General features: G+C 39.1%; 1 protein-coding gene across 2 annotated transcripts; it reads right to left on the bottom strand.

Annotated features, from left to right (window-relative positions):
• Positions 1 to 15,904: 15,904 nt before the first annotated feature.
• gabrb4 (gamma-aminobutyric acid type A receptor subunit beta4) lies at positions 15,905 to 91,275 on the bottom strand. 2 transcript variants are annotated; one of them, XM_020643332.3, is made up of 10 exons: positions 90,091 to 91,275; positions 88,011 to 88,105; positions 52,183 to 52,250; positions 44,587 to 44,807; positions 33,501 to 33,583; positions 28,009 to 28,146; positions 25,608 to 25,760; positions 24,116 to 24,372; positions 23,403 to 23,492; positions 15,905 to 23,093 (listed from the first exon to the last, which is right to left on the bottom strand). In XM_020643332.3, the coding sequence occupies exons 1-10, from the start codon at positions 90,168 to 90,170 to the stop codon at positions 22,740 to 22,742; spliced, it is 1,539 nt and encodes a 512-aa protein (XP_020498988.1). In that variant the 5' UTR covers positions 90,171 to 91,275; the 3' UTR covers positions 15,905 to 22,739. The 2 variants fall into 2 exon arrangements, with proteins under 2 accessions (XP_020498988.1, XP_065819110.1); XM_065963038.1 differs by lacking the exons at positions 88,011 to 88,105; positions 90,091 to 91,275 and adding an exon at positions 56,876 to 57,209.
• Between the last annotated feature and the right edge of the window lie 22,669 nt (positions 91,276 to 113,944).

The following is a 113,944-nucleotide window of genomic DNA, read 5'->3' as shown; positions in this document are numbered from 1 at the left end:
TGTCAAAGACTGGGCTTTGTGTTGTTCAGAACAGTGACGTGGCTCCAGCTCTCATCATCCTTTTTATAGGCTCGGGCCTCGTCTTTATCAGCATGGAAGGTTGCTGGCTGTGGTTGCCATGGGGAAGCTATTTGAGGCTGCCAGTGTCTGGTGAGAGCGCCTCCTGGTGGACGCATGGAGAGTTGATGAAACACATTTTAAAGTATGATGAAATGACGGGTGAAAAACACAAAATATGCACACAGAGTAGGCTGCTCACCTCTTCTCAGTACAGGCCCCCTGGTCTTGGTCTGATGATGGTATGATTCTTAAACCAGTTCTGTAAATTAAACCATAAGAGAAGTTTAAAGGGGAGATCAGTCTCTGATATCAGATATCAAACTACATTACTATATGCTGCACTTTGATGGGATACAAGAATAAATTATTTGATTTGATACTTTACTTGTCCTTTACTTTTGATATGGTATGATGTGATACAGTGCAATACCAAACAAACCATATAATATGGTACAATATGATAAGAGACGATACAAAGTCTTCACGATATGGTAAGATACATAATGGTACGATATATGACTCGATAAGATACTATATGATATGATATGTTACGATGTGATACCAAATTATATGATACAATAGGATACATGATATATGAAATGATACTGTACAGTATGTTATGTTGTTGCCGGCCAGTCTGGATGTATTTATTGAGCAAATTCTCGACATCAAAGCGGTCTTTTTAGACGGCGCAAACATTCTCGGTTAACACTTTTGACCACGTCTTTCCTATTGTTTAACTAAATGATAGGATCTGCACTTAATGATGCATATTGTTGCTACGCAGTGAAACACACAGCACAACAACTTCAAAACAAAAAGAGAGGGGATACCATGGTTAAATCTGTGAGTGTTCTAATAGAGACCAGTTGTGTTGTGTTTTTTCTCTAAATTTGGCTGATCCCTTGCTTGTTGTTAATCAAACAGGGCTTCCATTAGTCAGGAGGCAGGGGGTGGTTTAGGGGCGGTCTCATGTTCCTTAAAGTGGACTGTATCCTTACTGTGTATGTTCTCTGTGTAATCATGAGCTTTTTCAAGATTTTGTTGTTGTTTCTTTTACTCTTTGTGGTACTAAAAAACTGCTCTCTCTCCCTGTAAGTTCTTGCCATTATTCTCGCTAACAGTAAGTGATGATGGAAATTATCTTTGATCTCTTGTTCATGAGCATGACAGCAGCCATACATATTCATACACCGCTTTCCCTCGGCATCGCATGAAGCATGTGGAAACTGTCAAAACACTTCCATAGAGCTTGTGAAGCAGCAGCATGTGGTAAGCATGCTGCAGATATATTCTGTGCGCAGTAACAGTCCGACTCTAATTTCCAACACTGACAATGAGGAGGCTGCTGCTGTAACCATGGAAACTACTGAGGATACTGAGGCCTGCAAGGTTGTCCCTGTAACTCGCTGAATGAGTGGATTCAAACCGAGTGCTATTCTCTGGTCACACCTTTCAGGGCCATCATATGAACAGAATGTGTTCATGTAACAGCACAATAGAAACAGTCAGTCTAAGATTTGGAGAGACGACTAATATATTGCCGTCCATATCCAAGTTTGTTAAACTTCAGTAAAAACCCTGCAGGAATGTACACCAGGAATTTAAAAAAAAACTGGAAGATATTCAAAGACCAATGAGAAAGCAGTTCAGTTACTATGGATTCAACATAGAGGGACCGTGTGGATTTCTTTTAGAGATTATTTTAGTCATATGACAGTGTACATTGATAGATCAGATGTATTTGCTGATTGCATGCAAGGCAGTAGCAGGTTGCACATCATAAATAAACATTGCATTTTTAAAAACATCTCCTAGCTTAGTACATGTCAAATAACAGCTGTCTCTTAATTAAATCTATTTTCGCATGATTTCTGAATCACAGGCAGGCACAGTGAATTGGTCTTCTAACAGGTGGCACAAAGACAAAGGGAGCTATCCCCTGTGAATGAGAATGCACACACTGTGTTGTTGGTGAATCATTAAGCCGTCTTATCACTCACATTTTTCTGTGCGCGGTTAAAAACACAGAGAAGTGAAATTCTGAATATCTTCCAATATATTCTTCTTTCACTGGACTCCAGTCAGTGGAAATCCAATGTTAAAACGACAACATGTCACATCCTGCTGGCACTTTGTGATTTTGTTCTGTTTTTTGTAGATTTGAAATGATCACAGAATGACTCATGTCTTTGCAAAACTACTCAAAGCCCTGTGCAGCCATCAATAATGAAAAAAACCACTGTGATTTAAGACAACGATTAAAGATAAAAGGATTGCTTTTGTGCATATAGATGTGAATAGAATTGTTCTGTTACTTTCTTTTTTGGTTAAGTTTTTTAAGAAGCATGTCATTAAAGTCCCTGTAAAGTAAAATCAGACGTTTGCCTCTAAACATGCTATATATGTTTGAAAGACAGTAGCAGTAAACATGGAAAATGACTGAAAACTATGTTTGCCGGAACAACCGAGTTGGTGTTTCAGGTTTTTTATGGGCGGGGGCCAATGACGCACTTGGGTTCCTTATGCATAATCCCACCCTCCTATCGCTACAACGATATAAAAGCACTGATCGCGATAGCATCTTCGGTTCGCCCACCCGATCTTGAGTTACAAGCAGTTCCAACGTTACAGTCTGCATTTTTGCTAGTTGTGTCTGTGTACCGCTGGTTAATCTTCCTGGATGCCAGAATTCGAAGAAAAGCTCGGTCTGTTTGTTCAAATTCCCAGTGGATGAGGAGATGAAGAACAGGCAGATTGATTTAGAGATGATAGAACGCTGGTGATTACTACTAACAGCCGCCTCTGCAGTGCCCACTTTTCTCCAGAAAGTTTTGTCAACTTTCATAGGAGACAAATGGCTCTTTGTTACTTAAATCAGGGGATGAAGAGCTTAGCGTCAGGAATTAAAAGTAGAAGACAACAGGTGAATTCGGAATGGAATCAGGCGTAGAACGTAGCCGTTCAGTTTGTCGATGAGGGAAAGAAATGCAAAGGAGGTCGATTTTTAAGCAGGTACCAGTCAGGCCTTTTAAAGAGTGGGTGAGTGTCTAATGATTGGGAGATGCAGGTAGATCTGGGAGGAAAACGTGTTGTGCCACAGGAAGTAGAATGCACTAACCTGAGGCCTGACATAGTGTTATGGTCTGAGAGTCAGCGGATTGTTTATCTTGTAGAACTGACGGCTCCCTGGGAGGACGCTGTGGAGGAAGCAATCGATAGCTCTGTTGACAAATGCGGCTCCTGAGGAACAACAAGAGAATATAACTAGCTATAACTAGGATTATGTCTATAAAATTAGTCCAAATTCTTTAAAAAAAAAAAAAAATCAAAACAAGTAGGAGGTTTGTGGGAAAAGGCAGATAAACTCACCTACTAAATATATTCATTTATACCATTTGAAATGACACTAAAAGCCAGCTGTGTGTGTGTCTATGTTAGGGGTTGTTGACTTTCTGTGGCGGGTCAGGAGCACAGAGTGCTGTGACACTCACGGTTAATTCATTTTTCAGTACTTTGGCAGTAGTTTCTTCACAGCTCATCACTCCATCCTTCTTGCCTTGTAAGTCATTCTGGGTCAGGGCTTCTGGCAGAGGAATTAATGTAATTTAATCTCCACCTGGCCTTTATCGCTCGCCTGGAGGAAGAGTAAGCCAAAGCAGAGCAACATGCTGCTTATCACTGGGGACTTCACTCCCTGGTGCTGCGTGCTTAATAAAGGAGGGTTCACCTTTGTCGTTTGTGCTCACACAGCGTGGAGCACAAAGCTGCCAGAGAGAGAGAGAGACACAGTGAATCACACATGATTAATTGTCTATAATTACCAGAAGCTGACATAAGTGATTAACAATGTGAAAAGTGTTGATCGGGGGTGAGTGGAGGGGTGACGGGGGAGGCGCTGGGTAATGTAGGGGGTTGGAGGGAGGCGTGTGGAGCTCATTATCCTAAAGGCACTTACGTGATAGGTCGGGAAGTGAGACGATCTGAGTGTCCTGAGACCTCCACTGAACAGAAGAACTGCTGTGTGTTTGTTCAGAAGGGTACAGTGAAACAACAGGGTGATGGGGGGCCTTTAATTAATAAAATCAACAGCATAATTCATAAAGAACTCATCAGAATCCAAAACTGAGAAACACAAGTATTAAGTTGCCAGTTTGAGTAAATAAGTGATAAGAAGGGGAGAATGAATGTTGCATGTTGCTCTGATTTAAAAAAAAAAAAAAAAAAGAGAGAGGAAAAGAAAGAGAGAATGAATCAAATCTTAATCATTGAAAACTTTTGTTTAAAATGTCTTTGGAATACACAAGTTGTTCACAGATCATTTTTAAATAAATAGAGTGAGTGGTCCACTGTTTTGTGGTATCATTTTAGCTTTAGAGCATTTCACTCATTTCGGGCTTGCTTCAGTATATCGATTTATAATCTTTTTTTTTTTTAAATCCACATTTTCAAGTTAAATATTTCAGCCAGCTAGACATAAACATTAGCAAAGTAAGGCAAGACAAGTTTATTAAAGCAGCACATTTCAGCAACAAGGCAATTCAAAATGCTTCACACAGGACATCAAAAGCATCAAAAGCTTGGGGGTGATGGTAGCCGAGCGGTTATGCCCATGAACGGAGGCTATAGTCTGGCTGTGGGTCCGAATCAAACCTGGGCTCTTTGCTATGAGCACTGATATTTTTTCAAGATTAAGATTTATACTCTGAATGAATGTACAGGATTCATTGCTACCTGCCCATTTATGTTGCAATATATCACGATGTCAAGTGTGGGAACAACCAACCAATACGCCGAGAGTAACATCCAGAGAGCCCTGCTGCTAGCACAGGTAAACAAGGTTGCTTCGAATTTCTATAAATGCAGATAATCTATAAATTATAGAGGAGTTTCCTTCACTGGCTAATCATACTATACGTATTCTGGAATGCATTCCAACGACATTTTTGGGTCTAAAGGTCTACAAACATCAACACCACAAAGCACTAGAGATCTGTCTGACACAGTGAAATGAAGGCGCCTGGGCCTTAAACTGCATCCTACTCATTCCTCAGCAGCTCTCAGTGCAATACCTCCACACAGACGTATTCATCCACCCACAACAAGCAGAGTTTCCCCGTCAGCAGACTGAGAGGAGGCATGAATCAGAGCTCTGGCTCAGACAGAGTACACATCGTACACTGCATGGTGTTTCCTCTCTGACCGACCTGTGTGAAGATATTTTTGATGTTACTACAGTTACCTACAGTATGTCTTGCCTAAATCTTGAAATAATGTGTATTTGTGTATTTTGACTGAGTATATTTGTATAAGTGTGGTTCTGTTGACATATAAAAATACTGGTGTTGCTTCAGAGATGCAGTTCAGAAGTTGACCAGTAGATGGCAGGCCAGGCTGTTGGATATTGGATGTTTCTGTGTGTATTAATGTTGCTGTGTTTTTGTTTGTGCGTGAGAGTTGCAGTGAGACCAAGACAGCTGATTGCAACAGAGCCAAGAGCGCCACCCTCTGGCCTTATTCTTCCTCTCCCTCCTCTACAACTCCAAAGAGGAAACGTATTTATCCATGTAGGCCAAACATTCAAAATGGTTTCATGTATTGTCCCTTCAACTTAAAATAAAACGGGTACAAAACCAAATCATATGCAAACACAAGATCACACAAACACATTCAGTGGTGTGAAACATCATGTGATCCGCGCAGAAGAAAAGGTCCCCTTTGCATATAGCATTATTCTTTTCTTGGCATGAAAAACCACACGCAGTGACACTGATCTATCAGCTCATATTGTAATCAAATACAAGCATGAGACACTGCTCTCACAAAGATTGACACAATAGAGTAAATAAAACTAGGCTGAAGCAACATCTTCTGATACTTTTGTCATCTCTGAAACCAAGTCTGTCACTTGAGAAGGTGACTTTTCCTGAATTGTTTGAAAAAGACATCATGAAACGAGGAGGGCAGCGAGTTTCCATCAGCACACTGTGTAATTGACAGCTCGTCAGTGTTGAAATTCTGCAACGACTTTCATAAAGTGCTGACAGTCAAAAGAGGAGCAAGAACATAGGTGACCCTTAATGGCAAAGAGAAACATTAGACTTTCATCAGACACATTATGTTCCCATATCTGTTCTGCCTAATGGCATAGAGATCATCTCAAATGTGTCCTTCAGTGGCTGAGGGAAATGCTAAAAAAAAAGTTGAGATGTGCAAGAAAATACTTCTTAATGTTTTTGACTTGTAATCTCCCTAAAAAGAAGAGAACTGAAAGGTTTCATTTGATGAGAGGGAGTTTGTGATTTCAATGCAAAATACCAACTTAATGTGTTTAAAGAGAGTACTAGTCGAGAACACTTAGACCGAGACCAAGTCATGGCTAAGACTTAAGTGTGTCAAGTTTACATCAAGAACACAAGTTTGAGGGATTGAGTTCGCAACAAGACCAATCGTTGAGCTCAAAAACTGAAGTTCCTCGATTGACCACTTGAAGCTGGTTTGAAGAGTGAGTTAGTCCCCATTAGATGCCATAAATATCCAACTTTACAACAGAATCAAACATGTTTAAGGCCTGGTAAAAAAAAGATTGGTCTTATGAAAACTGTCCAAGGTTTAAATGTTTGCATTACTGTCATAAATGATGTTAAGCCTTATAATTAGGGGAGTGGTTACTCATGTAATGCAGCCATCAAGGGCCAGTCAGCAAAAGCATAGGTGACATTACAGTGGCCAGTCTATTTTGTATACAGTCTATAGTCAAAGACAAGATCAGGGCCAGTCCTTGATGACGCTTAAAATTAAAAAAACATAGACGCTCCATGTATTGACCTGAGGAAAATCACACTCGCACAAAAACACCAACAGAAAACACAATAACAGTTACATGAGGTTCAAATTAGAAATGTAGAATTTTTGGTTACATTTGAAGGTTTGCATCCAAAAACCATAGTGATGAAATAAATCCCACACCTCTAATTTAGTGATATCTCTTTAGAGATGGTCTTGTCTGGGCTTGAAATAGAATTCCCAGTGATCTAATCTTGATGTAGATTTGGGGACAAGAACACAGCTGGTTAGCTAGCTAGTGCTAGTATATTTTTTACTGGATCTCAGCTGTGCACAATGTTATTGACTCCAAATCTTGCGAGCCTACATTTAGCTAACTGGCTAATAGCTAAGCTGAAGAGCTGCATGAGACATGTGCCGCACACTAAAAGTGTTTGTTGCCTATTAGATGGCGTTTTCATTCGTTTAGAACTCTTTGGGATGGTAAAGATTTTTTCCTAAAGGGGTTACCATGGTGTAAGCGTGTGGTTGGACAGGTCCTTCCTTCGAGTGTCCATCAATTCCTGGCAATGTCATTCTCCTTTTGGAGATTATCCCCCAAATAATAAAGACAAATCTGAGACATATCTTAGTGTTTTTAAATAAGATTTAGTGTGCGGATTGATAAATACGAAAGAATACAAATATTGGAGGGGGGTGATGAGCTCAAGCATAGCAGCTATTAGCCACACAGGATCTATTAATCTATTGTACCCTCTTAATAATATCCATCATACAATATGCAGCGTGTACATTTTCTGTGGTACATAAAACTTCACATTTAACTGCTCCACCACCACCACCACTAGCTTTCCTTTTTCTCCATACGCTTAGATTTCCTGAATGATGCCCTTTGGGGGGGTTGGGTTTAGTGGTTCCAGACGTTGTCACGTTGCATAAAAAAGATGTGACTTAATATTTTATTAGACACATTATGTTTCCACTCTTCTCCACTCTCTTTTCAACCCCCCAAACAAGTGCCATGGCAACGCAGATGAACATCCTGTAAGAGGGAGATGGATGGACATGGCGCGTTGCAGGAGGAAGAAGCATACTTGACATTTTATCAGGTCAAAGGTGACACTTCAAGAAACTTGTAATTCTGGTTTGAGGTAAACCACAAACAGGTTTAAATGTTTACTGAGTGAATAATTCATATTTTTGAGGATGTAATCTGTCCAGTAGATCCATGAAGAAATCAGTTACAGTAAATCCCTCTGAAACAGTTTATCTTTGCCCTGAATCAGTAGAAACACCGGGTTAGCACAAGTTTTTCTACAATCGCTGGAATGAACTGAAGAAGTGCATGACAGTAACAATCATGACTGTCAGAGAAAAGATTCAGCATTATTGACCTTTAAAAAAAATACACTAATAGTGCACTAGAATAAAGGTTCAAAATCTTCAATAAAGGCTGACGGTCACCATCAATGTCCATGTAAGAATTTGTCAAAACAATGTATTAAAATCACAATTGTGGCATCATTTTGTGTTCTAGGCCACAAATCGGAAAAACAACCGCTTTTTTATGACCAAATTTTTTCTCACAGAGGAACAGCCATCAATTTCTGGCCCATGTTAATGGACCCTTTCAATATTTTATGTATTTATATGGAGTGCTGACAATAGCGGGCAGAAATGGAAGGCACATTTCGCCGAGCCACTTCACAGCCTCTGTATCCATCTTCTCTACAGAGCTCGGCACTCCAACACAGGAAGAGCCAATCCATGGAACGAGAGGAGGAAATGCAGGAAAACTCGACTGAGGCAGTATGTTTCTCCTTTCACCCACATTAAACATTACTGTGAAAAGAAGTAGTACTAGTACATATCCTGGTTTTGTTGTGGTTTCCAAAGGCAGCTTACAGTGCTTTGTGATGAATGATAATAACGGGTATAATTTGATCCTGATTTACTGTAGCTAGATCGCTGTACATCCTTGCATGTTGGACATATTATTTATATACCTTGGCTCTTCTCAAGGTGAACTCACTTAGCGACGTAATCAAGTGTCCAAGTGCTCGGTAGAGGAGACCAAGAGTAAATTAAAAGACATCAATTAGGTGAGACAAACCTGTGCCTTAAATCTGCCTCCTATCTGAAGGCTGACAAGCCAGGAGAGGATCATTACACAGGTCAAAGCGAGTAGAGGAGAACGACATTAAAATACAACATAACCAATGACAAAACAATCCAAACGCCAAAGTCGATTGAAATGAATTTGAGAATATTCTACTTACAAAGTCATTACTTCTTGTTTTACTTGAAATGTTATTTGTATTTGTGTACTTTAAAGAATTTTTTTTTTTCACTTTTGGCTTAAAAATTGGGAAATTGATGGTCAAAAATAAAATAATAAATATAGCATCCAAGATTGTCTGGATTGTAAAATAAATAAAATGCTGATAACCCAGTGAGAACAATTCAGGATTGAAATTATGGTTGAATATTTGTTGGATGATGAAAGCTTAATAAAATCCTGTTGGCACATCTAGTTAAATAGGTACAACATCAAAGTGTAACAAAATACAAATGTGTTTAAATACAGTATATGATTATTTTCTCTGTTAAAAGAGAGACTATATTCATAAATCTGCCAAATGTTGTCCATATAGAGAGAATATAAAGAGAAGATTTCAAACACACTTTAATATGAATGTATTGTATGAAGTGTCACATGGTTTCCTTTTTTCCTTGAAGCATCAATATGTAACTTTTCTATCTCAAGATAATAGTTTGAAAGTTGATCTAATAACTTTCAACAGATAGAATGTTGTCTCTCTTAAGTCAACAGCTTATAGCGTTATGTACGTTTGCCAGTGTGTCGTGAACCTTTACGAGAAGTGCGTATGTGGTTTTAAGGCACTGGGCCAGTTATCCCGTCTTGCTACTGTTTGATGTAATGGCTGAGGCTAAGAGCTAAACTGGGGCCAATACACGGAAGATGATGGTGAAGATGAAGCGAAGAAGAGAAAAATAGAGGGTGACCAAGCCAGATGTTGAGTGTACATCCATCCCTGCAGATATCATTCACAACAGATTACGATGTTAACGTGTGGCTGTGTTGTTATCAGAGTCATCGTTGTCTCATGTTTAACAGCTTTACTGGGTGCAGAAAGTCATCTAACGCAAGTTTTGTCTCAGCTTTGCCCACAAATAAATAAATAAATGCATCTTACGCCAAAAGTTGTCTCTTCACAATGTAGACGCTAGCAGAGTCATATTTGCGCAACATCCAGTAATCATACTGTACCTTGTCCAGGTGACATGACCCTTCAGCTTCTCATAGCTCCGCCCCTCTGCTTATTAACAAATGCCCGTTGTCTGTGAGGTGGAGTAGTGGGGGAGTCATGAGACGTTGAGACCTTCAGTTGGCGCCATAGAGCATCAAACCAAATTCCTACATATTGTTGCTTTAAATGTTAACTGTTAATACTTTGTATGTTGTAACATGCTGGTTGTTGGCTAAAGTAAGCAGAAGTTTGAAGATATTCAAAAAACCAGTTAAGGTCACTGGTGAAAAGTTGTTCATAACCAGTTGATAAAGTAAGGTTTTAACAGAGTAAATGTAGATGTTCTTAAACATTTAAATTTTTACCATATTTCATCAACATTTGCAATACTTGCTCTCAGTTGAAACATTTGATATGGTTTCTTCATCATGGAAAGAATATATATGAAGCGCTATTCTTTTTTCAAATTGGAGATGTTGAAATGAGGTCTGAACACAAATATCCATTCCATCAAACACGACACCTTTTAAACTATTCTGATCATCTTTCACCAGTGAGACATGTTTTTGAAACTGTTTTTAACAGAAAAGAAAATGCCAGATGGGAGCAGAACCCAACAACTGCTTACAGAAAACTGAAGTTTTCCTCCAATCTTACTTACAGTATCAGATGTAACGAGTCATTCAGAGGTCGTTAAAGCACTGTGATCAAGTCTCATTTCACACAGAAAACGTTTCCTTTAGTTGGTCCAAATAACAAAACCACATGATTACTGTATCCTACTGTTTGTCAGAAAACCTATATTCTCAACAAGCGTCTTTTACTCAACCTTTAATGGCTTACATACGTATAAGCTGGGTCGATTGTCTGCAAGTATGAAGGTCCCCTGGTTACATATTAGGCGTTTCTCATTCTGTGAAGATCAATATTTGACCTATGACCTCAAATCAGTCAAGTTAATATGGGTACATTCTCATAATTACCAGGCTCTCCAAATCTGAAGTGGAAAAGTACTTAATGATCAATCGTCTCACAATGGAGATGTTTAAATAGCAACAATTTAAAAGAGACTAATAAGCAAAAACACTTTCAAATACAAACATTACACATGTTGTACATTTCTTGAACTTAAAAATCAACCTTTTATGCTTCTTATGCTACATCACAAAATTAGCTTTTCTTCCATTTCTAACTAATTTGTATTTCTAATTAAACAGCAATATTTTACAGTTTTGAGCTTTTTTTTGTGAGAGAAACTTGAAAAAAAGCATGAATCGGAATAATTGGCTCTTACTTTTAATTCTCCTTTGTCAAGCCTAAAAACTAAAATCTAAAAACTTCATATTCACCCTAAGCGTGGAGTACACTGACACATACTGTCTGTACTGTACATACTGTAGATTCAAAGAATGCTTCCTCTCTGTATAGTGCTGCTGCATGCCTTTATATGCCCCTGTGCATTATTTATAATAAAACAGCTATGTCTCAAAAAAGAACTGTTATGGAGCAGAGAAAAATGGGGGAAATTGAGAAAACATGTGCGATGTAGGCTGTAGCTATTATTCTAATGGTTCTTTTATGTTGCGTCTTTGAATGTGTGAGTTCAAGCAGATGACATCCTACATGGGAGCTTAACCAAAACTAGGTTTTATTTAGATTTATTTTTCTTCCGAACCACTTATTGTCTGCAAGTATGAAGGTATGAACCAATTATTTAATTAATTCATATTCAAGAAATGGTTGAGTGCAATCGCCATGGTGCTAAGTTTTTGTTGGATATTCTTTGGGTATTTTCAATTTTTTCAGCAATGGGCCCTGAATGATTTGAGAACATTTACAGTTAAATGGTCACCATCTTAAACACTTGCCAACAGGGAAAACCCACAAATAATAATTTTACAACACTTTCAAATTACTGAAATTTAATTCAGTCGTTTGTTATGTTGATATGAGAAATTAACTGTTTTAAATGATGGCTCTAACGACAGAAAGCACTGTGCAACCACAGCTTTAGTCCATCCTCAAATATCAAATGTAAATTATGATAAATCGTCAGTCCAGTCAAAACTTAATTAATTTCATACCTCAGGTTTTTGTCAAAATACCTGCAAAACTAGTGACATTCCAATGAGCCTGCGTTGGACTGTGTGAACTGGTAATTTACAAATGTTAGAGTGCTAACAGGCTTAAATCAGACAGTGAACCTGTAACACACCAGAATGTAAGCATTATGATGTTAGCGTTTAGCTGGAAGAACAAGTCTGTCTTTCCTCAGATCTGCTGGCACTGCTTTATATAGCTGTAGCTGTGTAGTTGTTTAATCTCCTACTAAAAATAGTACTTAGAATTTAAAACATTTCCACTGTGAGTCAGGATTTCCAGGGAAAGAGGCTAAGACGTATAACACACATTCAGTTTTATCTCTTATGCCTTGCAGTGTACAGTGAAGACAAATTTCATCATCATAAGTGGCTATTAGAAAAGTCATTTAAACCATATTCTAATAACGCCGGTAAATTATGCATCACCACATCCCACATCCAAATCATTTTTGAAATCGGTACACGGCTGAAGAGTAAATTCTTCTCTGATGACCACGTTTCTTTTCATGACGTAAATCCTTTCACATGGAGCTGTGTGTGTTGTCATTTGTATGCATGTGCGGCTTGGGTCCTGTGTCCTGAAGACATTGAGATATGGCCGTCTGGCGATGTCACTGCTAAAAAAATCATTAATGAAGCCTGGTACTGAGGATTATTTAAAGCCATCAATGAACAATTAACAACACACTCCGATACATGTTGAATTAGGCATGTGAAGTCCAACCGTCCATCCATTTTTTAAACGGCTCCTCCAGACATGTGCTGTTAGGGGCTGCAAGCCCAGCATGCGTTGACATGTTGTCAGGGCAACACACAGCTAAAACACATGTTCAGATTCACACATAGCAAACACACATGTATACATTCACACTCATGTTCACACCTACAGTGCAGGCAGTCTCCTGTGGACCTGACCTGCTGCTTGTCTGTGGACTATGTGAGGGACGGGGAGGACTCAGAGGACTTCATACAGACATGGGGTGAACATGTCTACCTCACACTAACTGGTCCCTGCTGTACATGTAGGGCATGCTATATGAAAGACATCATGGTGCCTGTTAGCTGTTTCTAAAACATTATAAATACACATAACACATTTCATATGCTGCCAAGGAGCCAGCGGCAGAGTTAGGTGATGGCCAGGGCCACCCTAGAACTCTGATTAGCCACCCCTGGGGTCACCCTAAAATCCTTTCTGTCAGAGGCGGGACAAATGATTAAAACAACCAATTGGGCTGTGTTCAACGGGCTGCTTGTAACACATGTTCTTTTGCTAGTATTGTGACTTTTGACAGATATCTTCTTTCTCAGATTCTTTTCAGAGTTTACTTACTAAAAAAAAGTAGCACTCACATCAGTAGTGCGATTTAAGAACTCAGTTCATTTATGACTTTTTTTCTATCAATAGCAGTAATTACACTTAAGCAGTTATTAATTGTTGAAATAAAAATGATGGGAGTTTAACTAAAGATCTAAGTAGCTTTGTCATAGTGTTTCAGTTTTCTGAATCACATAGATGTTCCTTAGCTCAGTGGTTTTATTGGTTAAATAGTGGCCCACACAAAGTATATTTTTTATCCATAGAAAAGTTGTACAGTAGCGCGTACAAGTACAGAGGAGCATTCTGTTGCAGTCCAAAGTCAGACTGCTCAAGATCAGCAGACGACGCCTGCCGAGACAGTGATGATCATGAACTTACACCATCCTAAGCAACAGAATGTTTCTGTCATTTGATGAAGTCAAACACTTGACATGTACTGTAAGTAGAAAGTTTATGGTACAAAGTGGTCCAAATAAAAAACTAAACAGAAAAGGGATTGAGTTTGACTTAAACTGGTTAAATGTAACAGAAAATGATGCAGCTGGATACTTCTGCTGTGTTCCCGTAGCTTAGCTTGCTGATTCTCTGTAGCTTCAGTTTTGTTAAGCATCATTTATTGTATAATAAGTAATTTAGTTCACTACATCTTTATAAAAAGCTGACCCAACACTGAAGCGCATTGAGGGACAGTCTTTATTTATCAGCCTTAAAGTTGTCAAATGTAATCAAGCAGAATAACATATTACTACGTTAGCTAATATGATAATCACTGGTGAATCAGTGTAGGTGCTATAGACAGTGAAACTGTTTTACAGATGTGTCAGCAAACATAAATGATGTCAGCAATGCTTCAAAAGTATCCCAACATCTTCAGTTTAAAAAAATGTTCTCACCTGTCTGTGTCCTTTGGTCATGATTGATTAAGTTGCAACTTTAGCTGTTTTGTGGGACACCAAGGGGCAATATTATGATGATGTTATTTCATCATAAGTCTAAAAAAAGGACAAAAAAAACCCAACAAAACTATTCTAACCAAAAAAACGAGATGCTATAGACTAAAAGACTTACTACAGTGATTTTGCTGACTCAGACGATGAGCCATGTGTGTTTGAGTTATAAAGAGGCTGAGGCTAAAGCTTCTCATGCAAACAGATTCTCCCTCCCAAATTGTCGAATTTGGCAGCTTGTTAAGTGGACCTGGGCTTTGGAAATTAACATTTTAGATATGCTTTTAGTGTCAGCTCTGAATGTGCGACACAATAAATATGCAACATCGGTTAAATGTATAAAACAAACTAGTCAAGTTGGCAAACAAAGAAGAAGTGTAGACGACTAGGTTAGGGGGGAATGGAGGACAGCATTAACTTGTTAATTGTCAAAATATAAACAATGCAAAAACATATATAATTCAACTCAAATATTCACTGTAACTTACAATAAAATTCCATATTAAATAAATTGTTGCATAAGTCAAATGTGGCAGGTTTGGAAATGAGTCGTTCGGCCACACATGACCCTAAACACCACAAAGTAATGGCAGGGGATAGTGTGTGTATATGATTAAAATCTAAAGGATTTATAGAATCTGGTGAATAAGATAAACTTATAATACCTATTTTGTCATTTAAATGTGGGCTGCATCCTATTTACAATGCGACCACTTTACCAGTATAAAATGCTGAGACAGATTTAGTAAGAGCTCATTCACTGGATCTTTCAGGGGTCCTGCCATTTCTGTGGTCAGGCTGATGTAGTTATCACCACCTACTGTCACCGAGCTGACGTACTTAAGAAAATCCAAACAATCATCTTGAAACGATTGTTCAGATGTGACATTGCAGGGGCACCAACAGCTTTTGACTCACAGGGAGTGAGAGTGGGCTTTCAACTTTTGAAAAATGAGCTAGTTTGGACAAAGCATTGTTTCCCACTGCTTGGATGTATATTTGGAGCATAATATTTTAAATGTCTAAATAACTGCTCAACTTGCTCCGGCTGAACAGATTTCAGAGGACGTACTCTTCACCTTCACCACCTAAGCACTTTTTGTAGTTCGAGCCCAGAGGATGCAGATTGAAAAAAAAACCTTCCAGATGTGATACCATATATAGCGTTATGAACTTCACACGGGGACAAAAAGTTTCAGCAGAGCATTTCAGCTGCATCTGTCCTTCTGACAAAACAAATTAATTATCCAGTGTTTAGTAGATGCAGAACTCAATGTGCCCCAGACAGGCCACAGAGCTGCTGTATCAAACATGTACTCCAGTGAGTACGCGACTTTAATACATGTTATATAAGACAACAATGTAAAAAAAAAAGTGTGAGGTCCTGAATTTTGAAAAAAGGGGCAATTATTACACTTGTCAGCAGGAGTCACTTTGCGTCTTTATTCAGGAAATAGGGTATGAAAGGAGGTATAGTCTCATAAACGCGCAATGTTTTGTAATCAAATTAAAAGAAGATTATTTACGTTTTTTTTTGGACTGTGTTCATATCCAGCAGTCCTTATCAAAAGCAAAACACCAACCAAGAGGTGAGGGCTCTGACAACAACCTGGAGTAGCAATGGTAAATACCTGATTTAATCCTCTTATTTTGCAACATTGAATGCGATTTACCTTTTGGGGACTAATATCTGGAAATAAATTAATAGAAAAGTCAAATGAAACACTGTAGCGTATTAGTCCTCAAAGGGCAAATGAAAAGACACTAGCTTTCTTTACTGTATAAGCCTTTATTTGTAAAAAGTCTGTTGTTTGAATGATAACCCTTTTTATACCACATACTTGAACACCTTGTATTTGTAAAAAACACACTTTGTTCAAACACCTAAAAAAGCTGATTGACACTATAACATTAAATTTGCACTGACAAAAAAATACAACTTCATACTACACAAAATGTGGATTCCATGGGTACTGAAACTCCAAATGAAATCAAACACCTTATTAAACAACTGAATCAATTAAGCGCCCAATGTGAACAAAAACAATTACAGTACAAAAAAAACAAATGCATTTTTCTTCCAGTGCCAATATATCAGATGAATTACATTTCTTTCTTATGATAAAACAACAACAACAGTATAAGAATAACAATTCATAACAAATGCAACAAATACAATAAATCAGAAATGAACACAGAAATGAAAAAACAAAACAAAACAAAAAACCTAATTAATACCAAAAAATAAATGGGCTGTAAGTCTTGTGGGTGTTTTTTCTTTTCTGTTGCCAATTTTTTTTAATTTTTTATAAAGTCTTGGATTTTCTTTCTTCCCTACTGGTTCTCCCTACCTATGCTCTTTCAAACTGGGGAGGTATACTGGTGTGTAACTGGGAATCAGCACAGCTTCTTGCATGTATCATCATACAGTAATCAACAACAGACCATAACCAGAGGCAACGTATTGAAGAGAAAATACAGGGAACACCCACTCAGTGTGCAAACACATGGCTTACGTTCAGATGCTACCGCTGAGCATCCTTTACATCCTGTCTGGTTGAAGGGAGGTTGATGTTAATGCTTATGCTGAACCTGATAAAACTACAGCATGCACTCGGTGCATCTATTCCAAATTGTGTGATTTACAGTAAATACATTGTATAGAAGTACATATTTATGATTCATACGAATCACGCCGATGTACGCTCCATGTTTACATTTGTCCTCCAGTTTTTATGCACACAAGTTTGTTTCACAAGATTTAAAAGAGCTGGCTGTAAAACAAGTGCAATTCAAGCATGTAAACACTGGATCTTTCTATTTCCTGGCTGTGGAGATGAGTTGGATGGCGTGGAGTAAAAATATATGAAAATAAACCTTTCAAAACTCAGTTCATGCGAAACAAAACCTACAGGGTATGTACAAAATAACGAACGCACCAGCAAAAGTTCTTCTAACAGTGAGGGGTCAGTCAATTGTGTTCTGGTGTTTGGAGGATGCAATTTTTCGTGCATGGTGGAGGTTCACTCTTTTATTAGAGGTCAGCCTCAGTGAGATTCATAAGTCACAGTCAGCAGATTTCTCTTTATGGGTTCAGCTTCTCATGCATATCTTTTTTTTTTTTGGGGGGGGGGGGGGTGGACTGAAATCCCAAAATGAAGACTGGAGTCAACAAAAAAATGACATGATTTATAACTTCAGCAATATTAGATCCCAGCTGGAAATAATTATGGCACTTACTATTTTATCTCGCTACAATTCTGGGCTTCTGTTACTTGTAAAGAACCAACGGGCGTTTGTGGAAAGGTTCTTCTCCATTACATCTATCAAGAGAACAAAGCTAAACATATTTAGCATACTTTCGTTAGCAAGCCCGCACAGACTTCTACTGTTAGCAGATGAGCAGCTGCTCTTGGGCAAGTGGCTAAGTGCCTTGCTCAAGGGCACACATGACTGTCTTATTGAGGAGCAGGAAAGAACATCCCACTCGCCTTCTTAAGGCCATCCTGCTCCTCTAGCCTCTATAAGCCAGCTAGCCAATCATGCCCTCCATATTTCTAGCATACTGCGGACCATTCGGTGCACAGTTGATGTCTGAGGTAAATGCTGCGTCTGTGCTGTGCTAAAAATCTTGCAAAATTCAGATATGGTGAACGAAGAGCCTGTGTAAGAAGTTACCGACCCATTCTCTAAAAGTGAACTCAGGCATCCTGTCCATTCTAGAAGTCTTTTACAGCATTAGCATTTAGCAGTAGCCTTGTTCTCACGAAACCAGGCAAAGAAATAAGACCCCAGAGCCACCAGAACCTCCTTCACTGTGAGAAAACTATGTGTTGATTCCTTCATTATTTTGTTCACACCGTGTATTTCTTGTGTTTCATTTTTTAGGTTTCGTTTGCAGAAGAATGCCAATGCTAGAGAAGCTGTCCATGCCATTAGCAGTGAGGCTAGCTGGTATTACGAACTGCCATGTTTTTGTTCATGCATTAAGAACTATTAAGTGAAAGATATCATATTTACAGTACAATTCACATGTAATTACACATATACACTAGAGGCAAGAAAATTCACATTGAAATCAGTTCAACACTTTTTTTTCTGCTCCTCTACTTCTTTAACTTGTGTGTCAAAAGAAATCTATTTTCTCTCTTGTATAAGCAAATATCCTAAAGTAAAACAATAGAACAGAAAATCCTCACAGCTTTTGGATGAATGTTCTGGGTGAAATGAGTGTTTTTTCTTTACTTTTTTTTGACTGCGAGCATGCAAGGGGCTGCTAATTGTTCTCCTAAGTTTGTGTTTGGAAATTCAACAAATATGAGCATCAACTATCCAAAAAACTCCTATACCTGATTAGGCATGTGTGTATCCATTTCTTAAAATTGAATAACCTGAATGTGTATTTGAATTAATTTGCGTTAGAAACTTTAAGTGCATTTTATTGAAACCACAGAGTAGATGGATGATGCTTCTTTGAAGCCGAACATGTTCCATTGATTTAGTTAAAATAACACTTATGGTCGCCTTGAGTCCAACATTTTTACACACAATATGCGTTTTTCTTTCATTGGAACAAGAAGTATCCTTAGGCTGCAGTCTGACTCAACTCTTTAAGTAAAGCTCCATCATATTGCCTTTTAACAGTTTGACAAGCTGTTGCTGTGCAGACCAGGAGGAAATGATGGAAAAAATGAACCTCTGTTAGGATGACTTGCATTTCTTATGCACTATTTATTCCTTTCTTTATTCTTTAGTTCAAAAATTATTTCGAGTTTAATGTGTATGAAGGTTTAACCCACCTTAAAAGTGCCTGAATATCCCTGAATCAGACGATTTGATTCACATCTAACATTTTACGTCTCAAAAGAGAACCGTTAATTAGTTAGAATTGCAGCATGTATATCTCAGGGGTATTTATATTATAAATTAAAGGGGAACTCCATCAATATAACACATCCAAGTCTGTTTACCGGAGTTGAGTACAACTGCATTTGTGAAAAAAGTTGTATAAAGCCTTTTATGTCTCCAGGGGGAGCTGAGGGAAATCTTTAAATTAAACAAACAATCTCCAACACTCATTAAATATTTCTCCTTATCTGTGCCACCAGAGTTTTGTTTGTTTGCCTTGATCTCCGCTAATGTTTATTTGAATACACTGTTCATGATTTGGAGCTGTTTGCACTGCTACTTTTTAAATAGCTTCAGATTTGCCTCGAGTGATGTCACTTGAGTCGTTGATTGGCACTGAAAACATGACATTTGAAAATGTAGGGTTTTTTTTTTTTGGGGGGGGGGTCAGAATTTTCTTGACATCTCATCTATTCTCATCTCTGCTCTACAGGCTAGCAGCTAGATGCTACATTAGCTGCTACTAGCATATCATATTTCCTATTTCCACCCTGACTCTTGGCAGTCTGGATGCATTTTGGCAACTGTAGGCACCAGATTTTGACCAGGAAGAAAAAAAAAAAAGATATCTCCCAGTCTGCTGCATGGGTTTTGTTCCTTTTTTCAAAACGTATCGTTGTGAGTGCAAACATGTAATCAGAGTGCAATGCTTCACAAGCAAAGTACTGTTTTTTAATCTTTAACTGAGCTTTCATAAATTGTAAAAGACTGAAAAAAAAACTGATGCTACTGTAAACAAGTTCATTGCATTTCAATCTGATCTAACTTCCATTTGGCAACTTTAAGAAGAACTCTGAATTTGTGCACCATCACTATTGCACCATTACAGCCTTTCCATTTACCTACAGTACAACATACTGAATATATACCCTCCAGATAACACAGTAGAAGCTGTTTAAGAGCTTGGAGATGGTACAGTTTGAACCAAGACGCCATTTCCTCCCAATACTTCTGCTACTTCACATCAAGGCTTTTTTCACTTCTTCTCGTAAATAACAACAGATTTACTTTCTTCACATTTACCATTAATCACTATGTTTTGGTCGTGTAATCCTTTGGACCTCACAGTTGACTGAGAGACAAACAACAGATCGTTCAGCTGCACACAGAAACACAAATCTCAGCTCAGTTTTTCTCTTCTTCATCTCAGACTCATCCCTTTTATATATCTTTATGGATTACTGGATGTTTAAAGGTGATATTTTTGTTCTTTCTACAGTACAATGAAGACAATGTATAAAAGAAATATGAAACTCTGATCACAGCTCGGGCCACGTCACTGTACAAACTTCACTATGACTTAGGGAGACAAATTGGTTTCTCATCAGTATTCCTTTTCTGAAGACATTGTATGCAAACTGCACCCTGCGCTCCAGAGGGGAGTGGATTTTTCTGATGATAAATTGATTACTCTGCAGCCTTTCCATCTTCCTCGAGTCCCTCATGTGTTTGTGAATATGACAATTTCCCATTCTTTTTCCATTTGTATGATTCTCAGGGACCTGGCTGTGCTGCGTATCACTTTATTGTGCTACAGGACGCAGTGGTGTATTTGGTTGTGTTGGTTTTAGCACAGAGACTGTTGCTCCCAGTAGAGCCCGCCTGAAGTGAAGATGTCACAGAGGAAGTTGCTGATCTGCACTTCAGTTGAAGCTATACAGGCATTGGAGAATTTTAGATGTGACGATTTGCTCTTTTTTTGTCTTCCCCTTGAATCTTCAAATTTTAGTCTTTTACTTTTATTAGAAGCTAAATGATTCCATAATTAATAACCATGTGATTATCTTCTCTGTTGGACCAAAGAAGGTCCAACAGTACTTTTTTTCCCCCCATCTTGGGACAAACCTGAGCACTTGAAACTCAGTTTTTGTTTCTCTTTGCATATGAATATCAGGCCTTATTGCACTTTTTAAGCCATCTATCCAACATTTTCTCACGCTAGAATGACTTTATGTTTCCAGATTGAGCTCGTATTTTTTAATTCTCTGGGTTTTGAAGTGTTTGTGCATAAATAATGAATCCTTCTCCCCTAATCTTCTGCCCATTACTCCCGCAATTATGTTGCCTTCAAGAACTGCGACTCCAACACTAAAGGAACAAAAACAAATCAAATACTGTATAGTGAATGACACCTGGTCAAACTGTGGGCTGATATGTTGACTCTTTTGAATATACATGTCCGTACATATTCACGGTGGAAACATTTCAACAAATCACAAAAGCAATCCCCCGTTTTTCCTTTATAGCAAACACAAAGCAGGATATGACGTCAATGACCTCTATGTGAATCAATCAGTTGTAGGAAATCAACAGTACAAGTATACTTTCATGAGCATCTGAATGATAAAATGTATAGAATATGTTTCTTTTTTTCACACAATCAAAATGAGTAATGCATACCTTTGACTCTTTTTATCTCATAATGCCCTAGCTCTAGAACATGTTCTGACACTCTCGGAAATCACAGTAGTTTTCAAGACAAAATCATATCTACAATAATCAGCACTTGTTTTTAACCATAATTAAAAAGACCCCAAACCCCCCCTCTCCCCCCCCCCCCACCCGACCACCTCCCCCAAGGATGTGTTTCTAAAAATAACATGAGAAGAGAAAAGAATACAAGTTTGCGCTGACTCTGCGGCGGTCAAACATCCCATCCAGGCGGCCCTCAAATGAAGACCGATGTCTGATAAAGAGAACGATACCACTTCAAAAAACCCAAGGAACAACACATAATCCGAACAAGGTTGCTGTACATAGTAGAACCGGAGATTTCCGTGCATGTTATCCATGGGTAATGGTGGGGTTGTTGGACAGAAAAAAGGGGTGGGGGTTGGGGGATCAAGGATCTCACTCAGCTGATGCCTGAACACATGAGCCACCACTGATTTCATGAGCTGCAGAAGAGGATTTTTGATCACAATAAGTATCAATAAAAAGTTCGATGGGACTCTGAGACATCTTTTCTCTCAAGAGCTTTCACTTTCTCTTTTTTCTTTGTTGGTTTTTTTTTTTAGCAAAAATATCATGCAGTCTTTTAGTTCCAAAAACCCCTGATGGGGTCTTATTTGTTGTTTGTTTGTTTCTTTCAGAAGCAAAAAGAAACTCAAAGCCTTGAAATTCTTCTCTCACAATTATTCTTAAACATTCAAGTCATCCTATTAATACTTTGTACAGCAGAAAGGTCCTTCAGGTTTCACATGTGTATATATAAATATAATATATAGAAATATGCATATACATATGTTCAACTTGTATATGTGTATACATATTTTAGGAACTGTATCAAAGCCAATTTAATGTGCTCTCAAAATATGGCCCATGATTCCTAGTGGGATGCACATCAATTCACATAGTACAACCAGTAGATTAGGTTGAAAAATCCAAAGGTGATTGGGAAAATGACCCGGGACCACTTGTCAATGGTGCTAACATCTGACAGGTTTGGGATTTTCAACTTGAGCTTGGAGGAGCGTCGCCGTAGCCGACAGTTGGCCCGGCTCCGCATGGCGCTCCGATCAAGCGAGTGGTGGCTGAAGCCGTCCCGGGGCGCCATGGGCTTCCTGAATTGGACCCCAGAGCTGTCGAAGGACATGACGGAGTTACGAGAGTCACTGACGCTACTCCCCACGTCAGAAGGCATCACTTCGTTGTTCATCTCCAGCGTGGTGAGGAGGATGTTTCCATACGCATCCACCTGCGAGGACAGGCGGAACAACAAAGAGAGTCAGCGAGGGGGGGAGAGGAAGAGCTGAAGCCCCACATTCCCTTCATAATAAAAATTACATTAACCCCACCTCCCATCCCAAAAGCTGTAAAAGCTTAAAGCAAAATGTAGGGATGATATGAAACGTCCATTTAAGCATGCAACAGAAATAGTTAACATACTTTAAAGTTAAATCTCTTAGTGTTTTTTTCATCTGCAAAACTGTGACACAAATCTTAAAAAGCTGACTTTTATTGTGAAGGCTGGCCTACAGCCGATATGATTTCTAAATACATGTACCCCAACTTTTCTTTGCTCCTCGAGATACAGATTTCTTCTCTGTGTATATGACCTGAAGGTGTTGGTTTGAAACGGCGAGGAAATGGAGTCCTTGCAATGTGAAAGAAAAATGAAGAGAACATTAAAAACGGCTATAAAAATCCTGGCAAATAAGCACAATTTGTTCAAAAGATTACACAATGCATTAGACACAGATTAACAGGATCAACTTTGAGAAAAGCATTTAGTACTTCACACAGAAAACACAAGGATAGGCTTCATTCAGTCTGACCCTTTCAATGTAAAACTCGTCAATTAAGCCTTATTTAAGTCTGCATTTTCTGATTTCGTCCATTTACATTGTTGATGTGAAAACACGAAGGTAGCAGATTGAGAGTGAATGAAGCCTACAGCATAAACATAGACAACAACCCTAAATAAAAAATGAGAATGTAAACACCACTGTAGAGCTACATGAATCATTATCTCAAGGATTTGCTCGATAAGAAGCAGTCAGTGCTTGAGGGGAAAGCGATGGATGATGGTCGGTGAATGCATATTGGGCTGTGGTGACATTAGTATGCTACCTGGAAGATTTATACAGGGAATACTGTATACTGTATGTGTCTTTGGATAAATGAATATGGCTTCAAAGCTTATAGCTGTGTTGTACTTGAACTCTGACTGTCGTGGAGCAGTGGGGTGAAAGAGAGGTAGCAGATGAGGATGCAAACCTGTTCCCTCAGGCGCTTCTCTTCGTATCTTGTGCGCTCGTTGTTGGTTTTGTTCAGCCGCTCATTGATTTTCTTTTGTGTCGCAGGGCCCCGGCCAAAGAACACGTAATTTACAAAGGCATATTCGAGCAGGGCCAGGAACACAAACACAAAACAGCCCATGAGGTAGACGTCGATGGCTTTCACATACGGGATCTTTGGGAGAGTCTCCCTAAGGTGGGTGTTAATTGTTGTCATGGTGAGCACCGTAGTCACACCTGAGCACAGCAGCACACACAGAGACAAAAAAACAATTCAGCATCAGAAGGAGAAGTCATTTTTCACTTGAAACATTGTGAGCAACAGTACTGTAGAAATGTGATACTTCAGTAAGAGTGTTAAAGTGAGGTCCTGCATTCAAAGCTTTGTGACTAGAAGTACAAAAGTCTCACCTGTAGAGTTTTACATTGAAGTACAAAAAGTTGAAGTTCTCATAAACACACTTCTATCAGCTCATTGCATTTAAAGAGACACACACACCAAAATGGAGCGTTCTGAGAGAGCTGGTTTTTTACAGGGTCACAAACCTCCTCTGGCGCTTGATTCATGTTATATTTTGACCAAAGCACAGCACAGGAGACCGTCTGAAAAGGTGGAAAAGGGGTATAATATGTCCTATTTAAGTTAATGAAAGGGTAAGAAATTACAATATGTGCCTCTGAAATGTTGCCCCAAAAAAGAGCAAAATGTAGCAACAATACTCAAGTCAAAGTACAGGTACCTCAATATTATTCAGTAAGAAGTAAAGGAGGTTTTTTTTTTACTCATTCTACCGCTCTCTTGAATCAACAGAATAGAACAGTAACGATGGAGCCAATTTTACTACAAAGAAATACACAAAAAAAATTGAAGTACAATGTGCCGCCTCCTCCTGTCAATAGAAGAAGGCCACACGATGAACATACCTGGCATAGTAGGGTTAACAGTTTTGATAAATTGGTTATTCTTTACGCCTGTCAAGTAAATGAAAGTTAACGGAGTGCTTGATCTCTGTTCAAAAAATGTTGGACCCTTTTCTTGATTTGTGCTCTTTACAAAAACTGAGTTCAGGAAAATTCCAGTGAAATGCAGTTACTGTTTGATCGTCTCCAAAGTCAGTACATAGTGATATAGGTAATATATGTGGTTCTCCCATTAGAAATATGACTGATTCTTTTCTGTTAATGTGTAGAAAACTAACCATGTATCCCAGGCGAAATCATAGTAAAATCAAAGTACATTTGTGATTAGTGTAAAAATCATGGCAGAGTTATTTGACTGACTGGAAATAAACATTATTGATTCTATTGCACGGTTGTGTGATTGTTGCATTTAGTAATTATTTAGTTCTATTACATGTAGATAATGTGCACATCACCATTGAACATGTGTCAACCACATGCTGTTAGCTCCTGAGACAGTAAGTGGATTTCAATGAAGGCATTAATAATGCAGCATGGAGGCTGTGTCTCACCCAGGGCCACCCGAGCTGCAGAGGCATCGTAATTGATCCAGAAGGACACCCAGGAGAGGATGGTGATCAAGATGGAGGGCATGTATGTCTGCAGGATGAAATATCCAATGTTCCTCTTAATCCTGAAACTCAGCGAAAGCCTTGGATATGAACCTGTCAGGGAAAAAAAAAAAAAGAGTTGGAGTGATATCATGAAAAGGAGCAGGGCAGAGTCAAATCACATCAGAGGGTAAAAAAAAAAAAGAGGAGAAGGGAGAAACGTTGGCACAACTTAAGAGTTCCAAAGTCTGCACTTTGACAACGCGTAGGGTAGTCATTTCTCTATTTGTTCAGATGGAGCACTTAATTTCCCCAAAGCGATGGATTCCTTTCCAGGGACAAGTTCGATTCCAATTAAACATGGCAGAAAGTCGCAAACACGGCAGATTTTTCTGCAACCCCCTATCTCAGCAGGCAGCTCCAGCGTCCCTCTGAGGATTGTCACAGAGAGCTGCTCTGCTTTTCTTTCGTACTCTCTCTGTCCTCTAAACATTACCAAAAGGGCGTGTTAGAGGTGCATAATTGCATCGTCTGCTTTTACTCTAAGAGAGGAAGGAAAGTATGGTATGTTTGCAAAGGTGGTAAGTCAATCCTCCGAACAGTTTGCCGGGACATATCAGCTGACTGTGCCGAGACGTGGATTGCTCTTTTGTCGGCACTTTAATTAAAACAAAACCCACAGCAATACTACACTGATGCAGAAAACAATATAAACATCAAGACTGTGATCTGTCTGCTTTAGCTAGAGAAGGATATTTACGAGGTCGGAAACAATACAAATTGCTCGAAGAATTAAGTTCCATTCGGTGTTTTCTATCTGCAGCTTTATTTCCAGCGTGTCACAAAAAGAAAAAAGGCTTCAGATAAGTGTGATGGTTTTAATCTAAAAGGCTATTTGCTCTGAGCCGCACACAATGATGAATGACCTCATCATCTCTAGGTTGCTCTAAATCTTTTGATGAATCAATACCTTAGCATACATACTTCATGAAGTGTGAGACTCAGATCTCCCAAGTTACACCTGAGATTAATGGGGGCTACAAGTATGTGCAGATTTCATTAAAGTCAAACATGAGGATAACACTCACATTTGACTTTTAGGACAGGGAGGTTGTTTAAAGTGGAAGAAGAGTTGAAATCAGGTTATTGATAATAAACCACTTTGGTTGTCTCAGAGATTAAGACCTAAAAGTAAAACCATCTATGGGCCATCTTCCCTCTCTAACTGTACATCCAAACTTAAAGTGTCAAATATTTATCAGCTCTCCTTTTATTATATGAATGGTACACTGTACTGTGCTTTAGATGCAGGCATTCTTAAGGATTAATCTTTAACGAACAAATCAGATCCTTAACTCAAAGCTTCATTGAGGAACCTTCAGCTTTTTGGGTTTTGGCGCCCCCTGTGGACAAGGAGCCCCCTTTCGTATTGTTCCTGGTTCTTTCCTGTACATTTGTAAGAAGTGTTTTCTAACAAGAAATCTCATCCTGCTTCCTTTTGAAGGTCACATGTCACACTTGTATTAAAATGTACGATGTAGAAACATTCATAACTACAACTGTTGTGCCAAGGATGACATGTCAATCAGTAAGTGCTAGTGGTGCTGGGAAACATATTTTCTTTTTAATACACTGTTTTCCACCATTTCTTCCACTCTACATGCTAAGCTAAGCTACCTAGGATAAGCTACATATATAACAAATAGGCAGGAATATTTATCTTCTAATCGTACTCTTGACAAGAATGTATATAATTATATGTAATTCCCTAAATGTCAAACACTTAATGTTGTAAATAGATGTGCTGAAAAATATGAAAATGTTATTCAAATTTGGTGTTTCTAGACTGTAGTTTTACTTGATAAAAAGTAAATCTTGGAACTGGTTCTTTGTCACACTACTGCTTAAGTGACTCCATGTACTTTTTGGTGACTCAATCAAGAAATGCATTATATAGAATTCCATCCTACAAAGTAAAAACTCATCGCCTTGTTTGGTCCTAATAAGTGAAATAGAAGCAGAAAGTAACTACTTAATTTTTATTATTGTAATCGGAACAATGATGATGACATATGTAAGAAGACATTCATTTTAGTTCTTGTGAGTCAATGTTTTGTACTTTATTTGCACTTTGTTTTTTGCAAGTCTCTTAACATCCTACAAATGTGTGGAAATGGCCACCCACGATCTGCTATCAAGAGGAAATTGTCTTCTGATTGACCTAAATATAATCATAGTCCCCGCAGCAAAGATGACGTGTTTATTAGTGTCCTCACTCACAGTGATGACATTCACGCAGAGGGGTTTATAGAGCATGTAAGACTCAACACTCTCAGCCCCGTTGTGTTTCAAACAGACTCACCTGTAGTAAACCTGACCTCCCTGGACACCAGGCGGATATCTACGATGGAGAACTGAGGTAACTCTAACTTGTCCACACCCGTCACAGCGCTGTCTCCTCCTTGCCAGAAGAATTTGATGTCATCCGTGGTGTATCCGTCTGAGCAGAGGTCAGGATGAGGGAAAAAAGAGAGAGAACAGGTGGAGTGTTAGTGTGGGGATGAAACATCAACGTTAACCATGTAACGAGTATGGATGATGACTGGATGTTGAAAATTCAAGTACCTTTGTCAACCTCTTTCTTGATGGTTTACATAAATTAAAAATGAATGAATATTGTTTTAAAAGTGTTTCTAATGCTTTGAGGACTGCGTAAAATAATAATATTAATAATAATATTGTTTTCCAACAAACAGCAAAGCTCTCAGTACCTACCAAGACAAGACCACAAATTGTATCGTCGTCTCCACATTTCATGTGCATACCTTCATATTCTGGGCATGCTTATATTTGTTTTATGTATTTTAACTCTTTTGGTAGCGCATGAATATAAGAACAATAAAATAAATATGATCGACATTGTGATGACTGTATTTTTGGGGGTTATGAATCCTTTTCTAGGGGTTCTCGATGAACAAACTGGAGATTAGTATTTTTTTGGACCTTTAGTCCAACCTCTGAGCAGAACACAAATGTCACAGTTATTTGATTCGGCTTCGTTTGTTAAGTATTATCATTTTTAAAACTATTATCTGCATTTACCTGACAAGTGAGTCCATTTAATTGGACATATTGGACTACAAAAAACAAACAAACGTATCAGCGACATAATCCTGTTATACTTTCAACAAATATTCAATGAGATAACATCAGATTGATCAAAATCTGGCAACTGTCACACAAAAAATGTATGCAATGGCATCGAGGGGATGGAAATTTGTGCTCTCTTCCATGAAAAAAGAACATCAATAATCCCGTAGTTTAGCAATAATAACAATACCTGTAATAATCCCTACACTCTGGTTCTTTATGCTCTCTAATCTATAAAGAAAATACTGTTAATATGTTTTAGCTTGCAGCTTGTCACAGCAAGGATTTTCTTCAATTTGAAGTGGGAGATGCCCATTACGACCACATCATTTCTTTGTGTAATAAATTGAGGCAGAATGTATTTGATGGAGTTTGCAGTTAAAATCTATTCTTGTCACAACGATTAATAAGAGGAAGAGTTGTGGGGGCAACTAAATGCTCCTATTAACATAACTGGTGTCAGATGAGAGAAAAGAAAAGGTTCATAAAGTTAGCATCTAACGCTACTGGCATCATGTGTTCTCATATTGGGCAGAGATATGGTAAGCAATACTCAGCTGTGATGGGAATACTCACATTTTGTCAATAATTTCTCTTGACATGAGTTTTAAAATGTACAATTTAGGCCTAGTAGGCAGGCTTTCCTCCTCTGTTTAAAAAAATATTAAAATTTAAATTCTAAAAATGCTTAAATGCTAAATTCTCGAAAAAATCTTTGTCCACATGAAAATGCAAAAATAACTGTTACGACATTCCTGAGCATGCCTAGTCAACAAAAACGATGTCCTTTTACGTGCAAAAATGTTCTCGCCATTCCTCTGACCATTTCATTTTCAAAGTTGTCCATTCAGGCGCAGCGTGACAGAGCGCATGAAAATCATCTCTCTGGAAGGAGTTTTCCAAAAGGTGCGTTCTCAGTGACCTTAAAACACAGTTTGCGTGTGTACAAAAGGCCATAAAACATGTTTTAAAAAAAATACTCGTCGACATGTAGACTAGGTCTAAGTCTTGAGAGTTTTTGTTGGGAACCTGTTAAACCTCTTAAAGTTACCTAAATAAATAAGATGTTGTTCTTGCCTCTAATGTCCTGGAAGAGTCAACTGTAAGGTCTAGTACAGAAAAAAATAAAAAAAACATCCAACTGACGAGAGAAGCTGCTGTGCTTTACACAAAACCTTTAGACTTATATCTGCTTGTTCTCTCGGCTTGCAATCCCATGCTCCACTATCCTCTCCCAGCTATATCCCTGCATGCATTACAACCCGCCATGAATATTTATTAACATGTGTCACCTGCTACAGCGTGCACACACATTCTCCGCTGGCAGAGCAATTGAAAGTGACCACAGCAGTAGATTTATGTCAATGGGGCAGTATGCATTCACTGCACAGCCATTCCTCAGCACGGGAAGTGTTACTACATTTCACATCCTACTACCCCACGTCCAGACCTGGATAGCATTAAACTCACGAAGAGACCCGGATTCATTACCATTAAATCTCCCTCTGAGGTTATAGGGTAAGCAAATGTGACATTGTCCATGAAATTGAAACAACTGCCTGTGTAATCAATCAAACTGAGGCTTAGCGTGCACAGGTCCCACCAGTGCAGAGCACAAAGAGCAGATATTCCTGCAACTTTTTAATTCATGGCATATCCATATTTCAATGCCTGCTGATGTCACGAGGGTAAACACTCTGCACTTTTATCCCAAACAACAAGAACTGCAAATATCTACTGTATCGAGCAAGTGGGCTGATTGATGTTGTGGTCAATGAAAATGATCAAGCAAATACAATTTTTAATTAAAGCACCAGCACATTTTCTCCTCGGTATTGATTTATCTAAATAAAAGCATTTGGAGAAAAAGGAGACATGAAACAATGCAATTATAAGATAATGTGTAATATTAGGTGAAGTCTGGTTTATTTTCTCCTATTTGTTCGGTCTGTACCTTTTTTTCAAAATCAGCTCACATGCAGGTTTACTTTACAAAGTCGAAGTACACATTCATGAGCAATTTCCACATCTTCTTTGTCATCCCTGAATGCTCCTACAGGGTACATCACATGTAAGATATCAGAACTGGTTTACAAGTATTGTGGAGAAGAACAGTATTCATCCTGTAAGAGGAGTTAGATAACTCGTATGGTTTTCAGAAAAATTAACCCTGACGATGTGATCAAGACTTCCTTTTCTTGTGTTTGGAAATTACAAGCATTCTATAGTCTATTGTGGCCATAGCCAAAAATCAATTGGGGGGCCCTTCAACCAGTGTTAGGCAGGGCAATGAGAGTGAGTGCTGTCAGATGGGGCCCGCTTAAGGAGGTTTCCTACCATCATTGCAAAATGTGCACATTTTCGGCCACTGCTTTGGGGCCTCGAACTGGTCCCAAGTGGTTGCCTGCCTTGCCTGTTGACAAGCAGTGTCTCTGATTTCAAGTTTATTCACACTTGTTTCATATACCAAGAAGTTTCGATGTTGAGAACTGATTTTGGTTTTGTGATGATATTAATATATGATTTAGCGTTAATGAAGCATGACCCATGTGAACCAGATATCTCAGGCTCTGCTGCTTCAACTGTGACTGTTTAAAATCTGTATCTTGAAATACTGATTTAACGTATACAAAATATTGAGTGTATTTGTTCAATGGCATTATAACTCACTGCATAAATAAAAACCATAAAGAGACTGTTTCAGAGCTTTAAACTGTGACTGCTGGTTTGGAAACCAAAGCTAGAGTCTTATGGAAATGAGATGTGAGGTACATTTAGAAACTTTATTTTAATAGTTTAATAATGCAACTTGAATGAACCTGAAACAACTTGATTCAATAATATATAATACATTTTTAAATATAGGTTGTTTAAAGCTACTGAATTTGAAAAATAATCAGATCTTACTAGATTAAACAAAAAAAGAAACAATTTTCAAATAAGTTAAAGATTTTGTCTTACGCTCCCTACAAAGACAGCAAACATGACGTCATCTGGTCATCATGTTGAGGTGACCTGACCACAAGCTGAGACTCGAGGTCTTCTTTTCTAACTTTCTTATTTCACACGAAAAAAATTGAACTGTTCCTTTAAGGGTGTATGACTGAAAAATGATTATTAGTAACAAAGTGATGGATACTTTCCAAATATCCAAACCAAATATCCAGATCGACACACTGATCAGCTCCTTAATGAATCATTCCTGAATCAGGAGCGTAATGACACTTCACCGATAACTAATTGTTGCTTCCTATTAGTCACCAGTAATGTGACCAAGGTGAAAAGATTCATTAAAAAGCTTGAGGTGTACATGAGCTAATATGTAACTACACTTCTTCAGGAACGTCGTGACACTGATGTCATTTAGAGGTCAAGGGTCACACTAAAGGGTCGAGTAATGTCCTCGTATCAATGTTAACATTTTGCCTTCAGCCTGCAATGATCCAGTGGTGCCCTGTCCATGTGTCACTCTGAGGGAACAATAATCAATGCACATTTGCAGAGCAGCACCATTTCATCTCTATTTCTCATAACAGTCATCAAGTGAAGAGCGGACACTACTGAAAAATAAGCACACAATGGGAGAAGATCGAAAATGTTTCACTAATGGCTCCTCTAAATCATCACACACAAATACATGAACAAAAAAAGAAGATGTTTTATGTCAGTAGTTATTGTGTGTGCGGAAATTTTAAGGTAATGATTGTAACCAAGTAACAGCTTTCTCACTTTTATGAGTGTCTCAGTTACATGAGTCTATAAACCACTGACAGTGCATAAAGATTTGAAATATATGTATGTAAACATTGCACAAAAAAATAATGACATTTGTGTTTGGTAGATTACTGCTTTGTTGTAACAATGCTTCTTGGCAATAAATCTTGTACTGTTGGAAAGCCTGTTTATTTCACTTTTAAATGATGCCACGTTTGTAAGGAACTTGCATTTGTGGGATGAGCAGCAGAGCTGAGTATGTGAGTTGTGCCCATGAAAAACTTGCTGGATATTTTTGCCCTTTTTAAGCCTTTATTATAGAGAGACAACAGTGGACAGGGTCAGAAATTGGGGGCAGCTGTGGCTCAGTGGTAGAGTTAGTTATTTCACAACCGGAAGATGTGACACTTATCCCCAAGTTGCTCCCGCTGCATCGGCGGCAGCATGCGAATGGGATTAGTTAATAGTGAGGGTCACTTTACATAGCAGCCTCTGCCGTCAGTGTGTGAATGGGTAGATGTAACCTGCAGTGGAAAGCACTTTAAGAAGTCAGAAGACTAGAAAAGCACCATACAAACTCAAGTGCAAATACCAAGTCAATTAATCAAATCAGGGAGAGAGATAGAGTGGGGAATGATACACAGGAAAGGAGTCACATGTCAGACTCAAACCCGCTCGCCTGCTTGTGAGGTTGGCACAGGTTTAGTCTCTGTACATTGGGTGAGTGAACTAACCACTAGGCTTCCGGGTCTGCATTTTATATTGTTATCGTGAACAGTTTCAACTTATGACAGGATTGAACAATATAGTGTTCTGACATAAAGCAGATTCTTCTTACAACATGCTGACTCTCTGTGTTGTAGTGAGGTGAAATGTCTCTAAAATAAAAAAATGTGTTTTCATGATGTGAAAGAGAAATTGTTCTTAATAGTTAAATACTTTTCATAATTTAAGGTGGAAAAAAGATGTAGACTTTTCTGTATTACTCACAGCTTTCAATCTCCAGGGTGCAGTTCTGTTCATCAAGAGGGTATCTCCTTAAGTCCATCATGCAAGCAGCAGTGGTGGTTATTCTGAGGAGAGAACACAGAGACACAACTATGTTATAGGTGAGCTCATAAGGACATAGGTGGGTAAGTAAGTATAAGTATAGAAGTAATTTAATCCCACATATAAATGTTACAGGTTGAGAGAGCGGTCATGGTGTGTGACAGTGAGGACACCACGTACTCCAGCTCCTCTCTCACACTTTCTTTTCCTTGTTTTTTTGTTTTATTGTTTTGAAAAAGGTTACTGCAACCCGGCAGGAGTTCAACAATTCAAGGCTAGCGTCTTTATATATTAAAGTACTCGGTTGGTCCTTAAACTTGTTAAACCTTGTAACATTCATTGGACCCAGAGACTCAGGGATGCATCACTTTCTTTAAAAAGAAATAATTTTTTTTTAAATTGTTTTTTGAGAGGGATTTCAACTATTTATCCTACTTTTTCTGGAAACTCTTAAATATGATTCATTTTTTTTAAGTGTCTGTCTGCAGCATTTACTGCTCAGCATCTGCGATTTTGTCAATGCACCTTATTTATTGCCAGCTCCGACTATGCATTTCTGCCAGGTAGTTTTAGAAAAGATGTATGCATAGCAGTTTATGAATGTCAATAAATCCAGTGGCCCAGGAAAAACAGCTTTGGCTACAAATTACATGTGTAGGGGTCTCTGGCATTTAACTGAAATATTTACCCGTGCAGCACATTTCGGTAATTACAATTCTGCTGTTCATACCAGCTGCTGTGTGTTCCTCACACCAGCACTCATTCGCTTACTGCCCTCCTGTGTAAATGAAATAGAAAAATTAATTTCCAGCTCATCATCTGTGTGTCAGAAGCCAGCAGCACGTTCAGAGGGGGTTTGATGTGCACAGTGTGTGTCTCTGTGTGCATGTTAGCGCATGATGGGGGGGATATGAAGTTTTACCCTTTAAAGCATGTTTCACATTTGAGCTGTATTATTAATCATGTTTAAGTCAAAGCCACTGGCGCTGCTTCAGTGTGTGGTTTCACACTAATGCAGTGAGCAAATATGCACGACCAATCTACAGCACCTGAATTAGTAATACAGTGGATAATAAGCTGTTTGCATTGGAAATATATTGCTGGAACAAGGAGTTTTGTAAATTGGTCATGGTGGATAAACAGCATGCTGTCGTCAGGTAATTGGAAAACAAAATATGTTTCTGCTCAAGCTGATTGGGCCAGATGTCCACATCTGGGGGCCACTGAGTGCCGAATAGCAGAAGGCACCAGAAGAGTAAAGAAAATAATACATAAACAACATGTGTGACAGGTTTCTTTATTTATTATTCACAGTGACACTGAGCTGCATTCTGCTGCACAAGCACAAAGCTTCTCAAACTGCATTGTGTTGAGCTCGCCTGTGCCGCACATCACCGCTGTCTCACAGAGCTGCTCTGCTCTGAGTGTGCAGCACGGATAACATTTATACACTCTGTGAGGAGATAACATCGGTCCTGATTACATTTACGGGAAAGGTCAGTTGGCCATCAGGATTATCTAAGCCAAAAAAAAAAAGAAAAAAACTATCAGGAAAAGGGTATTTTCTTTTCCCAAATGTTTCTTTTGTGTGTGGTTGATGTCTGTTTAACACACTATATTTGTTAAACACTACTTCTACAATTAATGTCTTCAGTGAAAAAAAAGAATGCTGCTTTATCTTTCTTTCTCTGCTCTACTTTCAGTGTTAGCTGCTAACTTATTAAACATCCAATGTACTTGCAGATGTTTATTCTGCTTGATCAGCCAATAACAACGACTGTAAAAAAAAAACATGGGTGTAGTCTCAGTGACGTCACAAGAGGTGTTATGAGGCCCAACAATAAAGGGCGCTCAATTTGAAAGGCTGACTCTGCCAAGCCTTTGGTCAATCTAGTAACAGGGAAAGAAGTGGTAATGAGGGAGTTAGGCCTTAATCCTTCTGACAAACAGCTACAACACGTCAACTCAGCCACACTTATAATTCCCCCAAAATCGTGCCAAACTCTTAGGAGTAATATAATCAAACAGATGAGTTTTGAAAGATCTTGCCTTTAGAGTTATAGAGAAATGAGGCTAAATGGGGAGTCTCTGTCTTTTGGAGCCATCCCCAAGTGGACATTTAGGGAACCGCAGTTTTTGGCACTCCCACCTCGGCTTTATTTTCAACACTGGAGGTTGCTGCTGGCAAAAAACATGGTTTTCTGAACCAATGAAGTACCATAACATCATTGTTTCCTTAGTTGTTAGAAAGCGAACATTGAAGATTAAATCTATCGGACGTGCATTAGGTGAAGCACATGTTCATGTATGAGGTAATGTATTTAAGTTTTTTTTTTTAGGCTACATGTGGCCACGTTTATGTACATTATGTTATTAATTTATAATGACATTGTTGCAAGTGACGTTTGGCTAACATTAACCATTCGCTGATTTTCTTCCTCGCTGGTGTTTCCTGTTTTTAATCATTAGCCAGGCAATCAAATGAATCGCACCAGACCCCATAAAAAAAGGAATTTCTAGGAGTTTTCTAGGAAAATGTAGGAAAAGAATGAAATTATGTTTACGCAACTCAACTTAACATTTAAAACAGCTCTAGGCGGTTGAAGACATAATGCAGAAATGTTACATTTCCTATCTTAAAATATTGCTCGCTCATTAGTTTTAAGTAAACATTTTAAAAATGAGGTCTCACTCTTTGTGGACCAAATTGCTGCTATCGCATTTCAAGTTTGTTGTCTGACATGACTGAACTCCAAGATAAAGATGCTTGATAAAGATATGTACGGCAGCTAGTTGTAATCTATTTCATTCTAACCAGTTTAGAATTTCACTGCTTGTGTTGATTGCCCTTGTTATTTTGGATTTTGGATCTTTTTCTTTTTTACCCATCCAGCCTAAAGGCACCTTTACTTTCAGCTCTGCTCTGTAATGAGAATATCAATGTATGGATTTTTCTGGACACGTTTTAGAAAATCATTCTTATAGTAAAGTGAAAATCAAATCAAATCAATGAAATTTGGATCTATCTGTTGCTTAAGCTTGGGATGACCTGCAGGGAAAATCTATACTCCCATGAGACATTGAGATTTTGTTTTTTACTTAAAATTCAACCAACCCTTAGGTTTGTTAAGCAGGTACTTTAGATGGTTGGAGAAGATAAAGTTGTAAGAATGAACACACTCTAATGTTGATGAACACAGCCATCATCTTGTTTTTTAATGTTTTTTTTATGAATTTTAAAACAGAAAAGTAAATACAAAAAACACAAAACATGAGGAAAGCAGTGTTGCGAATAATTTCATGGTTCAAATTAACATTCAAAGGTTTTTCTTTAATTTATACTCTTAAACCTTTTATCAGGTCAGGATTCAAATGTTGTTTAATCCTAAAAAGTAGTGAAAAAAGATAAAATGATGCAGATCATAAGACATACAAAGATCTCTTAATGTGAAATTAGCAGATCTTTGAAACTTTGTCTGTTGTTATGGATTACATCTTTTTTTAAGAAATAGATCGAGCTAAACAATAAAGTATTAAAGAAATATGAATTTTAGACCTGCATGATATGAGAAAAATTTGTAATGTAAAGTAACATTGTTAATTACCGAGATTTCCAAAATAAAGCCAAAAAGTAAATATATTCAAATATTTTGAAGGTATCTGATCACTACCTTGAGCTTCACCTTACAGCATCAAAATGGTTTTAAAATAATATAATATAATATTGACATTATACTAAGGCCTGCATCCAAAGTGAAAGAGCATTTCGTTTTTAAAAAGTTTAGACCTATGCATTGTGTTAAATGCAAATGCTCATACACTGAAATTGTGATGAATTGTTCAGGCCTAGAGCCGTTATCTTAAAGCCATAGTCTTTAAGAAAAATACAAATCATCATTATGCTTGAAAAGTAAAATATTGGTAAAACAAATAGCATACATAGGCTACATAAGAAAAAAATATTACAATGCTGCATCTTAGAAGAAATAGAAATAGAACAAAACACAATCCTGAGAAACCCTACAGAGTTCTGCCTGAAGCCTGGAGCTGCAGCAAGCTCCTGTGTGATCATGAACAGGAAGACTTCTCCTGTCAGCACACAGTTTCTGCTCCTAAAAGACGAAACTCCTGCTAGCACGGTGAAGCAGTGAAACTCCTGCAGAGGCAGCAGCTTGGAGTATTGGACAGAAATGAATTCCTGGCAGAGTGAGCGAATAAACCCCACTACGAATAAAATGGTCTTTATATGTGACAGTTAACAAGTGAGGAGAGAATAATCAGCGAGCGGGCACGTGTTGGGACGGCTCACAGCAAGGAGCTGGGATTTGGAAATGTCAGCAGATGTAGGTCAGCAAGTTTGAGTACCAGCAGAGAGGGTCAGCAGCAGCCTCAGACCTGAGCAGAGAGGACACTCAGCAATCTGCTTTCACTTTACAGCGCTCATCATGATATGCAGTATTAGCAGGTTAGGATAAAGGTGGCCCCCCCGAAGATTTAACCAAAGTTGGTCACGACTTTGATGTGATGAATTTTGGCAGGTTTGTCATGTAAAGTGAGTCTGTCCTGTATATCTGTAAGGAAAGTATGAGGATGTCACACAGTAAAGCGCTGAGTTCACAGGTTGTTTAGTTACAGTACTCAGTAGAAAGTGTTCACATAAGTTCAGGTTATAGTATGGCAACTGTGCTAAGGGCTACTTGTTGTTGTTTTCCAACAAATGATTAAAGTAATTGTTTCATACCTTACAACAATCCCCACATAGTTAGCAGCTCTGAGCCAGGCTAATGCTAATTGTTTCAGTCTCACAAAACTAGGGGTCTCACAACTAGTCTGAAGAAGGGAGGGAGAATGGGACACTGTGTTGATCATAGCACGTTAGCGATAGTATTTTCATTTACAGGTAGCTAGCTTTAGCGTGAACTTTAGCATGAATTAACAACATGGCTAATGGCCTTAACTTACAACTGCTAGGAAAATAGCAGTTGTAAGTTTCTTATCTTACTGTTTTTATGTAGTTAGTTTGGATTCTGGATGTTTTTAATTTAAAAAAACAAATGTAAGACATGTTAAACCCTTTTGTTTCTGAATAATTGAATGATGCAATCCTGGATGTTCTTCACTAAAATCAGAAATGTTGGATTTTTTACCCAACAGACCTGTTGTGGTGGGTAGCCCTGGGTGCATTCCACTCACTATTTCAGGCCTCTCCTTGCTCTCCAGACCATGTATCTTGTGCCAGCATTACGTGAGAACTAAAAGCAATGTGGAGGCGGATCCCAGAGGCTCTGCACTACAGACTGCGAGCGAGGCTCTCCGATATGTGAGCAATAATTTTGACACCTACACAGTCTGCTCCTGTATCCCTGTCTGTGAGGTGTCTGGCTTACTAAAGAGGACCATAGTACTACTCCATGGTTTCATAAACAGAGGAACAGGAGAGAGCACGTTCACGACTGGGAAGAGAGAAAACACCATCTGGACAAAGCTGAGCTCAACAAAGCTCTCAATGCTCTCAGGAGCCGGTGCACTATCAGACTGGATTGTCAGCTCGCTAACGATGATTCAGCCTCTCGACTCACTGGCGAGTTGGAAAAAAAAAAAGCTGCTCCGTCATGCACACAGGGCCGGACACTTTCTGCTCACACACACTTCTTTTATTGACGTTGGGAGCGACTTTATTTGTTAGCAACACCCAGACGCTGTCCTGCAACTTCTGCAGCGCTCAGCAGTCTTCAGACCCAGCTGGCGCCCTCCTCTCCAAATAGAAATGAAGTACAAGATTAAAATCAAGCTACCATACATCTCAAGTTTACAAAATTGACAATTTAAGCAAAGCTTTCAAAACAACATTAATTCAACTGAGATACATGGGGCAGAACTCCAGATTTGATTTGAATTCTGGACCTACTTTATACATGAATATAATACCTTCATCTTTGGATTCTATCCATCCTTATCATAGTTTACAATCCAACTTATTTAGATGTCATTGGCAGTGGTAAACAGATTAATAACTAGAGTACACATACCTGAATATGATTCTTTACAATAAATTCACATGCAATCAAAACCAAACCCGTTTACTTTTTCCAGTTATTCTTTGTGAGAAATTAGTATAGTTGTTTACACATTTTAAATTTTTTTGGGGCTTTTTTTCCTTCATTAATAGAACAGATGATGAGAGCAAGGACATTAAGGTAGGAGAGAGTGGGGTATACATGCATTGAAAGGGTCGACACTGGGAGTTCAATCTGCATTCTCTGTATATGTGGCTCCTGCTCTCTTAGCTGAGCTAAACAGTCGCCCCAACATCTGAGAAGTTTTGAGGGCAATTCCAATGACTCATTTTCTAAATCTACTATATCCATCCATTCATCCATCCGTCCGTCTATCCATCCATCCATCCGTCCGTCTATCCATCCATGCACCCATACCGCTTAAGCTGTTCAAGGTCAGAGGCCTGGAACAAATTCCAGCTGTTATTGGGCGAGAGGCGGGGTACAACCTCGACAGGTTGATAATTGTGAAGTCTGTTACCCCATGTCACTATTAGAACATTCCATAATGAAAAACAACTTAAACTAAGCCCAGGGGAAACAGTCAGAATTAAGTCAGACTATATTGTTTTAATTGATCATTTGTTTGTGTTCATTGTGAAGAACTAAATTATTTCTCATTATGTCACTTTAGTCACTGTGCATGAACATTTGTCATACTATGAAAATACATGTTTCAATAATGACGATCCTCTACTTGTCAGATGATAGAACACTAAGAGGATCTAGGTGAAATCTGGGTTTAGTTCAGAAAGAGCAGTCACTGAGAAGTCACTATTCAAAGCTCAACAAGCTATATTAATGAAAGAAGACATAGGGGAAAGTCCGATTGTACTTAAATTGATCTCAAAAATAGAAGTGGTTGATGATCAAAGTTTTGCTAAGACTGAGGCATCTGCAAGCAATAGAAATCAAGGTAAATAAAGGCTAAAAGAAAAGGTACAAACAGCAGCAGTCTCAGCACATTTCACAGTGAGTGGAGAAGTGAGAGCGCAGCACCAGGTGCAGCAGTGTGTGTAATGTGATTGTCCACAGTTTGCATTTTACTGTGCTCGAGAGTAGCACAGGGGACGGATTCAAACAGGCGGCCCGCACAAGAAAATGCATTTAAGGCAACAAAAACCTCAAGCGGTCAAACTTAAGAGGCGAAACATTCAAATGAGCCGAGAATACAACATCTATTGTTACGCTCTTCTTCTGGGAAAAAATGTCCACACAACCCTTGGGCAAAGTCAAACATTTGAACAAAGCAATTTAATTGCATGCTTACAGGAGGCTTGTAAGGTCCTGAAACCACCACGGCATGTAGATTATGCACTGCTTCTAATTACTGTATGCAGTTGAAAAAACAGTCTGAGGACAGATCCAAGGGCTCGACACCATCTGCTTTTACTATAACTGCAGTGTGTGATACTTGCAGTAAAGCTCTGTGCAATGTGCTTGAAGATGGGATGTTGGAGGAAGGCTAGTGTCCCCAGCAATCTCTTAGCTTTGCTGTTCCATGCAGGCACAAAGCCAGCAGAGGTGGAAATGCAGGTGTAATGCCATTTTCTTCTGGCATAAGTCCATTTTACTCGATGCTCAGGCCGGTTTGGCTCTCTCATGGGAAGGTGGATGTGCTGAGAGACCTGTGCTGAGTGGAGCATCTGGGAGTGTTTACTCAGATCAGGTGGTGCAGAGTGATTTCTGTGCCATTTTGGCTTGAAACGGATCCTGTTCACACATGCATCATCTGGCTAAGGCACATACTTGCAAAGTGTTTCCTTAGAACCAAAGATTGTATAGAATAATTGAACAAAGCAACCGTCATATCATCAACTGGTTTGGGATTCCCCCTTTTGAGGCCTTAAGTTTGACATTTTGGTCATGGCCATCTTGGTTTTTGGATAAGGAAGTGATCTTATTTGAACGAGGTTGATTACAGAGTGTTACACCTCTATCCTGATTGAAGACTGCCAATCACAGGCAGCCATTCCCTGAGGCATACGCTGCATTTTTGTCTAATATGGAACCATTTACAAAATGAACAGCATATATATTCAAGAAGTCATTAGGGACATTTTTGCTGAGGTAACATATCAGCTGAGAAGTATTACCCCCATTTTCTACTTGGTCCGTCAGTGTTGTGCACTATGCTGTAGTTCACTGCCACTCTAGTCAATCATCATGTTTCCAAAGCGAGCGCCGCTGTCCGTCACTGTAGGGTGCCACCAATGACACTGCGCTCTGCTCCGTTTGAAATATGCTGCGAGTCTATTTTTTCATGTAAAGCTGGACAGAATATAACAACCCAGATAGGAAGTCAGACAAGGAAACACACGTCCGCTCAATTTCAAAACGGTTGCGATCGTATTTGACATAATTTTATCGACATTCCAGCGTGATCTTGCAGTTCTCCTGCTCATGGCTGCGCTCCACTGCACTCACTTTCCAGAAACGGATCCAGTGGGGGAGTGCCCGCTGACCGAAGGAGCAAAACTGAGGCGCTGACGGACTGCATTGCAATGTGTGAATTGGGGGTAAGTAACTTTTTGTCATCTTTCATATGTCCGACTTCTTTTTGCAACCTGTGCAGTCGCCCCCTGCTGGTTATTGGTAAAAATACAGTTATGAACTGTCATATTAGCTAAACTTTACTAACAAAGGCTACGTTGACCTTTTTATGTACATTCTTTTACCACTACAAATAAAAACATGAAAATGATATTTGTGGTGGTATAATAAATACCCAATAAACATTTTCAGAAATGGATTATTCTGACTAATAATGGTATTGATAACTGTCTGTAGGATGTAGAGTATGAGATCCTTGTAGCAATAGCAGAACAGAAAGTCATTTGATTGGCTTTTAATGAAGCATGCATCAATATACTGCTAATAATGATTATAAAACAGTTAATACATCCTCATCCAGCCCCTCCTCAGAGTCGTACAATGTTGCTCTTGGACTACACTTTTTGTCGGGTCTAAGTGTCATACCATCAGTGATGAAATAACTCTTAGATATCTGCAGCCTGGTCTTAGCAGCAGCGAGATTGCATTTCGGCTGTGCTGATACCTCGCAGAGAGTCATCAAATGTAAAAAAAAAAAACCTTTAGCAATCATATCTTCTTTTTGTGTCAGCACCAATTCTGTAATTCCGAGTTTGTGAATACTGATTTCTGCATTAATAATTCATTAGCTCACATGTCCCTGTCATTTTCTTTTATTCATGGAACATAACAAGCATCCAGCTCCTTTTGCTTCCATCAAAATACTTTATTTTAATAACTTGAGTTAAGAAAAGCAGCAAAGTATTCAGAGTTTGAACAAACCTCAGCAGGACACATTCCTACTTGGAGATGTCCCTGAGGGATTTCAGATGGGTCCCTGTGTGCACACTCACTGATGACTGACTTGTCTAGTTTGTCATGGTGATCTGGGACATTAAGGTGGGGAGCATAGCCTTTCTGGGGTGATGAATTTTGGGTTTAATGGGCTTGTCTGTTTTCTAAAATATTGTTGTTGTTTGTCCTGAAACAAAGATAGAGCTTTGTAGACTTGTGATTTCATAAATAAAGCTTTAAAGTTTCTTCATTGCTGCCAAAAATACATCTGTCGAAACTCATCCTGCCTCAGGAACTAATACTAGCAGGGTTGATCTTGTTTGTCTGGCACCACATGTGATCGCAACTTATCTGAACTTTCACTCTCTGTTTTAATACAACATGACAGAGGAATACTACAAAAGATATCGTGACAAAGACAAAAATAACTCCTTTCCCTATGTCAATGACTAGCTCCGGTTTCTCCTGGGTTAATATTTTATCGACTGTTTGTTCTTTCTCTTGCTAATCCTGTTTCAGGTCACACAGAGGGGAAGTGTATCCCTGCATGGATGATGGATTTTTCTGTATTTCTTTTTCCACAGCTTCTTTCATTATTCAATCTTTCCAAATGTAAATTCACAATGTTATGAAAAATCCATCCTTCCCTTCTCCTTACCATAACACTTTGTCTTTAGACTTCAAGAGGGAATTAGTGGAGAATGAATCAGTTTTTATGTATCATTATGGGATATCATACTTAGACATTATTTAACAGTAGTTCAAGAGGAAAGGGTCCTAAAGCCAGCAAACCATAACATACTTGGAAAGTCTGCTAACATTAGCCACCATTAGCTCCACCATTAGGTCATACCAGAACAGTTTAGTTACTGTTTGTTAAAAATAAAAAAAAGGTATATTATTGGGCTTTTTTCACCTTTATTTTAGAGACAGAGCAGGGGATAGAGTCAGAAATCAGGAGAGAGAGTTGGGTATGACATTCGGGAATAGAGCCATATAGATCGGATTCGAACCGGGGCTGCCCGCTTGGAGGACTATAGCCTCTGTACATGGGGCTCACACACTAACCACTAGGCTACCAGTGACCCTAGTTTAGTTGCTTTTAATGGTAATGATAGACACAACCAGCTTTATCCCACAAACTTGCAGTCACGTTGTCATACTTACATTTAATTCTATGATGCCAAATAAGCATTTCGGTCAATCCGGGTACATTTACATCTGTCTGAATGTTGATTAATGTAAACTGTCCCTTTAAAAAAAAAAAACACAATGTGTTGCTGAAACAGTTGTACAGTACCGACTTTGACGCTGCATGTCGCTTAGTTTGTTTGCACTGAAAAGTTCCTTTTGTGAAACACAACATTTTAACATCCCCGTCATTCTGTTTTTATTGTTAATCCTTTCTGAAAATTGCAACTAGTTCGAGAAGTTCAGGTAAAAACCCCCAGTGGATTAGATGAAGATGAAACCAAACAGGATGGAAAACAGGAAAAAATTATACAGTATTGATTAGCCACATATTAAAAAAGGAGAAATGCTGATGTAAACCTCCAGAGGAACCACATAGAGTGTATAAAATCAATGCATATAAGAAGAGATATATCTTTCTATGATCTGAAATAAAGCAGCAAAGCTCTTACCTCAGCCCGTATAACACAGTGCCATCAGGGTGCAGGCGGATCATCCGGTTTTTAACTGTCACACCATGCAGAAAGGACTTCTTGTCATTAAGGAAGTAGGTGTCAGGGAGCCACAGCTGGTCTGCTACACGGTTGTCCAGAGTCAGGTTTAAGTTCAGCTCGCCATATGCCAAACGCTTATCTCGCCAACTCTGCTGGAAATACATTGTGATGGTGTAGTCCTGCAGAGGAAGAAGAACGTAGATGAAGTCAACGGGAGAAAATCATTTGTTCTTTGAGTTGAGTTAACTGTCCAGGAACATGTGCTTGGATTTTTGTGTGTATCTGATTGTTTTCTGAGACTTTTGAGTAACATATGAACATAAAAAAAAAAGTCTTCATCACAATTGTCTGATAATTGGTGAAGACTCATAGAGCATCAGAGAAGGGAGGGGAGGGGCCCCCGGGGCCATGGACCCTGCTGGAATCTGATTGGCCCCCTCCTGGCCTCTCGGCAAAATAATGTATTTTCATTGGGAAATTTGTTTTCCCTTAGAGGAGCGCTAGTTGGTTGTTACGGCACAGCTTTATGGGGGCGGGGTGAGGGCCAAACAGAGTATTGTGGTAGTGTTTGGGATGGGAGCGGCTGGAAAATGAAACAAGCACACCTCTTCTCTCACTTCCACTCTGCACTATTCAAACCTGCGGTAAGTTGAACACAAACGAGTTACTGATATGTTTTATCTTAACTCCTAGTTTTACCCATTATCTTTAGTTCATCATTCAACATTTTGCTGACAAACAGTTGATGTTATAACAAATATTAGGTAGCGAAGCTAATGAAACATGCCAACTAGATGGTCAATAACCGTCAAGGGGTTCCTGCATTAATGTTTATGTGACACGAAAACTAGCTGCGGCTATAAGGAAAATCTGCTAACGTTAAATGAAGACACTTTACACAGAGATTTTTTTGGGAGCAGCCAGGGCATTCCCAATCCCAAGTTTGAGTTACAACTGAATGGTGGCAACTTGTCTCTGTTCCAGCAGCAGCCAGGGGTGTGAAAAATGTCGAAAAGAAAAGCAGCCAGCATTGTTAGTTCCTTTAAGAAGAAGCCATGTGAGGGTCATGTACAGATCAATGAACCCAGACAGGGTCAGGGTGACAGTTCTGAGGACAGGCATCCGAGGCAGGGCCAGTCCAGCAGCTGTAGCCCATCATCAGCACCAGGTGAAACGCAGGGCAGACAGACATTCCTCAGCAGGTCAGAGCAAATTGAGAACAACATTGTTAATATAACAGACGAAAGCATTGTGTTTGTTGGCATCCAACCTATCATTGCTTTATAGATTCAATGATGAAATTATATATTTTTCAATTTTTATATTGATTGATTGATATTTCTCAATCAAGATCTGAGGGTCCTGTCCAGCCCCACTTGAGAACATTTCCAAAGACCATGCAAGGAGACCACATGAGGTCCTTCAATGACAAGTAGTTCAAGGAGTTTGAATGGATGGAGTACTCCATCAGCCAGGACTCATCCTATTGTTATCCTTGCTGTCACTTTTCACTCCCAAACACTGCTGAATGTAGCTTTACGTCAATGTCAGGTTACCGTAATTGGAGAAAAGCTATATGCAAAGATGCTGGTCTGAAACAACATGCTAGATCTAAAGACTATGTCAGTGCCATGTTTGCCTGGAAAGAGTTCAATAAACTCGTTGACTCCAATGTGTCTATGCTTGATTCTATGAACAAGAAAACCGTAAATACATAAGAACTGTAGGGGATGTCCTGTTACTGACAGCTTCACAAAATACAAAGAGGGGGCACAGGGAAATGGAGGGCACACAAAAGAGGGGACATTTTTTGGCTATTTTAGAAGAAATAGCCAAGCATAATCCTCTTGTTGAGCAACATATGACTAGTGGTAATGCAAAGTATACCAGTAGCAATATACAAAATGAGAGTTTGGATGTTTTGGCACAAATGGTGCGCAGCGACATTATCAAAGAAGTTAAGGAAAGTCGTGTCTTTAGTGTTATTGCAGATGAAAAAAATAAAGACCTAACAAAAAAGAACAGCTTTCCCTTGTTCTCAGATACTATTATGACGGAACTGTCCATGAAAGTTTCCTAGACTTTCAACATGCAGAGACTTTAGATGCAGCAGGCCTAACCAACATGATCATTTCTAGCTTGGAACGTTATGGTCTAGAGTACAGAAGTAATTTGGTAGGTCAGGGTTACGATGGCGCTTCAGTCATAAGTGGCAGGGAACTGAAGCTCTTAAGTGACACAAGGTGGGCTTGTAGGCAGTCTGCTTGCCGTAATTTGCTGGATAGACTGCCTGCAGTCATCAGGGTCCTGCAAGAGATAATGAAGGAGTGCAGTGGATACAGGGCCGTTGAAGCCCAGGGTTTGCTTGCCAAAAGTTATTTGACCTTTGTAGGAATTTTGGTAATGCTACGTAAACTACTTACGGACACAAAGTTTTTGTCAGACATCCTGCAGTCACAATCTCTTGATCTGGCAAGAGCAGCTGAACTTGAGACGATTTTCTAAGCAGAACTGTACAGTGATGAAAGGAATCCAGTCTCTGCACCCAAGAAGTTCTACATTCTTACAAAAGACAGATTTACTTGCCTTTGCTGATACTGACTTAGAAGACCTGGAGCATGAGCTTCATCAGGTCAAGAGGCTCTTGGAAAGGAAAGAGAAGAATGGAATGACAAAGCCATCAACACCACTGGAGTTTGTTGTTCTCCTGGAGCCTTACAGGGATGTTTTTCATGAACTATTTAGGCTTACTAAAATTGCATTAGTTACTCCAGTTAGTAGTGCCTCCTGTGAAAGAAGTTTCTCTGCACTTAAACTGATCAAAACACACACAAGGACAACTATGACAGAAAGCCGCTTGAGCAGCTTAGGAATACTAAGTATTGAGTCTAGGAGGGCTAAATTTCTTGATATGGAGAAATTTGTCACATAATTTGCCACTCAGCATGGAAACAGGAGACTCATGCTATTGTAAATCATGCAAATTGTGAAGCTGTAAATATTTACAAAGGTAAACAATAATATTCAGAAATGTGTCACTTTGAGACAGCCCTGTTCCCTATCTTATAGCAAAGATGCCATGACTTTAAAATGACCTGTATTCTATTTCTGTACATAAAAACCCTGCCTTTGGTAACATCAGTGGCTGCACCTCATAGTTGAGGCCCAACACCTCTCCAGATCCTTTGGACAGACAAGAAAATATAAAGGCCTTCTTGCTTTGATGCATTTGATGATGCATAATTTTCTGTTCTTCAAGCAGTGGATTCATTGTTTTTTTCCATTGTTGTTCTACTCCCATAGTTTGTTTTCCTTGGGATTTAACATGTGTTAATGTTTGTCATGTGTTTGGCCTTATAATGTAAACATATGATATAAATATAGAGGTGATATGCAAAAAAAAAAGAAAATGCTATTGCTATTCAGACAAACAGGACACTGAGTGACAGCTGCGTGAGCATGCACAATAATTTATAACATTAAGTGAAGAAGGGGAAAATCTGCCTGTTTAATGTAACCAAATAAATCCTTTATTGTGAATTAATTTGAGTGTCATGAGTTGCTTTTGAAAGTAGCAATTGTTGTACGTTCCATTTTGTACAAGTATGTTCCGACCAGAAATTTTCCAGATCATGTTTATTTTGTTAGATCTATTTAATTAAGTTAGGTCTATATTAAGTTATACAATGTGAGTACATGTAAAGAACCCTTCTCAAGAAATTGCTATAGGCTACGTCTACGAATAACGCAGTAATTGGGTGCCCCCCAAAATATAGCATTGACCCCCTATTGGCCCCCCTTAAAAGTAAATCCTAGATCGCCACTGTCATAGAGGGAACAAAACCACACAAATGAAATGTTTTCCATTCAAAATCCCTTTATTCAGTGTTTTAACTTAATAGGATTTGATAAAGAGGTATAAGCTACATCCATAAAAAAATCAATCAAAGAAATGCTTCTGCTCTGATCGTCATGGAAATAGTTTAGTTTTTTTCAATACAATCAGTAAAACTTCACTACTCAGCGTTTGTGCATGAGGACATGGGCAGCAAACCAATAAATACAGCTGTGTTGGTACTTCTCTATTATACTGTATTCAACTGGAAAAGTGCTTAAGTAGAGATATTATGTCTGACAGCTAATGCATCAATGCAAGTATGCAGAAAAAGTACTGTAGGCCACCATTCTACAGTAACTTACTAAGTTCACTCAAATAGGAGGTGATTTATCTGGTATCATTTAACAAGTTACAGAGGAGGTTATCTGTTTTTCATGCATTTCAGCAGTATGCATGCTAACCTGATGCTAACACGCTAACATCCTGTTATTTCTGATAGTTTTTCGTACTGTATTAAAGGATCACTTTTGTAGAAATTAATGAACACAAAGCTCTTGTTTGATGTTCAGTCATAAAACAAAATCACAAATCATTTAACCTTTTTATTCATATCTGTGTTGGGCAGTAACGTCACCACAAAGTGCGTTGTTAGTTTTACTTATTTCAGTAGCTCCTTGGTAGCGTCCCTGTCTTCTGAATCAAATAGCTTTTCAGAAGCTTAGTTGTTTTATTGATCAAGTAGTGTGGCATCGTCCAGTCAAGCTACATTTTCCCCACAACAAAGTTGAAGCACAGCGGAGCGCTCTTTCACAGACCGAAATCTAAATTTTAAGGATTAGTAGAAGACACTAGCTGAATGCAGTGTGTGTATTCGTAGCTGACAATCTACTTCTTCTGTATGACCACAATCATCATCTCAACATCACAGCATGTCTGCCAGCTAAGTGCAGACAGTCATGAGTTCATCTTCTAGTGAACATACATGCAGGTGAGTCCCGAACATAACCAAACCTTCATAAAGTGAACCATCTCAGTGCAGCGTGCAAACACCAGATTGTCGACAGCTACAGAGCATAAAGGAGGGCAGAGGTGCACAATGCAAAAGGAAACATTGGAGAGGTCAGGGGAGAAAGGGACAAGATGAACCGAAGAGGCAAGTAGGACGGGTTCTTTGTTTACTCACAAAGCATTGTATCAGCTGTCACAGAAACATTTCAGCATAATTAATGACAAGTATGTTAAACCAAAGTTATTTTTGATCAACTCAAATAGAAGTAGAACTCCAATAACTTATTACTACAACATATTTTCCACCTGGGATTAATAAAGTTTCTAATTCTAATTCTGAATTTGAATGAATGCTATCTCAGGGAATGAAGTTAATTCTCAGTAGCAGGCCAAGGTAATTTTAACCAAAATGTAATCAATAATATTAATGATAATAAACGTGTAAAAAATTACAATAGCCAAAATTACAATAGCCAAAATGTAGCAAGCTACTTTTGCCATGTTGTTGTAGCTAAGCTTGCTACATTTCTCCCAGTGGTAGCTTTGGTGTAGTGAAGCCTAATTTTGAGTCAAGTAGCTTAGCTAACTACATTTAACAAGTAGCTTGCTCAACGCTGGAAATTTAAATAGAGTCGTTTGAAATTCTGTTTTTGGGGAAAGGACTTGGTCTTTCTAAACAGACTCTTAACAGTCTAAAGAGGGGAAATCAGTAGCCTATATAAATATTGTAATTTTGTTTAATTAATACTTTATCCATGAAGACATTTTAACCATGAATAAAATGTAAAATTCACAAGCCAGCGGTGTTCATCGAGGATTTCAGATTCATTTAGACCTGTCATAATTCAAATGTTTCCCTGTTGTCCTGCTCTGAACTGATGATAGAAAGAAGATTAAAGAGCTTGGATCTAAAGCACAGCATCAATGCATTTTAAACATAGACCGCTGTTGAAATGGCTGAAAATCATTTGATAGTTCCTGAAACAAACAAATAAATGAAAGAAAGACAGAAAGACAGACGGACAGAAAGGTTGATGAAAACAAAAGAAAACAGAGAAGCTGCCTCTCCATGTGAGCTTCACTGTGAATGACTCGATGTCACGCTGAGTGAAATAAAGAGAGTGCTAAGAGACAGAATGACGTCATTACTCAGACAGCGGCCATATTGCCTTTCTCACAACTCAGCCTGCGTTTCTGTTTGTTTGTCTCAGGACAGGTCTGTATAAAGTCAAATCAATCTATGCTATCTCAGAGTCGTGGAAGGATTCGACTTTGAACAAATTATCAGCATTTCAAGACCACAACATGGTGAGAAAAGCACACGGTTAATTCACTTTATTTACAAGGAAAAACTAGGTTTTTTTCTATTTGGAGGGATGTGTAGAATTCTTTCCCCTCACTGAAGATACAATACCGAAGTCATTCAGTCCAAAATACACAACTGGAAAGATTTGTCAGTGGGAAGCCAGTGAGGGATTATGTTTTTGTTAATGGACATGTCCAGTTTGCTGGGTGTTTGCTGTGTTGGAATGGGAAGATAATTGTGAACCTAGAGGTGTTAAACCCTGCTTTACTCTGAGGCACCCTCAAGAGTAGACTTAGCAGAGAGTAACACGGTCTACAATATTCATATGGCAGCCATCTTCATCGCTCAGCTTGAGGAAGCCCCAATATAATCAAAAAGGGTTGACATATTTGTTGTTTTTGACTTGGAATAGCCCATGGCCTAGGGTTTAATTATCTTTGTCATTTTTGGTGGATGATAAAGTTGAGTAAAAACGGTCCAGAATCCCAGAATATCAAGAATATGGCTTTCAACCTGGAACAATTTGGGTGTGGCTTAAGAGAAAAATGTCCGCTTCGTGAAACCTTTAAATAAGAGCACCATCTATTCACATATTGGCCATCTTTCAGTGACATCATGTTGAAGAAGTTTGAGCAGTGAAGTCTTAATGAAAATGGCTAATGAACGAGAAACCTTACTTGTGTACTATCACTCATTAAAACATGTCAAAAAAGGGGCAAATGAATTTGCCAAAATCCCAAAGGGACAAAAAAAGCACAGCAACGTGAGTGAGGCATTTATCCAAGATGTTTAAGTAAGAACCCCTGGGAGACCCACTGGGTTTTGGGCTAGCTAACGTGAAGTAGAAAGTAACAGTAAGATCAATGTAAGCGCTCTAAAGTAGTCAGCTGATTAAATAAGCAATGTGCCAACAATGAAAATAACCTACCGTTATTGTTTAATTAATGCCAACATCGATTATACAGCTACATGAAAACAACAGAGCTACTTGAAGAAAAAGTTAATCGAACATTATAATCATTAATTCCAGGTTTAACTCAGGGTTAAAAATGTCTTCAAGATTAGCAATAACATCTAGAATGAATAAACCTATCTTATTTCTTTTCCGTGATTCTCAGACATAAATGTTAGCTAGGAAGTGGCTGAAAGCTAACGTTAGCTGTGTTCTCATGGTAGCTATTTCGCTCCAGGTGTTAAGTCGCCATTGTCTTTAAAGGTGACAATCAATCAGAGGGTGAAATGAAAAAAACTGGTCAGATTCTCAACTTTAATTTGATGTACAACCTTGAACAAAGCAGTCCAGCATGATGACAACATTTGAGCTTTGTATTCTGGCCGCTGTGTGAATATGGTCTATTGGATAGATTTTTGGGAGGACCGAAGAAGGAAGTTGGAAACTTACCATGTTTACTTCTGAGATGGAGTCGATGCTTGCTATGTTGATGCTCATTCCCACGATGACTGGAGCACCTGAGGGAAGAAGAGAAAAAACAATGACTTTCTGATTTCTTACATTAGTTCTAACCACATATTTAAGTTTTTTGGTTTTCAAATTCTGACCTCGTTCTATTTGATAGTTTAGTTTGCATTACCAATTACACTGGATTTTTTTTTTTTTTCATTTTGCACCCATGCATCAGATTGTATTAATGCTGTTTTAAAGACCAACATTAGATAAAAGATTTTCATTATGCACTGTCTGCACATTTTTAAATACAATGCGAGGGATACAGCTAAGCGACAAATACACAGGCTGTGTTCAGAGAGAGTGCATGTGTGAAACAGAATGTAAAGATCCGTTCCTCTCAGAAGCTCATACAACATTGCTGAGAAAATGCAATCATCCATACTAATTTGCAGGAGAGGCGGTCATGTAAAGGAACAGGAAGAGCAAACTGTGCCTCATTTACATGATTACAGTACATGCTGCAGACATGTAAACAGCTCTGCACATCCACTCCCTTACATGTACAGTCAACACTTAGAGCATTTCAGTGCTCACACAACTTTAGGTTCACAAGGATAATGCATTCACAGCCTCACAGCACCCACAGCCACTGTAACCAACATCACAGGGTAGTGAGTGACTACAGTATGTTGTGAACCACTGATACGCTTCTGTACATCATTATCTTAAGTTAAGAAATTTTTTTGAAGTATTCAGAAGGAAAATGCAGAATAAATGTGTGTGCTTGCTCTACATTTGAAATAATCACCATGATTAAGTACCTTCTGACTAGTTTGTGCCTCACACAATCGTAGGTTATATCTAGTTCAAGTCTATGCACATTTGCTGTTATTTCTGTTTTGAATGCAAATTGTCTTAATACTTTTGTATAGCTGTATTTGGATTTTATATTTACTATTTTTTTTTACTTTTGCAGTTTGCACTGTGGTTCAGAGAGAAACTATTTTTTTGTATGTCCAGTAAATATGGTAAAATTGGCAAGAAAGATTTTGACTTTTACCATGTACAGTGAGTTATACCCTAAGCTAAATGGACTTCAGCTTGTATAGCATTTTCCTAGTCTTCTGACTACTCAAAGTGATTTTACACCACATGTCACACCTTCCCATTCACACACTGATGGCAGATATCAGAAGTAACTAATTCCATTCATACAACGACGACGATGCAGTGGAAGTAATTTGGGGTTAAGTGTCTTGCCCAAGGACACATCAGACATGTTGCTGCAGGAGCTGGTGATTGACCCCTTGACCTCCCAATTGAGAGATGATGACTCTACCAATTGAGCCACAGTTGCCCCAAGCTACCTCCTCTACGTTCATGAAACTGCCCTATATCTACATATTGTTGTTGTTAGCTCTTTTCAGATTAAGTTAATTTGTATTTGACTAAACTTAGTTATGTGAGATCTATTTAACCATTTTCAAAGTGAAATCAAAGTTACTTGTTTTCTTCTTTTCATTCGTCTTTTGACTTTTCGACTAAGCAGAAAAACAAAGAAAACTGGCAACGAACACTTGACAAGCCGTTACTCCAGGCAGTGGGTTATGAATCGAGTGAACAGATCGCTCTTAGCGTTTCAGCTTAAATAATTCTGCGTGTCTTTCTTTACATTTCTATTTCAACGTTATCAACCCCACTTAAACACCGCCTACACATCTTCAGACCGCCTCACAGTGCACCAGTGAGAGTGATCGAGCTACAAAGTATGAAAAATAACTGCTGACACGGACACAGCAGAAACGCTTCAGTGATTGTTTCATGTGGCAGTGCTGAATCAGTATTCAGATGATGTTCTGTGGTATTATAGTGGAAATAGCATTAGCATATGGATCATAAACAACACAGAGAACAGCTGTACAACAGTGTATGGTCACGTGAAAGAGGTACAAAACCTGGAACTTTATGCTTAATTTATTATACCCCTTACTTTATCTCTACCGTTGTGTTTGTCTACATCCTTTTTATTTACTCAATGCACAAATGCAAACAAAACCATTGCCGCTTATATAAAGACGTGTACTAAAACGTGTTCTTACGTTCCTTCCAAGAAATTATTTTGCTTTTCTTGTTTGGGGAAACATGCTTGCACATCCGTTTGAATCACTTTTTTTTTCCTGTCTCTTATTGTTAACCTTCCAAGGTATCATTTTTATCCCAATCTTATCTGAACAATGACGCAGCTAGAAGAAAACATTAGTAAGCTCATCAGTGAAGTCAATGAACCTTTAAAGCATTATTCTGAAGTTTTAGTAGCAGTAGGAATCTTTTGTTTTTCTTGGTAATAATGCGATATATTTTGCACTTTGTGCTATGTGACAACAACAGGCAAAGGTACAGACAGTGAAAGGACACCGTGACTCATATAGGACGGGGTGATTCATTTCTACACTCAGCTGATGGATGCACTGCACGTGTTCACTGAAGTTTTTTTTTTTAAATAATCTTGTGTGCATATATATTCTCCTTTTGACCACATCTACAATTCTCCCTTTCTTTTGAAATCGCTTGAAATAAATCGCTTTGAAAATGCAAAAAAAGAATGGAAACAGATCATGACAGCTTCTGCAGACAGCAGGACTCAGGGAAATGTTTATGGGTTGCAGACTTGCACAGTTCAGAGCCCGTAAAGCTTTTTGACAAGATATTAAAATTGCTAATATAACCCTTATCTGTCCAAAATACCTTCACAGACCTGAAATAAAAACTCTGGGTGCATGAAAAGGCCATATGACTATTCTTCTTTTTATTGGATGTAGCTAAAAATAAAGCTGTCAGTCTGCACTTTACCCTCACAGCACAGACAAAAGCTCACAAATTGTGCCTCTAGCCTCAGTTATTTGCAGCCTGACGCCTATTGTGCTTAAAAAACGTTTGTTTTTTTCCCGAGGGTAAACTGTTTTAAACGGAAATATGTTTTAAAGTATTTAATTCTTTGACTGATAAGTGCATTCAAATGCTCACATTGATGCTATAAACTTTGTCTTTGAAGGTGCTATATATAAAAAAGTGAAGTTGTCTTCACACATGTTTAAAACCTATTGCTGTATACTCACATGTACTGCAGAAAAATATCAGATTTGTCAGAAATGGGTGAGACTTCACCCAATGCAGTATCCACTTACTTTATGCAGGAGAACATGTTGGTGTATGCCAATATTCTGAAAACCAAGACGTACTAGACCTGCATGAAAGTCTGATGCGATCAGAGTACCTCATGCAATTCAGGGCCAAAGTCGCACTGACTCACAGCGACCGAGAGGCCGAGACCTTCTAGGAACAAGGTGGTTTGGCACGTGTTTGTTTGCACGCTCATGCAGACTCAGACGCCCTCCTGCAGGGCTCACTGCCAGGATCTGATTCAACTCCAGACCACAAGGTCTGTGGAGTCTATGTCTTCACCAGAACTATCCCCAATAAATTATTTTGTGCCTCATTCATGAGCGATGTCTTTTTCCTCCAGCACTGTTCCCTCACAACCTAAGAGGAAAAATGGATGAATGAACTACACTGACGTTACCCGCAAAAGAAAAGCAACCATTCTGGACAATAAACAGTTATTGTGCTGCAGATTGCATTTATGATCAAATTCAATTTTATTGGAACAGATGCATGTGCTTTACACCACCTGCGTGTTAAGTATAACATTGCAAAATGCTTGGAAAAACCCTGAAACTGCTGTTTAGAGGGCAATGTAAGGGCTGGTGGTAAATTCTGGACAAGTCAAGTATATTCTTCAGCAGCCTCCCTACATATATCTGAGTCTTAGCATTTCAAAAATCCCTTTTACTTCCTTAAAAAACTACCACCTCTGAGGTAGAAACCTGCACACTAGAAAAGGTGAGTTTTTAAATGAGAATTGGATGGTGCAGTATAAGGCCAGTATGATTGGTTCTTTGAGATATTCCGGTAAACTTAATGAACCTTGCTCATGTGTAAGTGTTACAACAGAACATATTCCCTTGATAAGGGGGTGATAGGGCTAAGGCAGGTGTTTCTCCAACATATTGTTCAAAAGGTATTTTACTAAGTTAGACCACATTGGAACAAAAGATTAAACAGAATAGTTCATTACCGTTTGCACAGGTACAGTACAGTGCAATTGTGTAAGATGACTTACAAGGGTATGAGATTTGACGCAACACGAGGTGACTACGATGAATTAGCAGTTCACCGCCCTGACCACTCGACCACATCGGCCAACCTTTTGATGGAAAAATACGTTCAAGTTCCCAGAAAGTCGAGTATAATACGTTTAATGCAATGAGTAAACTGATCTTAGTTTCAGGGGTTACATGATATGGCTGAAACGGCTCATCTATCCTCTCTCTTACATTCTGTAATCCTGTTTCCCTCCCCCTGCATTCCCCCCACTTCACTAAATGCCCTGCAGCTTTGTTTCAGGGCGATATAAGAATGATTCAGTTCAGTTCAGTTTAGTGGTATATTTTGAAAGGGTCCATGCACAACACAACTATTGGGCCAGAGTTAGCTATAAAGCTAATTTTACATCTGTGGTCTCCGAGCAGGAAGATCTACAAAAACAAACATCACAATACAAGCAATTAAAATCAATAAACAACAATAAAGAAACACTTTACAAACACTATATCACGACTAAACTCACCAACGCACTGCATATCAACGTATATCCTCTAAATGCTGATTTAGTTGAGATTAAAACTGCACAGATAATGTGGCTCAAGCTCAAAATAACTCACTTCCTAGCTGTGCTCAGAGGTTGTAAAAGTATTATCATGATCGGGCGTGTATTTGAGGGCTCTGCTTTGCATGAGACTTAGTACTATCCTGTTCTCTCCTGTTCTTACTATCAGGAGGTATTAGGGTCAGGAGAAACTCCTTTGAAGCCTGCAGGGATACAGTCGTGTCTGCACTCGTCTCTGACATCACAGAGTTACTGTAAGAGACAGTCAGAGTTTCTGTGTTAAACTCTGTGTGTCTGTTCGAGCCTACCTCTGCTTGAATGCAAACTGGAGTGGAAACTGTTCACACAGTCAAAAATACAAACACAGCTATAAAAATATGATGGACTCAAACATAAATACTGAAATCCATACCTGCTGATAAGTAACCTGAATTTTTTCAAAAAAATGTGGCAGAGATGACTCCTCCTTCCTGTATGATTCTGGTTAATTATGACATTTCTCTTCAAATACTGATGGTGCTTAAATATTAACCAGCCAACCACTTGGCTGAAACGGCCCATCTATCCTCTCTCTTACATTCTGTAATCCTGTTTCCCTCCCCCTGCATTCCCCCCACTTCACTAAATGCCCTGCAGCTTTGTCATATCCTCTGACCCATCTCTTTCTCCAAAAAAAAAAAAGGAGGGCCATTTTCTATCACACTTTGTGAAGGCAACCAGTAACAGTTTTCCCAAGAGACGTCAAAGTACATTCGCTCGCTAGATGAAAACAGAAAGCACCAAATCTCTTTCTCACTCTCCCTCTCTCTCTCTCTCTCTGTGCATATTTTGACCCTGCTTTAGTCAAACAGGCGCACTCACTTTGTCACCACAGCTTTCTCAAAATAAAACCACAACCACTTGCACTTCACAAGTTCAGCGAAAAACACTGCTGAAAAAAGCCCAACCCTATTACATCTTTAAATAAGCATGTCTCCATTCCCTGTCAACCAGCATCTTGAATATTCTCCAGGAAATGCTTGATTTCTTTTCTTAGAATGTTTGGAAATGGTTTAAAAATAATTGATGAACTTAGTGCTAACTGCAGTCGTCTTTTTGTTCCGATTTTATACAAAGGGAAGAGTGAGTGAAACAGATTATGTTGTCCCCAAGCAAACCACATTGTCCCTGAACAGTTAAATATATCAGTGTGTAAACAGACTACATACTTTTTTTTACTAAGGTTGTTCAACAGTACAGTGGGGACAGCTTTTAACAGATTTGATTGGATTGAAATGTAGTACATGAAAACAGAACAGAGAATGAAGTGATAAGCACTGGTCTGAAATGGTCAACCTGTTTGGTTGACTGAACCAAAAGTGCGGCTTCCTGTAAAACTGGGCACAGCTACTGTGCAGCACTCAGAGGATGCAACAGACCCTAAGAATTGTACCAAAGCCCAGTGGGGTATTTGACCACTTGTAGCGTGGTCGATTACTGACTGTGTATTCTACAAACATGAAAAACCAGACTGAACAGAATGTTGGGATTAATAATCTGTAATTTCACCACTGCATCATTTTTAGAGGACAACAGTTTAACTAATGTATGTGTAATTGGTTTAAAAAACAACCATCACCATTGAAAAGAAATATCCCTTAATCACTGATCCAACTGCTTTATATGAATCAAGGCAGAATGTACAATACAACTATCCTGGTTCTTTCACTGTGACAGGAGAAGGGATTCTTTACTAAATAACAATGTGAGACTCAAGTAATGAAGTACACTTAAGGCCTATAGAGCTGAGCAGTCGATAAAACGGAGTGATTTATTATATGCAGGAACTGACCACCATGTTCACATGGTTGTTTCCTGCTGTGGGATATGAAAACATCTTTATGGCCTCATGCGTCTGACCGAAGCACAGCCATCCTAATATTCAGTATAACAGCACACCCTAACATGTGATATTCCTTTAATACAACAGCTCTATATGAACTGCATTTATTAGTAAACAGAAATTAAAAACTGCAGGTTATGGGGCGCTGGATAGCCTTGTGTTTATGTTGCACGCCCCATGTACAGAGGCTATAGTCCATGTTGCAGCAGCCATGGGTCTTTAACTGTCTCGGCCCTTTATTGCATGTCATCCCCGCTTTCTCCTCCCAGTGTTTCCTGTCTCTCTTCAGCTGGCCTATCCAACAAAGGCAATCTTGGCCCATACAATATCTTAAAATAAAATGCATCAGGTTATTTTGTTTCTTATCTGACCCACAACTCACTCTGCAACTTGACTGGAACTGGATGGTTGCCAAGGAACGCCAACATGTTCTGCAACCTTTCTACCGCAGAGATACTATTATGTAGTATTCGAATATATGTGTTTATTTCCATTCACTGTACAAAAAGTGAAATACAGCTGCTGATAGTTGCTTTGGTTATTCAGAACTCTTGAGATGTATTTATACACATACTGTAGTAAAAAGTCACCGTGCTGTTGAACTCTATATCAGCACTAATAGACTGCTTCTTATCCAATCACATTACTTGTTCGGGATCTATCTGTTGTATAATTAAAACAAAGTAAAAGAAAAACTGAACGAGACAATGCCATATTGTAAGGAGCAGGTGTTCACTCTCTTCAAATGGATGTAGTACTTTTGTATGGCATTAGTCAATGTTTTCCCATATAGTTTCTGTGGTTTCAGCACCTACATTAACAAACAGGATGGTTTTCTTCTTCTTTGGTTTATTTGCCAGGGACAGATGCAGTATACATGGAGAACTGAACAACAATTTTCCAACGCACTGCACCACAGCATTTATAGCTAATGCTAATTTCCAAAAACTGTCCATGAAAGGCCTTAAGTTTTCAATGCAGGCCAATTAACCGACACAGAGAAATAGCTAGATATTTTGGGACATATACTTTTTTGCATAATGTTACATTACAAAAGCTCTGTCCAAAATCCAGCAAGCAGCATCTTTAAAGCCCTATTGTAGTTTGTTTACTGTAAAAAACAAAATGATGCATTTTGTGTTTACTGTAAAAAACAAAATCTTCAAATAATTGCCCATCCCAATTTAAGGCCTAGTCCCCTATACCATCCTGGTTTTTCCATATATTTGGACATATAAAGGCAGGTGTAAAGGCTCCTATGCATGTAGTGTTTGTGGCACAAAAAACAAGGATTTAAAATGCTTCTATGTCTACACAATGAAGCAGATTTGCATGCTACTTTACAAAGTAAGATCAATGCAATTGCCATACTCATTATCATCAAATGTGATTTATTTATGTTCATTGGTATACTAAGTATGTACACTGTTTCCATACACAATATCATTTCTGGTGCTATTTCATAGTCTTTCCCATCTTTGCCATGCATGAGTTTTGTTTGAAAGAAATTCGAAGTTCATCCTGGCAGATAAATGTTTTTCAGTGATCGTAAAATCATCTTGTGGTTTCCAGTTTTTGTGTTCAGCTATAACTGCTTCATATTTACTGTATGGACATATTATTCTGCCCAAATAAACACATACAATCATTTTTATTTTTTCATCATTAAAGCATTATTTGTGAACAATGTCTCTGATTGTGCAGCAGCACTGCCGACTTACACGACTGGTATTACCTATTTAGATAGCCATATTGTGAACACACACTGTAAATGATGTGCTAATGTCTTTGACAGTGCCTTGAACCCAAAAGAGCCATCTAGCAGTGCTATAAGGGATTGATTAAACAACATTTTAAAAACAAATGGTACTATCATTGCTTATAAAATGGTATGCAGAAGTCATTATTCTTGAAATGGTTTCTGTAATCGTTGCCACTGCGCTCCATGGGCCCCTCTAAGGTAAAGATAAATGATCAAATAACAAGAAATCAAACAATAAAAATAAAGCTCACTATCTAAATTAGGTGCTCGACTTGGATCGGGGCTGCAGAATTTACTCAGAACTTTGTTACGAGGACAGCTGCTGTGTCGAACAGATTCCCTCGACGGCTCTGAAAACCAGCCAGTCATGCATCTCACTGTGCTTATCATGTGTTCACCCCTTGTTGACAGTTGCTTTTTTTATTTAGCTCAGCTGTCCCCTCCTTCGCTCATTATCTATGTATGCTTTCCTCTCAGCTCCAACAACGTGTCGCCACATTCAGCTTCCAGTCTGACAGACTTTTCTCGCCTCGGGCCAGACGAGCTTCACTGATTTAGTGGGCAGTGAGGCTGCCCTAGTTAATGTTTTCCTCGGTAACCGAGTTCACATCAAAACGGTATAAATTCAGTGTCAGGGAGTGGTCAGAAGACCAACAGATATATATTAAATTGTCAGCTGAGGGAAGTCCTAAAGTGTCTCTGTGGGAGAAAACTCTGGAGAAGATCTCTTATCTTAGTGCGTATCAGGTTTTTCTAATCGAACCCCCTACAGTGAATGAGCCCCAGATATCTAACATCTCCAAATCCCCACAGTACATCTGGCAATGTTGTGGAAATCTGACAAATGTAAAATAACATCCATGTCAAGACAATGCTATAGCCTGACTTAAAGAAATGCAACTGGGCTGGTTTAGCTCAGTTGGCTTAGCTCACCCACTCTCTCTCTCTCTCTCTCTCTCCTCTTACATTTCCTGTCACTCTGTAGTTCCAATAGGAGAGACAAAAATGGCCAAAGTAATTCTATTTTTTTTTAAGATTTATTTTTGGGCTTTTTATGCCTTCATTTGAGAGATAGGACAGTGGATAGAGTCAGAAATCAGGTAGACAGAATTGGGAACGACATGAAAGGAAAGGAGCCAAAGGTCGGACCCAGGACGCCCGCTTGGAGGTCGTAAATCTCCACACATGGGGTGCATGCACTAATCACAACGCCACTGTTGCGCCCCCGAAGTATTTCTTAAACGAAAAAAAAAAATGCTGTAATTTGGGCGCTGGTGGCACAGTGGTTAGAGCGTGCCCCTTGTATGGAGGCTGTAGTCTTCCAAGCCCAGGTTCAAATCCGGCCTGTGGCTCCTTTCCCGCATGTCATTCCCCACTCTCTCTCCCTGATTTCCAACTCTATCCACTGTCCTATCTCTCCATAAAAGGCACAAAAAGCCCAAAATAATTTAAAAAATGCTGTAATAAGTTGTTATAGGTTACAGTTATTTTGGCACTCAGCTGAATGGTTGCCTAAATTGCAAAAGGCATTCACTGCATCCATTCTAGTGAATTTACAGATACGCAAAGTATTGTTCAATTGTAAGATTTTTCTATGCAGTTTGGCATAGCTTTCCCCATGACGGAATAACAGGAAAGGCCTGGCTTTATTTTCATCCTCATTACATCTAACAATAAATATATATCGGCTGTTTATTGATTGCTGGCTTGATCAGATGTTAGAGAAGCAGGGTGGTTAGCAGACATGTTTTATTGTAAATAAACCTGTGTTGTACCTGATTGAGGAAGAGACTGATCTGCAAGAATTCAACGAGGAGAGCCAGATCTCCTTACCGATAGCATTAGCTTGTGTTTTGAATTGAGGACATTTAGAATTTTTTAAACCTCAATGACGGATTAAATTAGTATTTTTCTTGTACTATAAACATGAAGTCTGCCTTACATGCAGAGATTCTAAGTATTCACCCTTTCACAGAAAAATACATTTTGTACTTCACAAGTAAGAATCAATAAACATTAAGTAAAAAAAACGAATTTATTTCTTCATTAATTTTAGGTTTAATCAGTCAGATATATGAATGCAACCACAAGAGGGCAACATGATGATATCCCCTATCTACTCTATACCCACTGCTTATCAAGTCTATATGTTAATAAACATAGCAGAATGTACCAGAATGAAGAGAAAACAGGTGCTGGGATTATGGACAGGGTTCACTCTTTTGGCATATCTGAGTTGTTTCTGTACTTGTGCCAGGAAAAATGAAATTTCAGCAGACGAGGAGACATCTTTGCAGCTCACACTGCACGAGCACATGATGCAACCTGATTAAAGAGGCTGCATAAAGCTGGAGATATGCTTCTGTATGTCATACAAAGAAACCGGAATCACCGCTTTCATCCCAGAGCAGTGTTTACCACTGAAACCTTTTATAATGTTTACATTTTATGTAAATTCAGAAGGTTTAAATATTTAGCATGCCCAACATTTCAGTGTAGAGTGTAAACATTTCAAACTGGATACAATTTTGTTTAAGTCAAGGAATACGTCTTCATGTTTTTCACTAGGTTGTGTCAGCCGGAAAAAAAACAAAAACCTGTCAGCTCTGAAAACACTGACAGAAACAGAGAAGAAAACACCGCTCTGCCTCTTATATATACATAAAAAACTCATGGATAAAACTGGATAATCAACCCATTGCCTAGCAACAGAGGGCTCCATAGCAACTGTGCAGCATTTTCCCTAAAGTGCTGCAAGAGAAGCACGATGATTTATTCAGCCGAGTCTGTGTTTGCTTTTTGTCTTCAATGGCTTCTGCTCTCATCAAGCCCTCCACTCAAGAAATCAAAAAATGGAACAAAATGCTTCGTTGCCGCAATTTCTTCACCTGCGATTGATAACAATTGCCTCATCAATTATTTCATCTCAGCCGAGAAAAGCCTGTACAGCTGCAGAGATTGCAGAGCTATCACGGTCGAAGACATTTAGGATATCCTTCAGATTATTTAGGATGTATACATGTTACAGTTAAATAACTCCCCACAGTGTTGATGGAAGGTCAGTTGAATCCAACTGTGTTATAATACAAATTTTCACGTTACCTGATTTATCTTTAATAATTTTAATGAAGCTCTGTGTAAATGTGAACATTTTTCCTGTTATGTAAATTTATAACAAAACCCTTTTACCGCCACATTTTTTTACATTCTTGACACTTCTATCATTCACTCAGGGTGCATGAGCTACAAATGGGTTAAAAAAGTTAACATCTAAATGCTGATAAGACATCTGTAAATAAAGGTTTACAGAGAACTTATTAAATGATTATGATCATCAAAGACACAAAACAATATCCAGTAAAAAAAAAGACCATCATGCTTTTAGGTAAAGATGTACATTGGGAGGAATTCTGTCCTACAGTTGAATCCACTGGCTCACTAGCTTGTGAATGTATGTCTTCTTTGTGAATGAAGCTATTTAGGTCACCACTTGGAATCACTTCTGTGGTCGTCCATTCTGGTGGAATTCATTCATGCTGTACCCACAGGATCTCAAAAATTGGTGAAAAACTAGAATATTTCAATCCACAATTAAAAATGAATCAAAACAGCATTTTGTTAACAGTTACACGATTCAAAACTGTAGTTTCTAAATGCATTTTGAACCATATCATGTACAGTAACCCTTGAAACATAGCCATAGATGGAAATCAATCATTTTAATATAACATACAGATGCATATTGATTGACTCTACGATTTAATTTCTATGAGCTTCTTTAAGGCTTGCATATATCCCAGCATGCACCGGGTCCCAGAGTCAGCAGCATGTCACTCGGCTAACATGCATATAGACCGACAAACACATTCACACCTACGGGCAATTGAGGGTTTCCAGTTGACCTAACCTGCTGTGGACTGTGGGAGGAGAGTGGAGCAGCCGGAGGACACCTACTCGGACACAGACGCAGCATGTACACTGCACACTGAGGGAGAGCCGTGTTGAACAGATTGACAGACTTAAACCCAGGACCTCCATGCTGCGAGGCGACAGTGCTAACACTGAGCCACCATGCTGCTTCAAAAAATATTCAAAAACCTTTAATAAATATTCAGACACATTTAGAAGTTGCGTAATTATTAAACAACATTGCCAACAGCTACTATTTGTATGAAGAAAGATATAAGATACATTTTCAAAGCACAATGTTCTCTGAGTTTCAGATCTATACTTTCTGCTTTTTTGGCTGGTTCAAATGGAAGACTTTGTGTTGGAGCCAGGTTAGGACATTTTGTGCTTTTGACTTGATTAGCATACAACTTAATGTTTATTTGTAGGAGTTGAACAAATGATAAGAGGAAGATCACAAAATCAGGTCACTGTATGACCAACGCTACATGGCAGATTTTCATTGATTTTTTCACATGCAAGACACAATTTGTCCTTACATACATTTGCGTCATGCATGAAAGTACAGCGTTTCATCATCTTCGGTTTACGTATGAACAATGAGTCTGATGAGATTACAAAAAAGCGATGACAAGTTTGAGATGGAAGGAACACAAGAAGAACGACTGGTTGATGAGTTTGCAAGTCGCAATATAAATAAAACTACGGTGAATAAATACATCCCAGTCAGGAAATACAGTGAAAATAAAGCTGTGAACAATTGTACTCAAAACATGGAAGAATACCTAGAGCACAGAAAAGTGCACAGACCATTCATTCAAGTTATTTCCAAGTCAGAAGAATCTAGGACAAGATCCATCTATTCTGAGTTAGCTGACCCAAACATGTCCTGCATCACATAAAGACACACAATGAACAGTGTTGTGAAACCTGTTTGAAATACATTATTGTTGCTTTTTCCATTTCACTTTTCTTTATATGTGCTTGTAAGAGATTCATTGTGAGAATGAGGTATTAGACCTCCCCTCCATTATTCTTCAAGGTGTGCTTCTCGGTTCAATCGGCTGCTCTAGTGTCCTCAGAAGACATTTGAGAAGTTCAGAGATTTGGCATATCACAAACATATGCAGATTGCCGTGCAGGTACATTCAAACTGAAAGTTAGAAATACGAAATCAATTTACAGGATGCAATGGACTGCAGTGACACTCCCTGTTTATTAAAAAACATCAGCAGTAAAAATGTAAATGATGGAAATTGTATGCTGTATATTTAAGGACAAGTGTAATTACTATATGTCAGTGTGGTTTAAGCACAGCCATAGCACAGTTCACTTTCAGTGTAACAGGTAACCTACAGACCTGATTCTGCAATTCTTATGCAGTTTTTTTAGGCAAAATCAAGTAAGTCCTTCAGTTTCCATACACATGAATTGCTTTATGTTGAGAAATCCATCAAGTCAAGATTTTTACATCAGAAAACAGTAAACATAAGTGGCTTGCCATGAATATAAGTTTCAAGTTTGTTTCACATCTACGAGGTCATATTACTACTGTCTTATGAATTTGTTTTTCATTTGAACATTAGATCTCATCTCTGTGGTATGGGACTGTCCTCCTAAAATACAAGTTGCAGCATTCCTCATTATCTAAGGATAACAACACTTAGGGCCTGATTTACTAAAGGTTTGTTGTGTGTTAAAACGTGTGTAAACTTGATACCATCCGCAAACAAATGATCTACTAACGCTGCACAGTGAGGATTGCGTCTTTCAAATGAGCAAGTCAATATGCATTGTCCATTAAGTATGTTTGCCTAAATTAATATGCAATATGGGGCGTTTCTAGTGTGCAAAAGACTGGGAGGAGAAAATACAAATAAGTTAAGTTAGTACACGCATTGCAATTTACAACGCTCGACAAAAACAGTGACGGTGGACAATGGCTTGAGTTTCGCGACCGTGCCACAGAGGAAACAGCTCGCACCTGCTGCACAATGTATGACAATCCATTCAAGAGATAAAAAAGGAAGAAAAGAGAGTGCTGTTTTATGCCGAGGTTTCTTAAGAGCCAAATTTTCTTTTTGTAATAATCAGATTTATCTGCTAACTTGAAAATACGTTTATTTGTCTCTTCCACTAATCATTCTGCAACTCTCCACGACGTAAACCAATAAAACGCGCAAAAACCTAACTCAAACACTACCACCTCCACAAAGTTTGCACCTGTTATCTTTAACACACTTTGTCTTAGTAGATCACCAACCAAACGTGCAATTTTTTAGAGTGAACACACAATGTAGTACTCTTTACTTGGGATCTTAGTAAATCAGCTTACTGTAATGCTAACACTGCTGAACACCCTGAACATCAAGTGCATTGTTAGGGCAGCTACAAAGAAAGAGCAGAGTGAGATAAGTGATAGCTGGTAAATAAAGACAAATCATTAGAGCAACTCCGGCACGAGCAGTGAAAAAGGACGGAGGAGACGGCGGAGGAAAATGATGAGGGACAACAGAGGAGCACAAGCAGTTCATCACAGAGAGCCGGAGAGACAGAGGAGAAGTAAAGGTGGTCTCAGCGCATCGTCCTCTCCTGTCACAGACCTCCAACTGATATATGAAACCTACTTAGAGTTCGCACATTAACATTGCCTCGTACTTATTCACGGATTCTGGCGGTGAATTAGGACACACGGCTCATATACTGTAACTGGCTGACTATCCATCTAACAGATTACTAATATATGAGGAACATTATTAGAGATTTTCAAAAGGAGATGAATTACTGAGGAATTTGTTTTATTTAGTTTGATAGATTTCATTGTAGAATACGTTTAATAAAAAACAGTCAATGTTGAGTGTAACACAAAAAAAATCTAATCTTTACGAGTAAAATGCTTTTAAAGTTAGGCTCATAATTGGATACTACATAAAAATATGTCAAATCTCTGAACCCATTGGCTATTGCCTGAAAACTCTATATGCCTCTGGGAATGATGTCCAACTTTTTAGAATATTCTGGTGTTGCCAATTAGTATGAAATGATTTCCAGGAAAGATTTAATTTTCTTTGCGCTGGTTTTAACTTCAGAAGCGATCCAAATCTGTCTGCAAACTAAATGATACATCTCTTGGTTCATCCCCCTGAGGAATGCCTGTTCATCCATTTCTTGTGAGTCTCTGTGTAACCCACAATTCACACATACTCCGTGCGCCCCGCGGTCCGTCAGCGCCACGGTTTTGCTCCGTCGGACGGCTCGCGCCCATTCACACTGGATCCGTTTCTGCGACGTCAGCGCACCCATGACACATCACAGGAGAACTACAAGATCCCGCGGGAATAAAGAGAAAAACATCCAAACAACATGTTGCTTTGTCTTTGTGAGGATGCATTGTTGTTCATTCGGTTCCTGTTTTGACGTCATGTTGACAAAGTGATGAAAAATACGATCGTGAGTCCGTATATTGTGTTTTATTTTGAAATTGACCGGATGCTCTGTGCGTTTCCTTGTCTGACTTCCTGTCCGGGCTGTCATATTCTGTCCAGCTTGCCTGCAGCGTACTCCGGCGAAAATAGACTCGCTGCGTATTTGAAACGGAGCAGAGCGCAGTGCCGTCGGTGGCTCGCGCCGGAGACGGACCGCAGCGCGCCCTGTGTGAACACAATGATAGACTAGAGTGGCTGCTAAGTACAACGTAGTGCGCGGCGCTGACGGACCGCGGCGCGCACGGAGTATGTGTGAATTGGGAATTCAAACAAATTAAAGCTTTATCAAGTGTATCCTCAAGAGAAGAAGAAAACAAGTTTTCTCAACAAGAAGCTTGAGAGTTGAATGGAGGTTGGATCATTTTTTTAGGTGCATTCCAGGAAGTTGAGAAATCTAAATACTGGTTGGCTTCAAGTTGATTTTACTTTTTTAGCTTTTAACCTTTATTTGATAGGACAGTGGATGGATGGAAAGGAAATTGGTGAGATAGTTGGGAAGACATGCGAGAAAGGAGCCACAGGTTGGACTAGGAGGACTTAAGCCTCTGTACGTGACAGTGCACGACCTAACGGCTAGGCCCTCTGTGCCCCGAAATGTATTTTGCTAGCTGCACTTGCATGCAGATAACTGTTGATCGCAATAAATTAATTGTGTTCAGATCACTGCAGACAGAAGCCCGGATGTTAGTACGTTGATTTTCTTCCCAACTGCTCATGCTGTCCACATGGTTTCAACCGCATTCGCCAAAGCCTGCTGATATGTGATTGGTCAATACTACTTTGAATACAAACACACATCCTCTTCAGATTCTACATTTTTCATTTACAATATTGTAAATAGAGACTAAAATATGTCCAAATGATGCTTCATACTATCTATAGAGGTGCAGGATTTGACTGATACACTGTCAGATGCTGTGTACACAAGACGCCGTGTAGGTCATGATTGTGTCTCAAATTAAATTAAATAAGAGGAGAAAAAAGACGGTTGAAGGTTAAAAAACAAAAGGCAGCGTGCCCACGTACGGTGCGGGCATCTGAGGACAAAGTGAGCCCACTGCAGGGTTTATCCTGAAGCCATTACGAAAGTTACTGGCTAAAGAAGAGTATAATTCATTTAATAGCTCTTTATGCTCCAACTTATAACTTATTTAAATGCAGGCCTAATTTATTCAGCAAGTAGCAGACTGACAGTTATAATCAATGCTTTACTTTTCATTCCTCTCTCTTATTTCTAAAGGAACATGTTGAACAAAGTGAGAAAGGGAAAGATTTTGTATTATTTGTTCATCTTTTCCCGTCTGTCTCTTTTAACTGTTACCATGTGGCACATGTCGTCTCCAGAGTAACCCCGACATGTGCACTAAATCCCAGTCCCTCCTCCAGTGGCGTGCTGTGTATTGGTAAGTCCTGCCGAGGCTGCATGCATAATTACATTAACTTGAGGTAATTATGTGCAGATCCTCCTCAGCGATCATGGCTAATACGTCTCAGGAGAGCAGGATTCATGAATTAATTCTTTATTAATACGTTCGGTTGTGACCATTACACTCACTCTGGTGCATGCAAGGAGAGAGGGGATCAAGATGTTGGCTGACATTTCAACAGATACGCGTTAGAATTATCCTCTTTAACACTTTATTCAAGCTGTTTGGACAACAGCCGACTAAAGGAATGTTTCAAGAATACAGATAGCCACAGTCCAGGAAATGTGAAAATATTGGGGAGTGATGGAAGCTTAGAGGTTAAGGCATCAACTGTGGTCATTTATATGAACTGCCAAATGCGAGTTTAATGTTTGGACCCAATGCATAGCCGCTCCTTATTCCTTCCATCATCTAATGGAAACTATCAAATTAAGGGACAAACTGCACCAAAATATCCAAATCTGTAACAAACAATGATAACAGACTAAACAGGAAATGTGTTATATAGAATAAACCCTTTTGCATGAAACCACCATTGTAGTGATGTTAGGGACAGCTCAAAGTAAAAATCCAAACAGACCTTTGCACCAAATTCACAACTTGAACTGTAGTTCTACCAGTCAGGTCCCTTCTGCACATGTTGGAAATGTTGGTTCCAAATTACTTCACCAGCGCAATATGTCAGCGCTTGTCACAGGGGAATGTTGGCTTCACTTTTGCACAACCGAAGGAGACTGTCATGTGATGTCCATATTAAAATGGAGTTAATGGTACTGACATACACATACAAAGTAATTTTGTTGCATTTTCTTTTAATTTGAAGGTTTACATTATTGTATAAATATGATTTTAAAAGCTAATTTTATATTGTGAAAAAAACTAAACACTAAGGTTGTGTTTTTTAGGGTTATGAATCTCATGTACGGTTGTATCACAAACTTTCTTATAGGGCTTTCACACTTGCAGAAAACTTTCCAGGAGGAACTGTATGTGTGAATGCAAACAGCTGAATTTTTCACTCGGACCCGGACCAGGATTTTCTCCTGCCAGACTCCTAGTATTTCTTCCACAACAAGTCAGAGTAAAGTTGATACACTGTGACTGCTGCACGGTGCTTAATAGTGTCTGTATGTGATTGCTACGATCTCCATGCACGTATTTAAACGGCTGTATTACGTTTTCATTTCGTCAGTATGTCCTTCTCTGCTCTTCTGCTGATGTTGTCATTCCGTTGGACTACGCATAGCATTGACATAAGGCAAATATTCTCATTATAGCGTCATATAGTGGACTCTGTTGCTTCATCTGCTATTTCTGTTTCATTTTTTTATGTCACATCTTACCTCAGAAGACCCCCTGCCCCCCTCCAGTCTGACAGGGATAGTCTCCTGCTGTGAGGTCAATATGTGAACAGGTCAGGTCAGGAGCAATCCTCCTGAAAATGATCTAGATATTTTTAGGAGTGCATAGGAAAAGAGCTTTAAGAACAAACTTAAGAAAGAAAGATGTCTGTGTATAGTAGTCAATAGTTGACCAGCGCTTGAGCAAGTGAAGTATAAGACTCCAGTCCTATTTACTAAGATGAATGCCACTACTCAAACCTCTTTGATTCTCTTTTCTGACATTTTGAGTGTCAAATTTATTTATTTGCACATGAAACAATGATGCACCAAAGGAGCAGAGAAGGCCTCATTGTGCCGGAGAGGTAAAAAAAGAAACTTTGAAACAAATATCTCACCTCACACAAAACAGAAAGAAACAGAGTGACAAACAAAAGTCCACAGAAGTGGATATCAGACCCTAAATTTAAAAATAGTGCATAAATGTGAAGGTAGGCAAACAAAATAAACTGATGAAACGAAAAGACAACAGAACTAAAAGGAGAAGTTTGTGTAGCTCAAAAGAAGAATGAAGAGAATTAGAGAAGCTGTTGTGCTATCAGGAGAAGACACTTTTTATAAGTCTATATTAGAATCGTTAGCATGTCTCCTTACAGGCAACATTGACCAATCAATTCCAGTAAATTCCTCTGATTTGAATGGAAAACAGACAGTTTAAATAAAAAAGTAAAAGAGCAATGTAGAGGTATAAAATGATGGTTGTTCAGTAGGTGTTTAAGTTACCAAATAAATATGTCTCAAGTATTATAAATGGTAAATGGTCTTGAGCTTGTATAGCGCTTTTCTAGTCTTCTGACTACTCAAAGTGCTTTTACACTGCAGGTCACACCTACACATTCACACACTGATGGTACTATGTAAAGTGACCATTAGAAGTAACTAATCCCAACCATACACATTCGCCAACGAAGAAGCTGCCAGAGAAATTTGAGGTTAATTGTCTTGCCCAAGCATAAATCGAACATGTTGCCGCAGGAGCTGGGGATCGAAACCCCAACCTTACGGTTGAGAGACGACCAACTCAACCAACTGAGCTCCAGCCGCCAGTTATGCTTCATATAGGACAAAATTTTCCATTATTTTAAGGTCAACCCATTTTAAATATCATCAGCAGGAGTGAAGTCTGCAAAAAACACATTATGAAACTAAAAATGTTTGCTTCTTTGATTGAAACCATTGACTCAACAAAAGCAGCCAGTGTACCCGCTCTGTCAATTTACCCACACTAATGTACCGACCCTAAAAATAAAATAAAAAAATCTTGAATAATGGATCGTCTTTGAAAGCATGCATGAAATAAAAAACAGTGCCAACAAACAGCTGGCTGCTTGTGATGACAAAGCTCAACGTGTTTTTGCTTCTAAGTTTAAAATGCGAAAGTCTAACACTGCTGAGTTTGCAGGGAAGTTTCAAAAAGAAAAAAAGTTCAACTAATTATTTGACATGAGATGAGTATGCAGGCAGACCTTAAATGTACCACAGATGTCTCTGTGTATTGACTTAAAAATTACAGTTACCTATGTAGAAATTGCAACTACTTCATAACTAAAGTACTATTTATTTTTTCCTCTGATGTAAATGGTGCATACTGTGGACTAGTCCTTTTGCACTTCCAAATCGTGGAATACAGCTACCTGATTGGTGGCTCAGTGTGTCAAAACATGACGCCTTAGGAAGCTCTCCTCTAGCTTTTTCTTAAAGTCAGGTCAGGGGCTGGGTCAAACAAACAAGGGGTTCATTCTGAAGAAAGACATATGAAACAAATATTTATTGAGTCCTTTAAAGTCACATAAATGTGAGAGTTTAACCCAGTTCCAATGTTATAACGCTTTTGTACTTTTACACCGCATCCGCTATGCCGCTATATTGTCCAATAATACCGTCGCAGTCTGTGATTTCACATTGTGAAGGCACAAGGTGTAAACAAGCAGCAGGAGCGTCACATACACACGCACACACATGAACACGCACACAGAGCGCTGTTCCACTCTGCAGACTCAGATGTTTCACATTATCACCATCTCACAGCATAACCCCATGTTATGCCTTTGTTACTACTTCCAATGATGGAGCGAACAACTTTGTCCCACCAATCACGTCAATGCATTATATATTACAGGGGCATAAATATCCCGCCTTGAAATGGCAACTTATAAGGGGCTTTATTTACTTCTGTAAGATACACACAATACATAGATACACATATATAATGCTTTAGTAATGTATTTTAATATAGTAAGGTACTGTCAGCTGGTTACACAAGAAGCATACGTTTGTACTTCTTTAAACCCAAACTGTTATTTTTTTTAAATATTTAAACCACAGACTGTAAATATAATGGATGACGCCTGAGGGACGTCAGCCATCTGTTACTGCACGGGGCTCCGGAGGCTCATCGGCAGCGGCCGCCATGCTGGAAATCCTGTCTCAACATAACTTTCTGTCAACCTAATGACAGACTGAGAGCCGAAGCTGAGGCGGAGTTTAAGCCTCTTGACAAACCGTTACTCCACCCCCACCTGTCAATCATGTCGTCTACACGCCTAACTATGGATAGCAAATGTTTGTCAGCAAGCTTTTTATTTTAAATAGAACCAAACGCTGCCTTTTAATTATAGCCAAATTGATTGAGTAGTACCTGAAAAAACATATTTCAAGCATAGAGCCACAGACCAAGCAGCTCTTTTTTTCACAAGTTTGTACAGAAAAAAAGGGTTTTGAAGATAAGTAGTAGTATAGCAGTAGACATATTTGGCCAAACAACAGACCGGCACAAAAAAATAAGATGTTTTTGTTAGGATCTCTGGCCTTAAGCATATTAGTACAGCATAAACCAAAGTCTACCCTTTGTATTTTCTGTTTCACTCATACTGTTGACTCTCCCTTTCTGTTTTGTCCTCCAGCGCTGCATGATGCACGCATCTTTTTTTTTTTATGTGGAAACCCGCTTCATACAGCTGGCTGTGGTAGTTCAATAATGAGATGGGCTTTTAAGCGAGCTTCCTGGTAGTGAGGATGACAGCATCTATCTACAAGATGCTGTAAATGACATTTCTTTCCTTGTTTATCTTTGTGAAACAATTGGATCGCTGCATCTCGCCCTTGGCCAGGCCTATCCCGGGCCTTGTCAAGGACACACCTCCCATCAATCACTGCAGGTTCAAAATGTGACTCACAGGGGACCTTAAGAGGAGAAAAGGGGGAGAAAAAAATTGCCCAGCATGCGGGATGCCTCCCTAATGTCTGACCCAAGCTTTTTGTACTCCGCAGTCCACTGCGATTCATTCTGGTGCAATTCTATCAGCATTTTTCTCCTTCATTTCAAAGTTGCTGAAAACAACACTTTGAATGGGAAGATGAAGTATGTCCCTTCTCCTGCATGCTATCTCTCTGCTCTCTTGCCCCCCTCTGCCTGCCTACATACACACCTCATTTAATTCAAATAGAAAATCTAAGTGAAGGGAAGAGGGAAAAGCGCCCAGCTCGAGCGTTTCTCCTGTGTTCCCTGTGAAATAAATCACCAGGCGTTCTCTCTTCATCAGGATAGATATCACTTGTACGAGGCCCGACATCCATCCTGGGATTCTGACAACACACTCCTGTTTCTCGCTGAATAGGCATTACTTTGAGATTGAGTTACGATGGCCTGTGCTATCAGCCCCTATGCAAAGCAGCACACCATCTGACATGTGGCGGCACATGGACTAAGAGATTGTCCTCAGTATTGCAAAAGTGTCCACTGCCCCTGAAAGAACAGCTGCTATTCATCACTTCATAGCTGCAGATGCCTAAACACGGGTTGCAACTGATGTTGCTGCACGTATCATTCAGCTGTAATGTTCACAGAATGGAAAACCATCATGTGGGAAGTGATTTCTGTGAAAAATTGCAAATATGTGTGATTATTTTCTCTATTATTGCAAAGGACAAAAAGATCAATTTGACTTACATTACATACAGTCAATCAAGCAATGCATCATAATATTCTGCCTGGAAATATTGTATTGGTACATCGATGCAAAGGATTGATAGTTTACAATATATAATCATTACTGGATAATATGTACAGTACTAAACTTTTAGAACTACAAGATGAAAATTATTTTTTGTGTAGGTCAAAAAGATTTGTAAGTTGTTAAAAACAAAGATGATTAAATTCATCAAATTGAATTGAAAGGTTCTAAATATTTTTTTGTGTGCAATTTTCATTGTTCAAAATACCAGTAAAAAAAATGGCAATAGTTGTATGTGAATTAAGTTGAAATAAGAAAAACTCAGACAGCCAGAGTTTATAGATGCCCTCTTCATTTTCACTGTGCCTGCCTACGGAGAGTCGCCTCTAAAGAGGAGAGGGGCCAGAATCAAAACATCACATCTGCGACCAAGTGGTGAGAACACAAGGTGTAGTGCCGGAAATGCTGTCTCACCCTAACTTTCATTCAACTTAACGACAGGCTATGAGCTGGAGGGGAGGCAGTTCTGAAGGCCTGCTGACAAACGGCTACACCACGCCCACCCGTCAGTCAGGTCAGATACGCACCTTAATTTTAATAATCACCCCAGTTCAGTGTGTGCCGATAGAGACATGAGCTAATCAGACCTATTTTGTTTTTTTTTGAACCAGGCTGTAAACATGTTAATTTCTGCTGTAAAAACTGGCTTTTTTGAGTGGGTGTGAATGTGATGTGAAGTATGAGGTATAGCAGGCTTGAGCACTGGCCTATCCAAATGGTAAAGGCCTGGGAGTCTACTGCATTCTGGTTTTTAATCGCAAATTCAAAGTAAAGTGCAAATATGTAACATCGCAATATCATGGTATCATGAATGAAATATCTCAGGACCTCTAGTGATTCTTATACTGTGGTACAATATACACTTTTTCTAAATTACTGCAGCTCCCGCTTTAACTCGTACGTCCATTCTCTCTCTCTTTCATATTCGGTCAATTAAGTGTCTATACTACTCACCAGTCTCACTGCAACTGAGCTACAGTTTCACAGCCACATTTACTGCTTTTCCATTACAAACAAGATCAGGCTGCAGCTGGGACTCATTTAGGTCAATGTGAAATGAGATCAGTAGAACCGGTAAGGCAGACAGGGACAGGTGAGCGCACTGTGATGACACGGCTGCAGGCGGAATCAGGCTGCTGAAACGAAAGCTGCTTTCATACAGAGATCAGGTGCTTACAGTAAGGTCCGCAAGCTGCCGTATACTGATGGAGTCGGGCTCTCACATCCCCGCGGTCCTGGCACCTATTGATGCCTTTTAATGTTGGAGATCGTTAAACTGCATCTTCTGTTGCAGCCATTAAAGGATCATTTGAAATTCCTTTACAGTGCATCATGATAAATACTGAGTGCAGTCATAGTGGAGCCCTGGCAGACAGCTGTCCTGTTGTGGAGTTGCATGAGTGCAGCGTTATCAGCAGATACAGAGGCAACATGACTGTCAACATACTCTACATGAAGTAAAGGATTTGCATTTGAGCTGAGTTTGCCAATTCAAACAGTATACAAGCACAAACATAGCAATAAGTATGGAGTGTATATGATCGATGTGTGTGAACCAAACCTAATGAAATAGAGCTATGAACAATGAAATAACAATTACATCCCATAATATCCCATTAACTTCTTCGAGGACCACATTTTGGATATTCAAACACACAAATAACCCAGACCTCCTTATCAAAGTATCCTGGGGAAATGTCTGTCCTAATTCCATTACTTGAATAAAACTCCAACATATTATGGGAACAACAACATTAAACTTGTATTTGCAAAGCTACATTTGGATGTTTTGCTTTGTGTTTAACCAAAGTTTTGGCTCCATGTTTATTATGCTCCTTCTCTTTAATTTACCGGTATGCATGCGTAAGTGTTCCAGTTTTCTGCATTCATTTTTAAACACATTAATATACATGTTTTTGGTCACTAGTAAAAGAGGCTTAGAGGGTTTTGACTGCCATGCCTAGCACACTAACATGCAGTTCCCCGGACAACATCTATACACCGGCTCCCAGAAAACTACCTTAACTCCCAAATTATTTCGAAGAATGCCAAACAAAGAAGGTTTCTTCCACGTAAAGTTACAATCTCTGAAAATGTTCTCTTCTTGATATGAAAATGCTTCTTGTTCATGACTTTGTTTTTTAATTATTCCTCCAACCAGAGAATGGTTGTTTTATTTTTAGATATCTTTCATTGGTTTTCAGGTCTTTTAGGCTCTTTTACCAAAAAACAATTTTCACTTTTTAATAACTAATGCTGTGCCAACTTTAGACCTCATGCCTCTCAGAAAGCTTTTATAGATAATGTCTTTGTTTATTTAATGTGATGCTGCAACAATCAAGAATAGGACCTCAAAATATTAAAATGCATTTTAATCTTATTAAAAATATTTAAAACATGATCGGAATACAGATTGTTAGGCAACATCAGTGCAGCTTAGAACAAAATAATCTATTTATGGGCAGTAAGGACACCATTTTTTAAAATGTTATCTTATTACAGAAAAAAATCTCACAGTAAATCCCAGAATCTTTCATAACCCCAGTGAAGCCACAAGGGACTCTTGGTCACCTTTTTCACCTTTTCAGTTTGACTCTCACTGGAGGTACATACTGTTGAGAGCTTACAGACCAAGGACAGGACACTACTTGTGACCTTTCTGTCTTAAAGGTACACAAGTGAACTCTGAACAATAGATCCGGAACAGAAATATATCCAATCTTCACCTCTGCAGCCATTTATTCGAGTTGTAAAACCAGGGAAAAGATTTTGGCTTGCAGTTTGAAGCAGTCATGTGGATTTCTAAAATCTGCAGAGCTATCTCCATCAATAAACAACACTTCATAAATTACCAGAGTGCAGCACCTTCTGTTAGACATTTACAGGCCCTACAGTTTCTTTGTCATCCTGTTTATGCACATCTACAGTATGCTCGGCGAAATTCATTTTCACTCTGCTGCACAAGTGACAGAAAACCATTCAACACACACTAAGCCAGTATCACTGTTTATTACAGCAGACAAGGACAAAGTAAGGAAGCAGAGTAGCTTAGGGAAGCATCACAGAACTGTATTTGTGCTGATAATCTAAATTATTCTCCATGTTCAGTATAGGATGGATAGAAAGATAATGTAAATGCTGACATAATCAACAACCAATGAAAAGATGCTGAATGGTATGAAACAGCCCCAAACATAGCAACATTGACTTTTAGAGCATGTTATGCATGAACTGACAGCCATATAAGATAATAAAGAGTGATTCAGTTTTCGATTATAATCCTTTTGTGCGCAAAACTTTATCTGTCCTTCGATTTTAGAAGTCTGTGAGGAAAAATGGACAAAATGTTGCTTTTGGTCATCTACCGAAAGAACCTTGATGACCGATTTAAGCTTCAAAATGGGAATTATTTTAACACTGACTCATTTCAATTCTTCGATGTTTTGACTTTAACATATATTGGTCACTGGCTTGTTACCACGTGGTAACTGCCCAGGGTTGAACATTAAAGCCAATGCAAAAGGCTGCAATTCCTGAGGCTGACTTCAAAAATCAAGGAATCCCCTTTAGATCCCAAATGCCTATTTTACAGCAGAAACAAACATGAAAACCATTTACTGCCTACAAAAAAAGGAAAAAAAAAGAAGAGGTTTTGATCAACTCAATTACTTTGTTCATAAAAGCAGGGGGCTGAATTTCTTGAAAACAAATGTTTTGAATATATTAAGAGTAAGGAGCATAGTAAGAGTTTAGTATAATTAGATTTAATTTTGTAGAGGGGCTGAGTTGACTGATATGTGGACTTGAAGCTTGCCAAGAGGCTCAAGAGCTCTACCTCTGCCAGTTGCTTTATTGAACAAAAGTTAGGTAGAGTCATCTTTCGACATGGTCACCAACATGGTTGAGCTTTACGATGCTTCTTAAGAAACCAATAGGTGACGTCACTGAAGCTATGTTCATGTTTTAAACAGCCTATGGTTGTAACTAGTTTATTTAAGTAATTTATTTGAGCATAAAAGCTGGGTGGACTTTAATAGTCTGTTTTTTTGTAATGAGGAGAAGAAAAGAAATGTGTACTTTAATCTGTTTAAGAGCCTCAAACCCTTTGCTGACTGATTGTTTCCTTTAATGTTGCATGTAGTGCAACTTGCACTTTCCTGTAATCACATTAAACACTGTGCTATGTGCAGTATATTGATCATGGGAAGTAATAAAATAAGTTTTAAGTGCAGGACCTCCTATTTAATGGAGCTTATGATTCTGATTTGCAGTTTAAATCGTTTGATATGTCCAAGGCCGATGTTGTATATTTCTGCGTCCTTCCATGAACCAATAAGCAACATCTGGTTTGGTTTGCAGTTTAAAAATACATTGTCTTCATGACTACAAGCTCATCCCAAAGTCACCATTTAAAAAGTGCTGCATCAGTACAACCCCCTGGACAAGTGTCAACGATAGCGGATCAGTTATAGGGGGAGCTTTCATCTTCACTCTGTGCTCTGTATGATCAGCATTGTATTCAAACTCAAATGTTACAATCCCTTTCACCAGCCTTATCCACCGCACATCTAACTATGTATTTATCTGAATGCTGTGGAGATTAGTGTGGATAATTAAGAGTTCTAACAAATTAGGGATCTTAGTAGTCCAGACATATCCTCCACATGGTTGAGGCACAGCAGGAACGTTGGCATGTTCACAGCGTCTGTGATATGTCACCCTTCATGCCTAGTTAATGGTGGAAGCTGACATCATAAAACCCATCCCTGTGATGATGACAGCGTGATATGAAATACGTCCTCCAGAAGGACAAGTGTGTGACTGAGGTGAGGGCTGAGCAGGGTCATTGTGTCTCTTCAAACTGACTAAAGTCACATGTTTTTTTTTTTTTTTTTCACATTTAGATCAATAGAATGACTTAATCTAGCAAGCATTCTGAGGTTTGCACACATGTGACCAATTATTCCATGTAAAAATCAATAATATGAATAGAAACACTGCCAGATCCCTGACTAGATCACATGCAGAATCAAACAGACACTGATGTGTCAACACTAAAAGTGGCACAACTAATTGACAAACATAAAAGTTCTTTATGCTACTGTGACAAACAAACTATCCATTAAAAGTCATCTGCTTCATGGCCTGTAAAATAACAATTATTTTGTAGATGGATGGATGGATGGATGGATGCATTATTGGATGGATAGACATTTTTTCTCAAAACATGAAAAATTATCTAATTTTTAATTAATCACTGCTGTATTTCCCAATTCAAGAGGAGGAGGCAAACTATGATTATTGGGTGGAGTCTGTTTATGCAAAGTCGTGAACAAAAGATAAAGCTGTTACAGTAATTGCACAATTTATCTGAAGAAGGATATCAGATTGACCCAGACGAGGTTACACTTAATAGTTAAGCGGTGTTAGCCTAAAAACTTCAACATAAATGCCAAAGCAGTAGTTCTCTTTACTGACAACCCACAATCGAAATAAAACATCATTACTTATAGAACCCTAAATATTCATTTCCAAGAATTTAACACCATATTTGCAATTTATTGATCATGAATGGGCCATGTATGTAAAGGTCATGTGTTTCATACCTCTACTTGATAGATTCTGTCAGATACATTTTATGGGTCATTGCTTTTATGAAAGCACTTCATCATACGTCGCAACATCCCACCATGCTAATATATATGGGTTAGAGCCCTTTGTTGGAGAGGTAAAGCCATGGGGTTTTAGGCTCTGTATGTATCAAGGTGGGCTGTGTGATGCAGGAAAAGGCAGTATATGTATATTTGTAGTATTGAATGTATTGTAGTGACAGATAACTAAGAGAAATAATCACTTGATGGGACATGCAATATCTTAAGCATTTGTGTGTGCACATTTTTCAAAGATGTGCAAATGACAAAGGAATTCAAGAAGTAAAAGATGAGATGGAAGAAGGGAAACAAAACCTGAGCAGCATTGTTGCAAAAAGACAGAACCCTTCAGGTTTAAATACTCCAAGTTACTCCCCGCTCATGGTCATCTGTGGCCTCAGGTGGTGCAGAAAACAACATGTCCCACATTCCTCTGTCACCTTTGTAAGCCTTTCTTTACTATCTGCCTGTGGTGCCAAATCCAGAAGGTAAGGATAACGAGGGAGCTTTACTGGCACAACAAATGCCATAAAGTTTCATTATGTCACCTTTCAAGTTCAAAGGTTGATGCTGCCACACTGCTTGCCGATGCAAAATTGTGCAAGCCATGAACTACCTCCATTTTTTTTTTGTGAAGTGGCCATCAATCCACTTAAAGTGTAAATCCACAACTACAAGGAGAGATAAGGGAGGTCTCCTTTTAGATTGGACATTCAAAATCCAAGTCGGGGCTAACCTAGTGGTAACCTTAACCTTTGAAGACCTGTAAGGAAATGGTACAACCAGCTTTGAATGGCCAATAACTGGACACTAGAAGCTTGTGTATTATCTATAGGATGGTATGACTATTCTCATGCCAAGAAAGATGCATCCATCAGGCCCTGTGTCGTCCCAAACATAGCAGGGCAGGATTAGGTTGTCTCTTCTTTGCTCTCTATCTTATGTTAGAACTGCTCTGTTCTACAATCTGATTTGGAAGGTTGCAGTGTTATTCCCTAAACCCACTCATCAGACTTGTATGGTCCATTCAAAACATGAAGAGCTGTCCATTAAAAATATGTGAACTGCTGGCTCTTCAAAGCACAAGGTTTACTAAGAATATAGCAAATCTGAAACAAACCCTTGTGCCTTTTAATATTGGGCTCAAGTTAATTTGTTTCTATCAGAACTTATACGATTGTTGCCATCCACTTGGATAAAGCACTGGTCTGAAAATCTCCAGTACAACTCTTCATATTGGTTTTGTTGTGTCTGGATCTTCATGTTACAAGATCTGAGGGTTCAGATATAGTGCCATATTTGATGGTTGGCCAATTCAGTCAGATCTCTCTGAGCCAAGGATTGCCAAACATAGTTCAAACCCTGATCTATTACTTATCTGACGTTTTCATCCACAAAGAAAGATTATCAGTGTGTTTATGGGTTGGCTTGAATACATGGGTTGGCCCATTTTGGAGGTCCCAAATGAGTATTAAAGATCGATGGTTCCTTGTCAGTCTTCTCAGTAATGTCCGATGATGATACCCTAAATCACTTTCAGATGTAATGACCCTGAACTTTAAAACACAACATCTCCATGTTTGCTTTTGTCTTTGGTGCCCTGAGAAATCTCAAGTTCTTTCTTAAAAGTCAGGAACTGAACTCAACAGAACCCAACAGAAGGCAGCGTATCCCACCATCATTAAACCTTCAGAGCAGCCTGTCTAAATGCATGTCATCAAACAAACTTTGAAAATCACAGTGATGCTGCAGAGCACAACTGGTGCAAATCAGCATCATACCACTCTTTCTTAATAGCCAATAGAAGTTTGAAGTTTGGACTACCAAAGATCAAAGCTTTGGATGATGTTGGTTTGAAGACTAAGTTCCCATATGGGTAATAGTACACACCAGAATCAACTAGCAATGTCACAATTGTTCTAGGTCTACGCTTTTGTTCCATCCTAAATAATAGACAGTCCCAACTGGACCATGTGCATTTTTGTTGGAACAGGCTTTACTATTAAAAGATGAGCGGACTATCCAATTTGTTTAATCATTTATATCATATATAGCAGCAACCCCCGGTGTTTAAAAATGATGTGGAGCTGTAAGAAATCCTGCAGTTTGTCAAGTGTCCGCTTGAGGCTTGCTGCAGAAGCAACGGAAGCTGTTTTTACAGCCGATATTAACATGTTTACAGCCTGGTTCGCAAAACAAAATTGGTCTGATGAGCTCATGTCTCAGTCGACACACATTGTACGGAGGAGGGTGCATTTTTTAACTCGCCCATTTTAATTTTATGAAGGATACGAGTTATACACAATTAAGGCGCGTAACTGCCCTTATTGACAGGTGGGCGCAATGTAACGGTTTGTCAAGAGGCTTAAAACCCGCCTCAACTCCAGCTCTCAGCCTGTCGTTGGGTTGACTGAAAGCTCATTTGAGACAGAATTTTCAGCATGGCAGCTGCCTCCGATGAGCTTCAAGAGCCCCCTGCAGTAACAGATGGGTGATGTCAGTCAGGCTTCATCTATTCATATTTTTAGTCTTTATGGGGCAGCTGTGGCTCAGTTGGTAGAGTCGACATCTCTCAACCGGAATGTCAAGGGTTCTATTCCCGGCTCCTGCAGCAACATGTCGTATGTGTCCTTTGGCCAAGACACTTAATCCCCGATTGCTCCCGCTGTTTCGTCGGCGACGTAATAATGTGTATGAATGGGATTAGTTTCTTTTGATGCTCCCACTACATAGCAACCACTACCATCAGTGTGTAAATGGGTGTGAATGGGTTGCGCTGTAAATCGCTTTCGGTAGTCAGAATACTAGAAAAGCTATATACAAGCTCAAGTCCATTTACCATTTACCATATAATTTCTATTTCCCCCCAAATAATTAACAAGCACAAATAAATAGTGCATAAGAGACAAGACAGTATAATATGTAGAAACTGAAAAGTATGTTTTATCATAATTTCATAGAGTTTGATTTATGTCAAGATAGGACGTTTATCATATAGGTTTCACTAAAATGTCAATAGCTAAAGTAACAACAAGGAATTCTGAGAAAAGATCCACACTTAATGGTGACTAACGTACACTGCCTAAGTGGAACCATAAGACAGAGTACTTGTGCTAATGGAACAAGTAGTGTGTTTCACTTAAGAAATCAGATTTAGTATTAGTACAGTAATAGTGCTAGTAGTAGTATTCAAATGTCCTATTTTTCTCTCTTGTATGAGTAAAATTACTCCAAGAACAAGATCAGCTTGTATAAGATTTTTATGATCACAAATTTGACAAATGTCTACAATAAATACCCAACATTGGTGCTTTCAGTAAGAAAAATAACATTTTCTAAGATGGTTTCTACACAGCTCTGATTACTGTGCTGGATCTAACTCTACGTAATGCATCATTCAGGTTATATGGAGGTTGTGGTCTATGACTCAGCTCTATGACCACAGGCAGTTTGTTAGGAAGTTACAGCCAAGGGTGATAAATCCAAGCAAGCACATAATGAGCGAGGAGAGATAACATTTGCAACCCGTGCATTTGTCTGGAAAATATTACAAAACCATAAGTATTTCTGCAAATTAAAAAATAAATTACATTATAATAATGATACTGTATCTGCAGAAAAATTACATTTCATCTCCTTTGCAAAATCCTGAATCAATACAGAGAGAAGGGTTGGGTTTGAAATGAGTAACTGCAGAGTGGGCTTTTCTTTTAGACACAATCCTATGGCATCAAACTTGGAAACCAATTTGTGGTTCCAGTCAAACCATTGTATTTTTTCCATTGATGTACATCCTGAGTTAGTTTTCATTGTAAGTATGGGTGTTGTCTTGGCTGTGAGGTGCCACAGTCAGTGTCCAGCATTGAGAGCCAAATTAAAACCCTCTTTGGGTGGAGTGGAGAGCTGAAGGTCGTCAGCAGTTGTGTCACGACAGAAGTAGCTGACTGATGTTGGAAATATCAAGACATGATGGACTGCAGCTCGGTGGCCTGAGGCGGAAGAACAGTTACTCTCTGCCTGGGATATTCACTCTTTAAAACCTAACTCTCCTCACTCGCGTGCAGTCACAGGCTGCTCAACAAGAGTGGGCAACAAATATCCAAGCCAATCAGATGTGTTTGCTGAAATCTTTGAGTCTATGTAGCTTAAAGCAAAAATAGTAGAAATATGGTTAGGTGGGCTTTGGCGTCCACCGAAGAACATTGGTGTTGCACGTACCCCTTTTAGGCAATGTGCATCAGTTTACAAGCAGACGGTAATAAACAACCATGTAATGTACAAAGTAATATTGTAATTTTAATATTGCTGGATTTTGAGCAAATGTGACTCTGCATGCATCTTCAACCCATTGTTTTCAAACTTTTTGCATGTGGATGTGTGTTCAACTGTTGCCACGATATCTATGGGCTGTGACTAAATGGCTATATAGGAGAGGGTAATTTGTTACATGCTGATTAAGATAAGTTTGTAAGGTTCCAAACCTATAAATCTTGAATGACAAGGAAATAGTTTTTTTTTTTTTTGGTTTAAGATGGATTTATTTATTTCTATTTGATGCAAACCTGAAATGTAACTTGAGTCTGGGACATGCACCTTGTAAAGCTGCTAAACATGAGACAACGATGACACCACTAAGAATACAGCCTAACGCTACATCACCTCTGTTATGATTAATATCTGCAGGTATATACACTCTGCTTCTTGCTCGGTCACTCTCTCATATTCCCTTCTTAGCTTCTATCACCATCCTCTTCCTTTTAGTCTCAGCCATTGTCTTAAACTTTATAGAAACGGGCTAACTGGCTTCATTTTTTTATAACCCCAAGACATGTGTGAACTAGTTCCTTAAAGCCGTACGGAAGTTACATACTGCAGTAAACAGGAGATCGGACCATGCTGTGGGCATGGGAGAAACATCATTCTCCCTGTTGAAAGTTAAAATGTGATTAAAATTACCTTTGAAACTTCTATTTCAAGTTACACATTATTGCTTTAAGAAGTATTATTATGACATTTTTTATTTAGAACCAGATATTAAAATAATTAGTCATTCTATTTCTCACATTTTTGCTTCGACTACATTGAAGGATTAATAATGTGTTTCAGTTCATTGTTTGTTTGATATAAACCTTGGGTACCATTAAGCGATGACATTATAAATATAACCAACTGCGCCACAAGCTTGTTTGCACTGAGAAGTCCAAATTTGGTTCATTGTCCTTCTCTGTTGAAGCTAAAAGGGTACGAGAGGTCAATTTCACCCTGTAACACTAAACAGAACATGAAACTTCCACCAAATCTTATGCCCATAATTAATGTATAGTTTGATCACTCATGGTGGACAAGATACATGATATCAATTGCATTTTGTTTTAAGTCTTTTTGTGTGATTTCATTTATCTTGGTTAAGCTCGTTGTTTGCTGAAACTGGTTTTGAACTGGTGATTGAAAACACTATTGCTGGTGAGAGGACTGGAAGATAAGTCCAAAGATAAAGTCTCTATAGTCACTTAGAGCAGCCAGAAGGGATACCAAATGCCTTCATTAAGAACCTAAAGACTTTATACCACCAGCTTCCTGCTATCTACTTCAGTGGGTAGAGGAAAGTGTAAATATGTTATGGAAACATTGACTGTGAGACTGTGCTTGTTGCAATGGAGTCGTATTAAATATTTAAAGAGAACAGACCTTGCAAGCTGTAATTCCCCAAGTGACATTGTCTGCAAATTACAGATTCTGACTAACTACCCCTGAACAATATAACACAAAAAAAAGTTGAAGGTTGATTTAACTGTCAGAAACAACAAGTACAAGTAATTTCTTTGCAGCCTGCTCTCATTCTACTTTCAATGAATCTATGAAACCTTTCAGTGATGGCAGCATTCCAAAACACAGCTCAAAGACGTAACCTCAACTATAACATATTTTCACAATGGCCAACATCAGGCTAACGCTTTTTTGGCAACATAAGCCTTCATCAGAGCATCTGTTTCTGGCAGAGATCTCATCCAGAGGAAGGTGATATGAAAAAGTACACCTGCTTTACATTTTTCATTGCCTGTTCTCATCAAGTGTGGCAAGATGCTGACTGCAGCCTGTTTCAAAGACATACAGGTAAATAGTACATATGAAAAGGAGGATTTTGGTTGTAACAGAATAATCTCAAATGCATGTTTCCAAACTTCAATATATTTCATTTTGAATTTATATTCTACATAAGTAGCATTCTTAAGATGCTATTGCTTAGCATTAGGATCATGTTGCATTATTAAATGAACATCTATTTTGTAGTCAGTATATTATTTCTCTGATCTACTAAAAAAATGTTTCAAAGAACCTGGCTGCATTACATATCAACATCTTGAGTAGGTGAGTCATTTCAAATGTTCTCCACCTAACAATCATTCAACTTAAATGCCATATCTGTCATTTTCTGACTTTGCTTAATTATCCACATAATTCCACAGAAAAAACAGAAGTTTTTCACAAGCTAACAGAAGGAAAGTGGTCAAATTTTACAGTTACAGCAGATTTTTGGACTTGCAAAACAAGACAATGGAGGAAATCTAAGTGGCAACAGACACACTATTGTGTTACTCACTCATTAAATTAACATCACACTCTGTTAACATGCTGGAAGTAAAAGCCTCCTTTGTTCTTTGTTTTGCAGACAGCGAATGTAGTAAGTGGCCATAAGCTTCTCTGAATACAAACTTTCTGAATACATGTGCGCAGGCAGTAACAATGAGGCTGGTGATGAAATTAATGGAAGCAAACATTCACAGTGCTGAAGTAGAGCCATCACTGGAGCTGTCAGTCAGTGCTAAAATATGACATCATCAGTTAGCGGCCTTGCACAGACCAAACACCAAGATGCTGATGAAAAGACCATGACATTTTCTCTATAAAATTCTCTATACATTACATTTAAAGATACCATTCTCAATATGCAAACACTTTTTATCTTCAAAATGCCCCCCAAAAATTAGTTTTACATAAAGCTTACTTTCAAAAGCGAGAGGACAAAAATCTGACTATTTTCATGCATGCAGCATCTTGGTGCTTTCACATTTTCATTAAAACAATCAAACCAAATGACATACACTAATGACTTCTAACCCACGCCTTCTATTTTCAGCAGTTATCAAAATAACCATTACTCCTAAGAGCGGATATAAAAGATGCACAATTTCCGATAAAAGTTAATGGAGTAGAAGGTTTTCTCTGATCTGCAAATCAAACACTCAGAAACACTGCGAAGTAAAACAAAAAGGCAACAAAAGTGATACAGTAATAAAAGTCCAAACATTGGCTATGGATTGAAAAAAAAAAAAGCGTCGGATGCCTTTCCTTATGTGTGCCCTATTTCTTGAGGAGCAGCCATCTTCCATATGCGAATAGATGCATTAATGACATGGGAGCCGTCACTTCAAAGCTCTTCCCTACATTGTGCCACAAGCCAACTCTTCAGCAGACTCGAGAGTAATGACGCTTCAATGTTGGTGTGTGCACACCTCGACTTGTGAACAGAAAAGCTTGTAAAGACACATGCAGCCATAACACATACCTCCAAAATCAGGCCTTAACCGGATGTCATATCCCTTCAGCAACTTGTCCACGGTAGCCTTGGCCACAGACATTCCCGAGCTTCCAGTGGAGGAGCTGAGGGATGAAAACACGAGTGTTAAGAGACATTTTCATAGATAGTGGCAACATAAATAGGGTTGTCACTTTAATCAAAGACCTTTTGTTTCAGTACAGGACACATTCTGTAACAACAAGCCTGTAAATTATTACAGCACGTCCTTTCTGTTCTCAACATTAATGACACGAGCGCCACCTTTGAAGAGGGAGCCCTTACGTCAATATGCTTTGACAAAGAAAAGGAACTCTTAGAGTTCTGTGAAAGCCGCTTGATTTCTTCTATGGGTAGTTTTGTCTATTTTATTCTAAATCTTGTGAATATGTACTCGAGTCATCTTAAGCCCAAAGTTCATCACATAAAAACAAAGAGACAGTAACTCAAGGGAAAAAAATTGACAACAATAAATACGAATTTTCACTACATGTAAGAAATATTTCACAATATGTAAGACATTCTGGCAGTGCCTGCTGTAAATGTATTGCTGTAACATTCTGCATAACACAAACAGCAGAGTCACTCTGGTGCTGTCATTAGGAAGGTGGATGGATATTTTCCCCATTGTGGCCCCACCTACATGTTCATCTAACCAGTTGAGGAGATGTGATGATTTTACACCTGTCGATGTTTTTTTTAATGGAAGTTAGTCCTTCAAGCTAGTTGCATTTAAACTAACTTTGACTAATGTATAAGGTATACAGGCCCAGTCACATTTGTTGGCTTGTATTTCTCTGTGGCAGACCATACACAGGAAGGAGCTTTGCAGGCTGGTCCGCACTGGTCTGACTGACACCTTTAACATTGGTGCCATGACCTGCATCACCTGAAGGAGACTGGCTCTCCAGCTGAGGTTCCTTGTTATAAGGGGAGGAGGGTGTGTGTTGGATGAGTGCAGGTGAAGGGGTTGGGTGGGGTAGGGTAGGGGGAGATACGTAGAGGAAGAAGTGGGTTAAAATTGCTCCCCTGACAGGAGCACTAGCCCTGGGCTCAGTCAGAGAAGCTCTCTTCAATTAGCTCATAGGCTGTGCAGCTGTTCATCAAGTTGGCCAGCCACATGACTTGTAGGTTTGACACTTGAGAGCATCAGTGAGAAGGAATATCAGTGACACCTGGAACACAGGCACGATGATTCTGGGTTATGTCAAAAAGTGGCGCGACCCAGTTCTGGCAGAGCGCCTAAATCTCATAAGTGAGGCTGTAGGTGACTGCAGACAGGAGGGAGGGGGGGGGGGGGGGGGGGGGGGGGGTGGAGAAAAGAGAAGGCCACAGGGGATTTGTAACAACAGAACAATAAAGGAGGCTGATCAGGGAGGATTGTGGCTGTGATGATGCTCATAAAGGTTCGTGCTGTAATTCACACTGTAACATTCAAAGCTCAAGACCAAAAGCTGCTTTGTTAAAACATTCAATATTTCGCAACTATCTGGGCAGCAACAGCAGACAGAGCTGATGGCCTGCTGGGGGGATTTTTGAGATTTTGATTGATTTGGTTCAAGTCAAATAAAATAGGAAATTGGGTAATTATATGAATGGAAATGTCAGTCTTTATAAATGTATGCATTTAAAAGGTTGGATTTAATAAGTAGGCTTATAGGCCGAGGGGCCACAGCAGTGTAGACTCATGTTCACCGTGGCGCAATCAATCGATCTTCGGCTGATTGATCCTATCATCGAATCATCGGCTGATCTACTGAAGCCTATACTGAAGGCTGTCAACTTAAGATCTCACTAAAAGTCGCCCTATCAGAGTGGGCTATATGGACAATGCCAATTTTCATATCAAGATAATAGGTTACGTTTCACAAAAGGCTTGCTAGAGTGCACGCGCATGTTTTTACGCTCTCGCGCCACAGCACCATCTATTAGAGCCTATATCGGTAGCAATGCCCCTAATAAGTAGGCCTGGGTACCCCGTTAATGCGATTTGCCACATCTCAGCCGGTTTTATTGACCGATAATCACGTCTGCGGGTGTACAGGTTTTTCCCAGGCGACGTTTTTCTTACCTTTGAACAAAGCATACGAAGGACAAAGCCGCCAGAGCAGAGAAAATTCCACATAATTTATCTTCTTGACGACCCAACATCTCCACAAATCCTTAGATATAGTTTCTATAATCCAACCAGTCCAGTGGCCCTCCAGAAAACGCACAAGTAAAAAGAGGCAATTAAAGAAAAGATAATTGCCTTTTAAAAATGTCGACTAAACTCAGCCAACATGCACGCATGCGATGTCTTCATTAAAAGAGGCTTCTGGATTCTTTTAAATCTGGTCTAATTGGCCCCCGCTGTTTTCCCTCAGCTATGGAAATCCGTGCAGGTCACAGAGCCCCTCGACCAGCACCAGGAGATCAGACATCTTTGCTCCAAAAACAGCATACACAATACTTTTAAAAGTGATGACAAGTGTTCCTCCCCTTAAAAACACAAACACTGGCATGAATGAGTGAGCAGGAGCCTCCCGGTGATCAAATCGGTGGATGAAATTTCCCGGTCCAAATCTGCAGAAGAGGCATGGTTCCAGCGAGGCTCTGGCGCCAGACTATTCCACACCGTGATGCTGTTCACAGATATTTGTTGTTGGAGCTGGAAACGCTGCTCGGCTAGAGGGGAGCGGTGGGTTTAAAGGGAGAAAAAGAAATCTGAAATCTTCATTCCTTGTTTTTGTGCCCCCCTTGCTGCTTTTTTTCTGCTGCTGTTGCCGCTGCTGCCGCTGCTGATGATGTAGATCAGCGCAAAGTCACTGAGGGGAAAATGCACTGGGTAATATCTGATGCAGACGTCAGAGCAGGCTATATCACTCCTCTGTTGGAAAAAAAATTACATGCCGATAATCTATGGATGGTCCCTAATACGCCAAAGCATCTTAGGGTCAGGTTTCGTATCAAAAAGACACAAACCTATACGAGGAAAGTCCACCTGCCTCCGCTGTCCAGCGTTAAATGGCGTTTCAACACGTTAGTGTGCCAAGCGCGCGTCTCCACCGCCAAACAATTCAACAAATGACAAGGAGTCAACTGTCTGAACACACATCAAAAGGACATTTCGCCTCTGTTTTCTTTCTTTTCTCCCAGTTTTTCGTTGAAATTAAAACGATGTCCCTTTCGGAGCGAGGGGAAGGAGGGGGACACCTAAGGTGAATTCCAAAGCGACAGCCTGTTCACGAGCTGCGTGTCCTTTCTCTCTACAGCACAATAAAATGTTGGTGTGGCAGTGTGTTTTCAGGCTTTTCTTTCACTTTGGTACATTTTTGAAACACACACTTATACACATTGACAGAGAGAGAGAGAGAGAGAGAGAGAGAGAGACACGCGCACACAGTCATAGGCTAGGCTACATACAGGCACACGCGCGTTAACACAGCAAGAACACAGTGTCTTTTTATACTTTAATTTCTTGTCATAAATAAAAGTATCTCGTTTTTTTGGATTTTGAAACATAAACATCCTTTTTTGGAGAATTGCTTCAGCGCACTTTACAATTGAAGAAATCACACAAGCTTGTGTTTTATACAGAGGAGCAGAAGAAGAGGTTTTCTTCAGGGATCTCTGTGCTGTCCAGTTGCTAAGCAACCCCAGCCAGCACTGATGCAGTTGTGGTGATTCGGATGCTTTATGCGCAAAGGCTCATTTAAAGGAGCAGACCCAGAGCTGTCACTGCTGTGGTGTCAGTGGGACAAAAGCACACAGCATCTCATGTACCATGGATCCATTTCTGTTATAATAAGGAGGGGAGGAAGCATTTATAATAAGAGGCCTACATGTAAAAAAAGAACTATGGCGTGTCAGGGGGTAGACTATCACACTCTCCTTTTGCTTCATCATTGTCCTCCTTCTCCTCCTCATCATTGTCGGCCACAGGCGCTAGGATAAATAAGCAAGTCAATCAGTCTGTAGCCTGAGCGCAGTTTAAAAACATGTTCATACTCAGCAGACAACTGTTGCTTTTGCAGATCCTCTGCTGTCCTCCAAACCGAGAAATGAGGAAGATTCAGTTTGCCCCTCCCACCGGCGATGTCACAGTCCTTAACAACAAGAATGTGAAGTGGAAGAGAGTACAAAGTTGTGATTGTGTTAGATTTCCCTGTGATGTTTTCTGTTTTGGTTATTTTTTTGTCACCCTCACTTAGGCCTATTCTGGTTATGTGTCAGTTTGAAAGCAACCCAAAAAAACAGCTAGAAAACAACCAAAAGAAACTGCTTCTTCAAATAAGCTGCCATGTTTCGATTGTCTGACACTGACAAACTTAAATGAAACCTTAAAAATATATATATATATATATATATATATATATATATATTTCTGATTTGTTTTTTTGGGTTGTCAGCACTTTTTTTGTAGCACCATGGTCTATTACCTCTACTGACCCTAATCATGTGACTGTCTCAATGTTGATATTTCACTAGCATTGCTATAATTACTGTACATACTGGACATTAAAGGGTAACAGCATGACTGACCATGACCTGGCACCCCGGGGTGAGCAATTATCTTTACATGATCTGCAGACACAGGCCGATCTTCACAGTCCTTTCAGTTACATCACAGGAGTCGATAGTTCACCAGCTTTAATACTTGGATGACTGTTCATTGGTAACAAAGTTGCAAAACATAATGAGCTCAGTTTAATTTAAAAGTTCATTTGAGACAGTAACAAGAGTTTTTTGAGGAAAAAAAGCTTTAAAAAAAAAAAAAAGTCCAGGTCCACTAACCAGCCAGAGAAACATCGCAGTGTCTGTAATCTTTCATGTGTTTTTGGTCAGCTCACGTCTGCTGTTAGCATTAGCTAACGCTGAGCTTGAATCACAGTAGATGAATGTGTCTAAACATAACTGTAATCAAACCAAATATTCATTCTTGGGTGTTAACATGATTTCTGCCTTAGTCACATCGGATACATTTTCATCAGCAACTGTGTTCGTTGAACAAGGATGAGCGATCGGTTTGTTTTTTAAGAAAGGAAAGCAATCCAAATGACATCATTGAAATTGAAGAGTTTTAGAAACCATTTGGGAAGCCTCGACAAAATATCTGGACCCGTTTGTTTGTTACCTCCTAAAAGTGTAGGGTTAAGATGTGATTAGAAAGAGTGCAAAATTTATAAATGCATTCCTTTTTTTGTTGATATTTGCTGTCCAACGGTAAATTGACTTCAAAGTGCTTTTTTCACTATATGTCACATTCACATCAAATTCACACTGATGACAGAGGCTGCTATGTAAAGTGTCCATCAGTATTAAATAATCCATTCATACACATCCACACGTCACTGACCCAGCAGTGACATGAAGCTTACAGTGTCTTGCCAAAGGACACCCTGACATGTTCCTGCAGGAGCTGGGGATCGAACTCCTGACATTGGTTAAGAGACGAAGATTTCACCACTGAGCCACACCCCAATATACTGAATTAACATTTCTAATGGTGATATAAAATCATTTAGTGTGCTTTAGTTTGCACTATGGATCATAGAGATGCATTTTTCCATTATAGGAACACATCCCTGCAGAGCTTTTTCTTTTGAGATATTATTGAAAATGATCTCTTAATGGTGTTTTTTTGTTGTTGTTTTTGTTTTTTTACCGCTGACAAGCTTCAATTCTGTATGGTTTTCTGACAAAAATTCAGAATCACAGTTAACCCTTCTCTTTTAAGACCATGTCTGTGTTTATAGTACCATAGTATCTTTTATCATGCAAGTTGCACACTATTTTACATTTACCTTTTCTTTTTTGTAATCTGTCAGTATGATCAGTTTAAACATTAAGTACTCAATTTAAGGTCCATCAAAAAAAAAACTCAACACATAAAAAGACAAAACGGAAGATAAAAGAATTTTACAAAAGCACAATAAAAAGTTCAGTTTAAACACAGTAAATATAAATAGCTATAATCATAAAAGGAGGCACCTGAACCCTAATCACTTAAAGGGATGATGGTTGTTACAATCAACACTTACACGAAATAAAATAAAGTACATTTGTAACTCTAAAATGTTCAGATGTCATTGAACGTGTTTTTCTTTTAAAGGCAACTTCAGGTGTTTGAAAATCAAGCCAATCAGAAAACAACTCGGCTGCATTAATGTTTCATCTGGAGTTTTCTGTGTGGTTTATCACACTAAGCAGGAATCTAGGCTCAAGCTTTTTTTGAAGTGTGACATTTTAGTGTTACTTTATTGCTTCTTTTGCATGTTAGCTGACTGAGTTTGCTCAGCCAGTGTTTATATTTATTTATTTGTTGGCCAGCTCTCCCAGTTCAGGGATTGTTGGTGTTTCATTCCAAGGAGAGGTACTTCTCTTAGCGTCTTTAGTCTGATAAAAAGATATAATCAGCCACCATCACAAAAATAATCTCATACTGTGGGAAACATGAGAGTAAATCTGTTCATTCACAAGCTTATGAATTAACCATGGTGTTGACTGCTTAGCTTTCATATCTTTGTATTGGCCTCCTCTCTAGCATCAAGCCTTTCTCTAAATATGGTCCGCTTTGGCTCTAAAAAAAGACATGGCAGTGGTCAAATACTGAACTTGAGGCTTTATAAAAGGGGTTGGCTGAAAAACAATGGACGTTGATATGGTGGCATTCTCTGTGATATGTACAGTCTCCGTTTTCTTTTTACCCCATAACATGAATAATTGCTGATCTCTCTCCTTATCTGTGATTAAGGTTATTAAAAAAAACTAATCTCAGTTCAAAAGCTTCAAATTGTTGTCATGTTGAGTAAGTAGTGATGAGGTTGTTTCTTTTTTAAGTAAAGGGGAGGGTTGATAGCCATTTTTTTTTTAACCCCAGACGAGTCACTAGTTTTTAAAGCCCAATCATTTGTCGTACATTCCCTAAATATGGAGAAATACTATATCAATGAACCCTGATAAACCTAGATTTCCATTTGGCTTTGGCATTTCAATCTGCAGTTGATACTTTACCTAACCAGGACATGACTTGTATTCATGAAGGGATTCTGCTATTTAAATGCAAATTTCTCACCAGGCAGTCAGAAAATAAACTATACTGACATGTTCTTGTTGTTTAATCAGTGTGCTCATGCATAGGCGCTACATTAATTACATGCTGGATAAAGGCTGAACAAGCACACTTGTCCATACATGCATTCTTTAATGGCAGTCTATTTTCCATATGTTATATTGGTGAGAGCCAGAGAAGAGCACTGTCAGTATGGTGAAGAAAAGGAGTGTAATATGGAGTAAGAACCTGTGTGACAGCATGCTACATGGATCCCATTGGTCTCTGGGCATGCTAGTATGTGTTTACGCTCTCTCACAATAATGCTTCCATTCACAGCATTCCCTGATTACTGCAATTAACTCTAATTGGCATCTATGACAAGCAGCTCTGAGCCCCTGAGATATGCATATAGCATGCTCTTTTTTGCTCCACTCACATGTTGCGTAACACATATGAGTTACTGGGTCACCCTTGCTCCTCCGATATAAATAGTATCACATGGTTAATGCATTGGTGCCTTCCAGTAACTCCCTGCTCTTCTCGCTGCTCATATCTGTCAAACACCCCAATCTGCTCTAAGTAACAGATAATATTCTAACTGAAGTGTTTGGACATGTTTGGACATGTATCTTCATGCAGCTTCAGCACCATGCCTGTGACAGAGATGAAGATCTGTGTTTTATGAAAGAGGGGGACTTCATGGGTGTTCACTTAGCGATAATGTGTTGTGGGATTTGTGTGCTCCCTTTGATTAGAGAGCACAATCAAGGCTCCTCCAGAAGAAGTTTTATTCATGATAAGGGGACCTTTAACTGTGAGGTGAGATGACAGTTCAGGTTCATGTTTGGTCAACCTCGCTGTGAGAGGGCTTTCCTTTGATAATCACTATCACCGCTGTCTCTGCTCGCTTTGGAGGAGCAGACCAGGAGAGCTCCCTGGAGAGACCGAGATTTCAAATTGTATTGTGCAACTATGACTTGACTTACCCAGGCTAGGTGGAGGACAGGGCGAAGTTACTTCACCTGGATAATACAAAGCGCTCTGATTCCCAAAGCAGGACGACTGTTGCACCAACTCCAACTGTCACATTCAGGTAAAGAACTGTGGACACAGAATATAAAACAACATGAAATTAGCACACTTTCTAATACTTTCTGATCTAATTGTAAGCCATAGCTGTAGTGCTTAGCCTACTACAGTTTAATATGAATGTCCGACTTATCTAAACTTGCTATGCTAATTCTATGTAAATTGCCTTAGGTTGGCTAACTCCTTCCTTTACAGACGTTGATCCAGAGCATTTGTACTCTCTGCCGATTGAAATATGTAAACTCACCTCTCCAATGTTTTAGCTCACTTGCACACAAATATCCAACAAGGCTTAATAATGTATCTCTCCTATAGCTTATCACAGGGATAATGCATCTACAATGCACGGGATTTGTCATTGTAAGTTATTGTAGGTCCTTTTTTCAAAGTAAGTCAATAAAAAGAACAAGGAAGACAAGATGCTGCCGTTTTCACATATGCACTCCGGATAATGTCTAGATATTTACAGGAGGACTTCTCCAGAGATTCTCCCGAACTAGCCGTTCACATATGCTCCTCACAGCGGGAGACTTTCCCTGTCAGAGGTGAGGGGCCGCGGGGGATTTCCTGAGGTAAGACGTGACGTAAATAAACAACGCGCAAGTAGCGGCCGAAGCAACAGAGTCCGCTACATTATTATTATTATATCAATGCTATGTTTAATCCAATGGAATGACAACATCCACAAAAGAGTGAAGAACAACATACTGACGAACAGAAAACATAATGCAGACGTTTAATTACGTGCACGGAGATCGTAGTGGTCGCGTGCAGACACTTTAGCCGGTCACGGTATATAAACGTCATTCTCTTTCCATTGGCTGAAATTGAAATCTCCGGAGTATATTTGGCCGCGTTCAGACATCAGCTCCTCCGGATTATCTGCAGAAAAAATACTAGGGGTCGAGCCGGAGAAACTCCGGGTAATATCAGAGTAAAAATGTTGGCTGTTGCGTTCACACATACAGCTCCTCCTGGAAATCTCCGGAGTTTTTCAGGAGATTTTCGTATGTGTGAAAAGGGTTTTAGAGACCAAAGCATTGAGACAAATAGATTTACTGTATTCAGTTAGTTGATGTTCCAAACCTCTCTGAAACTTGGACCTGAGCTGACCTCCTGACTCATTAATTAATCAAGTATGACATTTTCTTTTTCCCAATAAAAGCCCAGTTAACTCAAAATCAAGTTCAAATATGCAATATTATTTCCATTTTGCCAGCTCCCATTAAAATCAGTTGGTGAATCACCGTTATTTGCATGTGTATACACAGTATATAAATGTATGGCTTCATTATCCACTGCCCCCCGCCCCCACCTCCCTTAAATCACACTCACAGGACAAAACACCAGCTAGGGACCACCTCCCCACCATGTAACACCTGACAAGCTTTGAGAAAATTAAGGTTCAACTTCAATGTACATCACGCCATTCTTTGGCCGCAGAAATGAGATTGGAGGCTTTGAAAACACACACAGCTCTGAAGCACCACCTCGAAGCAGGCAGCCAGGCAATTGTTGCTATGATACAGTGGAAAGCCCAATCAAAGAGCAGTGTGATGCTCGTCGAGGCTGAACTGCACCACATTGCTCCAAATACTTGTGAGGAGCTCTGTTTACACTCTGAACACAGATAACGCACATGAAAGAAGGAAAATGCATGATAATGCTTCTGCCTGTACCTCGGGAGAGAAAACATCCTTATGTGAGGAAGCAGGAATGATGCATCAAATGAATAATATCCACTATTGATCATGATACTGTATGTGGTGTTGTTCTACAGGACAGCTCATATCTATGATATAGCACTTCATGACAGACATCCATTCATGATTATTAAACATGGTCATAAAAACGACACATCAGCGCCAACGTTTAGTTTCATGCCTGACAATAAAGTCGGATGTCTGACTGCTCTCCACAATGTAGCAACGATCGGGTATAATTAAAAAACGAATGAACTCGTCCTTGTTGACCATAAACAAAAAAGCCAATGGCCTTGAAGGATTCCTGGGAAAATGTGATTCATATTTTTAGAATCAATAATGATGACATGCAGGACGGGTCCTTAGGGGTCTGAAAAATGCCAATCAGATAAAGCAAAGGTTGGATGTGTCACAACACCATGCTGTGAAAAAAAATGCAATAACCGATAGTAATAATAGTAATAATAATTACAAGAATAACATGTATAAACCTTTATAAAATAAAGATAAAAAGGGCTGCACTGCATCAACTGAGTGACGAGATAGAAGAATATTAAAATGACTTAAATTTAAATTATTGTTTAGAAGTAATCTAATAGAAGAATATGATGAGAAAACAAAGAATTGATTCAAAAAGTTGTGCAATGTCGTCCCTGGTTTTCAGTCTATAGATCTTGGACTCTCCAACTGTGGGATCTACATTAAAGGCTCACGAGGGATAAAACAATCATTAATGTATTTTAATGTATTCAAGAGCCAGTTCCATCCAGGCCTCAACGGGGATAACTAAGATGTCTCAAATCAATGCTTAAATGCAGGTAGTCAATGTAATGAAGGTAAAATGAGTGTTGTGTTAATTTTCGGGTGGGTGGGTGGTGGTGGGTATAAGGAGTTTGGCAGCGTCATTAACAACTGTTGAACTCTTGGGTGTGTATTTTTATTCGGAGATGAATGTGTCACAGGCGTATACAGGAGATGTGATGAATTCATTGATAACTATTTCCAGGTTAAGTGACGCACAAAGGATTTGAGCTTAGAGATTCTGTGCTAAGCATGACTTTACTATTATATTTAACATGCTGATCAAAACAATTCTTTAACATTAAATGGTTAATATATCAACTTTTTTTTTTTTTTTTTTTTTTTTAAATCACTGCAGTCCAGATGCAGATGCTCTCCACACATCCAACCTGTTCATCCTTATATGGGTAAGAAACTCCAGGCTCTCCTCCCTAGGGCCACACACTAACTAACTAACTGACCTGAAATCCTCATCTGTCCTCCGCACCAGAGGACCGCACGTCTTAAAACAGTCACATGACTTCCCAGCTGCAGAATTAGCATGGGTGAGGCGCGACGCTGGATGCTAAATAGCTATTGACGGAGGACAAACACTAATACCAATCAGTGATTCTGTCCCTTACCTCGCAAATGTCCCTGTGCTACTCTCAATGCTTTTCATTTATAGAAACACTCAGGCTGGTGCATATTTAAGCAGACCCTTGTGGCCTTTTTATAGATACAATCAGAAAAATGAATTAAGTGTTTGTAAAGGTCTGGCATGAGGTTAATCTTCTTAATGGTTTATCAATATCAAAATAGGATGCGTGTGACACAGACAACACAACATCGAGCAAAATCTCTCTCTGTCTCTCTTTATTCTCCATGTATCTTTTGTACAACACTGTTTTTCAGCCCAGATATTGTGGATTTATGTTTTATTAGTCTCATTCTTTTTTTTCTCCCTGTGTGGATAGAGTAAAAAAAAAAGGAGAAGATGCTTCGTGTGATCATTCTATTTTTCCTTTTGCAAAAGGGCAACTCATGTAATACCCTTATTTGCATTCAAAATGTCCTCAGTCCAGTTTTTCCTTAAATTCAAATGTCAAAACCTGAGGCAACAGCCTTCAGATGTCTACAAAACACTGAAAACAATGAATAAAGCAATCAGGGATTCACCACCATACAGCAAAAAAAAAAAAAAACATGTAGCATTTCATAAATAGTAGCATTTTGTACAAAAATAGCACCGTAGCATCCCTTCCTCTTTTTTTACCCCCCTATCTGTATTCTACGTGGGATTTCTGCGCGGAACTCCTGTGAGAAAGGGTTAATGAATTCCTCACACAGATAGATATTGCCATGGAAACAGCTGCGTGACTGCTTGCAGCTTGTATACACACAGGAGAGGAAAAAAAACAATGGTGCCAAAGGTGTTTTAAAATTCAGCGAGCAGAGGCTTTTAAGATTTTTTTTTTTTTTTTTTTTTTTAAACAAGCAAGGAGTCACAAGGAAGATTGAGGAGAAGCCACCTTGCACCTTCACCCATGGTCGTCCTCCTTCCCTCCCCCCACCCCTCTCATTCCATCTTTGCAATTCAAAGGAATGTGATTGGCATTGGAGATGGATTTAGAGTAGCCACGGAGTTAATGCATTCAAAAATATGAGGTCTGGATGTGGTAGATGGGAAATAATACTGTCTCTGTCATTTCCTTTGCAATAAGAAAGCACACAGGCGCACACACACCCATACACACACACACACACACACACACACACACACACACACACACACACACACACACACACACACACACACACACACACACACACACACTCTCTAATGCAATTCCAGCTGAGAATAATTAATTCACAATATGAAACAGACCTGAGAGGATGTGCCTTGCGGTTCAGCTGAAAGAGAAGGAATGGATTGAGGCCCGTGATGCTTTCTTAGGCTCTCAAATTCAAAAATGTACACAAAACTATGCAAGGCTGCACACACACACACACACACACACACACACACACAGAGAGAGTGCACATACATGCAATAATTATTTGTCCCTGAAGATTATACATTTCCAGCAATGTTTTGAAAACGGGTGGCACAGTACACAGTGTGCTGGTGGAATAATCCACTTCAGCACAAAAACATGTTCTTTCAGTGCCATTAGCTGTCCTCCCAATATTCGCCAGTCAATAGCCTCTTGCGCTCGCCTAAATGGACTTTTATGCTTGAGTCTGCAAATATGACTCTATAGGTCGGTTTGTGCAGCGTTCACTGCCGGCACTCAGTATCCGGAGCAAAAAAAAAAAAAAAAGTGTTTAGATTCATAAATATTTTGAGGTGCATTGAAAAGCTTTTAGGTCCATAGAGAGAAGTTTGCAAGGAAGTGGAGGTGCAGCAAGAAGCACTGAGCATGTAGGGTAAACAAACAAACAAACAAATTCAAAGAATGATTACACATGGACATGCAGAACATAAAAATACTTGCAGAAATTTGCATAGTTTTCTTTTCATTTTAGACAAAAAAAGTTTCTCATTCACTAGAAGTTGTTTTTCTCCTCCTCCAATCAGAAATAAGAGCAGGGAATTCTCCCAGGATGTGAACCACATTCCATCAGCATGTGTCCTGTCCATTAAACTGGATGTAGAGTGCGTAGTATGCTCCACTTCTTCACATACATACATGATTCTATATGGCAAAAACAACGTTCTTCATGCTTCACATAAAAGCAAATGGTCTGCACGTATAAGAAACTAAAAGTCTTAAATGACTTGCCAGAGTTTCATGTTTTTTTTAAAGCTGATGTGTCCACTTATTTATGTGTTTTGTTTTTCTCTCTGCTGTAAAATATAGATCAATGTAATTCAGAATTTGAAGTTGCTTTTCATTTGTATTGTGCTCAAATAAAAACACTTTGAAACATGAAAATGAATCCAGACAGACATAGGTAAATGATCACATCAGGTGTGCTGTCCTCCTGACAAAGATTCATTAAATCTATTTTCAGAAGCTGACAAAAAGCATCTATAATTAATCAGAAAATGTCACAGGTTTCAGCTCACATGGGATCAGTCAATTCATCATTTGAGCACAGTCCAAAGCATCATTTCATTCATGTTTTTTGAGCCACGTTCATCCAGGTTAATTAAAAAATAGACGGACTCCCGCAATCCCCTCGTCACACAGCAGGACGAAACGTGGTGGAGTGTAATTACACAGCTGTAAGCAGATCATAATTGGATAATAATTTTTTTAGTAATTCCTTTTGGGATCAAACCCTCCGCTGGGAGTTTTTAATTGATGAGATGGTTCACAGCTGCCAGAAGTTACAAGACGAGGTGAGGATCACAGCTCATCACCCAGGCAGAGAGAGAGAGGAAGTCATGGAGCTAATGAGTGGGAGGCTCTGCGACTTTGTAAGCCAGTTACGTGGAGAGATATTATCTTATTTGCTAAATGAGCCGTGAATGGACACTATCACTTTTTTATGGCTCGACATTACACGCCAGGCTCGCACTCTGACATGCAGGTGAGATGGAGAACCTTATAAGAGGGCAAATTCTTTTTTTTAACCGTATTGTTACTAAATTTCCGTCAATTTTTGGTCATTTTCAGTTTGACCAAAAATGTCAGCGAAGATTTAAGATTAAAATTAAATCAAGGGTCAGTTCCATGACCAAAATGTTGTAACAGGGCTGGAGAAAATTTCTATCATTAAAAAATGATTAAAACAACTTTATTTGTATTACTACATAGCTTCATAAGGAAGCAAATGTCACTCAATTTGAGGGCAAATGTTTTGTAATTTATTCTTACTGAGGTGTAACAATGGTACGCAATGCATACCATCAAATGCAGATTTTTTTACATGCCCGTTTGAAATATCTGTTGAAATATCTGATGTCAAATCAGAGTACACATGTATTAGTATATGTGTTCTCTGATTAGACATCACTACCAGCTGAACCACATCCAGCTCCAGCCTCTTTTACACAGCTAGATGAAGGCAGGGCAGTTACCCATGACTTCTCCTTTGCTCATGCTGTCACTATATCACCTCCAAATGAATACATTTGGACTATACAGTATGTACAGACATTGCTCTGGTGGGAATTAACACTAAAAAACATTTTTTATTCATTCTTCTTGTTTTTTATTTTATTTTTAGAAATTAATTCATTAAATAATTTTTATCTTAATTTGAAATAACGATAACGAGCCATATAAATCCTTGGACCAACCAAATTGACTAAGCTTTTAGTGCCAGAGTTGTCTTACTGATACTCAGTGTCTTTAGCAGCTACTATGGCTTGTCCCTCTGTATTTTTGCAGGCAGGAGGTTCTCACCAATGTCATCAGGTCACACGTCTCCCGTCACCCGCACCTCCAGAGTAATGACTCCCAGCTGCTGTGGCTGACAGACAGTTACATTTTCACAAGTCCAAATAATTTCAGAGACACAAATAGGCCTCCTAGGAGTTGGGGTGCTACAAAAAGGGGGGTAAGGATTAGGTAATATATAGTAATAAGCAGTTAAAAAAGCTTAAAGAAAAGGCAATATATTTGGGTTTGGTAACAAAATGAGGGTTGGTCAACGCATTGGCCTCTATCTTGAGGCAGGTGAAAATAAAAGCAAGCAGGAAGCAGGAACAGTCTTCGAATCCATTGAACAGGAAACTTAATTTCCAAATCAGAGAGAAAATCTCTGCACCTGGTGAGTTGTGTTGATTCACTGGGACTGATCAATAATCCTATCAAGCCAGTGCAGATATATTATGGTCATTTTGTGTGACGGGGCAGTAAAATCTTACTTATTACCCTGGTACAGTAATGTGGAGTGGTTATTTATTGCAGACATTATTTAGCCTGATATTCGCTGTGCCTGTGGAATCAGCTCTTGTGTGCCGACCTTGAGCCTGTGTGATAACACGTGCCACGCCTATTTCATAAATATCTGCACATGTGGCACACAATCGTCAAATTCATTTAACGACATGAATAAAGCAGCCAAAGGAATAAAGCTGAAGAATACAAAAAACACAGTGACAATTACCTACTGAAATTACATGGCATAGAAATAGATGGGTGATTTTTGAGTCGGTGGTAAATCTATCTGTCCCTTTTTGTTTTAGATGATCGGAATCATCTGGAAGAAAAAGGACAGTTTTAGACAGTTTTGTTTGCACCGCTGAATAAGTAAAGGTTTATTAAAATTTAAATGTAACTCTGAAGACGTCTACATGTAGTAAGTTCTACACATCGTTCTTTAACAGTGCATTACATTGTGTACTGTGAACTCCCCAGTTTCTTATACTAATATATCTAATTATTATGGCTTTTTAAAGTGATAATTTTTTAGCTGTATTGCCTCCTTTGGATAGGACAGCTGAAGAGTGACAAGAAATGTTGGAAGGAAAGAGAAGGGGATGACATGCAGCAAAGGGCCGAGGTTGACCCCGAATCCACAGTCGCTGTGACAAGGACCACAGCCGCCGCACATGGGGCGCGTGACACAATTGCCAGACATTCTGCGCTATAAGATTTCATTTTTTTTAACTCACCTCTTTGATTCTGATGGTGAAACCTCTCAAAGCTCCATAAGTAAACATAAAACTAAAAACCAGGGTTATTTCTGCTGTTTTTTAAGGCACAGTAATGTACAGCATGTGTGATGGTTTAGGGCATGTCTTCAGACACATCTGCTTGCTGACCTTCAGACCCTAAACCCAAACAGCCAATCACAGCCAATCTGTCAACACATCCACTTCTGCTGACACACCTACGAGTTTCTGTCAAAATGCCCATGATTTAAAGCTGCAACCGAGTGTGACAATAAAAAAAAGCCCTGAGCTGTAGTGATGGAGTGCACAGAGGTTTTTTTTATGTTTTTGTAATTTTCTCACCCCTGATAATAGCACGCAAATGTTGTCCTCTGGAATTCTTTTGTAAAGTTCATCAAAAGCTCAACTATCATCCAAAATAGCCAAAAAGGATTGTTGCTTCAGTTCTGTCCCAGGTTTTAACCTGCCAGTTTCACCAAGGACTGAAGCTTTTAATCACATCTTGACCCACTGCATGACCTCTGTCTTGATATACATTCAGTTGAAATGGCTGGCTGTTTCATTGGTGCAGGCAAAGTCCCATCCTTTACTCCATCCTTTACTCCCAAGGCTGCTGTTAAGTATACCTTGGCGGAAATATCTGATGAGATAGAGACTCTGGTGCCTCCTACAGAAACCATGCAGGTTAACGATTCCAGGCCCTCCCACCACCAAGGCCAGCCGTCTGGTAGCCAAGCCCACGCTTCCTGAGGAAGGCCTTCTTCTGTAACTCCTGAGCCTCTCAGCTGGACAGATAAATGATTGTGCCCCCACACTCGGAGCCAGAACACTGAGATTGGCTACTGCACTCCAGACTTGCCATTGTACATGATGTTACTAGCTGATCTGTACAAAGGGTTGGTCGTGGAGGAGGGACACCAAGCCATGGATAGCTGTTGTAATCCAAAACCTGTTTTGTATAATCTTTTACAATTGGTGAGTGGAGGAGCATAGACATTTGTGGTCCAATGCTGCAGTTGACTTTTACATAATGGCACACAATAACCATCCCAATAATACTTGTGTCACTAGAATACTATTCACCCTTTTGACACACAAATATGGAAGACAGGGGACCTCCATTCAGATTGAGTGTTAACTGAATCACAATCAAAACTTGGTTGACTGCTTTGCTTGGTTTTGATGAATACGCAATTTATATTTTTAGAGGATCAAAGGGCAACCGCCCCTCTGAAAATCATATTCATATTGAAGACCACACAACACAGAAGCCATTAGGACTATGATCAAGTACAGGGGGGGCTTTAAGGCGTCTAAACCCAGGCCCATCATCCTATAATCCATCTATGGGTTTAAATTGCTCCATTTATCAGCAAGAACGACTGCTGACATCCTGGACGCCCATATCTTAAATCACACAGGTAGTCTTCTGCTGTGATTGTACTACAATATGCCGCGTCTCTCTCATATTTCAGCCGTGTGATCCCATCAGCAGCAGGAATGGCACAGGTGTCACTTTCAAAGAGGAAATCCTCCCTGTTGGAGAAACGGGAGATCAGAGCGGTTTTCCTGGCAGAGATACAGCGCTGCTTTTCCAGCAAATATTCTGTGCCAAACACAGTTTTGTTCCGATTTTATAATCCTCATATTCAAATACAACAGCAGATTTAGAGAGACTCAAGCCCTTTGCCTTCTTCACGCGCTGTGGTGCATGTGCCTACATGAACAGGTCAGGTAGTGGAGAGCCTCGGCCAGTTGACAACAGTGCACTCCAAAAGACTTAGTTGGAAATGTGTCAGTGTGATAAATGCTTAAACACATCATCGCAAGGAAATGTCTGCTACCTGGCCATCACGTTTGGTGATGTACTGGCAGTAGATGAAGAATGAACAACAATGCAAGGGCACTGTCTTTTCCATCACATATTGAGTCAGTGATGGCCACTAATATCCCAGAAGTGATGAAATTACTACCGGATGACTTTGCTAACTGATATCCTTTTAGCAGAGAGAAGTTGAGAAGAGTATAGCGTTAGCTATTGATAGGGCAATGTCTGTCAAGCCTGTTCTCAATTCCAAGTTGTCAAACACCAATGCTTGTCATCTCGTACAGATGCACAAATAACCCTCCAGCATCTACAAGACACAATGGGCTTCAATCTAACCATAACATAAACCTAACGTTGCTAACACTAGACGCTGAGAGAAACTCCCCTTAGTGATGAATAAAGGAAGATCATTAAATGATGCTTGGGTGATATTGGGGCAGTGATTGATGGGCCAAATAACATAGGACCCTTGCAAACAAGACCAAGGTTCAATCCAGTGTAAAGCCAAAAGCATATATTCTTTACCCTTAACCATGTAGGGTATTCTTTTGCTCAGACCTAACCAAACACTGTTATGTGTATACCGTGAGTTTGACAACACGAAAACAGAAGCTAACAGGTGCGTCTGATTGAGACTACAAAGATATATTTCTGAATCTGAATAAAATGCCAAAAAAGTGTTAAAAAATGTGCCAGCCTACAGTACAGTGAGGACACATATTGTATCTACTCCAAAAAGCCACTGTTGCTTTCAGAAACGTATTGCTATAGTCCCACTTTCCTGACCAACTTTTCCCAGGCAGTGAACCAAGTGCATAAAGACTCCAGTTACTGTAATGTACTACACATAAACCTTTGCTCTCACTAATGCACTCATCAATAAACTGTTTTTATGTATTTAAATCACTGATAAAACTTCTTGCCAAAATATTTTCAAGAATTTTCACTGACAGTCCGAGGGTTGAACGTTTCACTGTTCATGATACTGTAGATATGTTGTTAAACACATGGAATGAACACATCATTTGTGAGTTTTAAAGCTGCAGTTAAAAGGCTGGTGTTTATCAGACTACATTTTGTGGCCTCAGTGTTTAAACAAGGCCATAATCTAGCTGTGGTAATGACTAGGTACTGGGGCACAGCACCTTTTGTTTTTAAACTAAATGCCAATGCTATCAAGGCACCAATTTCACAGCAACAATGATAACATGTCAGTTTTTATCAGGTATGATACTTTAGTGTTGTAGTATGCTAAGACACCTATTTATTTATTTTTAAAGAAGGAATGCTTTCAAGAGAGTATTTACAAGGTGAAGGCTAATGGGAATGTCAAAACTTATAAAACCAAATGGACATTTTGACTTGGCGTTTGCACTAGAATCAGTTATTGGAGGACATCAAATTGCATCTTTAAATTGCATGCATTCAATTCACAATATGTTATTTGAAAATGTATATCCATGACTTTCATGGCAAAAAAAAATCTATTTCTACTGCCTTTTCCTATTGATTTTAAGTTGCTCATACATGCAGTGTGAGCAGCTGGTATCCATACAATCAGGATCACTTTACAAGCTGAACCACAAAAGCACATCTGGCTCATCAAATCACAATCCAAACCTCCAGGTCCACCACCTAATCTATCCTGGCACTGCTGGATGATAGAAATTGCCGCGAAACAACTGAGGCCAGTATTGTCTGCCAATTTGACAGTATGCTAACTACACCAAGGGACCCCAATTCTGACACCAACATACGCATTGCTTTAGTGGCATAGTGCCACTATCAATTCATTTGTCGATGCTTTTTATAGATTTCTTACTGTCTTCCCCTTCTGCTAGTCTGCAAAGATAACGAATGGGAATTTTCAGCTATCACCCTTGCTAATTGAATTAAGGAATTTCTTTGAATGAGTAGGCTGATCAGGTGTGTGTCATGGAAGCAGAGAGAAGCCATATCAATCACAACTGAATAAGCCAATGATAGTCTGGAAGATAGATAATTAGCTCTGTATGGTATTATTATATTCATAAAACTATTAGGCTGAGGGTTTCCTCAAAAGTTAGATATTAGACTTAAATTAGTCTCAAAGGTCCCCAAAACATGTCTATGAAGTTTCTTGCTGAAAATTCACTCTGGTTCTGTATTTTATAAGGCCTTTAAACCCCATACTGTTTCTGTGTCTAAACTTAAAATGCAAGTGAACTGTATTTGACCACGCCCCTCTCTGGAAGGGGATGTGGCTGCTTTCTCACACTGCTCAGGGTGTGTAGACCAAATGTTTTTTTTTTATCATGACTAGCTGTTACGTTACAGTTGACGTCGATAATTGTTAACGTTGCAAATCTGAGAAACTTCTTTTCCTCTTGAAGTTTCCCGAATTATGATAAAGTACGAAAATCTCACTGGAGCGAGACATTTACCGTTGCTGCGGGTTAAAAAAAAAAATCACTGCTGGTCCCAGATGGTCCGAATAGCTAGTGTGTACAGTAATGGAATTAAGAAATTATGTGGAAAGTAAGATTATAGTAGTTTTTTGTTTACTACAAAGTGAATACACCATTATATATGTGTATGGCACTACATTGGAATGATTTGGAGGAATAATGTGTTAGACCTGTTTAAAAGCAGACACATGGACGCTGTACAGTTATGTCTTCTGTGACCAATTGTTAGAGGCCGGTTTGAGCCAAAAATGCCAGAGCCAAATTTTCTTTCCAGTTCAGCACTGCCTTGGATATAATACCGCCAACTGAATGATTTGTATAAATAAGAACCCAAATACTAAAAAGATCATGCTTGTTCTTTATTATTTCACTATCACTGCCCACAAAGAAAGATTTTTATTTTTACATTCATGGACTTATTGTAGGTTGGCCAATCTGAGATCATTTTAGAAATGCCCTGCTTGCTCTGTCTAATACAATCATAGCAGAGAGCAGCCGAGTACAACCAGAAACCAATGCATTGCCCACCAGGGATCTCCAGTGGAGCAACGTGAGGTTAAATGCCTTGCTTGAGGGCACCTCATCGGGTGGCTTGTAAGACATTTCCCAGAGCATTTTTGCTGAGAAAAAAAATGCAAAGTATGTTGTCCTATGTCTTGAAATATATTTTATTCAATATCTGACATTTGTTTCATTCATACTCATCTTCCTTTAGGCTCTTTTTTTCCTACATGAACATGTGGACTTTTTGTTGGCCTTACAGATCCAAATCACGCAGATCCCCAACAGGAACAGCTGCTGAACACTCTCTAGGGGAAAGAAGGTGTGTGTGTTTGTGTGTGTGTTTTTGTTGTATTTGTGTTATGTGTGCATGTCTCTTTTATTGGTGTGATTTGTCTGTTTCTCTTGTGGAGTTCAGCCAAGGGACTTGATCCATCTGAAAGCAGCTGTGCTACTATTTTAAAAAAGTGTTCTTAGATAAGAATAGGCTACATTCATTTAAACATATTGTTTTGGTTTAATACGCCTGTGCATTATGGTCTAAAAACAGATGGATCTCCTTTTAACCTGAATGCATAAAAGGATTAAAATCATGTTAGCAACATCTTACTCAATCAGCTATGACATGATGTATGCACTTATTAAGCTTGACTACTATCAGTCAATATTACAAATGAGCACAAGACTGACTGGCTTGTTTTCTGCTTCTCTTTCTGAGATGGTCAGTGTTGAATTAAGCGCACTTGAAGCCTGATTATGCATTCTTCCGTAATGTAGCCTTCAGTGGCCACTAATTTAGAAGCAGCATCTTCCCCAGGGCTTCTTTCTGCTTTACTTGGTTTATATGGATTCACATATAGATGATTCACCTCCTATTCTGAAGGCATGGGGGCTGTGAACTCCTGGGCAGGTCCTAGTGGGTCAGGGGTTTGGACCTTCATGTTTCTCCTGGCGAGGCATACTTTCACACTAAAACCAACACAGAAAGCAGCGGTCATTACTGCAGGCAAGCCGAGCCCTTTCTCTCGCGGTGTCAAACCAAATGTAAACTAATCTGTCAACCTAAATGTGCACAGCTCAGTATTCTGCATGTCTAAGAGACCCGAGGGGAGAAACTCATATACTGTACAGTCTCAAGCAAAGATGAGAGCAGAGCTGACATAAAGGCCTGGAAAGCAAAAGGCTTGTAGAGCAGGAGAGAGAAGAGAGAAATAGAGATACAGAGGAAATTATGAATACAGGTTGTGGTTTGTGGACATTTTGGGATTTCTTTTTTTTTTTTATCATCACTGACTATAACCAGGAAAAAAGAGATCACATTACTCCTCTATGGGCTTCTCTGCACTGGCTCCCTATATAATCAAGAATATCATTTATTCTCACTTACAAAGCTCTTAATGGTCAGACATCCTCTCATCTTAAATAGATAATAGTGCCGTAATACCTTTAGAGAGAACTTTATACGCTCCCAGAATGCAGGCCTGCTCATACAGTCTCCAAATGTACTCTGGGAGGTAGAGCCTTCATCTATCAGGCCCCTCTCCTTCAGAATGGTCAGAGTCCGGGAGTCAGACACACGCTTTACTTTTAAGAGTAGCCTTAAAACGTTCCTTTTCTGATAAAGCGTATAGTGAGGGCTTGCTCAGATATGGACCAGCTCCAAGTAATTTATCTTTATCTTTACCATGTAATTTACTAACCCTATAACTTCCTGGGAGCTCCTGAGCTCAATTGTTTCTTAGGTTTCTTTGGATCATTGGTGTGGACGGCCTGCTGCTGTGGACGCCTCTGACTCCAACTGCTACAACTATTAATATCAGCCTTACATCTATTATCATTGCTATAAATATTAAAGTGAATCTTAGAGCTGCTCAGCTTCAAACTCTATAATTATCATAATCACTGCCCCCGTTTCATCATCATTACAGTTGCTATGTTAATATTAGACTGATCAGCCTATTATCGTACCAATACTACACACACTTTTACCATTATTACTGACATTGTAGCAATAGGCGATTGTAGACCGCTGTTAGGTTTAGGTGTGCTTCAGCACCTCTAAGTTTGATCTTAGCTCCACTACAATGATAACAGGGGGATGAGCCGCACCAGTGATTTGACATTTGACAGACATTTTGCCAACATATGAATTGTATATTTTAGCTATTATTGAATAATGTGTCTCTCTCTACAGCAGTTTTAATCCTAAAGTCATGATTTAACCAGCACGGTCTAGTCTGTACAGACACAGACAAGGAACTGTATGTTGTTGGTTGAGCATCAACCTCATAAAATGTATAAACATGTAATTGTATACATTCTTTAACGCTAGCCAAAGATATTAGAAATATTGCATCCAGGTGGTTCTGCACTCTGGCTCGCTAGCTTACGTTTGTTAAAACGTAGCATTCACATAAATATTAATGCAGAGAGCTTAGAGCTGAGTGAATCTTAGGACAGCAGCTGAGTGGGTTGCCACCAGGGTGTATCACAGGAAATAGGTAGTGCAAGAATAAATTAGAAATAATAATTCCCTGTCAGGATGCAGAAGAAAATCGTTCTGTTCCTTACTTAGTAAATGGCAAAAACCTCAGAGGTTACTGATACAAAAGATAGGTTAGATGTGGTGAGAAAATATCAAGTAGTGATATTCAGAATGTGTTGCATTGTAACATGTAAAAGCCCTGCATTCAAAACGTTGTTAGTAGAATGGCATTGGTAATACATATGGCTGAACCATGAATAGAATAATTATATAGGCATAATTATTATGCCAAAATCTTTACAAAATAACTTACAAACAATATTTTAATAATAATTAGAATACCTGTACAGATTTAATTTCTTTGCAAAAACATCATATTCCTTCTAGTATCTCCTTAAAAACTATTTTGTGGTGTAAAACTCATTTAACTCCATGCTACTATTATAATCGTTAATAAAAATGTCACATGCAGGAAAATATTTCTTGTTCATGAAGTGAGTGGTGTAGCAGGAGGAATTGAACAGGAACTGGACCACATGTCACCATTTCTTAAGGTGCAGAGCATCCCTAAAGGTCGGGTCCTAAAATTGCCCCTGATTGCTGTTTTAAATCTTTCTTATTCATTGTTGCATTTGCTGCTGCTCTGTCTGTCTCTGTCCTTCTCTTTCTTTCTGCATCTCACTTTATCCCACTTTCCGAGCCCAACACAGTTTCGTCTGAAGGCTGTTCATCATGAGTCTGGTTCTGCTCAAGGTTTCTGCTTGTTATAAGGAAGTTGTTCTTTGCCACCGTGACATTGCTAAATGTTGGTTAGTGCTGTGCTCATGATGGATGGATCATGATGGGATGTTGGGTCTTCATAAATAACGTTACAAAGAGTACGCTCTTTATCTGCTCGTTTGTAAAGTGTCTTGAGATAACATTTGTTATATAATGTTTGGTGGTTTTATTCTTTTTTTCTTTCAAAATGTTTTATACATTTTTCAAATATCAGAGAACAGGTACATACTATAGCACACAGTAAGACAGTAAAACATAAAGATGCATAGATACACAGGAATGTTCCGATACGACACAAAAAAATCAAGAAAAAAACAACAAAAACGTTAAAAAAATTCATAAACATTTTTTTTTATTTGCCAGTAATGATGCCATCTTTGATAAAACCTAAGTCCACACACGTTTCTGTATTTGGTTCTGATGGTTTGAAGGTCAGCACAGAAAATCTACTTGCCAAAAACATCTCTCAGATAGTTGAGAATAACATTCTGATCGAGAAACTGCATTTGAACTTCTCATTTAATGAACATTTTTGGATTCATGTGAAGCATGGCCTAGCATCACTTGTCCCTTTTTTTTTCCAATCTATTTTTATTGAATGCATCACTTGTCCCTTGGGTCTCCTTTGATTATTTGTGTGTGAAGATCTGGCGTAGGTTGCGTAAAATGTGCAACATTTGTGCCTCCTGATCTCATCTGACAGAGCTGAGAAAAAACAGCGGTGACAAAACAGAGCTGATTTGTGCAGATGTGGACAGTCCTGAGGGAGCCCTAACTGCACATGCGCTTCATTGATTTCTCAAAATGTGGAGCCAGAGGTCACACCCTGGCGCCCTTGCACAGATATTCACCCTTCTAGGGGAATGGGATGTACACAGTGACTAGGCGACGAAGTGGAATATCACATTGTCCGCACATGTCACCACTCAAGCTTATTGGCCTTGTGGATCAGCGAGTGAATGGCCCTTTAAGAAGAGATGAAGAAATCCAGAACCAGATTGGCGTACTCCAATGAGTAACCATCGACTTCTTCATGTGAGTCCAGTACAGGGCCAGTCAAGCCATAAGTTAGTTCCTGTCATCACAGAATTTGTCATACTCTACTGCAAGGCCAACGAATAGAATATGAAAAAACATTGATTTTGGTTGTCAATGCCACATCTTCAAGTAGAGTTCATTGGACCAGTAGTTTAATATCATAGTGTATGCCATCATTGTCATTTCTTGGTTCAAAATTTGTTTGCCACGTTTTGTAAAAGGTTTGAATCTCCTCAAGCCGGTGTATTGTTTTCACCGATAGTGTCGAGGGAGAATGATATACTGTGTTTAAAAAATATCTCTGGGACAGAATGTAGTGGTTAATAAATGTAGTGATTCCATGAAGTTTTATCATCATTTGAGTCTGAAAGATTTGTTTGTGTTTGAGTGAAACCGTAAAGTGCTGACATGCCCTCTTGTCCTGCCATTGTAAGTGCTCTTGTACAATCAGAACCCAAAGACAGGATTGATTTATGAATCTACCTCCTTCTGCCCCGAGGTATTGATAGACTGCTCGTCACACCGCATCTCATTGCCAGCATTGATTGTGCTGTATTTCAGGGGTTGAGTGGGGGGGGGGGGGGGGGGGGGGGGGGGCGTGACCTCAGATACTGTGGTGGATTGCCTGACTGTCACTCACTTCACATCAAGGGTCACACGCAGCGC

Source organism: Labrus bergylta, chromosome 14, assembly GCF_963930695.1.
Source record: "Labrus bergylta chromosome 14, fLabBer1.1, whole genome shotgun sequence".
NCBI lineage: Eukaryota > Metazoa > Chordata > Actinopteri > Labriformes > Labridae > Labrus > Labrus bergylta.
This window is presented reverse-complemented; position numbering and strand designations above follow the sequence as displayed.

Coding starts and splice junctions, on each gene's coding strand:
- gabrb4 (XM_020643332.3), bottom strand. CDS start 90,170: ATGTTGGGTCGTCAAGAAGATAAATTATGTGGAATTTTCTCTGCTCTG. Junction 52,251..88,010: donor GTTAAGGCCTGATTTTGGAG/GTATGTGTTATG, acceptor TTCTTCCCTCAG/GTGCTCCAGTCATCGTGGGA. Junction 28,147..33,500: donor CACCCTGGAGATTGAAAGCT/GTGAGTAATACA, acceptor ACCTCTGCTCAG/ACGGATACACCACGGATGAC.